The 144,179-nt window shown below is 43.6% G+C and overlaps 1 long non-coding RNA gene across 1 annotated transcript; it reads left to right on the top strand.

The window, feature by feature from the left end:
- The first annotated feature begins 53,298 nt into the window (after positions 1-53,298).
- Positions 53,299-138,756, top strand: LOC141107277 (uncharacterized). The gene is made up of 3 exons (XR_012235854.1): positions 53,299-54,306; positions 128,584-128,677; positions 138,206-138,756. It is a non-coding gene; the product is annotated as an uncharacterized lncRNA (long non-coding RNA).
- The last annotated feature ends 5,423 nt before the right edge of the window (positions 138,757-144,179 follow it).

The following is a 144,179-nucleotide window of genomic DNA, read 5'->3' as shown; positions in this document are numbered from 1 at the left end:
TATGTCCAAACTCACTAAAGAATTGTGCAAGTTGTTCAAAATCTCCCATCTTTGTACTTCTGTCTACCACTCCCAAACTGATGGCCTTGTAGAGAGATTTAACAAGACGCTCAAAAGCATGTTAAAAAGGTGGTGGACAAAGATGGGAGAAATTGGGATTTTCTTGCTGCCGTACCTCATGTTTGCTATACGAGAGGTACCTCAGGCCTCTATATGTTATTCCCCGTTTGAACTACTGTCTGGTAGACATCCCAGGGGATTGCTAGATGTCGCAAAAGAAACATGGGAGGGAGAGACCACGCCATTTAGAAGCGTCATTGAGCATATCTCACTGATGCAAGATAGGATTGCTGCTGTCATGCCGCTTGTATGGGAACATATGGAGCAAGCCCAGGAGACCCAGAGAAGGGTTACTAATCGGGGTGCCAAGACCAGAATCTTCAACCATGGTGATAGAGTGCTGGTACTAGTCCCCACAGTTGAGTGTAAATTCCTTGCAAAGTGCCAACGTCCCTTTGAAATTATGGAAAGAGTACAAACTACAAAGTTTACTAGCCAGGGAAAAGGAAACCAGAGCAAATATATCAGGTTAATCTCTTTAAACCTTAGAAGGACAGAGAGACTTTACTGGCAGTGCCAACCTCCCAAAAGGACATGGCCCTCCTGACAACCGAGGTACCTATAACTGAAGCCTTGTCAGTGGCCCAACAGAAGGACATTAAAGAGTTTGTGAGTAGGAATAGAGACTTTTTCTCTCACCTACCCCGACAGACATAGGCGTGCGCACAGGGTGTGCCAGGTGTGCCCAGGCACACCCTAATCACCCTGTGCAGCATAGATTCCCCCTACTGCCCTAGCCCCCCCCTTCCCCCTGCACCACTGCTGGCTTCCCTCCTCTCCCATTGGCTGTTGCTGCGGGGATGTTTTAGGATGAATGGGGGAAGGGGCCAGTAAATATGTAATTTATTGACCCCTTCCCTTTCTAAATAAACACAGTGAGTGATCGGTAGTGTGTGTTTGAGCTTTGAGGTGCACACCCTATTGCAAAAGGCTGCGCACACCTATGCCGACAGACCAGTGTTATACAGCATGACATAATTACAGAACCAGGACACTGACAGAAGTCACAAGACTGCTATATACTGCTGATGATAAAAGGTATTTAGCAGTTTATATTTACTAAAATAATTAATTTCCATGTTCTGTGTACTGTGGAAGACCAGATATAGTGCATGCAGGGTCCTGGGTTTAGTAACACTTTAAGGAAATGAAACACATTAGATTACTAGAGTGAAGGTGATATGATTGTGAGTGAAGGAGATCTTTATGCCAACTGAGGATAGGATACAGAATGAGCGAGAACGGCAGGGCAGCTGCAAACTGTTTTACCTTAGTACATGGGTGTTGGTGAACTTATCAATGTCATTATTGAGTTTTATTTGTGGTTTTAATTTAAAAATATTTTATTTATTTTATATTTAACTTAATGTAAGAATGCTGTATGTTTTATCTTGAGCGATATTACCTGGGGAGTCAGGAGATCTACATCGAAGTGTAAGGTGACTGAGGTCCCCTGAAGAAGAAACATGATTATAGACCTTCTAAAGTTAAAGATCCTACTTTTAAGGTGAGAGCAGAAGAAAAAACCCCACCAAATTGTATACACTTTGAGCACCTAGCACGTTAAAAAAAAAATGTTTACAAGTTTATATTGAATGTGGATAATTGTATACAATATATTCTTTATACAATCGGGTGATATCAGAATAGATAACGCCACCGTTTATTAGTAATTCAATTTTAGAAATCTCTGTTTACACATTAATAACAAGATCCGCGTCCTGTGTACAAGCAGAGCAAACAAGGTGGTGGAGGCCTAACTAGAGTTCTCACATACAATGAGTTCCTGTTGAGGACAGTTTCTGTTAGAATGTGGCGGCCACATGTTAACGTCACCGTGGAAGAGTTGGAGATTGCTGTTTCCCACGCCTCTACCTGAGCCTGTTGCTACAATGGAAGGCTTTTCTTCTATTTGACAGCAGAGTGATAAAATGGCACTATTTAGCCATACAGCTACCCACACACACCAGATACTTGTTTTAGGAAAAGTGTGTTATTCAAAGTCATACATTTTAAGTAATTTTAGTAAAAGGATCCTCAAAACAGGTTGACCAGGTTAAAAAATTGCTCTGTGGAGCTGGAGATTTTTGTTTGTTCATTATAAAAGGGGCATTTTTTCATATCTGTCTAATGTCTCTGTCTAATGGCAAATAGACGATAGGTTGCAATGCATTTTTTAATTACATGACTATGGTAGATGGAACCAGTTTACCTCACTGTATGGCCATCTTCACCTCGAACCATACCTGCTAATTCCAACAAAGACCACACCACAAATAATATGCTAGTGAAAGTTCCAGCGTATTTGGATGTTGGGGTGCCACATCCAAAATTCTATGCAAAAACTATAAGGTGACGAAAATCAAGACTTTCTTGGTTCCCCCACGCCCCCCCAAGGATGACTCTTTGTCATTGACAATATTGTAGAATTGTATAAAAATATTTGTATTATAACAAAATCTAATTAAAAGCATGTACATATATGATTCCTCCTCAAAAGGCCCCCATTTATGCAATATGAGCATAAAACAACTTAGAATTACTTGGCAATATTTCAATGGATTAACAGTATCAAATATAAAAACATATAAAAGCATGGGAGACTAATCCACTTTGGAAGTTTTTCTACATGTTTTTCACGGCACAGGGCCACTTCCTCAGGAGATGTAGCGGTCAAAATATCTGAGAATAAAAATGAACACAAAATACAATAACAAGACATTTATGACAGTACAGAAAAAGTCATAATTGTTTTAGAAGCATAGATGTTGAGCATCAAGCATGTCATCTCAAGACCGGAGTACCAAATCTCACTGAAAAGTGGAAAATTGGTTAACTCGTTCCAGAATCCCACCAGAGCCACCAAATCTCACACCACGGAACTTATGGGAGCAAGTGAAGACCAAAAGAGAACATATAAAAACTAGAAATCAACAAGAAACAACACATATGACTGTGCTGTATCACATATACAGTATGTATGCTCTGTATGTCATGGAGATTGATCACACACACCGGTTGGACTTGATGGACTTTTTTCAACCTCACCTACTATGTAACTATGTGTTGTATTACCTTGCTGTACAATTCCTCTTAAGTTTACATTAAACACCTTTCCCAACACACCACAACACACAGCTCAGTGTAAAACCTTGGCATCTGCTGAGATGAATGAGCTCCTGTGCATGCACATGAATTGTGTCATCTCAGCACAGCCAATCATTATGTCTGAAGATCCTGTACCCAGAAGAGGACCAAGCAAAGATACCTCCTCAGAAGGCTCACATTTTATAGTGATATGGATTAGCAGTATCAAATAAATACATATAAAAACATGGGAGACAGTTCCACGTTGGAAGTTTCTCTACATGTGAGCTTATGTTTCTCTCCAGCAATAGAAGCTCACGGGTGTGACATCGCTGGAGGGGAGGTGAGTAGAGTTCCACTTAAAATTGAATTTAATGGCCATATCAGCCTTTTATTACAAACCTCAAAAAAACATATCTTAACAATAAAACATGAAAACAGGGTTGGGTTATAGGTCCTTGAGGGCACAATAAACCAAACAATTAAACATTTACCTTGGAATCCAATTCTGTACATTTAGTTGCATCAAACCGCTTTTGGGATGATTTTCCAAAACTGCCCACTATACCATCAATAATCCAGGTTACATAAAGTTGACCACACCAAAGAGAAGCTTTACTGTATCTGTTGCACACCTTACAGACTTGAATTAGTAGATTGCACTACCGTACAATCATAGGGGAATGAGCACCAGCACACCTTGATATAGTGCCAGCATTTCAAAATCCATTTTCAAGGCAGAGTGGATCCTGCAAGGTCCTGAAACATCAGGCTATGACGCTTGTTGCTTATTAATATATATTATTGAAGATCCTTATTTTCACACTGAAGAGAGGACACCATATCCAAGATGGATTGCAGACAATTTCTTTTTTATACCAACTAACCACCTTCAAAGACCCCACTCACCAAAATACATGTTCCCAATACCTTTTCCCATCAGAGGGGGTCGTATAGACATTATTGGTCAGTATCACTTTCTCTAAGGTGTCACACTTTTTATCCTGTTGTCAGCAAATAAATCAATCACCTGCTTCTACTTCTACAGGATCTCTATCTCTACTGGCAAAGAAGCAATGCTTTAGAAGCAATTGAGTAGTCTTTTTGCTACTATCAACAGGATCAGATAACACATACTGTATAAAAAAGGCATATTGGATTGGAACACATAGTTGCAGAATCCTTTGCTTTCTAGTCTCTCTAATAAAGACATTCTGAGATCCCCTGACATGAGCTCAGCCTGTAGGATTACAGAATGAATGTAACACAACGGTCTTGTAGATGAGAAGGGAGGGTTACAGGGACTATAGTCACTTCCCTCTAATGCCTTTTACATTCTTAAACAGAATATTAAACCGCATCTCAGCTAGACATGTTAATAATAGCACAGGACCCTCACGAACATCATTTAAATTGTCAAGAAGAGCCTGATTAATGCACCGTCCAGGGTGACGGGGTATACACGGGAAGATATGACAGAATGTCTCCCTAATGACTTCTTAAAATGCCTTAATTTGCAAAATTGACCGAAAGGTTTAGCGACAGGAGTTGGGGAAGTGACAAGCAATAAAAGACGAAGTGCTGAAATCATAGGTGATGTCGATTCTGGACATGGGAAAATGCAAAGCTAAAAGGATGTATTTGGATGAGGACAGCTGGTCCATCAAAAGCTATTAAATTGCAGTGGTATTAGCCAGAGCGGCGTCTCGATGATTCTTGCAAATCGTCATTACCGTCACTTAGAGGAGAGCTGTGCTAAGCCCTATTTATATCTGTACTGGCCACATAACATCATCTCAGTGCAATGTCAGAATACACAGCAATGCCATCTGCGGAAAAAAATTTCTGAGTCTGTCGGTGAAAATGTTTCTGTGGGAATTTTTAGACGATTTGGCATCAACCATCTTTATCAGCTTTAAGAAGCACAGGAGTGGTTTCCTGAGTTGCATCGAATTTACTAAAAGGTCTGGCAAAAATGTGTCAGTCCTGAAGGCAGACCTTATTAAGTCCATATGGAAGCCATACTCTTCACAGTACTCAATCTTGTAATGATGGATGGTCTAAGTTAATGCCATAGATGGTGCTGTGCCAGAACCAAATGCAAAGTCATTATTACTCCAAACACATGTATTTCACATGTTTGCTGTGAAGACAGAGTCACATAAGGCATAAGAAACTGATGTTTTGGGACTTGTAATGTCCCTTTCTGAAGGCAACATTGTGAAACTAGTGTTACAATGTTGCCTTCAGAAAAGGGCCCTGCAAGGTCCAGTAACAACTGTACCCCAACTCCCGAATATACTTTAAGTTAAAATAGTTTGGCAAGTGAACAATGGCGGGGGAATGCCTGCAACAGTGCTGCAAATATGGCAAAATGTTTTGCTATTAAACTTCTTGACCCTAAAAGATGTGTATTCAGTTGTAGGCCTTTACAAGTCATCTACATGTCAAAGAATTTAAAAACTGTGTTTGACCACAACTTTTTCTCTTGAATATGTCATAAATGTCAACAGCATGCCCCCCTCCTAACTATCATGATGGGAAAGTATAGTGTATTTTAGTGGGAACACATTTTGAGTTATTACTGCCTGGCTATGGACATAAATATTCTTTAAAACAAACCCTTACCCTAGTTGCCAATGTAAAAAATAGAATTCCAGGGACACCTTTTTTTTGCTAGGCATCCAGAAACAGGAAATCTTGTATTTTGTAAATGGGTTCGCCTAATACAAAGTGCTCTGTGTTCAAGGGAAAAGAGGTATGGCCCCTGGAAGTCACACATCTAAGGTGTCCTAGAGAGTCGAATGGAGTGGCAACCTCAGCCTGGACTCCAACCAGGTCATGACCCCAACACATTTCACTCCACCCCCCAGAGGTTAGTCATGGTGATCCCCATGACGAAGCTCTGGGGGGCGGAGTGAAACATTGGGGGCGTGGCCTGGTTGGAATCCAGGCTAAGGTTGCCACTCCATTCACCTTTCTAGGACACCTTAGTTGTGCGACTTCCAGGGGCCATCACTCTTTTCCCTTGAACCCTACAGGAGCCAGGACGGGCTCCATCCCCTGTCAGCACTCTAACAGCAGCTGTGGATGTACTGTCTACACACACCCCCTCCTTAATGAGCCTGAGTGGCACACATACACTTTCCAGGTCACAAAGTGCTCTGTGATTGGCAAAAGAGGAGGGAGGGTGGGGGGCAAAGTGGCTGCAGATAAGACCTAAAGAGCAGCATGGTAGCTCCGGAAATATAGTTCTATCTCTACTCCCAGCTCTCAGTAAAAATGTACATTTTTAATTCTGTTCTGAGTCCCTACTTGAACAACTACAGTGCTTTTATTATAATCTTTGAGGATGAATTTCTTAACTGTGACTTTGACTACAGAGGTTGGTGAGGGTTTATTTTAAAGTTTATTTACTGATTATGAAGAATATGTAAATATTTGTCAATAGCCTGGCCACAGCTTTAAAAAACTGTCAAATTTCAGAAAATCTCTTTCTGGTTAAGCCATCAGAGTATGTGTCTTCTTTAATACTTTATGTAGTTTTACTGTTATTCATATATATACTGTATGTATAAGCACATAAACTTACATAATGTTGTACTTATGTTAGAGATAGCCTCACTTGTACTACCGATTAAGTGGTTTTTGTATTAGAGAAATGCATTAAGAAAGATCTCTTGTCCATCGCCTCATTAGCCAAGTCATAAACACTACATATAATTACTTGATTCGGAAATAAATATAGGAGTGTAATTACAGCTTAGGGGTGCTTGATGGTGAGATCTATGTAGCGCCCTCTTAGTTAGGTTGCTATGTAAATTTAGTTTTTAGCTTCCCTGTAGCAGGGAAGCAGCAATTGCTTTGACTGTTCTGGGTTTTGCTGGTGCAGGTTCAATGACTCCCCCCTGCATTACACTGAGTTCTGGAATGTAGTAGGTGGGAGAAGTAGAGCCTGACCTGAATATTCCTACAGCCCCAGCCAATCCCTGGTCAGGAGAGTGACCAGCAGGGGGTTGAGAAGTGTATAAATAGAGCCTGGAACAGCATTCTCTTGTTCCTGGGGGAAGAAGGCCCAGCCTGAGGCCTGAGGCCCCCTGGGCTGTCAGCTACAGGGCAGAAGAAATCCTTTTTGGAGTCCGAGCTAGAACTTGGGGACCCTCATCCAGTTCAGGAAGTGCTGCAGAGGATCCAAGCCAGAGGCATCCAGTACAGAGGCTGGCTGGTATTACTCAGTCACCATCAGCTGCATCGGGTCGGCATCTCAGATCCACTTCATGGGTGTCAATCCAATTTGAGGCCGAAGCTGTAAAGTTTAAGAAATGTGCTTGTCCACCAGCAGTGATGCAAAGTCTGGCTGGGTATAACATGACATAAGTAGCCTGGAGGCGTTGCAGGCGCTTGCAAACATCTGTGAACTTTGCCCTACTCCTCTGCACCTCAGCTGAAAAGTCTGAATAGAATGAGACCCTGGCACCATTGTATTGAATATCCCTACATTCACAAGCTATGCGTAAAATTGTCTCTCTGGCATAATAGTTGAGTAGACGGGCCAACATGGGCCTAGGGGAAGTGTTTGGTGGCAATGGTCTGGTGGGTGTACGGTGAGCTCGAGAAGTGAGGTGTATAGACATCCTTATGAAAGCTGCCAAGGAACCAGCGTTCAATAAATTCTGTGGGGGTCACGACCCTCTGTTTTGAGACTGGTTGGTACTACAAGTAGCATTACAGGACCCAGGGAGATGGTCCTTGCCACCTTTGGGAGAACTTACTACAGTTTTCTTGACTTAAGTTATACCTCTGCCAAGGGGTGCCCTGCATTGCAGTTCTCTTTAATTCTGAATTCAAGAGGTGCACCCTAACAAAGCAGATTAGTTACAAGTGTCCTCTATTGCATTCCTGCTAGTTTTTGGAGTATCCAAAGGTTTACCCACACCCCACCCAAGGTAAACCAGCAAAAAGTCCTGCCTGGCCTTTATTCTGACTCGAGTGACTGTGAACTACTGTGTGCCTGGCTGCCATGTGCATATCAGGAAATTGAACTTGGGATCAAACAGCCAGCCCACTCTGGGGTCTGTGCTACATCTATACAACTGAGGCTGGATGGAATTAAATTTGAGCTACTTGATTTTATTTAAATGTATTTTAAAATGATATTAATACAATTGTATCGATTTTTTGTTAAATGTCGTCCTTGGTCCCTCAAAAGTCTGTAATGTTTTTTACTTACATTTTTGAATATTATATACTGGATGTGGCCCCCTCCATTACTGGCCTATCTTTAGTTTTTTTTGCATAAATTTGAGAAAATCCCACTAAATGTCTGTTTTCACATAGCAAACCTATTTTTTTAAATATATCTTACCTTATAGATATCTGTGAGGTTAAATGTCCCAATAGGAGCACATGTCCTGATGGCAACTGTCTAAATAGGCAATCTCCTTCTGTAAAGATTTTTTCTTACTTCTAGGGCAGGAAAGTGAGATAATAAAAATGAGAGGGATGGTGACCCTGCTCTTCTCTATTCCTAAGCAAGATGCAAAGACTGTGTAAGGAGGTAAATAGTGAAAATATATCTGTACAGATGTTATATAAATTTTTCGCATGACACCAAATAATAACATTGTTTAAATCCAGCTAAACTCTTATATGTACAGTATATCTCCAACAGGATTGCTTTAACATTTGGGCAAAAAGGAGCATCTACCTGGCCCATCTGTCTCCAATCAGACTCAAGCTGTTTTTAGCTCTGGATGAGCTACCTTTAGCCCAATGGCACTAAGTTTGGGAAGTAAGCAAAAGCATTTGTTTCATATATTGGTGATATTATGTTAAAGAATATTTTTAATGCTGTGTACACACGACCGGACTTTTCGGCATCAAAGGTCCGACGGAACAAATCCGTCGCACAATTCGATTGTGTGTGGGCTTCATCTGATCTTTTCTGTCTAAAAATCTGACGGACCTTAGAAATAGAACAAGTTTCAAATCTTTCTGACAGACTCTATTCCTATCAAAAAATCAGTTTGTCCGTATGCTAGTCCGACGGACCAAAAACGACGCAAGGGCAGCTATTGGCTACTGGCTATGAACTTCCTTATTCTAGTCCGGTCGTACATCATCACGTTTGCAATGATCGGACTTTGGTGTGATCGTGTGTAGGCAAGTCCGTTTCGTTGGAACTCCGTCGAAAAGTCCTTCGGGGTTAAGCCCGACGGGAAGTCCGCTCGTGTGTACGCGGCATAACAGCTCTCCCCATCACCGGATATAAGATCTCAGTAATGTGACCACATTTACATGCAAGCATTCATGCTATTCTGTTTCAAATGTTCTTTTATGCTTGACATACCTCCTTAAACCAAGACTGTCCAGATAGTATGGTCACCTGCTGACTTGGCACTATCCACAGGCAGCTTAACATTTCATTAAAGTGTTTCTAAAGCCCTGTTTTTTTTTCTTCTTTAAAATAATAAACACATCAAACTCACTTGCTCTGTGCAATGGCTTTGCACAAAGCAGCCCCTATCCTCCTCTTCTCGTGTCCCTTGCTGGTGCTGCTGGCCCCTCCCCCTTGCCAAGTATCCCCAGAGCAAGCTGCATGCTCTAGGGGGACTTGTGCATGCTCGCTCCTGAGCTGCCTTTGTGTGTCTATGGGTTTATTTCAGATCCAAGTATCTCTATGTGAGAGTATATCTGTGTAAGTGACAACTCGAACCAAAAACTAGTAAACAGAATAAACTCAATATAAATGTGCTATTGTAATCTGATGTGACAATCTCCACATTTCTATATCAAAAAAATATACATCCTCAAAAATTATCCTAATACAAAAGTGTCCAATCAACATGGATAGGATCCAACTATCCTCATGTAGAGGTAGGAAACAAAGATGATCTTGAATCAGTCTCTCAGGTTATAACCGTTCAATAAAATGTGAAGGCGATCTTAAACACGTGTGTTTGGATCTCATCTTGCTAAATACATATTCAAAATCATGGAGGTTCCTCTTGCATTCAAATATACGAGATGTGCATAAAATGCCCTTACCGGAACTGGTGGACTCACTGGCCGTTGGCGGTGAGTCATGCAGGCTTTTACCGTATAAACGGCATAGAGATGTCTCCTATCCTGGGAATGGCTCAGATGTATCGCACCACTCTGAAATCTCCTGGATGGGACCTCGTCCTCTTAGGGGGGGAAAGGAATTCCGTAGTCACCTGGAGTCCTCCATCGGATATCGCTCACTGGTCTGTGTATCAGACCAGTGACCACGGCCAGTGAGTCCACCAGTTCCAGTAAGGGCATTTTATGCACATCTCGTATATTTGAATGCAAGAGGAACCTCCATGATTTTGAATATGTATTTAGCAAGATGAGATCCATACACACGTGTTTAAGATCGCCTTCACATTTTATCATCTTTGTTTCCTACCTCTACATGAGGATAGTTGGATCCTATCCATGTTGATTGGACACTTTTATATTAGGATAATTTTTGAGGATGTATATTTTTTTGATATAGAAATGTGGAGATTGTCACATCAGATTACAATAGCACATTTATATTGAGTTTATTCTGTTCACTAGTTTTTGGTTCGAGTTGTCACTTACACAGATATACTCTCACATAGAGATACTTGTATGTTATGTTTATATATATAAGCACTTTCTACTGCACTTTTTACTCTTGATTTTCACATACAATTAGTCTAATTGGTAGTGCTGGCTGCTTGAATTTTTTGAGTTGGCGCAGCAGTTTCATTTTATTTTAATTCAGATCCACCTCTATCCCAAGCAGCTTCACACCGTCTTGAGGACAGTTTCAAATTGTGTACTTTAGGCCAAGTAGGCAAGTCCCTATTGGACCCATCAACAACCATCTAGGGAAGAGTACCATACCATCAGATATTCCTCCATTATAGCAATTCCAACTATTCCACTTGCAGTCTATTTTCTCCACTGCAGATGAGGTGGCGCTCTTCTGCAGTGGCATTGCAGTTGGAGAGAAAGTCAGGAGAAACAGGGTTCCTCTATGGTTTCCTGGGTCACTAGGGAAGCTATCCCATTGAATACTGCCACCCCATGTGACTCTGGTGGCCGTCTTGGGTCAGGCAGAGCCTTTTTAAGGCCCTGGCTCCCAGGTTTGGCATGCATTTGTGAGTTGGTAGAGTAGGAACGGGTACCGCGCCCAGTAGAGACAAAACCAGATCAGGGAAAGCTTAGGGTGCTCTGGACACCAGCCTGTTTGGGCAAGAGATAGCCCCGGGCTGCATTCTTGCCCCCTCTGCAGGCGCTGTCAGTTCTGATGCATCCTGCTCTCTACAAGCTGTTGAAACTGTGAGTGTTCCAAGTTGGGGTGCCTTCCCACCAGGTTATTTATGAACTGTCTCTGCAGTCTTTTAATACAAGTTCTTTCATTGCATTGGGATTGAGTGTGTTATTCCCGCCGCACCGCACTGTACCCCACCTACACACAGACTCCCAAATACTCTTCAACCTGTAAAGCTTTTGTAAGAACCATATTACCATCCTATCCTTAACATTAAATAAGGGTGAACAGCAGGTGGGGTAATTTCCCTCTATGGTTGATCCTCCTGTAATGACCTTCCAGCCAACAGCCAACACCACATTTTCTACACTTCTCTACCCATTTTAACATGAACTGCTAATTTGGTAAAACCTTACATTCCAACACTATAACCTTACATTTTAACCTTTTTCTTGCCAATTTCTCCCCCTAACCATATAACCCCATCCATCCATTTTTGTTGTCATAGTCACGTTTTTAGTGTTGAGGGAGTAAAAAGATGGGTTGGATGCCCCTGGGCCCACCAATATTGCAATGTTGTAAAACACCCCTGATCATCTATAGTGGAGTTGTTCCTGTGCAGGTGCAATTTGGTCTCCATTTACTCCAAGAAAAAGCCTTTCCACAGCCTGACAAATTGATCATTGGGCTTTCCAGGCCACAGCAGGCTTGAATGGGTAAGGCTCGTAAGATATTGAGCAGTGTCTGTGTAGAGAGGGGTTGTAGGAGGGTATAATTGGTAATCAAAATCTTGGAGGGGGCAGACTGCACTTATCCTTTACAAATATAATAAAACACAGCCAAGTAGTCTACCCAAATCCCAGATTTTTATCACCTTAGGTGTATGTGGCCTTTCCATAGATTGGGGCCTGGCCAACAAGACTCCATCCTGTTCTATACGTTGCTGCTTTCATGGTAATTCAGTCCTTGCAATGTGTTGTGCAGGTAATTGTGATTCCTTCTATTAGTCTGAGACAGAATAAAGTCCCATCTTCCTCCCTCCCACTGAGACTTTTAATTGCAGCCCGGACTGCCAGATGCCTGACATTAATTGCACAAGGGGCCAGCTGTTGAATGCAGTAGACAGGGGGGATGGCGTATGGGGGGAGTTTAATGTGACTAAAATATGACTTGGGGGGGGTCTCTGGATTCCCTGGTGGGAAATCCACAGCGCATAAGCTGATATCTGTAAGTTTGTTTATATGCATTATTTGCAATACATTGTATCTAGTTAGATGCAGACAAATTCTAGAAATGTATTATAAAACACAAAGCATTAGAGCAGTCTTAGGACATGTTTACACTTACATTGGCCCTCTGAAGAGGGAGTTTGACAGGCAGTAAAGAGGTGTTATGTCGCCTCCTCACTGCTTGTTTTAAACCCCTAAAAGCCTGCACCACCATGCCACAAGCGTGGTGTGGCCCCATTCACTTGAATGGGTTGTGTTCAGCAGGTGGTACTGCCTGCCAAACCTAAAAGCGGAGATCATTTTTGGTGCAGTATGTGTATTTTCCTGTATGACTGCCTTTGTAGCTTAGGGGGAGTAGTTGGGGGGGAGATAAAAACACGGCTAAACGACAAGTTTTTTACTACCCTAATACCGCGTACACACAATCAGACATTCCGACAACAAAACCGTGGATTTATTTCCGACGGATGTTAGCTCAAACTTATCTTGCATACACAGGGTCACATAAATGTTGTCGGAAGTTCCGAACGTCAAGAACGCGGTGACGTACAAGACGTACGCCGAGCCAAGAAAAATTAAGTTCAATAGCCAGCTCTAAAACATTTGTGGTCGGAAATTCTGACAGCAAATGTCCGATGGAGCATACACACCGTCGGATTTTCCGACAACAAGCTCACATCGAACGTTTGTTGTCGGAAATTCCGACCGCGTGTTCGCGGCATTAGGCTTCATTCACACCAGTGTGTTGCGGGAACAGGTGCAAAATTGCAAACAAATGTGCTGCCTCTTTGCAGATTTGCAGCAGTGCCGGTAATTCCTATTGGCACCTTTATGTATCTTGCAAACAAGTGCACATTATGTATGGTACCTCAGTACTATGCTACCACAGTACTATGCCTTTTGGTGCAGCAAAATTTGTTAAATGGTGCAGGCACCTTTTTTTGTGTTTCTTGTGCATAGGGCAGCCCATTGAAAATAATGTTCTGCCCTAAATAAGATGTGCGAGAATGTGCAAAAAAAGCGGGTGCTCTTGGCCGTACCTCCTGCTGTGAACTGTGCATTAAAAGTATATCCATAGCAAAAGTTATTTTCTTTTAATCATTGGATGGACCAGGGAAGGGATAGTTTCTACCTACCGTTCATTGCTCTCTGTGTTCCTGGTAGAAAGACATATTATCTTTTTTAGTCCTGGTGACCATTGTCACCAAGACAGAGAGCAAAGGGAAATCCCAAACAGTTGTCCCCAGAACAGTAGGTGAGGGAAAAGCTGCAAATGGGGACATGCCTATATTACTATATTTCTACACATCATGGGAACAAATATGGGACAATAACCCAGAACCAAGATTCAGCCTGGGATAGTAGTAGATTTGTCCATTCCTAGATACAGCGGGTAAGCCAACTAACATGTCACCATTTTTTCAGGTAAATGTATTTCTAAGGTGCTATTGACATGGAATTTTCACCACATGTCGGTCACAACCCATGCAATCCATACATACAAAGAAACCAAAACAAATAAGTTCAGAAATTAAGTTCTGTGTGATAAAATGGAATTCATTTTTGGACCATTCTTCCACACAGACTTCAAATCTTGAAGGTTCAGTGGGCCTATTCTATGAACTCTGAACGTTAGTTCTTTCCATAGATTTTCTATTGGATTCAAGTCAGGTGATTGGCTGGACCATTCTAGTAGCTTCCTTCATTTTCTTTCTTTGAAACCAATTGAGAGTTTCCTTGGCTTTGTGTTTGGGATCATTGTCTTGCTGAAATATCCACCCTTGTTTCATCTTCATCATCCTGGTAGATGGCAGCAGATTTTAATCAAGAATATCTTGGTACATTTTTCCATTCATCCTTCCTTCAATGATATGAAGTTTTCCAGTACTGTATGCTGAAAAACAGCCCCACACCATGATGTCCCCACCTCCAAACTTCACTGTTGGTATGGGGGTGTTTTTGGGGTGTTTTGACCTCCAAACATGGTATGTATTATGGCATCCAAAGAGTTCAATTTTGGTCTCATCTGACCAGACTATATTCTCCCAGTATTTCCCAGGCTTGTCTAAATGTTGTGCTGCAAACTTTAAACAAGCTTCAACATGCTTTTTCTTCAGCAATGGAGTATTACTTGGTGAGTGTGCATACAGGGCATGGTGGTTGAGTGCATTACTTATTGTTTTCTTTGAAACAATTGTACCTGCTAATTCCAAGTCTTTTTGAAGCTCTCCACAAGTGATCCTTGGCTGTTGGACAACTCTTCAGATAATTCTTTTCACTTCTCTGTCAGAAATCTTGCGAGGAGCACCTGTTTGTGGCTGGTTTATGGTGAAATTATGTTCTTTTCACTTCCGGATTATGGCCCCAGAGGTGCTCACTGGAACATTCAGATGTTTAGAAATCCTTCTGTAACCAATGCCATCAGTATGTTTTACAACAAAAAGGTTGTGAAGGTTTCGAAAGAGTTCTTTGCTTTTACCCATCATGAGATGTTCCTTGTGTGACACCTTGGTAATGGGACACCATTTTCTAGGCCATCAGTTGAGACTGAACCAGCTGCTATTAATTTGCACTGACAAGGGGCAGGATTGCTTTCTTATTACTGATAGATTTCAGCTGGTGTCTTGGCCTTCCATACCTTTTTGCACCTCCCTTTCTTCATGTGTTCAATGCATTTTCCCTGTGTCATTCCATTTTATTACACATAACTTCTTTTCTGTACTTATTTCTTTTGGTGACGTGTTCATTACTTATTTTACCTGCTGTATATCCGCTATGCACAGGAATTTTTTTAACCTCCCCCGACTAGAAAATTCATATAACTGTTATTTCACCCTTGCAGCAGACAACACCATTTCCTATGTAAAGGATTTACAGTAATTTTGCCAATCTGCTATTTATAGGTCGTTCACCAAATAGGAGGCAGTATCAAGCGAGGTTGCCAAGCAGCCAGTAGTGGACTACAGAAGTGTGAAATCTGTTGTTGCTGCTGGGGATCTATTGTTGCTGGGGGAGGGGGGATTTTGTTATGAGTAATCTATTGTTGCTGGCTGCTGGAGAGTCTATTGGTGCTGGCTGCAGGGAGATCTGGTATTTCTGATTTTGTTGCGGTTGCCCCATTGTTTCCAGGGGGATCTGTTGTTGTTGGCTTCATGGGATTTTTTTTACAGCTTTTCTTGTTATCGTTACCAAATTCCATACAAATTAGTACCACAATTGTTACTTGGTTCTGTTACTTGGTACTTGGTTCTGTATTCTCAAAAAGGGGCAGTACTGGGAGGTGGGTAGGGGGGCGGCACCAAGGTATGGTGCAGGAGTTGGGTAGGGGTGGATACAAGGGGTGACTCGGAAAGGGGGAGTTCCTGCACCTATTGTCTGAGAAAAAAATACCAGGTGAAATGGATTTCAGAGCTGAAATGTGAAATGGATTGCAAGCTGGATTTTGCAGATGGTGGGTGAAATTTTACAAAATTTGCACATCTCATACTTGTTTATGGGCTTGTGGTTCAGAAAGTACTGGAGCCTTTGAGTCATGATGGGAGCCAGGGAACTAGCATTATGAGAAGGAGGGTTCTATAATGGAAGCTGCTTATGTCTAAGAATTGCAGACTATGATTTGGCCCACAACATGTTACATTGGTAGTTTATTATTTAAAAATATCAAAATTCCAGCCCACAGTTGAGTTTAGCATTCGGATTCCAGGATTATATGAACACCTCTGTTTACAAAACCGGGACCTTACATGAGTAATTATTGGTTTTTCAGATCATACTGCATCTGATATTAGAGATTAAGATTAGGCACTAGTTAATGTGATTGATGGATTCAGCAAAGGTTAAAGGCCATATGGATGACTTCAGCTCCGCCACTCTATGCAGATAACACTCACATGAGAAATGAATCGCTGGGCCAAAAGGTCAAATCCAAAGAGTGGCTGAATTTTCATATAAACAGTCAAAGAGGTACAAAGTGACCTCTTAAAGAGAATAAATTGAGCTTATGCACATATTTTTATGTTATAATGTTCGGAAACTAAAACTATTTTAAGAATATTTTCATTTTTTTTAAGTAAGTAAAATATGAAATTTGCTATAAATGATTAATACTCTCCATTCACACCTGGTGGAGCTAGCCATACGCACCTGTTCCACCGGGTATTCTCTTCTGTGCCTGCTCCAGTGACTCAGTGCCCCACAGCCAGCATCCAGTCTTCTTTCACCACTATGACTCACTGGGCTTGATTTGAAGTCTAGGTTTACATCTATGTGGGCTGCGCTTGATGCGTTTTTCAGGCACGTTTTGCGTTTTTAAACCCTCGTTTTTGATGCATTTTTGCATGCAGTTTTAATGCATTTTGCTGTTTTTTTTTCTTTAAACAAACTGTAAACACACTGTATATAGCTGGTTGCTAAGGAGTGGGCTGGGAAGCTGGCCACAGTGTCCTTAACAACTGATGAGTCATCAGCTGTCAGCGGGATTCCCCGCTGACAGCTAAATGTAAAGAAAAGAATTGCTGGAAAAAAAATTGTGAAAATAACGGCATGGGGTCCCCCCAGGTCCATTGGGTCTGGTATGGATTTGAAGGGAGCCCCCACACCAAAATGTTTTTAAAAAAGGGCGTGGGTCCCCCCAAAATCCATACCAGACCCTTATCCGAGCACGCAGCCCGGCAGGTCAAGAAAGGGAGGGGATAAGCGAAAGCATGCCCTCAACATGAAGAGGGGTGCTTTGGGGCAGAGGGGGTTCTGCCCCCCCCTGCCCCAAAGCACCTTGTCCCCATGTTGATGAGGACAAAGACCTCTTCCCAACAACCCTGGGCTTTGATTGTGGGGGTCTGCGGGTGGTTGGCTTATCAGAATCTGGAAGCCCCTTTAAGAATGGAGCCCCCAGATCCCATCCCCCCATCTATGTGACTGATTATGAGGTACATTGTACCTCTACTCATGCAACAAAAATAAAGAAGTGTAGTGTTACAAAAAATAAGAGACAGTTTCTGTTTATTAAAAATGAAGAATGTCCCCCATTGTGGCTTCAAGGTGTCCTCTTTCTCCGGTCTTCTTCCTCCAGTCTTCTCACTCCGATGGTTTCTTCTCCCTCCACTGTCTTCTCACTCCGATGGTTTCTTCTCCCTCCGCAGGTTTCTTTCTGCAGGTGATGGCTTCTTCGTCCGCTGCCACTAACCCCCTAAAAATAAAAAAAAAAAGGTCTTCTTCCGACACTGGCTTTCTCCGTTGTGTCGGCTCCCGCTGTCTGCCATTTCTTATATAGTCATGGGGCGTGACGTCACACAGAGAACCTGCCCCTTGTGACATCAATGAGGTCATTTATTGAAACTGGTGCAGCTGTGTATAGTAACCAATCAGCTTCTAGTTTTTTTTTTATCAAAGTCTAATTGCAGAAGCTGAATGGTTACTATGCACAACTGCACCAGTTTTGGTCAACTCTCTCAATGCGTTTTAGCCAGCCACTCCTTACCAGCACCTGTGCACTTCTACCCTCTCCCAGCCCGAGTGCTTCAATCGACTCCTACCTACATACCTGATCTCAGTTCCCAGTAACTGCCTGCTCGGGAAAGTCAGAGGATCTCAATCTGAGTGTTGTCTGCAGCAAAATGTATCTCCACCTTCAGGAGCTTTGGTGAAGCAAGGTGGTTCCTTTGACTCAGTGCCTCAGCTCTTCTAATCTCTGACATTTGCTGAATGTGTGGGCATACTGGGCCTTTCCCAAAGGAACATTGTTAAAAGCTTAGAAAATGGGAGTCTCTTATTTCAAGGTAAATCAGATATAGCCCATAAAAGACAGAAACAGGCAATAAAAGCTGGCTCTGCAATAAAAGAAACATGTTAAATTACAGGCAGATAAAGTCATTATACCGTCTTTAAATAGCGTTTGTGTTCTTTCTTTTTTTTTTCACTGGAGTTTTTCTTTAATAATTTCTAAACTAGCATCCACAAGTTGGTGAGAAGAGTGAAAGGTCTTTCTAATAAATTCAGCACACAGCTGCTCTACGATGTACATGATCTTTGCCCTCCTGTAGAATCACCATAAACAGATTCCTGAATACCGTAATTCACTTAATGCAAATGTCCTATGTGATGAGCCAGCTGTTGTCAGACTAGAGCCCTGAGCCATCCTCAGAGTACACAGATCTTCAGGAAACAAATTATGAATGTCATTTTTTAAATATTTAATATAATCCAATAACAATTCATTTTGTGTAGGGTATAAAGAATTAACTGTTGCAAATTTTATTTTAGGAGCCCAGTGTGCATACTTCTGTCAGTCCATAGGATGTTCAGAATGGCGGGAAGGGAGTTGGAGGTCTGAAGGACCCCTATACCATCTCACATCTTCAGGAGGAAATGGATTTTTACAGAGTGGAAATTTGCAATATTTGCTCATCACTAACGAGTCATTTGGGAGACATTTAAAAGGACAATTAATACACAAGAGCTTACAATCATTTTGGTTGAAGCTTCAAGGGTTAACTGTCACAGAAAGGTTTTCAAGGGGCCTAATATACATGCTTAGGCCAGTCAGTACATGTCTGCACTTCTGTTCCAAAGAGCAACTGTATGTCAGCAAAATCAATGAGAGAAGGGCAAAGCTCACAGGATTTCGGTTGCGTTTGCAGTATATTCATTTTTGGCTGCTGAATTTCCACACAAATGTGTTTGGTATGAGTGAATTTTTGTTGCCTGTATGCATTTGGCACCAATGATTACAACAGATACTGTATGTAGTGTAACCTCATTACATGAAAACATAACAATAACTCTACATATATCACTGGAACCCCTAGGTGTACAGCTGTAAGTACCCACCTAGGGGTGTAAGCCTTACCTAAATGACAAATGAAAACCCAACTCCACACGTAGTCCTGAACATTCAACCTAGACCTTATCCTCAGCCTAATCACTAACCATATAATCCCTCAGCTTCCTAACCTTTATCTAACCATAAATTTTCACCAGCATTACTTTTTTGCTGAATATTTCTCATGGCAAGACAAATCAGAAATCATACAATATGACAAATACATTCATATAAAAAAAGTCCAAATGTTTACACCAAGTACAAGTAATCTGGTTTGTCAGGCAACTTACTAAGAATGATCAACATGCCTCTGCCAACTGACAGCTTAACTTGGAGGGTTATAACCAATGTAATAAGTGATGTCACAATGGCCACTTCATCTCACTAGACAAAGAGATATGAAATGGTTGAAATAGAAGACAAACACCAATTTAATACGCTGCCTGGGCTAAAGTGGCTCTTTGTATGTATGTACCAGACAGTAGAATACAGTAATATAATAGTCATGGACATATGTTGTGGCATGTTGTGATGGTACCCCATTGATTTAGGTGCCTCTGTTGATGTCATATCTGGCAAAGCGCTTAGGAGGGAGCCACAAACACACGCTACCACTCATGCATAGCCGACCATTGGCCATCTTTGGTATTGGAGAAAGACCCTGTTTCCTTTCATTTCGTTCTTGTGATATGATGTTTATTCATTGCTGAATTGCAAGTGAAATCTCTCTTTTAATAAATCGCAGATGATTTTACAGTCTAATGCCCCGTACACACGGTTGGACTTTGTTCGGACATTCCGACAACAAAATCCTAGTATTTTTTTCCGACGGATGTTGGCTCAAACTTGTCTTGCATACACACGGTCACACAAAGTTGTCGGAAAATCCAATCGTTCTAAACGCGGTGACGTAAAACACGTACGTCGGGGACTATAAACGGGGCAGTGGCCAATCGCTTTCATCTCTTTATTTATTCTGAGCATGCGTGGCACTTTGTCCGTCGGATTTGTGTACACACGATCGTAATTTTCGGATTTTGTTGTCGGAAAATTTTATATCCTGCTCTCAAACTTTGTGTGTTGGAAAATCCGATGGAAAATGTGTGATGGAGCCCACACATGGTCGGAATTTCCGACAACGAGGTCCTATCACACATTTTCAGTCGGAAAATCCGACCGTGTGTACAGGGCATTACACTATGTGGAGATTTTTTATCTTACATACTATACAATCCATTTTGAGTCTGTTGGATTAAGCTGGCAACTGGTGGAGTCCCTGTGTATTCGCAAAGTGATGTGTGCCAGTACTGCTATTCCATCTCCTGCCATAGAGTTTAGTCTTTACCAATTATCTGAGCGCATATTGAGCACCCTGGCTAGGGGGTCGCTGGCATTCTGATAAGCCTTTGGTGAGAGTGTTTTTTGGGATCACCTCGGCTATCCCTGGAGTCTTTTCCATCTTCATCACAGAGTTTGAGACTTGATTTATGTATTTTCTTTCTGGTGGTTTATAATAGTTTTTTGGTGCAGCCAAAATTCTTGGGCTGCCCCATATTTAAGTCAACTGGTAACCTTTACGGCCGGTGTCAATAAACTTCGACATGCTTTAGACACTGGGTTGAGGAGCGTCTGATATCCTTCAGAATTTATTGCAGGTGCAGATGACCTGCTTCTTTTGTATTCCCATAGAATTGTATAGGGAGAGAAGCAGTTCTGAAACAAACAAAAGTCACTGGTCATTATTATCTCTCTGACCCCAAGCTCTGGCTTATGCTACAATACAAAAAAAAAAATGCAATCCTTATCTATTCAGGTTAATAAATTCCTTCTTGGAGATCAGTCAGGTAATGGGTTGTCTGTCTAAGTCACTCAACTCCCACTTTTAGACTTAAGAATAAAAAAAAACTTATGTTGGAAAGTTATGAAGGTTATTCACAGTCCAAGTGAAAAATGCATCACACCGAAAAACCCCACACGGCCATATTTCACGTTTCTCTTTTTTCTTCTAATAACTCCTTAAAGCTCCTCACACTCCAGCTGGCATGGTGCAGAAGAGGCTCTTTGATTCTGTGACAAAAAAACCCTTTTAAAGTTGCATTTTGCCGGAGTGTTTATGCCAGGACTGTAAACAGTATTAGCGTGCGTTTATTTTACAGTGAATTAAGTGTCAATAGGAATTTGACCCCGTGTGAGCTGATATTAGCAGGATTTGTCCACTGGACAGAATCCAGAATAGGCCCTGGCATATTTCATCTCCCGAAGACCACACTGAGCCGAAGAAAGCCGGGCCTTAAGACAATGCAAAGCTCCACTCTGTAAATAGCCAGTGCCTGCCAACCAATCAGACCCTGGCCTTCGCTAGCCTGACACGCCAATCGGATGTTTGTGTTCGTTATTGAGATTAGCACTTCACTCATCAATGTAAAAGTTAAATATTTTCCCCTGCTGACATATGATTATTAGTATTACACAGACACTCAACTTATGGAGAGGGGATGTGATATTTTTCGTATGTTTTAACTAAACAAAAGATAAATTATTTGTCTGTGTCCAAATTAATTTTGTTACTGTGAGGAGAAGTAATACACTTAATATATGTTTCTAGATCAATCAATGTGTGTCTGATATAGAGTGAGACCAAGTTCACGTTTAAACTTCCTAAAATGTGATGAAATTGCACCATTGTGTTTAAAGCTTAAACCAAAAAACATTTTTTTTTTCTCTATAGCTTTAGTTACATTACTTACCTGTAATGAAGCATGTGCAGGCTGTTGGACTCTGTAGAAGTCTTCACTGCGGGGCTGCCCTGTCTTCTTCCTGCTGTTGAAATTCCGGCGCTGTGGGGTAACAGCTTGAAGTCTTCGAGCTCAGCTAGTCTAAAGATGATCGGATGGGGACAACTCCTCCTCTTATCCTATCCTCCACTGAGAAAAGTTCTTTCACTGATTACACTGTCTGTAACACACAGGGGCGCTGATAGGGCAGTACAGCCAGACCTCCTATACTGGGCCCAGGTACCATCAGTTCAAAAGAGGGGCCTGGGTACCTGTTGAGCAGGAGGCCCGGCTTTACTGTCTTACTGCAGACTCCGATCCTCTTCTGCCTCCCACTGCAGCGCTGCCAGCTTCTCCTCTTCTTTCCCCCTCCGGCTGCACTGCAGGGGGATTGGTTCTAGCACATGCGCCCCTTCCATCTCCTCTCTGGGCCCCCCTGTGTGCCCCTTTCCCCTGCAGTACTGCCAGCTTCCCTCCTCTCCCACCAGCAGCTGCTGTGGGCACACAGGGGGATGTTTCAAGATGGCGAGTGGGGGAAGGGGCCAGTAAATATGTCATTTACTGGCCCCTTCCTTTTCCAAATGAACACAGTGAGCGATCGCTATCAATCACTCCTGTGCCCATACATCACTTTACTATGCTTCCGTTTGTGAATGAGCGGCAAGCTTTGGAGCACTTCCTATTCATTCATCTGTGCAGCTGAGGCTACAGAGAAAGGGGACTGATCAATCTATGTCCTCAGTCACTTCGGTCATGGAAAGGGGGCCCTGTCAGTTAGGTTGTATGGGGTCCCCGTGATTTCTAATAGCAGCCCTGGTAACACAATCTGAAAATGGAGGAGAGTCTTATCAGTCACATGATTCCCCATTCACAGAAAAAAGTTCAGCAGCAGTGTAGCTCACCCCCTTAAGGGCTGCAGATGAACCGGGATCCCCCACTCTGCACAGCCAGGCACACTGAATTTTCATAAGCACTTCAGAAACAGAGAACAGTCCATGACCTTGTTTTTTTTTGTTATTTATTGAGGGTTAATAACTTGGATGGGGATGGGAGGTTTTTATGATGCCACTTGACTTTAGCAAAACTCCAGTATCATCTTCAGGGACACTCTTCCTATATACAGTCTATATACAGCTCCAACTTCTTCCTCCAGAACACATATGCTTGCAGGCCCCAGCTGAATCACTTTTTGGATATCTGACAAACTCTCAGTCAGATGTTTGAGCAATAGCAGGAACCCGAGGCCCCTTGTAGTGTAGTAAAGATACAGTGAAACAGCGTGCAATCTTCCTCCTGTGGCTAATGATCCCAGCACCACCTTTTCAGGCACTGCCAATCCACCTGGCTGCAGCTGCCCTTTCACTAGCCCTCCAGGCTAACTGCTGCACCACAGTCCTTCAGACTGACACTCACCAGCCCACCCAGCTGACTCTCAGGAGATCTCCCAGTAGTGCTGACCTGCTCCCACTGTCCTCTCTCCTTGCTCCTGTGCCTCCAGGAAGGGCTTCCTCTGTGTGTTATGGCAGGATCCTTTCAGCACCCGAGCCCCATCCCAAGGCCACCCCTCCCCCAGACTAGAAGGCACCCTTGAGGGCCACCAACAGCCTCCTCAGCACTCCCATCTCCATCTTCCACCCGACTGCCCCTGCTGGCATGACACATGCCTATTTATGAGGTGGCCTGCCCCCTGCAAGACCTTTACTTGGGATTGGCCAAGGCTCTCATAAATATTCAAAGCTCCTCCTCCTAACCTCCACCCACTATGTCTAGAACATTCTCCAATGTCCCAGAAAACAAGGGGAGGCACCAGAGTGGCTGCTAGGATGAGTCATCCAGCCCTGAGACACTGAACCCTGACCCAGATTCACAGCTCAGGCTTAGCCATGAGCTGAACTACATTTTCCTACACTAACAAACCTAGCACACTAGAGGGTGCTACAGCGGGAAGAGGACAAGGCAGCCTTGCAGTGAAGATTTCTGCAGAATCCAGGAGCCTTCAAATTGTGGAACATCCTTCATTACAGGTATTCAATGTAACTAAAGCAGAGAAAAAATGTTTTTTAGTAAAACTTCAGAGCTCCATCATTTTGTGGGCGAGTGGATTGCTGACGCATTTTGGCTCATAAGCCTTATGTTAGGTGCTAGTGCGCTAAGCAGACCTGACATTTTCTGGGAGTGTGTGTATAAGGAGATAATACAGGGTGCTTTTCTGGCACTGTATTTGCTTCGAATGTTAAGTTTCCAACATTCACTGCAATATCCAGAGAGTCCATTAGCGGCTCACTTTTTGACTGAGTCTTTCTCATTTTAAATGTCTATGGGTCTGTGTGAGCTAGAATAGTGAAGGGATCTACCTGAATATACTGTAGCTTGAATAAGTTGCCTAGGTCAGTCGTGTCATTTTACATAATAGCTTGTAAATTTTGTTTGAAAGATCAGGTTTTAAAATTTGCCTAAGTTAAAGCATAGCTAAACCCAAAAAAGATGTGATGGCTGCATCATTTGTTCAGGATTTTCTTCCTTTGTGTTCTTCTTCTCTTCTCCAGATGTTGACACGACGCTCTCTCCGGCTGGACTGCTCTCCGAGGGCTGCGTTGTGACTTATATAGGCGGAGACCCCGCCCCCTTTTGATGTCACAGTCCCTGGGCATGCTGGGACTGTGACGTTTTAGGGGGCGTGGTCAACATCACCCAGTGACCACGCCCCCTAAAACGTCACAGTCCCAGCATGCCCAGGGACTGTGACATCAAAAGGGGGCGGGGTCTCCGCCTATATAAGTCACAACGCAGCCCTCGGAGAGCAGTCCAGCCGGAGAGAGCGTCGTGTCAACATCTGGAGAAGAGAAGAAGACAAGAAGTCCGGACCTCTGCTGGCAAGAGAGCTACCTGAAGACAGCAGAGGAGCCGGCCGAAGAACTGGAGAGAAGAGAGCAGAGAAGAACCAACCGGACGCCGGGAGAAGATGAAGCGGAGGGACCCCCGAAGCCGGAAGAAGACCCCCGAAGCCGGAGGAAGATCCCCCCCCGGAGCTGTTTAATAAAATATTTTAAAAACCTGTGTAGTGTGTTTTATTACTTACACTTTTTCCCTAGGTGAATGGGTAGGGGTACCATGTACCCCATACTCATTCACATAGGGTGGGGGGCCGGGATCTGGGGGCCCCCTTATTAAAGGGGGCTCCCAGATTCCGATAAGCCCCCGACAACCAACGGCCAGGGTTGTCGGGAAGAGGCCCTTGTCCTCATCAACATGGGGACAAGGTGCTTTGGGGGGGGGGGCCCGCAGGGCGGCCCCCCTCCCCCAAAGCACCCACCCCCCATGTTGAGGGCATGTGGCCTGGTACGGTTCAGGAGGGGGGGGGGGCGCTCGCTCGTCCCCACCCCCTTTCCTGACCGGCCAGGCTGCGTGCTCGGATCGGGGTCTGGTATGGATTTTAGGGGGGACCCCACGCCGTTTTTTCGGCGTAGGGGGTTCCCTTTATAATCCATACCAGACCTAAGGGCCTGGTATGCCCCGCGCTCGCCGCAATAGGAAAATTTGTTTTTCCTATTGCAGCGAGCGCGAGATGCAATACCCTGCCCTCGTGTCGCATCCGGTCCGTCGGACCAGCATACACACGAGCGGGCTTTCCGTCGGACCAGCACACACACGAGCGGACTTTCCGCCCGAAACTGAGTCCGGCGGAAAGATTTAAAACTTTCTTCAAATCTAGGTCCGGCAGGCTTTTGGGAAAAAGTCCGCCGGAAAAGTCCGCCGGCACCCACACACGGGCGGATTGTCCGGCACACTCTGGTCCGCCGGACCAAGTATGCCGGAAAGTCCGACCGTGTGTACGCGGCATAACACATTTCCTGTGCTAGGGTGACAACACTCTATATCTTAGCAGGAGCAGTGTTGTCATCCTTGGCTGCTCTCCTGATTTGCATGAAGATAGCTGAGAAAGATAATAACATTCTTTGATATTTCAGTTCACTATACAGAAAGATACATGGACACTGTAATTCTAGAAGGATAAACAGGAATTTTTCTGTACTTGCCTTAAAAAAAGAAAACCTATACAACCACACCCAAGGACTTATAAAGTACAATACATTTAAAGTACGTTTTAAGATATCCAAAAAAAAAAAACCTGCAAGATAAAGGCATAATGAGCTAGTATGCATAGCATACTAGCACATTATGAATGACTTACCTGAGATCGAAGCCCCCACAGCGGTCCTTCTTCACTGCTCCGGTGGCCGACATCTCCCCGGGGACTTACTTCCGGGTGCTGTGATTGGCCGGAGCCGATATGACGTCACTCCCGCGCATGCGTGCGGGAGCCGCCGGGAACGGCACAGTACACCTGAAGCAACGGCACATACGTGCCATTGCTTCACTTGGCTTAAGTGCGCATGTGCCGATGACGTCGGCACATGCAAATACAGGGATATCTCCTAAACCATGCAGGTTTAGGAGATATCAAGTGCAGCTACAGGTAAGCCTAAATATAGGCTTGCCTGTAGTTTGAAGTGGTTCTAAAGGCTTCTATGCATGAAGGTAAAAAACCTTCTCTGTGCAGACCCCCCCCCCATACTTACCTGAGCCTGATCTTTCTCCAGCACTGTTCACGGGAGCCTCGGCTCTGCTGTGTCCCTCCCTCCCCATTTGCTGAGACGGCAGCAGGAGCCATTGGCCAATGAGGAGAGAAAGGGGGTGGGGCTGAGCCATGGCCATGTGTGTGTGAATGGAACACGCAGAGCAGTGGCTCGGGGGTCCCCATAGCAAGCTGCTTGCTCTGGGGGCAGGAGGGAGAGGCCAGGAGCGCCAGCAGGGGACATGAGAAGAGGAGGACTGGGGCTGCTCTGTGCAAAACCATTACACAGAGCAGATAAGTATAACAGGTCTGTCATTCAAAAAAAAAAAAAATATTGCCTTTATTATCACTTTAAGTTTTGTTTTTGGGCTTAGATGTACTTTAAGCCTCTGTAGCTGATATCTAGCAGTGTTTCTCAACCTTTTTTGAGTCGAGGCACCCTTTAAAATTATAGACAATCTCAAGGTACCCTTTAAAATTATAGACAGTCTCGAGGCACCCCATTCTAAAATGTAAAAAACTATTCTAATAGCTTTACACAATACAACATCCACACGTAGGACACCCAAAGTTAGAGGTGATTTATTCTTCCAAAGCAAATACACTTTTGCACACTGGTACTGACTAGTATTCCGATGTTTCTCTTCACCCTCAATTTCTCTCCATCAGTCAGCTAATGTCACCCCAGTGCTAAGGGAGAGGGGCACAGGAGGGTCAAACAAGGATGCTGTGGAGGCAACAGACATCCTCCTTACAACTGATGACGTCATTGGTTGTTATGATGACAATGTCTAGAAAGTTGTAATTGTGTACAATGAAAACCTTTGGTGTGGCGTGTATATCATTCTTGATCAATTTTTAGGCATTTTGCAAAGGCACCCCTGAAGAAACCTCAAGGGACCCTGGTTGAAAAAGGCTGATCTAGGGTTTGACACTTGGCTGTTAGGCCTCTTGCACATTGTACTGATGTTTGAGCATCAGCATTTCTGTAGGTAATTTCAGGTATTAGAGTTTACACATATTTAAGCTTATTCGCATAAGTGAGTACAACACAGCACAAAGTGAGAAGCTGCAGAGGGGGGCTGATCTGTGTCAGACATTTGTGAACACAGCTAAGAACTGCACAGACACCAGGATTTACACGACTGTGAGTCAGTGTCTCAGTCCAGGAAGACTATGTAATGTCACTTGACCAAAGGTGGCTTTGTCTTTCTCAAGAGAACAGTAGATAAACTAATTTTCAGGTGGAGTACTATGATCTAAGTAGATCTAAAGGTATTTCTTACGTGAATAACATTTAGTTTGCAAAGGCCCTGTAAATCACGTTTTTTTTAGAAAAAGTGACTGTAAATTAAGCTTTCATTCTTGTGACCATGGTTACAGGGGACCTGATAGGATAATAATATGGAAGCTGCCATCTCTGACTTGTTTTTGACATGCAGGCTCCAGGGTTGCCATCCTTATCATTCCATAACTATCCAACTCAGGGGTCACCAGCCCGTCCATCGCAGGAAGAAGACGGGTAGATCAAATCCCCACCTTGCTGACCCCCAGCCTAAATTGAGCAGCGCAGGGAAGGAACATACCTAGTGTGCTGCACTGATCTTCACCGGCCCTCCTCTTATGTCCACCCCAGGTGCTTGTATGTGACATCACATAGGATGGACAATAGTGGAGGGCCGGTGGGGATAAGGTTTTGCCCTCCTGACCCTCTGTATATGAAAACCTCTGCTCTACTGACCCATCCACTGATTCACTGACACCCTCCTCTTCCCTACTGACTGATCCTGTCCACTGACCTACTGATCCTGTCCACTGCTCAATTGACACCATCAACTGCCTTACTGACTGACACTGTCCACTGCCCTAAAAACCCCATCCAGTGCCCTACTGACCCCTGTCATCTGACCTACTGAACCTGTCCAGTACTCTGCTAACTGCCCTGCTGACTTCTGTCCTCTGCATTGCTGACCCCTATAATCTGCCCTGCAAACTGCTTAATTCTGTACTCTGCCCTACATATTTCTGACCTCTGTAAACTGCAATGCATCCTTCTGATCTCTGTACACTTCCCTACATCCTTCTGATCTCTGTACACTTTCCTACATTCTACTGACCCCAGTACACTGCCCTTCATACTACTGACCCCTGTATACTGCTGTGCATGCCATTGCCCCCTGCACACTGCTCTACATACTACTGACCTCTGCACACTGCTCTACATACTACTGACCTCTGTATACTGCTCTACATACTACTGACCCCTGTACACTGCTCTACATACTACTGACCTCTGTATACTGCTCTACATACTACTGACCCCTGTACACTGCTCTACATACTACTGACCTCTGTACACTGCTCTACATACTACTGACCTCTGTATACTGCTCTACATACTACTGACCCCTGTACACTGCTCTACATACTACTGACCTCTGTACACTGCCCTACATACTACTGACCTCTGTACACTGCTCTACATACTACTGACCTCTGTACACTGCTCTACATACTACTGACCTCTGTACACTGCTCTACATACTACTGACCTCTGTACACTGCTCTACATACTACTGACCTCTGTACACTGCTCTACATACTACTGACCTCTGTACACTGCTCTACATACTACTGACCCCTGTACACTGCTCTACATACTACTGACCTCTGTACACTGCTCTTCATACTACTGACCTCTGTACACTGCTCTTCATACTACTGACCTCTGTACACTGCTCTACATACTACTGACCTCTGTATACTGCTCTACATACTACTGACCTCTGTACACTGCTCTACATACTACTGACCTCTGTACACTGCTCTTCATACTACTGACCTCTGTACACTGCTCTACATACTACTGACCTCTGTACACTGCTCTACATACTACTGACCCCTGTACACTGCTCTACATACTACTGACCTCTGTATACTGCTCTACATACTACTGACCTCTGTACACTGCTCTACATACTACTGACCTCTGTACACTGCTCTACATACTACTGACCCCTGTACACTGCTCTACATACTACTGACCTCTGTACACTGCTCTTCATACTACTGACCTCTGTACACTGCTCTTCATACTACTGACCTCTGTACACTGCTCTTCATACTACTGACCTCTGTACACTGCCCTACATATTACAGAATCCTATACACTGCTCTACATACTACTGACCTCTGTACACTGCTCTACATACTACTGACCTCTGTACACTGCTCTACATACTACTGACCTCTGTACACTGCTCTTCATACTACTGACCTCTGTACACTGCTCTTCATACTACTGACCTCTGTACACTGCCCTACATATTACAGAATCCTATACACTGCTCTACATACTACTGACCTCTGTACACTGCCCTACATACTACTGACCTCTGTACACTGCCCTACATACTACGGAATCCTGTAAACTGCCCTTCATACTACCCTGTTTCCCCGAAAATAAGACCTAGTGTGATTGTCAGTGATGGCTGCAATATAAGCCCTACCCCCCAAATAAGCCCTACCCTGTTTCCCCGAAAATAAGCCCTACCCTGAAAATAAGACCTACAAGGACTTTAACTAGGGCTTATTTGGGGGGTAGGGCTTATATTGCAGCCCTCACCGACAATCACGCTAGGTCTTATTTTCGGGGAAACAGGGTACTGACCCCAGTATACTGCCCTTCATACTACTGACCCCTATACACTGCCCTTCATACTACTAACACCTATACACTGCCCTACATACTACTGACCTCTGTACACTGCTCTACATACTACTGACCCCTGTACACTGCCCTACATCCTACTGACCCCTGTACACTGCTCTACATACTACTGACCCCTGTACACTGCTCTACATACTACTGACCCCTGTACACTGCTCTACATACTACTGACCCCTGTACACTGCTCTACATACTACTGACCCCTGTACACTGCTCTACATACTACTGACCTCTGTACACTGCTCTACATACTACTGACCCCTGTACACTGCCCTACATACTACTGACCCCTGTACACTGCTCTACATACTACTGACCCCTGTACACTGCTCTACATACTACTGACCTCTGTACACTGCTCTACATACTACTGACCCCTGTACACTGCTCTACATACTACTGACCCCTGTACACTGCTCTACATACTACTGACCTCTGTACACTGCTCTACATACTACTGACCCCTGTACACTGCTCTACATACTACTGACCTCTGTACACTGCTCTACATACTACTGACCCCTGTACACTGCTCTACATACTACTGACCCCTGTACACTGCTCTACATACTACTGACCCCTGTACACTGCTCTACATACTACTGACCTCTGTACACTGCTCTACATACTACTGACCCCTGTACACTGCCCTACATACTACTGACCCCTGTACACTGCTCTACATACTACTGACCCCTGTACACTGCTCTACATACTACTGACCTCTGTACACTGCTCTACATACTACTGACCCCTGTACACTGCTCTACATACTACTGACCCCTGTACACTGCTCTACATACTACTGACCTCTGTACACTGCTCTACATACTACTGACCCCTGTACACTGCTCTACATACTACTGACCTCTGTACACTGCTCTACATACTACTGACCCCTGTACACTGCTCTACATACTACTGACCCCTGTACACTGCTCTACATACTACTGACCTCTGTACACTGCTCTACATACTACTGACCCCTGTACACTGCTCTACATCCTACTGACCCCTGTACACTGCTCTACATACTACTGACCTCTGTACACTGCTCTACATACTACTGACCCCTGTACACTGCTCTACATACTACTGACCCCTGTACACTGCTCTACATACTACTGACCTCTGTACACTGCTCTACATACTACTGACCCCTGTACACTGCCCTACATCCTACTGACCCCTGTACACTGCTCTACATACTACTGACCCCTGTACACTGCTCTACATACTACTGACCTCTGTACACTGCTCTACATACTACTGACCTCTGTATACTGCTCTACATACTACTGACCCCTGTACACTGCCCTACATCCTACTGACCCCTGTACACTGCTCTACATACTACTGACCTCTGTACACTGCTCTACATACTACTGACCCCTGTACACTGCCCTACATACTACTGACCTCTGTACACTGCTCTACATACTACTGACCCCTGTACACTGCTCTACATCCTACTGACCTCTGTACACTGCTCTACATACTACTGACCCCTGTACACTGCTCTACATACTACTGACCTCTGTACACTGCTCTACATACTACTGACCCCTGTACACTGCTCTACATCCTACTGACCCCTGTACACTGCTCTACATACTACTGACCTCTGTACACTGCTCTACATACTACTGACCTCTGTACACTGCTCTACATACTACTGACCCCTGTACACTGCCCTACATACTACTGACCTCTGTACACTGCTCTACATACTACTGACCTCTGTATACTGCTCTACATACTACTGACCCCTGTACACTGCCCTACATCCTACTGACCCCTGTACACTGCTCTACATACTACTGACCCCTGTACACTGCTCTACATACTACTGACCCCTGTACACTGCTCTACATACTACTGACCCCTGTACACTGCCCTACATACTACTGACCTCTGTACACCAACCTACATACTACTGACCCCTGTACACTGCCCTACATACTACAGAATCCTATACACTGCTCTACATACTACTGACCTCTGTACACTGCTCTACATACTACTGACCTCTGTACACTGCCCTACATACTACGAAATCCTGTAAACTGCCCTTCATACTACTGACCCCAGTATACTGCCCTTCATACTACTGACCCCTATACACTGCTCTACATACTACTGACCTCTGTAGTACACCAACCTACATACTACTGACCTCTGTACACTGCCCTACATACTACGGAATCCTGTAAACTGCCCTTCATACTACTGACCCCTGTACACTGCCCTACATACTACTGACACCTATACACTGCTCTACATACTACTGACCTCTGTACACTGCTCTACATACTACTGACCTCTGTACACTGCTCTACATACTACTGACCTCTGTACACTGCTCTACATACTACTGACCTCTGTACACTGCTCTACATACTACTGACCTCTGTACACCAACCTACATACTACTGACCTCTGTACACTGCCCTACATACTACGGAATCCTGTAAACTGCCCTTCATACTACTGACCCCTGTACACTGCCCTACATACTACTGACCTCTGTACACTATACTACACCACATATGTGTACAAAAAGAGGGGGGAGTTTGGGACTTTAAATGAGGCGAGTACATAGTGGCTAAAAGATGAGTCAATGATAAAAAACATGATTTATTCTTTTAGACAGTAGAAAACATGACACAATAACATGGTACATGCATAAATGAATGAACTATTTAATCACATGTTACAGCCCATGTATACATGAGAACAATGATAGCAACTTAGCAAAAACATATTGTGGTGTGGGATGATTGTCCTTCATATAAAGAAATCGCTTGAAAAACAAAATGGTATGGTAGACTCAGAATGAATAAAATAAATCGAGCAGTCTAAAGGAAACCTGGTGCATACAATTATCTTGACGCGTTTTGTAAATTGGCTCCACTCTTCAGGGGCGGGTGCACCAATATATGTAAACTCAGTCTGGCACACGTGAGACCAGAAACTAAGGGCTGCTTAAGATGTCTGTGTAATATGTGCCACCGGCGCAAAACAATATTCCCAATATTTTAAATAACAATAATCAACATATAAGGTTTGCTGCGGCTACTGTTTTCACTATTTGTAGTGTAAAAAGTTGAAAATATATATTTGTGTAGGTAGCTGCGCCAACCCTTAATACAAAAATAGTGCTCACTTCAACCTGCTTAATAAATGATCAATATGTCTATCAATGCTCAATGAATATGTGCTTATAAATAGCTACTGCAACCTTAATATAAAATATATAGTGCTCACATCAATGTGCTTAATAATAACCAATGGATTAATCAATACTCGATTTCCAACACCAATTAATTGTGTATCAAAGTGATTTAAATGTAGAAGGTCCCAGTGATAGGTTTTAGTAGTGTCCAAAACACTCGTGATTTACCACCACCTTCCGAAGTTTACACTCACCACACTCATCACCACACACTCATTAATTAGCCTTTTTTATCACCGCTTTCTGGTGAGTGTAAACTTTGGAAGGAGGTGGTAAATCACAAGTGTTTTGGACTGTTCACACTACTAAAACCTATATCTGGCACCTGAGATCAATTTATAGAGAACTATCACTGGGACTTTCTGCATTTAAATCACTTTGATACAGAATTAATTGATGTTGGAAATCGAGTATTGATTAATTTATTGGTTATTGATTGGTGATCATCAGTGCCCTGATTATCAATGTAGCCCCAGCAGTGCCCATCAGTGACACCAATTAATCCCCATCAGTGATGGCAGTCAGTGCTGCCTTTCAGTGCCACTTATCCATGCTGCCTATCGATGCCCATAAGTGCCACCTATCAGTGCCCATCAGTGTGACATATTAGTGCCTCCTCATCAATGCCACCTAATCAGTGCCCTTTAGTGCTACTTCATCAGTGCGGCCTATCAGTGAAGGAGAGAAATTACTTATTTACAAATATTACTGACAGAAACTAAGAAAAACTTTTTTTTTTTAATTTTCGGTCTTTTTTTAGCAAAAAATTTAAAACCCAACAGTGATTAAATACCACCAAAAGAAAGCTCTATTTGTGTTAAAAAAATTTATAACAATTTTATTTGGGTACAGCATTGCATGACCGCGCAATTGTCATTCAAAGTGTGACAGCACTGAAAGCTGAAAATTGGCCTGGGCAGGAAGGGGGTGAAAATGCCCTGTATTGAAGCGGTTAATGAAGTTTTTCACACTTACATTTGTTTTGTTCGATTGTTTTCCTCATGCCAACCTAACTTTTCATGGGGGCCTTGCTAGAGAATTAAAAAATGACTGGTCAATCATAGATTCGATCATTTTAAATAGTCTTTCAGTTGAATGTGATCTATTGATACCAGAAAGAAAATGTTTCGTTCAATTCTGATTTTCCTACTTGGACCAATCATTTGTTTTTCGCACAACATTTGTATTTCTTATCACATTTATAGTGTTATGTGTGTGGTTTCCATAAGGATGTGTTTATGGAAGTTTGCCTCTTCAGCCTTGCACACACTTCCTTATTTTGGCCACTAGATGGAGTGCGGCTCCAGCCGGAGAAGATCGCGAGCCGTTTGTTCCACCAAGCCCACCAATGAAGCGAATTGCACTTCCTAGCAGACTTACCAAGAGCAGGCGGCATCAATGGGTCCCATTTACATTATAATTCCTAATTAAGTCCCCCTGAATCCAATTACAGCTTGCCACTTTCCCTGAGTCAGGCCTACACTGACATTACACTGTTTATATACAGTGTGTAGATGAAAGGGGCCGCCATGTGAATTTATAAAGAGCACTGTGGCATGGGATTAACCCCTTACATGCTGCTGGCCACATCCTGGAAGGGAAGAGTGGAACCAACAAAGGTGTTGCTGTTAAATAAAAGTATTTTTTGTCACTTTTTTTTTTTTTTTGCGGTCGCTGCTGACCACATCCCCATGGCTCCCACCTGTTCCTCTTTTCTTTATCAAGCTCTAGGTTCCTCATTCCTCCATAATCATCTATTATTAAAGATGACCATCAATATGAGACTGATACTGGGGGGGCTAAATAGTTTCTTCACTCACCAGATGACCTCTAACCCTATTAAGGCTCACCATACACATTACAATTTGACTGCACAATCAACTTTAAATTTACCAAAAATATGCAATTTGAGGAGTTAAACTAACCCTGATCAATCTGTATCCAATCAGGCAGGCCCTTGTACTACATAGTTGTTTGTAGATCTAAAGCCTCGTACACACGATCGGACTTTAAACAAACTTTTCCGTGGATTTCTGTCTAAAGGGCGTTGGCCGTGAACTTGTATTGCATACACACGCAGGACTTTTAAGGCAACAAATACGAATGTAGTGACGTTTCAACGTACTGATGACACTTCAAAAGAGGACATTCAATTCTCCGACGCCACCCTTTGGTCAACTTCTGTATTGTTGTCTGATCTTTTGCATTGGTTCTGAGCATGCGTGTTTGTACTTTGTACTAAAGCCCGATGGTTTTGTGTACACACGATCGGACTTGCCGACGTAGGACTTTTGTTGCCGCCAAGTTTGTCTGTTCGCACGGCCAACATTTGTGAAAACTGAAAAAGTTTGTCCGATGGAGCGTACACACGGTCGGATGTTGCCTTAAAACAGCTAATTTGCATGTTTGTTGTCAAAAAGTCCGATCGTGTGTATGAGCCTTTAGGCTTCATGTACGCTGCTGCTGGTAAACGAATGTTTAGGAGCAGTTGGGCATACCTCCCAACATTTTGAGATGGGAATGAGGGACACCTACCAGCAAACGTATGTAGGCATAGGACACGCCCCCTGTCACACCCCCTAAATGAGAATTAACCAAAAAAAAAAGGTTCATTAAATTCAGGGCTTTTTTCTACCGCTACTATTTCTTTATATTGGCTTTTAAAATTCAAATACAGCAATTTAGAAATTGGATGAAAGGTTTAGCGCTGGGAAACACTTTTTGAAAGATAAAAAGTGCATTTTATATACAACTATATAGATCAGACCAAAATGAGGGACAAATGAGGGGTAAAGAGCGGCAGAGGGACATTGCTCCAAATCAGGGACAGTTGGGAGCTATGCAGTTGGGCTTTTTTTTCAGCTGCCCCTGAACTCTCCTCTATGTTATCTTATCAGTACATGTCAGGGCTTTTTTTCTCATAGAATAGGTGCAGGAACCCCCCTCCCAAGGCACCCTCTTGTTTCCACTGCCTACCCACCTCCCAGTACTGCCCCTTTTAGAGAATACAAAACTAAGTATCATTTTGTGGTGCTAAGTAGTTTGTATGTAATTTGTTAATAATAACAAGAAAAGCAGTAAAATAGATCCCCGGTAGCTAACAACAATAGATCCCTCGGCAACAACGGACCCCCCGCAACAATAGATTCATCCCAGCAACAATAGACTCCCAACAGCCAGCAACAATAGATCCCCAGCAACAATGGACCCCCCATAGCACAAATAGATACACCCCAGGAACAATAGACTCCCAACAGCCCGCATCAATAGACCCTCCAGCAGCCAGCAAGAATAGACCCTGTGTTCAACAGTAGATCCATCCCAAAAATGACTGACCCCCCCAGCAACAATACCCCCTCCAGCAACTATAGATCCCCCAGCACTCCTTGCCATTTAATACATGCAGTGCTGGAGGTGCCGGAACTGCGTTCCCCCCAAGTTCCCGCTGAAAAAAAGCCCTGGTACATGTACTCAGGGTCGTTTATAGTCCTTTCTAGGCAGTTGAGTTTAGAAGCATTTTTTGGAAAGCAAAAAAATGCGTTCAGGACGGATGTTCAGAGGCATTTGAAACGCCAAACGCCTAACACAGCTTGTAAACGTGGTAACGTGGTAACTCACGTTTAACCACAGTAGGTTTACAGGCATTTTTATTTTTTGACTATTGGAAAAAAAACACTTCTAAACGCAAACACGACTATACACAGCAAAACGGACGTTTTTAAACATCGGTTAGTATCTGTCAAGTTAAATCATCCAGGAGAGGTTGTAAAATGTCCCGTGTACATTAAGCCTAAAGGAGATTGTACTGTCATGTCATAATGCATAGCTCCCAACTGTCCCTGATTTCGAGGGACTGTCCCTCATTTGGAGAAATGTCCCTCTGTCCCTTTTTCCTCCTCACTTGCCGCTCATTTTGGTCTGATCTATATAGTTGCATATAAAATGCACTTTTTGTCTTTCAAAAAGTGTTTCCCAAGGCTAAACCTTTCATCCAATTTCAAAATTGCTGCATTTGTAAATTTCAAAAGCTGGTATAAAGGAATAGTTTTGGTAAAAAAAGCACTTGTGGGTTTAACTAATCATAATTTTTTTATAATTCTCCCTTAAGGGGGTGTGGCAGGGGGTGTGTCCTATGTCTATATACTTTTGCTAATAGGTGTTCCTCGTTCTTATCTCAAAAGATTGTGAGGTCATGTCATGCGTCATGTGTGTGGTGACCACCAGGAGAATACAATGTCCCCTGTCAGCACTCTCTGTGTTGATGGGGGAATTGCGCAAATTGCTTTCAGTTGCAGTAAAGGAATTCGCACCATTATGGCCTGACTTACTTTTTGGACCTCTCTGATGCCTTTGATAAAGTTGCCCACCTGCTCCACTCTGTTGGCCTCCGTGATTCTGCTCTTTCCTGGTTCTCCTCTTACCTCTCTCACTACACTTTCAGTGTCACATACAACACTTTCTGTAGGGGTGTAAGGTTCTTTACTGGGGCCTCTTCTATTATCTATCTACACTTCCTCCATGAGTCAGCTTTTAATACCATTTTTGTATGCTGAGGTCACCTAAATCTGTCTCTCTACCCCCTGTTCACCCTGTCAGTCTCCTTGCACATCACTAATTTACTAACGGAGATATCAGTATGGATGTCACACCACTTCCTCAAACTCAATCTTTGCAAGCTCATAAAATTTCCTCCCCGTGTCCTCTCCCCTGTCTTCTTCATCGAGATCAATGGCTTAAAGCGGAGTTCCACCCAAAAGTGGACGTTCCGCTTTAAGCACTCCTTAGTCCTTACCCCCTTACATGCCACATTTAGTATTCTTAGTAGTCTTTTTTTTTGGGGGGGGGGGGGCAGCAGGTACCTATCTCTACTTCTCCCACTTCCGCTCGGGCCACCTAGGCAACTCAAAGCGGAAGTTCTCCTCTCCCCCTCCCTGCAATCTTCTGGGACAAGTCACAGGGCCCAGAAGATTGCCCCGCCATTGAGTAGGTGCTGTGAAGCTGCAAGATGTCACAGCCGGATGCCCACACTTGTAATGCCGGGGACAGGCGAAGGAGAGAGCCGAGGGTTCAGGCAGCCGTATCGCTGGACCGTGGGACAGGTAAGTGTGTGTTTATTAAAAACCAAATCGTTCTCCTCGCACCTCCCACTCTCTAGCTCCCTTGTCTCCTTCTACCGTGATTGCGTTCAAGACTTTTCCTGAGCATCTACCGTCCTCTGCAACTCCCTACCCCAATGAAAAGTCATCTCTGCAGAGAGGCCTATTCCACCTCCGGCTAATAAATTGAACATTTACTTTGTCCATCAGCTCATCCCTCACAGTTATTACCTTTTGCACCACTTGATTCTTACAAGCAGGGCCCTCTGATACCTATAGTATTGAATTGCATTATTATTATTATTATTATTTCAGGTACTTATATAGCGCCGTCAATTTACGCAGCGCTTTACATATTCACTGTACATTCACATCAGTCCCTACCCTCAAGGAGCTTACAATCTAAGGTCCCTAACTCACATTCATACATACTAGGGACAATTTAGACAGGATCCAATTAACCTTCCAGCATGTCTTTGGAGTGTGGGAGGAAACCGGAGTACCCGGAGGAAACCCACGCAGGCACAGGGAGAATATGCAAACTCCAGACAGGTAGTGTCATGGTTGGGATGCATTATAACTTTAATTTTCCCCCTTTAGTAAAGTGCTGCCCAAACTGTTAGCAATATACACCCACTTTATTAGGTACATCTTGCTAGTTGGACCCCTTTTTGCCTTCAGAACTGCTTTAATTCTTTGTGGCATAGATTCAACAAGGTGTTGGAAACAGTCCTCAGAGATTTTGGTCCATATTGACATTATAGCATCACGCAGTTGCTACAGATTTGTCGACTGCATATCCATGATGCAAATCTCCCATTCCACCACATCCCAAAGGTGCTCTACTGGATTGAGATCTGGTGACTGTGGAGACCATTGGAGTACAGTGACCTCATTGTCATGTTCAAGAAACCAGTGGTGAGATGGTTTGAGCTTTGTGACATGGTGTATTATCCTGCTGGAAGGAGCCATCAGAAGATGGGTACAATGTAATCATAAAGGGATGGACATGGTCAGCAACAATACTCAGGTAGGCCGTGGTGTTTAAACAATTGGTACTAAGGGGCCCAAAGTGTACCTAGAAAAAATCCCCAACACCATTATACCACCACCAGCCTAAACCGTTGATACAAGGCAGGATGGATCCATGCTTTCATGTTGTTTACACCAAATTCTGACCCTACCATCTGAATGTCACAGCTGTAATCGGGACTCATCAGACCAGGCAACGTTTTTCCAATCTTTAATTGTCCAATTTTGATGAGCCTGTGCGAATTGTAGCCTCAGTTACCTGTTCTTAGCTGACAGGAGTGGCACCCGGTGTGGTCTTCTTCTGCTGTAGCCCATCTGCTTCAAGGTTCAATGTGTTGTGTGTTCAGAGATGGTTTTCTGCATACCTTGGTTGTAACGAGTGGTTATTTGAGTTACTGTTGCCTTTCTATCATCTCAAACCAGTCTGCCCATTCTCCTCTGACATCAACAAGGCATTTTCGTCCACACAACTGCCACTCACTGGATATTTTCTCTTTTTCGGACCATTCCCTGTAAACCTGTAAACCAGACCCATACAGATTGTTATGACATTACAAAAAAAAAAAAAAGACCTGTCGCATTTGGCAGGCGATCGTGACCCATGTGAAAGAGGCCTTACTGCTGACTGGGAGCTTTCTGAAAAATAGAGAATAGCAATTACTGGCCATACAGAAAGAGATTTTTTTTTGTTCCGCCTGAAAAAAATCTGACAGATTCCTCCCAATGCACTCCAACACTGCAGATGAATGAATCTCCTGCTGCACCTATGGTATTCTGACAGCCAGTGCTGCCAGCTGTCAAATTACCCAAACTGTGCATGCATCGATTCGATGCAGGTGCTGTTTGGCCAACAATTTTCCACCTGGCAGTTTTTAATATTTTATTTGAAGGATGTCAGACGACAGGGTGTCGACAGGGAAAGCCATGGAGCCATCAGGACCCGGACAAAACTTGCTCTCTGTATGGAGCGTTTTACTATCAAGGCTTCTTTTTTGTCCTACCGACAGAAAAGTGAGATCACCAACCTGGCTATGCTGTCTTACAGGAGTTTCTGGATCACATAATGCATAAGTATATAATACAACATTAATTTGTGCTACCACCCTTATGGCGCACCCTCCATGTTTCAGAATATAGGTGCCCCTGGTTGGGAGCTCAGATAGTTTAAAGTTAGGGACCACACTTTGCTGAGTTGCCTTATGTGTGACTTCACATGCATTTGGAAATACACTATATTGTCAAAACTATTGGAACGCCTGCCTTTACATGCACATGAACCTTAATGGCATCCCAGTCTCAGTCCGTAGGGTTCAATATTGAGTTGGCCCACCCTTTGCAGCTATAACAGCTTCAACTCTTCTGGGAAGGCTGTCCACAAGGTTTAGGAGTGTGTCTATGGGAATGTTTGACCATTCTTCCAGAAGCGCATTTGTGAGGTCAGGCACTAATTATGGACCTTGCTTTGTGCACTGGTGTGCAGTCATGTTGGGACAGGAAGGCGCCACCCCCAAACTGTTCCCACAAAGTTGGGAGTATGAAATTGTCCAAAATGTCTTGGTATTCTGACGCCTTAAGAGTTCCCTTCACTGGAACTAAAGGACAAGTCCAACCCCTGAAAAACAACCCCACACCATTATCAGCCATCCACCAAATGATTTGGACCAGTGCACAAAGCAATCTCCAAAAAAGAAAAAATAGATGCACGAGTTTGAGGTGGAGGAACTTGACTGGCCTGCACAGAGTCCTGACCTCAACCCAATAGAACACCTTTAGGATGAATTAAAGCAGAGATTGCGAGCCAGGCCTTCTCGTCCAACATCAGTGCCTGACATCACAAATGTGCTTCTGGATAAATGGTCCAACATGCCGATAGACACACTCCTAAACCTTGTGGACAGCCTTCCCAGAAGAGTTGAAGCTGTTATAGCTGCAAAATGTGGGCCAACTCTGTATTGAACCCTACGGGCTAGGATGCCATTAAAGTTCATGTGCGTGTAAATACTTTTGACAATATAATGTATATGATGTGTAGTATTAGAGGAAGGGTTTCAATTTAACTGAATATATCCTTAAGCCTAGGTTTACACTGAATGCGGGTTTAAAATCGTACGAGTTCAGCTGAAACCAGCATTTCAGTCCGACATTGGGGGCGATTTGATAGACATCAGTGCGGGTTCATGCACAGATGTCTATTGAAATCACCCCCAAAGTCACCAAAAGTAGTGAAGAAATGACTTTTGGGAATCGGTGCGACGCTGCAAAGACGTTTCCGGCAATAGGCTCTGATTTGGCATGCGATTTGACATGTCAAATCAGCCCGGTGTGAACGTGGGCTAAACTCCACATATTACAATAACCTCCTAATCTGCAAAAGTAGTCCTGGCTCTAACTCTAAAGGGCCTATTAACACTATCATGTTGGGATTGTGCAGCCCAAGGCACTTTCCACTGCAACACTTGTTAACAATTGACAAATTGCAGGTAATACACCGCAGGGGACCAGTCTGGCGTGAATGGGCCCTTAAACTTAAAGAGGAATGTCAGTTTTTTTTTAAACAACTCTTAAAAATTCTGTAGCTGCTGCCTTCCCTGGCACTGCCATCTTTAATATGGGAGGCGGCTGTGGTTTCCCAAGGAACCACAGTCAGCTCCCCACTGTGCATGCTTGAGCAGCGCTTTGTGAGTGGTCCTGCAGCCTCCTGGAACATGTGACATGGCAAGGTATGTCACCCTCTCCTAGGTAATTTATGTGTAAGTGGGAGCGGGTACCAATAAAAACTGCCATCCAGCCCCCCTCCAAAAAAAAAAAAAACTTGCAACTCAGGTACAGTCTGGGGGACAGAGCAAACCAGCAGGACTTGACTTTTTCGAGTGACGTTCCACTTTAAACTCATCACTCAAACCTAAACTGGAAGCTAACCGTTGTTAGATGTACCATTCTGACCATTACTTCTATTGATATGACACCAATATGCCTTCAATCAGTGGAGAAAAATGGAACCGCGGCCAGGAATCCGGCACTAAAAATCCTCCACTAAATACAAGCGTTCCTTTTCAGCTCTGCTGGCAGGGGTTGCCGCAAAGCGCTGTGCTATACGTCAATTCAGTAACTGAATAATAATGTTGCTGGTAATAATGACAATCTGCGGTTTTTCCTCCACGCCGTCTGCCATTTGGGCTGGCACTGCGAGGGTTACTTTCATTTAGGTCTGTGATACCCCGGCCTCCCCCCTTCCCCGCTCCACCTGAATGTAGCAGAAGCACAAGTTTGCAGATTCAGGCTCCTATTTCATTCCCAGCATGGGGCAGTCTCAGAAAAAAGGCCAAATTGCACTAAATTTGCTGGTAATTGAAAATGCCATCCAGTCCTCTTACCCCTCCTACCCTTTTCCTCCGGCCCTGGGAATGAGTTCTTTTTGTGCAGCCTGAATCCCCCGCCTGGCAGGGACTATTTGGCTTTAATTGAGTTGAACAATTGAGAGGCAATTACGAACCTTTGCAAGACGGAAGGGCAGGAGGGGGAGCTCGCCGGAGCAGTGGGCTTTTCTGGGCTCGCCGCTCTGCAAAGTGTCTGCTTTTCAAAAGCCCTCGTTCCCCCCCTCAGCTCCCCTTTTCCCGGCACAGCGGGATAGGTGCAAAACAGGGAGATAGATTTCATTGATTCTTCTCTGACGGTTATTTTGCTTCGGTGTTATGATTGCAAACTGGCAGCCTCTTAGTGTGGGAGGAGAGCAGTAGTGAGAAGGGGGAAACCTTTTATTTTCGGATTTGCATTCGACCATTTGAGGTGGGAGGCAAAACTTGGGTAGGAAAACATTGACCCGGCACATCAATGCACTCCATTTTACCTGTGATGACGGTAAAGGTTTCCGTTTTCTTTGGCTGAACTTACATGATCGATGTGGCCAGTTTGAACGTTTTAACAATCGGGCCTTGTTATTAGGGGAAATGATAGCACATTTTCACTTAGCAACATTTTCTTCCTCTAGTCTTTATTGTTGCCCTTGGCATTGCCAAAATCTTGATCTATAACTTTCACTTTGCTTGATGTAGCACATTTCCATTAAGCCGTCCATATGCTATTAGATATAACAGATACCTTCTTCCACGCTATACAGAGCAGACAGACGAATCTCCCACTGCGGCTGGTGCAGGCTGTCAGAATCTGATGGATGCAGCTGCTTCGATGAATGTCGGGCGGGAGATTGGCAACAGGGCCACCCACTGAGCAAATTTTGGCTAATTCATCAAGAACCAGCCACAATTTCCATAGTGTATGGGTAGATTTACTGTACTGCATATACAGATGCAGTGGTTAACCATTGTAAGAACGATGGATGAAAATGTTCCACACTTAAAGCAGTATTAAACCCACAAACAAAAATATTGCAGCTTACCAATGTTTAACCCCTTGGCGCTGGCCGCATTCAAATATGCGGCCTCTCGGCCGTATATTTGCAGGAATTGCTGCCCAAACAGCTGTGCCAAGAGTGCATGCTGCCGTTTACCGGCGCCTAACTGAAAGCTTCCAATTGCTGCTTGCGATCAGGGGTTTTTGGATCACGTGGCCGCCATGACAGCCAATCACAGTGGTCATGTGCTCTTAAGCCCTGCCCCAGGCGTGATAAACCTCCTAAAGGGCCAGGAGGTACTGGCGTGAAAATCTGGTGGCTGCATTCTTTTTTCTTTTCTTTTTTTTTTCATCTGGTGATCCAACCAAAGTGTCTTAAAGTGTGTAGGTGGGGTGAAGTGTGTGCGACAGCAGTAACTCACACAGGCAGGTGCAATAGAAAATGTGTATTCGAGTAAAGCAGCAACAGTTCACAACAACCCGGAGGGACGCCTGCCCAACGTGCACTCACGAATTCCAATAATTTGAAGATGACCGAGTTGACAGCGTCTGTTAAGAGAGCGAAATACCGCCTGGCTGTCCAGTGCCCAAGTGGGTAGATTTCCAAAGGAATTGCAACCCAACACTTTCCCTCCTCGTCAGGAACCTTTCCCTACCGCTAGTACTGTCCCTAACAGGCGGGTGGTACCTATCCCTACCCTACCAAATCGCAATCGAAAGCATGCCAAGCCTGGGAGCTAGGGCCTTAAGTAGGCTCTGCCTGACCCAAGATGGCCACTGGAGTCATATGGGGCATCAGCATCCAATTACCCAGGAAACAATAGAGGAACTGTGTTCCCCTTGACTTCCTCTCCAGCTGCAGAAGAGCACCACCTGCAGCGGAGAAAGCAGACTGCACTTGTCTACGACACCTCTGGACAGCAACATTGTAAGGCTGGGGCGAGGGTAGTGCTGGACTAGCATATTTAGATGGAGCTGACTAACAAAATAAAGCTGAACACTTTTTTAGGTTTGAGTTACAGCAACCGTTTATTTTCCTTTAAGGATAGATAAAGGTTTTACATAACTAAATAAAAGCTAACCATTGTAAGCACCCCTTTCAATGTTAAATGGTTTGTCTTAACACTCTAGCTGACATTTTTACTGGACATCTTGGTCTGTTAAAGAAGTTGGAAAAAAACAGACTTACTGTACTGGCTGGATCACCCAGCAAAAATAAAGGAAAAAATACTACAAAGAAAACAAATGCAGTCACCACATCTAAGGATTGACAGTTTACATTTTTGCTTTTGGGTTTAAACCCTGTGAGTTTCGCCCTTCTCTCATTCATTTTACTGACATGCTCTTTGGAATAGAAGTGCAGACATCCTACTGGCTGAAGCAAGTACGTTAGCCTCCTGGAAATCTTTCAGCGATCTAAAGCAGTATATGGCCACCTTAATCACAACCATTGTGCAGCATTACTAAGTGGAAAGCACAGCCTGCTCATGTAATGGACAAATATAACTACTCCTATGAACAGGTACACCAACTATACAAGGAAACCTCACAAGACACTGCTAGATATTGATAAGACACTTTGATGTGCATATTTAAAGTAAAACTCTAGCAAAAATATGTTTGGATAGATTGCAGAAAGGTTATAATCTTTATGGCTTTAGTGCGCTAACTAGGGATGGGCCGAACACCTGGTTCGGTTCGCACCAGAGCATGCGAACAGGCAAAAAGTTCTAGCGAACATGCATGGGTGTCCGCAGAACTTTTTTCGGGGGGGCATCATTTTAAGGTCACCCATGCCCCGCCCCTTTTTGACAATTTCATGAAGGGGGGGGGCTTTATCACATAAAGCGTGATAACCCTCCCCCTTCCACTGCCACATTTGGCACGTTTTGGGGGAAGAATGTACCTGGTTTTGCAGTGGCGATCTGAGCCACATACAAAACCATGCAAAATATGCTGCGACCACAGCAAGTGAAGGTATAAATAAACATACAATTAGGCAATCGATCAGTTACAAAAAAAACTACACCTGCATGGTGCAGCATTGGCTTAAGCCAGTGGAGATCTTGAATTCTATATGGGCACAATAGCATCTTTATGGGCACAACAGCAGCTTTATGCTATGTTGCTGTGCTTAACCAGTTGCCTACCGGGCACTTTCACCTCTGTCCTGCCCAGGCCAATTTTCGGCTTTCAGCGCTGTCGCACTTTGAATGACAACTGCGCGGTCATACAACACTGTACCCAAACTACATTTTTATCATTTTTTTCACACAAATAGAGCTTTCTTTTCCTGGTATTTAATCATCACTGGGGTTTTTATTTTTTGCTAAACAAACAAAAATAACTGTCAATTAAAGAATAAAGTTTTGCTTATCTTCTATTATTACATTTGCCAATAAGTAGTTTTTCTCCTCCACTGATGGTCACTGATAGGAGCCACTGATGGTCACTGATAGGCGGCACTGATGGTCACTGATAGGGGGGCACTAATAGGTGGCACCGATTGGCAGCACTGATAGAGCTGGTTAAACAGCATGTTGCTTTTAGTGGGTGGTGCTGTGAAAAAGAATAATGTAGTTCAATGTGGCCACCGTATGGCAATTATTGGGTTAAATCAGGTGGTGAGGAGGCATGGATCTTTTCAGTGGAGCAACAGTCACTTCCACACATGTGAAGGAGCCCTAAGAGTAGCCAAGCAAAAGCATGCAGGGAAGTAAAGTGTTAAATCTTTTCACATGATAACAAAAGGTTCAGCTCTGATGTCCAGCCGGGATGACAGTGTAGGGAGATACACAGTCAGGGCCACAGTCAGTGGCGGCGGCGGGGGGCTCACCATGGCTGAAGCCCCGAGTGGATCCCAAAAAGCCCTGAATCTCGAGTGGGCACTGTTCTACTTATAGCCCCGAGCACTGCCGAGCGGGGACCGATCTTATCCTGAGCGCTGCCGAGTGTGGCCGAGTCATATAGCAGGTCCCGCCTTCTGGAGCCTGCAGCGCTGATGGACGTCCCGCTGGTGCAATGGTGGGACCGCGGGACGTGGGACGTCCATCATAGGCGCTTCAGGCTCCAGAAGGCGGGAATTACAATTCAGCCGCCGCGTGAGATCTCCGCTCGGCGCTCGGCTCTCCTCCTCTCCTCCGGCTGCCTGCTGTGAAGATGGGCGCGCACCGCACACCACGACTGAGCTTCTGCTGCAGGACACCTGAAGTCTTCTGGTCAGGTAGGTCAGTGTGTGTCACTACCGTCAGTGTATGTAGGTCAGTGTATGTCAGGTAGGTAGGTCAGTGTATGTATGTCAGGTAGGTCAGTGTAGGTTAGAGTAGGTCAGTGTATGTATGTATGGCAGGTAGGTCAGTGCATGGCAGTGTATGTATGTCAGGTCAGTGTGTGTCAGGTAGGTAGGTCAGTGTGTGTCAGGTAGGTAGGTCAGTGTGGCAGGCAGGTGAGTTTAGTGGTCAGCATTGATGGGCACCGGTAAGCCAGGCAGCAACCAGCAAGTAAGCTTACCCCCTGTCACACAACCCTATCGTCCAGCCCAAAAAACCCTGCGCCTCCGCCGCAAACAACCCCCCCCCCCCCGTGCCGGCTTTGGACTTCGGGCTGAAGCCCCTGGACTTTTTGCCACCTAGCAACGCCCCTGTCCACAGTCCTGCAATTGGAGACACATTCCACAAGCAGTTCGCTGATAACAGGAGATAAGAGCAGCCTGTGACAGCCGGGAAGGAGATCCAGGTGTCAGCCCAACAATAACTCTGGTGAAGTGAACATTCTCTTATCATGTTTGACTTTACTTTCCATGACTTTCCTCCCTAGTGTGTGGACACCTTGCTGATTCCAGGGTGGGGGGGCACTTGACCCCCCTTGCCCCCTCCTGCGGACGCCCATGCGAACATGCAAACTCTATTAAAGTATATGGTACATGAACATGAAAAATCAAAAGTGCTCATTTTAACCTCTTGCCGCCGAGCGTACGCAGATGTGCGTACTCGGCTTTCAGGGGTTATACCGGGATGATGCCCGCAGCTGCAGGCATCGTCCTGGTACTGTTTTTTAGAGCCGGCGATCGGCTTTCCAGCGATAACAACCGATGCGGCTGAAAGCCGCTCGGCTGTTATACCGGAGGAGCGGGAGGGGATGCCCCCCTTCCCGCTGCCTCCCGCCGCTCTTACCGGCCCGATCAACAACCCACCGCCTCCGGCGGCTAGTGACAGTCTGGAACGTTACAGCCACCTAATTGTAAACACGGAAGCGACGTCATGACGTCACTTCCCGTTTACTCGGCTGCCAATGGCGCCGGTTTAAAAAAAATATAAAGTATTCAGAATCGCCAAAAACGGCGATCTGAATACTTTGAAGTGCAAAGGAGGGATCGGGGGTCTTTTAGACCCCCGATCCCTCCATAAAGAGTACCTGTCACCACCTATTACTGTCACAAGGGATGTTTACATTCCTTGTGACAGCAATAAAAGTGATCAAAAATGTTTTGTTTTTTTTTAAAAACTATTTATTAATATTAAAATAAATAAAATAAATAAGAAAATTTTTTTTTTAAAGTGCCCCCGTCGCCGCGAGCTTGCGCAGCAAAGAAAATGCATACGGAAGTCGCGCCCGCATATGTATACGGTGTTTAAATCACACATGTGAAGTATAGCCACGATCGTCAGAGCGAGAGCAATAATTCTAGCACTAGACCTCCTCTGTAACTCTAAACTGGTAACCGTAAAAAAATTTTAAAGCGTTGCCTATGGAGATTTTTAGGTACCGTAGTTTGTTGCCATTCCACGAGTGCGTGCAATTATAAAGCATGACATGTTTGGTATCTATTTACTCGGTGTAACATCATCTTTCATATTATACAAAAAAATTGGGCTAACTTTACTGTTTTTTCTTTTTTAAATTTATGAAAGTGTCCCTTTTCCCAAAAAGTTGCATTTAAAACACCGCTACACAAATACCGTGTGACATAAAATATTGCAACAATCGCCATTTTATTCTCTAGATTCTCTGCTAAAAAATATATATATAATGTTTGGGGGCTCTAAGTAATTTTCTAGCAAAAAATACGGATTTTAACTTGTAAACACCAAATGTCAAAAATAGGCTTAGTCATGAAAGGGTTAAAGGCTTATATGCAAGTTAATGCCATAAAAAAGTGTATGGGGATCCGGGTACTGCCCTAGGGCACATGTATCAATGCAAAAAAATGTTTTTAAAAAGACAGTTTTTTCTGGATGAAATGAAATATTCCTTTAAATATCGTGCCTGGGGGGTCCCCTTAGTCTGCCTGTAAAGTGGCGCATCTGTGTGATGTGTAGAACAGTGCCGCAGCAAAATGACATTTCTAAAGGAAAAAATGTAATTTAAACTTGTATTGCCAGTATATAATATAGTATGTAATGTATTGCCAGCTCCCAGCAATATAGATAAAAAATCAAGGGAAAAAACAGCGTGCAGTCCCCCACAGGTCATATCAGGCCCTTCGGCATTATGGATCTTAAGGGGAAATCCACACCAAAATGTAAAAAAAAATTGGCATGGGTGTCCCCCCCCCCAAAATCCATACCAGACCCTTATCCGAGCATGCAGCCTGGAGGTCAGGATAGGTGGGGGACGAGCGAGCGCCCCTCCCTCCTGACCCATACCAGGCCACATGCCCTCAACATGGGGAGGGTGCTTTGGGGTCCCCGCCACAGTACCTTGTCCACATGTGATGGGAACAAGAGCCTCTTCTCGACAACCCTGGCCATTGGTTGTCGAGGTCTGAGGGCGAGGGGCTTACCGGAATCTGGAATGGCCCCTTTAACAAGGGGACCCCAGATCCCACCCACCCCCAATGTGAATGTATCGGGTACATTGTACCCCTACCCATTCACCAACAAAAAGTGTAAAAAATGAAAAACCACAATAGACAGTTTTTGACAATTCCTTTATTAAATAAAAAAAAAAAAAAGTGTCCCGCGATGTACATCCGTTGTCAATCAACGTTGTTTTATGCTTGGCATGGTACTGTTTAAAACAAACGTTTTGGTATATTTCTAAGATTAGTAGGGCTAGTGGTACCATCTTTTCAATATTTAACAATTCAGATACACATGTCCATTTCTCTTTTTAAAGGCTAAGTCCACCTTTTGGAAAAATAATAAATGCACATTTTTTTTGCAGAAAAAAATGTGTATTCATCATTTTTTCTTTCAGGAGTTTGCAAAGTATTGCACCTGGTGGATCATGGGTGCAATGTGAGGCTACTGAAGACACTTAAGGCCGTACACACAATCAGAAAATCGTACAAAAAATACTGCTTTCTAAGCGATCGTACAATAATCTGATTGTTAGTACAGAGCTTTCGAAAGCCAATCATGACAGTGCATCCGATATTATCTGATCCGACAAGCACGAAAATTTTTCTCGTACGATACCAGATCGTACAATTTTCGTTTAATCAGTACAGTTGTCGTCAGAAATTACAATATAAATACATTACAACATATCACATCACTTCTGAATTTTTATTCTGTGGTACGAGAATTTTCGTAACTTTAGTAAACTTTTCATTTTTAATATGAGATTAGCACTGAAAAATAAAATGGAGGATAATTCATCCGATAATTACATTGTGTGTACCAGAGATTACTCCAGCTTTCTTGCCCATACCTGTGTATGGACTTTCTGCTAGAAAGCTCAAGGAAGTGTCCACTGAATTAAGAGGCCACTTATCAACACCCTTGTAGTTCATTGAAAGCTACAAGCCATCTGCCAATGTGGCAGACGGGACTTGCAGTTTAACCACTTCCAGACCAGCCAACACAGTTTTACTGTGGCAGGTTGGCTTGGCTGGGCAAATCGACGTTACCTTATATCGCTTTTCCTTTCGGCCACTAGGGGTGCGCGTGCCAGCAGCGTGTGCCCGGAGCCGATGCGAGTGCCTGGCGGGCGCGATGACCGCCGGGCACCCGCGATCGCTCGTGACAGAGCGAGAACCAGGATCTGTGTGTGTAAACACACAAATTCCGTTTCTTTCAGGGCAGTAGAGACAGATGGTGTGTTCATACTAAGTATGAACGCCGATCTCTCTTTCCTCCTAGACAGTCCCATCCCCCCTACAGTTAGAACACAGTTTACCCCTTGATCGCCCCCTAGTGTTAACCCTTTTCCTGCCAGTGACATTTATACAGTAATCAGTGCATTTTTTTAGCACTGATCGCTGTATAATTGTCAATGGTCCTAAAAATGTGTCAAAAGTGTCCAATTTGTCCGCCGCAATATCACAGTCCCGATAAAAATCGCAGATCGCCGCCATTACTAGTAAAAAAAAATAATAATAATAAAAATGCCATAAATCTATCCCCTATTTTGTAGACGCTATAACTTTTTTTTTTTTTTTACCAAAAATATGTAGAAGAATACATATTGGCCTAAACTGAGGAAAACATTTTTTTTTCTTTTAAAATGTGAGATATTTATTATAGCAAAAAGTAGAAGATATTGTGTTTTTTTCAAAATTGTCGCTCTTCTTTTGTTTATAGCGCAAAAAATAAAATTTTTTAAACATGACAGTGCGAGAGATGAACCCCCACCCACTTGTAGGCAGGTGCAGTCTATTTTCTCCACTATAGGTGATGCTTTACAGCAGCAGCATTGCAGTTGGAGGAGAAGTCAAGTGGAACATGGCTCCTCTATGGTTTCCTGGGTCACTGGGGAAGCTATCCAATTGGATGCTAGTACCCCATGTGACTCTGGCAACCATCTTGGGTCAGGAAGAGCCTGTTTAAGGCCCTGGCTCCTAGGCTTGTCATGCATTTTGTGTGTGGGTAGTGTAGAGTCAGATCACCCGTCTGACAGGGACAGTGATTGGCAGCAGAGAATAGAATAGGGACACACATCCTTCCTAGAGATCTCCCCATTTGGGCACAGACCAGCATGGTCACATTTTGCACCTGAAGACAGACGCTGTGGGCACCCTCGAGACCTGCTCTCCTATACATCAGTGTTGCATTCTGTGAGTGTTCCCGATCGAGTGCCTTCCCACCAGGCTTGTTGTGAATTGCCAAATTTTAACTTTAATACAAGTTCTGTTCCTGCAACTAGGCTCAGAGTGTTTAGTGCTGCCGCATCACCCCATATACTGTCCCAGGATCGGGGGTGCAGAGAGAGGTGCTGGAGCATGTTACACGTTACACCCTAAATATAGGTGTAATGTGTAACATGCTCCAAAATGTGAATGTTGCTGCTTTCTAGCAGTTTCCACCTCAGGTGACCTTTCAGTTCTTTAATTGACTTCTTGAGTGCAATCAAATCAAAAAGCTGTTTCACAAAGAGAAGCATGTATAGATAATAGTGCATGTCTTTTGCTGCTGACTTGTCTCACTGAGGTTCTGCTCCCACTTCAGCTGGCTGAAACACTGCTACTGTGAATGTTTTATGCTTTTTACTTGTTGCTATTCTTAATAAGCCTAATTATCGCATGATTTGCTTCTCTTTCTGCCTGATTTTATTGTGCATGGATGATGTGCCCCAGAACCTGTGACCATAACGCTTACATTCACTCCTATTTTTAGTAAGTGGTCACTTCTATCTAACGAGTTTGTTTCTGTTGGGGGAACTCTGATGGTAAAACATGTTAGTAGACTCCTGATTCACTGGGTCATGCTGGCCCAGAGAACTTCTGACATCTTGCCTATTCATCTACCCCCAGCCTGAGGTCTATTTCATGAAATAAACAATTGTCCACACGATCAGCCTCCCTTTTAAATGTTTTACTATGAACATTATAAAAGTGTAAGTTCTCTTCAGCAAAGTTGTACCAGTGTTGCCAACCGTCCGCAGATTTACGGGCACCCCGTAAAAACAGGGCATTTTTCCAGTGCCGTAAATGTCCGTGGAAGACAAACGGTGCCAGTAAAAACGCTGCGACAGGCTCCGATGAGAACTGCGCGTGCGCAGCGCCAACTCCGGAGTCCGGAAATCCCCGAGACAATCCGATCATGAGCCCGCCCGGCTCGCGCCAGCTGATGATGTCATACCGCAAGTCACCTAAAATGCCAGGAGCCGAGCGGGAAGACAGAGTGGACATAGATAGTGTGCAATTGAGGCGGAGGCAACAGCACCACGAGAGATGGACAGCGCAGGGCGCTGCGAACCTGGCCGGGCCAACCCCCTGAATGGACATGTAAGGCCCCCTGACCAGTACCACTGACCAGCATTGAGCACCCTGCCCTGGCTGCAGCCCCCTGGTTAGTGAGTGGCATGCAGCAGCTGTGCATGCATAGTTACAAGCCAACTTGTTTTGAACTGAGTCCCACCACTGGACCCTGTCCCCTGGCCTGGCTGCAACATCCATCCATTTATTGCGACTGGCTGCCACAGACAGGCACAGGCAGCAGTTTCCAGACAAAAATAGCAGTGGTGAGATTGTACAAAATCATTGTATGCAATCTCTGTCTGCTGTCTCTCTGATATCTCCTGTATCCTGTCTGCATGACCATCTCCTGTCCGCATGACCATCTCCTGTATCCTGTCCACATGACCATCTTCTGTATCCTGTCCGCATGACCATCTCCTGTATCCTGTCCACATGACCATCTTCTGTATCCTGTCCGCATGACCATCTTCTGTATCCTGTCCGCATGACCATCTTCTGTATCCTGTCCACATGACCATCTTCTGTATCCTGTCCGCATGACCATCTTCTGTATCCTGTCCACATGACCATCTTCTGTATCCTGTCCGCATGACCATCTCCTGTATCATGTCTGCAGTCTCTGACCATCTCCTGTACCATGTCTGCAATCTCTGACCATCTCATGTTTTATCATGTCTGCAATCTCTGAGGGGGAGCCTGGAGAGGAGTCAAGAGTGGAAGCGCCACCAGATTGGGGATCACGAGAGAAGTCAGATGTGTGTGGACTGTGTAGCGGAGACTATCGGATAAAACCAGAGCTGCCAAGCTGGAGTTGCCTGACTGAGCCCTGTATGGTGCACCTGAGAGGAGGTCAGTCTGAGGAGGGGTCACTGATGTAAGGGGGGGAGTGAACCCAATAATGTAAGGGGGCACTGAAATAAAGGTTAACCCTTATATCAGTAACCCCACCTTACCCTAGTGTATTCACTCTGCGGAAGGTAATCTCTGGTCACCAGAGTCCCCCCCATTAGAGTTCCAAATGTTCCCCTTTACATCAGAGTCTGCAGGATTTCCACTTATAGTGCAAGGGAGAACTCTGCGAACCTTGATGTAAAGGACATTGCTGCGGACCCTGATGTAAGTGGGAACTCTGATGTAAACGGAAGCGCAGAGCCCCCCCTCCCCCTCCTTACATCAGTGTTCCCCCTTAGATCAGTGTTCCCCCTTAGATCATGATCTGTGGCATCATCCTTTACATCAAGGTTCGCAGGATTCTCCCTTGCACTGTAATGGCGAACTCTGTGCTGGCTGTGTTATATTAACCTGACCTTCATGTAAATAGAGAAATTTGTTTTTTGACTTTTGTTTAACTTTGCTAATAGCACTAGCTACATGTTTATAGTTTAAATATTAAAAGTTGCACAGTTTAGCACCAAAAACAGACATTTTAGGTACTTTTTTGAAGTGCTAGTAAAAAATTGGTGTTGTTTGTAATTTTTACGCATCTTGCCAGTAAATTTCACTTGGGGTAGTTGGTAACACTGAGTTGTACATGTCCTCCTTCTACCCATAAATCAACTGCATTACTGTTCATTACAACTTCAAGTTTAACAAGGGGGTGCCAGCCAGCTCTTACACCTTGTAGTTGTAGGCTTCAGAAAGCTACATAATGGTTCATGCAGCTCACAACTTCCCATCCACCTTCTAACACCAATTCACCTGACCCCAACAATTACAAAGGAAAAGACTCAGGCTATATACTCAGGGGTGGGGCTTCCCTAAATGGGATACTAACCCCTGCTTACACTACCCCCCAGCTTAACAATGGCACATACCCATGCCATGAGTACCATAACTAAAGAAGATTGGTGGCAACACTATATAAAAATGGCACTGAGCAAACTCCTTTTTTGGCACTATCCATAGACCCATATTCACCATTGTTCCCCAACTCAGGGGAATCGATATGTGGGGCTTAACCCCATCCTCAGAGGCATGTTTGCAGCCTGTTCACACAGTCCAACAGTATGTTGCGCTCTCTGGCCACTGTACACTCTCCACTTCAACTCCACCTCCCAGCAAGGACCCAAACAGCAAGACCAACACATCCTCAAGCAGTAACATACCCCATCCTGCCAACCACATCAAGTGTTAGCAGCTTCCTGATTCACCGCCAACAATGGTCATGCTGGCCCATGGCACCTCCAATTGTCCTCCTGCAACAGGAACCAGATGGGGTACCAGACACAGTGGTTTTGGTAGAACTCCACCATTTTGACTACTTGTGTACTCCCGGCCTCTGGCCCACTTCATGAAATAAGCAATTGTCCACAAGATCAGCCTTTTTAAATGTTTTACTACAAATGTAAACAGAGTGCAAGGTTCTCTTTGTACCCGTAAATCAACTGCATCACTAGCGATTACAAATTCAAGTTTAATAAGGGGATGCCAGCTAGCTCTTCTATCTTTGCTCTGTTGTAGGTTTCTCTGAATTGGGTTCTCCTCTCTCCCTTTCTGCAATGCCCGCCCAAAGGGTTTATATTTCAGTTCTAGTCAGCAACCCACATGATGGCTCACTGCAGGCTACCACCCATCAACCTAATATCAACTAACCCGCCCCCAACAATTATATGGGAAAAGGTAGCCCAGCCTACTTTACATACCCAGGGGCGGGGCTTCCTTGTAGAGAATACTAACCCCTGCTTACACACGTTTGTACCAATATTTTATTTATTTATTCATTTATTACACTATTTTTGGACAGTATGGCTTTTGAATTGCACTGAGCACTGTTTTATAAGTTCTACACATCTCAATTTTATGATATTTTCACAGCTGCTAGCATGATAAGTTGAAACCTTTTTTTATTATCTCACAGTGCAGATTTGTAGTTTTAATTATTACATTAGGAAAGTCTATGCTCCCTAAAGAGCTGACATTCTAATATACTTCCTACGCTTGGCCTAACAGCAATTTTGTGAGTAGAAACCTTTCTTTTCACAGGATAAACAAACAAACTCAATGCAGAAGGTTCTGTGCCTTGATCATGCTGGCATCAGATGGATTGAGGTTCAATCTTCTAAAGTCTATAGTTATTTCTAAAATAATGATACAAGACTAGAAATTACTTCATGATATGACACACTTTTTGACAATCTAATGGTGTTGGATATAAATAATCAGAAGCAACATGCCTGGTAGAGCAATAATCCTAGACAATAAGGAAATGGAGAGATATTTTAGGAAGATGATGTTCATGGAGCAGCAGTGGTGGAGTTGCATAGTAGGGGTGTAGTACCCTCTAACTAGGTGCTAGTGTACATAGTTGTTAGTGTAGGAAAATGTAGTCGGGCTGAGAGAAAGGCCTGGGTTTAATCTGGGTCAGGGCTGAGTGACACAGGGAGGCTGAATGACTCAGCAAGCAGCACCTCTTGTAACTCCCCCTACTCTCTGGAACCTTGGAGAAGCTTCCAGAAGTAGAGAGTGGAGTCTAGGAGGAGCTGCTTGGAGTATTGATGAGGGACCCAGCAAATCCCCAGCAAAGTGGGCCGGCAGAGGCAGTCGGGTGGAAGATGGAGATGGAGTGCTGAGGAGGCTGTCGGTGGCCCTTGAGGGTGCCCCCTAGTCTGGGGGGGGTGACTTGGAGCCTGGGGCTTGGGTGCTGGAGGGACCCTCTACAACACACAGAGGAATCCTTTCCTGGATGCATGGCAGCAAGTGTGAAGACAGCGGGAGAGTGTCAGCATGTCCAGGAGATCTCCTGAGGAGTCAGCCAGGTGGGCTGGTGAGTGAGCAGTTGGGGAGTACTGTGGTGTCAGTCTGGGAGGACTGTGGAGAAGTAGCCAGGAGGGCTAGTGAAAGGGGCAGCTACAGCCAGGCAGGCTAGCAGTGCCTGAAGAGGTGGTGTTGAGATCAGTAACCACAGGGTTGTAAGCTGGACACTGGCCTTTGCTACACAACCAAAGGGGCCCGGGGTCCCTGCCTGTAAAAGGCGTTTTCTTTGATCTGGCTAAGTGCTTCCCCAGATTCACTAAAAGTGTGTCCCAGCTGAGTCTATTTTTTTTTCTTTTTTTTTGCAAGCGAGTGCTGGAGGAAGAAGAGGAGTGTATATAGAGACTGTATATAGCTGTGCAGCACCCTGGAGTTTAGGCATTGATGCTCCTCACAAATTTACTTGCCAGGAGTAGTTATCTTGGTTGATTGCTAGAGATTCATCGATTTCTCCCTAAGTTTGGCCTTGTTGCATTTTTCTCTTCTACCACTAGGTGGCCAGGGACTTGGTGGCACTAGATATGAGAAGGGCAACCCAAGGTCAGGTGATGGATATATGGGGTATGTCAGCCAATGGGCAGGGGTTTTCTTGAATCCCTTGGCCTGCTGGGAGAACCTATGTATTTGGGTGGAGTCAGGTGATTGGGGTTCTGTGCCACCTGGATGGCTGTCTGGGTGGACGTGTGTCTTATTGCCTAGGCTGCTAGGCTGGAGATTGGGCCTTTCCTGGGCACACCTGGCTGCTATGCTGTCTGAGGGCCTATCCAGAAGCAAGAGAGCAGCGCAGGGTTGAAATTGCGGCTTATAGTCCAACCAAAAGTGACACTTCTGTCGGCCAGAGAACCTGTCAGTGGTCGGAGGTAGAGGGGAAGCTGTCGACAGGAAGGGACTCTCTGCCTTATTACCAGGGACCACAGTGAGTAAGTGCCGGAGCAGAATTCTCACCAACTGGGGGCGGTGAAGAATCGGGAAACTTCAGTGGGAATCAAGCCAGGGACCCAGCCAGCGAGGTGATGCTTGCAGAGCAGCCTTGTGTGTCAAGCTGGGGGACCGAGCAGGCAAGAGTGGGCAAAGCTTGAGTGGTATCTAGAGTGCCAAGCTAGTGACCCAGCAGAGAAGCGGTGGTGATGCTTCAGGAAGATACCACCGTGAAGATTGAAGGAGCTCAGGGGATTCAGTGATAGTGAATCAGTGGGTCTAGTGAGAGACCGGGAGCTCAGTGCATTGGAGAACTACAAGAAGCAATTGTAGTGAAAGTGAAGGAATTGTTAAGTCTTGTGTTTGTTTGGAACTGTAAAAGACTGTTGCCATAGGAGACAGCATTCCTGCACATGCAGATGTGGCGTCTTGCTGAATGCCTTTCCCTGCATGGCTGTCCTCCTATTGAAGTCTCAGAGTCTGCCAATTCATCTTACAACTATCTAAGGGTGTCCTGGCCCTAACCCTCTTTCCCAAAAAATACAGAAAGGATTGTTAAAAGAAATACTGTAAAACCTCTTTTATATCCAAGAAGTGTCTGGCGCCCAATAACTTTAACCATCTTACCCCTATTATGCCTCACAACCCACCACATACAGAAAGATCCATCCCTGGCCCTAGAGGTTCTCATCAGACCAAAGGAGGCCTGGGACCTTGCTACAGCTGTATATAGGAAGAGAAATAGGGACGCAAGTAAGAGATGTGAAGAGGAAGAATGCTAAGCATTGTAGAGTGGAAGGATCCTAAGGTGTAGGAGAATGGTAAAATTTAAATAGCAACAGGATGGTATAACTTGTGGAATTGGAGAAGGGTAGGAGTTGTTGAATAGTTAGATGCTAAGATTTGCAGAGCTGGGGAAATGGTAAGAGTTGCAGGGCGGGGAAATTGATTGTATACTATAGAAGTATAGTGGTTTAGTGGTATTTGGAGGGTGCTAATAGTGAACGGTGATATTGTAGATTGGGAGTTGTAGAGTGGAATATTGACAGTGATAGAGTGGGAGGATCATAGTTGTGAAGCTATGTGATGATGAATGTTGTAGAACAATTTGAGAATTATAGAGTTGTGCAATGCGATAATGGCAGTTGTGAGGAGTTATGCCATGTACACAAGGTCGGACTTTGTTCGGACATTCCGACAACAAAATTCTAGGATTTTTTCCGACGGATGTTGGCTCAAACTTGTCTTGCATACACACGGTCACACAAAGTTGTTGGAAAATCCGATCGTTTTGAACGCGGTGACGTAAAACACGTATGTCAGGACTATAAACGGGGCAGTGGCCAATAGCTTTCATCTCTTTATTTATTCTGAGCATGCGTGGCACTTTGTCCGTCGGATTTGTGTACACATGATTGGAATTTCCGACAACGGATTTTGTTGTCGGAAAATTTTATATCCTGCTCTCAAACTTTGTGTGTCGGAAAATCCGATGGAAAATGTGTGATGGAGCCTACACACGGTCGGAATTTCCGACAACAAGGTCCTATAACACATTTTCCGTCGGAAAATCTGACCGTGTGTACGGGGCATTAGAGTTGTATACAGGATAAAAGTCATCCAGTGGGATTGTGGGAATTGTAGGTCAGGATGATTAGTTCCATAGAGAGGGAAGGTTAGAGATGTAGGACAGGATGAAGAGAGATATACATTGTGATTTGTAGGGTGGGATAATGAGAGTCAAAGAAACTGCAAGTATGGTGCAAGTTGTGGTCAAGATTTATGGGAGCTATAAAGAATATTGAGAGTTGTAGAATAGGAAAAAGACAATCACTTATTGGGATGGGGAGAGGCAGGGTGTTGAAAGCCACAGATCAGAATGTTTCAGGAGTTGTAGGGCAGAACAGTTAGAACCACAGAGCTAATGATGAGAGTTGTAGGGCAGGAGGATAAGGACCATAGAGAGGTATGCTGGTTAGTGGGATGATGAGAGTTCTAGAGCCGGATGCAGAAAACCATAGAGCAAGACGGTAAAAATTGTGTAGCAGAATAATGAGAGCCAAAGAGTGTGATGGTGAGAGTTGATGGACTTGGATGATTGGAGCCATAGAGCAGCATAGTGGGAGAGGGATAATGAGCTTTATAGGCCAAGAACAGGCCAGGTTTTATTTTACAGGATGATGAGAGTGGAGAGTGTGAGAATAGTAAGAGATGTAGAGCAATATACTGACAGCTTCTCAACTGGCAGACAGGCAGGGGGATGAAATGTTTAGTTTTATAGAGGGAACATGATGACAGTTATGCAGTAGGAGGGGGAGATTTATAGCTTTGAAAGATTATGAGACCTCTGGACAGGACTTTAGGAGCTGTACCACTTGCACTTTAACTGAACTGGGACCTAACACGATATTTCTGTGCATTCTATTGTGTCCATCTTTCTGTCATCTGATCCTTCTGTCCACCGCGATGCTCTCATTAAAAGTAGGCAGTGTTGACAGGCACAATTGCAGGTGGATAGATGTCCCCCCAAACACATATCCCATCCCTCCAATAACTCTCCCAGTGACTAGTCTCTCATTTACTGCCTTTCCTTCCCAATAATAACTCTCTCATTAGCTGCCGGCAGCCGTTAATTATGCAAATGAGGCTGTTTTGCACGGGGGCGACGTTTCATTTTAACTCTGATTACAGCACCTGGGGTCTCGAGGAGTGGGCGGCTCGGTGTCTATTAACATGGAAATAATTTGCTAATTTATATTAAAAGCTCAACGATCGCCAATCCCAAGGCATTTGCCATGTTCTGACATTAAAAATAACTTAAAGCTGAGTAACATGAAAGAGGGGACGAGCTCATTGATCTGACGAGCGTTAATTGATGTCTTTCTCCTAATGACAACCACCCAGCCAAATCGCACAGGCACTACTCACCTGGAAGTTATCTTGATGGTCCACTGACCTCAGTAAAAATGTATTTGCATTATTTTTGCCTGATCAGTCTCAAAAAGTGTGCTCTTATCTATTATTAAGCTGACTGAATTTAAGGCCTCTTCCCAAATAGAAGATAATGTGCAGTGCGAAAGTGAACAAAAAGTTGAAAGGGCAACAAAATGAAAAAGTTTTATTTATTTAAAGTTTGACCGCACTCGTAACTTTTCATTTTTTTAGTTGCTAACTCATTAGCAGTTGGAACAGTCATAAGCAGATCAATTTGTATTTGCTCCGCCGACAGCCCAGTTAATCCTGACCTGTATTCTACTTTGACGTTTGTTTGTAATTTACTGGTAATAAACAGATCCTTAGGACCCCTTAGCAACCTACATCCATATTCCACACTTTGCAAAGGAAAACAGGTCCTTTGCTTACCCATGCTTTAGATAAACATGTTGCACTAGGGTTAGCATATGAAATTAATAATGCAGCACATGGCCTTATGGGTACAGAAATGACACTTTGTGCTCTTAATTGTCAGAAACCATGAAATCAGACTGAGACAGAAGTACAGTTAAATCACACTTGTTTAATAAAAAAGGAAAAAGAACAAACTTAGTCAAAACATAGCCAAAGTTCAGTAACCGGAACGGATAGTCAGCCAAGCCAGAAGTCAGGGATCAATGTAGTGGAACAGCAAGCAGGATCCGGAGCCAGAAGGGATGTCAGCAAAGCAAATCTTGAACAGGATCGCAGGAGTTTCTGTGATGTGACCAAGGTGAAGGCAGAGCTCCTCTGGACTGGATGGCTTAAGTAGGCAAGACTGACGAGCAGGATATCAACAGCTGAGTAACTGTGGAGAGAGAAAGGAGCTGGCAATTAGCCGACAGCTGAGCAGCCAGTTCAGAGAAGGAAGGGCTGAGCCCAACCCTGACATTAATTGAGACAAGTACACACCATAGAGGGATATGCTTTGTTCATATTTCATGTTTGAAGTTTACAACCACTTTAAATTCCTTGCTTGCTCATCTTCTGCTTGAGATACTTCTGGGTGCTGAGGTTTTTGGCCTTTTGATTGGCTGGCAGGGGGTGACATCATTTCATGCATGCGCAGGAAAGTCAGTCGTTCTGACACAGTCAGAGTATTTTGGGAATGCACGCTGATCTGCACATGCATGGCTCAGTGTACATTCAATAGAAGACTGCGAGCAGGCAAGTAAGTGTGTCTTAGTGCAGAAGAGAGAATATTTCTCTTCTGCAACACACAGTGCATCCGGAAAGTATTCACAACGCTTCACTTTTCCACATTTTATGTTACAGCCTTATTCAAAAATTGATTCAATTTATTATTTCCCTCAACAGCCTACAAACAATACCCCATAATGACATGTGAAAAAAGTTTGTTTGAAGTCTTTGCAAATTTATTAAAAATAAAAAAAAGGAAAAAATCACATGTACATAAGTGTTCACAGCCTTTGTTCAATACTTTGTTAAAGCACCTTTGGCACCAATTACAGCATTAAAAGGGTTGTAAACCCTTGTGTTTTTTCACCTTAATGCATCCTATGCATTAAGCTGAAAAAACACCTGGCATTGACCGGCCCCCCAGCCCCCCCCCCTGTCTTACTTACCTGAGCCCTGCAATTTCACACGCCGAAGACGCGCTCTTCCTCTGCCCGGGGTTCTCGGCTCTTGATTGGATAGATTGATAGCAGCACAGCCATTGGCTTCTGTTGCTGGCAATCAAATTCAATGACGCGGGCACCGGGGGGGCAGGGCCGAGTCCGGCATTCGTGTCTATGCACGCAAATGCTGGACTCTGGCGCGTGCCCGCAAGTAACCCCCCCGGGGAAGCGCTTCTCCTAGGGGGTTTACAGATGCGAGAAGGAGTCGTGAGAGCCACCAAGGGACCCCAGAAGAAGATGATTGGGGCCACTCTGTGCAAAACAAGCTGCACAGTGGAGGTAAGTATGATATGTTTGTTATTTTAACCACTTGACGACCGCCTCACGCCGATGTACGTCGGCAAGGTGGCACGGACAGGCAAAATCACGTACATGTACGTGATTTGCCTTCCGCGGGTGGGGGGTCCGATCGGTCCCCCCCCCGGTGCCCGAGGCGGTCGCCATTTGTTCCCGGGCGATGAGAGGTGAGGGGGCGGCCATCCATTGTTGGCCACCCCCTCCCGATCGCTCCCGGCGAATGAAAATGCTTCCTTTCCCTCTGTAATGTAAACAGAGGGAAAGGAAGTGATGTCATCTCTCCTCGAGTCGGTCTTTTTGATCCGACGCAGAGGAGAGAAGACATCCAAGTAAGTGCACCAACACTACACTTACAGTAGAACACGCAGGCACACATTTCACCCCCCTGTCACCCCCCGATCACCCCCCGATCACCCCCCTGTACCCCCTGTCACTCTGTCACCAATAGCAGTTTTTTTTTTTTTTGCATTGGTGTCAGTTTGTGTCAGTTAGAAGTGTTAGGGCAGTTAGGTTAGCCCCCTTTAGGTCTAGGGTACCCCCCCTTAGGTCCAGGGTACCCCCCTAACCCCCCCTAATAAAAGTTAACCCCTTGATTACCCCCCGTCACCAGTGTCGCTAAGCGATCGTTTTTCTGATCGCTGTATTAGTGACACAGGTGACGCTAGTTAGGGAGGTAAGTATATAGGTTCGCTGTCAGTGTTTTATAGCGACAGGGACCCCCATATACTACCTGCTAAAGGTTTTAACCCCCTGATTGCCCCCTAGTTAACCCTTTCACCAGCGATCACCGTATAACTGTTACGGGTGACGCTGGTTAGCTAGTTTGTTTTTTGTAGTTTATTACAGTTTATTACAGTTTATTATAGTTTTAGGGCACCCGCCGTTTATTACCCTATAAAGGTTTAACCCCCTAATTGCCCGGCGGTGATAGAAGTTAAGTTTTTAGGATCAGATAAGGTCTGCGTCGCCCCAGGCAGCGTCAGGTTAGCGCCAGTACCGCTAAAACCCACGCACGCAGCATACACCTCCCTTAGTGCTATAGTATCTGAACGGATCGATATCTGATCCGATCAGATCTATACTCCCCAGCAGTTTAGGGTTCCCTGAAACGCAGTGTTAGCGGGATCAGCCCAGATACCTGCTAGCACCTGCGTTTTGCTCCTCGGCCCAGCCCTGCCCAGCCCACCCAAGTGCAGTATCGATCGATAACTGACACTTACAAAACACTAAGCACACATAACTGCAGCGTTCGCAGAGTCAGGCCTGATCCCTGCGATCGCTAACAGTTTTTTGGTAGCGTTTTTATACAGTCGCCAACAGTCAGGAGCTTTTTTGCCTGTGAGTCTCACTAGTGTACCCCTAAATTTAGAGGCCAAAATGGCAAATCGAAGGTACACTAGTGAAGAGGCCTACACGTTTCTGAGTATGACAGATAGTGAAGAGGAAGTCACTCATCTGTCAAGTTCAGGCTCAGAATACGAACCTGTAGAGGACAGCGGCTCCATGACAGATAGCTCTGACGACAGAGTTGTGGTCCCTGCTAGAGTCAGGCGTACCAGACCCCATTCTTCTTCTTCTGTCCTTGAAGTGCAAGAACCGCAGGGCTCTCGTATGGAGCAGAGAAGTACTAGCGCCGCTATTCCTTCTGGTGAACTGGCAAGCACCAGCGGCCTAGTACACCCTGGTCGTACATCCAGCACTGCAGTATCACGTGGTGACGTGGCGAGTCCCATAAGTGCAGTTCAAGCTGGCGAGGTGGCAAGCACTAGTAGTGTCCCGCTGCCACCAAGAAGACAAAGACAGGCCCGTCGTGCCCATAGTGCCCTTCCTGCTGCATTGGCCAATCCGAATTGGGAACCTTCCACTTCTGCAGCACCCGTACTTCCCCCTTTCACTGGCCAACCCGGAATTCAGGTGGAAACAGTTGACTTTACGCCACTGGATTTTTATTCACTGTTTTTCACCGAAGATCTCTATAGATCTATTGTGGACCAAAGCAATTTATACGCTGGTCAACACATCGCCGCTAATCCCCAGTCCTCCCTTGCCAGAGATTGGAGACCAATTACGGTCTCCGAATTTAAGACCTTTCTGGGCCTTTCCCTCCTCATGGGGTTGAATAAAAAGAGTAAGTTGCGGTCATATTGGTCCACTGACCCAATTTACCATTCACCCTTGTTCTCTGCTTCCATGGCCAGGGCACGATACGAGCAGATTTTGCGGTTCATGCACTTCAACGACAATGAACTCTGTCGTCCTCGTGGAGACCCTGCATACGATCGGCTCTACAAAATTCGGCCCCTCGTAAACCACTTCAACCAACGTTTTGCAGACTTGTTTACCCCCCATCAAGTTGTCTGCGTTGATGAGTCCCTGATTAAGTTTTCTGGCCGCTTGTCATTCAAACAGTACCTTCCCAGCAAGCGTGCCAGATACGGGGTCAAGATGTATAAGCTCTGTGACAGGGCCACAGGCTATACATGTAGATTTATGGTTTACGAGGGCAAAGATAGTCACGTAGAGCCGATCAACTGCCCTGACTACATAGGAAGCGCTGGCAAGATAGTGTGGGACTTGGTGTCACCCTTATTCGGAAAGGGGTACCACTTGTACGTGGACAATTATTATACGAGCGTGCCACTTTTTAGTCACTTGTTTGATCAGCAGATTGGAGCATGTGGCACCGTGCGACCTAATCGCCGGGGCTTTCCCCAGCGGCTTGTAGATTCCCGTCTTAGGCTGGGGGAGAGAGCCTGCTTGAAGTATAATAATTTGCTCGCTATGAAGTGGAGGGATAAGAAGAATGTTTTCGTTCTCACCTCCCTTCATGCAGACACGACGACCCAAATTTCTACGGCGACTGGTGTTGTGGAGAAACCCCTCTGTGTCCACGAATACAACCTTAATATGGGAGGGGTGGACCTCAACGACCAGTTGTTGGCGCCGTACTTAGTTGCCCGTAAGGCCAGACGCTGGTACAAAAAAGTGTCTGTATACTTATTTCAATTGGCTTTGCTGAATGCTCATGTGCTATACAGAGCTTCAGGACAGACTGGATCCTTCCTTAAATTCCAGGAAGAGATCGTCAGAGCCCTTCTGTTTCCAGACGGTGCTCTACCTCACCTTCCCCAACCAAATGCAGTAAGCCGGCTGCATGAGCGGCATTTTCTTTATGCCATCCCGAGTACCCCTACCCAACGAGCCCCCCAAAAAAGATGTCGTGTCTGTAGCAAGCGCGGATTTAGGCGTGACACCCGGTCTTATTGTCCCTCCTGTCCTGGCAATCCTGGTCTTTGCATGGGTGAATGCTTTGAACGCTACCATACATTAGTTGAGTATTAGCATAGGGTTCAGCACTGCACAGACTAGGCACACTAACACAGGGTCTCCCAAGATGCCATTGCATTTTGAGAGACCCAAACCTGGAACAAGTTACAAAAGTTAAAAGTTACTAAAAAAAAGTGTAAAAAAAAAATTAAAAAAAAATTTAAAAAAATAAAAACAAAAAAAAATATAAAATAAAAAAACCAAAAATAGTTGTTGTTTTATTGTTCTCTCTCTCTCTATTCTCTCTCTATTGTTCTTCTCTTTTTTACTCTATTCTATTCTGCAATGTTTTATTGTTATTATGTTTTACCATGTTTCCTTTTCAGATTTTTCATACTTTACCGTTTACTTTGTTTTGTTGGTAACCATTTTATTGTTTTCAGGTACACCATTCAGTTGCAGCGCGGATTTATTTATCTTGACAGCAACAGCGTTTGCTCCCACGATATCTAAAGCCGTGACTCCAGCGCTGTCGGAGGTGATTTCACCACCACAGTTACATACTTCAGCATATATGCCGAAGCGTGGGGGCAGCAGTGGGTGGAGGAGCAATTTGCTCCTGCCTTTTGCGGGAGGATGCCCCCATGCTTCGGCATATATATATATTTTAGGCACAGGTTGCGTTAAATGTTTTATTTTTTACTATGGTTTTTTTTTGTATTTGCTTTGCAGGTATGGTAAGTCTTACTGTTATACTGTAATGTTACTTTGTTTTATTGTTAACCATCATTTGCTTAGCAGGTACGCCATTCAGTTGCAGCGCGGATTTATTTATCTTGACAGCAACAGCGTTTGCTCCCACGATATATAAAGCCGTGACTCCAGCGCTGTCGGAGGTGATTTCACCACCACAGTTACATACTTCAGCATATATGCCGAAGCGTGGGGGCAGCAGTGGGTGGAGGAGCAATTTGCTCCTGCCTTTTGCGGGAGGATGCCCCCATGCTTCGGCATATATATATTTTAGGCACAGGTTGCGTTAAATGTTTTATTTTTTACTATGTTTTTTTTTTGTATTTGCTTTGCAGGTATGGTAAGTCTTACTGTTATACTGTAATGTTACTTTGTTTTATTGTTAACCATCATTTGCTTAGCAGGTACGCCATTCAGTTGCAGCGCGGATTTATTTATCTTGACAGCAACAGCGTTTGCTCCCACGATATATAAAGCCGTGACTCCAGCGCTGTCGGAGGTGATTTCACCACCACAGTTACATACTTCAGCATATATGCCGAAGCGTGGGGGCAGCAGTGGGTGGAGGAGCAATTTGCTCCTGCCTTTTGCGGGAGGATGCCCCCATGCTTCGGCATATATAAATGGTGCATGTATGCCCATCATTAGAAGTGGGTGGATGAAGGGAGGTATTCTAATGGTGGGCATACCCACCGATCAATATCTTTTTTTCGTTCAGCCCACAGGCTGCATGAAAAAAAAGTTTACAATATATGCCTAACAAGGACCAGCAACGTACTGGTATGTTGCTGGACTTTGAGTGGTTATACCAGAATGATGCCTGCAGGTTTAGGTATCATCTTGGTATCATTCTTTTCAGCCAGCGGTCGGCTTTCATGTAAAAGCAATCCTAGTGGCTAATTAGCCTCTAGACTGCTTTTGCAAGCAGTGGGAGGGAATGCCCCCCCCTCCCCCACCGTCTTCCATGTTTTTCTCTGGCTTTCCTGTCCCAACAGGGAACCTGAAAATGCAGCCGGTCATTCAGCCAGCTGACCATAGAGCTGATCAGAGACCAGAATGGCTCCAAACATCTCTATGGCCTAAGAAACCGGAAGCTACGAGCATTTTATGACTTAGATTTCGCCGAATGTAAACAGCGCCATTGGGAAATTGGGAAAGCATTTTATCACACCGATCTTGGTGTGATCAGATGCTTTGAGGGCAGAGGAGAGATCTAGGGTCTAATAGAGCCCAATTTTTTAAAAAAAGAGTACCTGTCACTACCTATTGCTATCATAGGGGATATTTACATTCCCTGAGATAACAATAAAATTAATTTTAAAAAAATAAAAATGAAAGGAACAGTTTAAAAATAAGATAAAAAAGCAAAAAAATAATAAAGAAAAAAAAAAAAAAAAAAAAAAGCACCCCTGTCCCCCCCTGCTCTCGCGCAAAGGCGAACGCAAGCGTCGGTCTGGCGTCAAATGTAAACAGCAATTGCACCATGCATGTGAGGTATCACCGCGAAGGACAGAACAAGGGCAGTAATTTTAGCAGTAGACCTCCTCTGTAAATCTAAAGTGGTAACCTGTAAAGGCTTTTAAAGGCTTTTAAAAATGTATTTATTTTGTCGCCGCTGCGCGTTTGTGCGCAATTTTAAAGCATGTCATGTTTGGTATCCATGTACTCGGCCTAAGATCATCTTTTTTATTTCATCAAACATTTGGGCAATATAGTGTGTTTTAGTGCATTAAAATTTAAAAAAGTGTGTTTTTTCCCCAAAAAATGCGTTTGAAAAATCGCTGCGCAAATACTGTGTGAAAGAAAAATATGAAACACCCACCATTTTAATCTGTAGGGCATTTGCTTTAAAAAAAATATATAATGTTTGGGGGTTCAAAGTAATTTTCTTGCAAAAAAAAATTATTGTTTCATGTAATCAAAAAGTGTCAGAAAGGGCTTTGTCTTCAAGTGGTTAGAAGAGTGGGTGATGTGTGACATAAGCTTCTAAATGTTGTGCATAAATTGCCAGGACAGTTCAAACCCCCCCCAAATGACCCCATTTTGGAAAGTAGACACCCCAAGCTATTTGCTGAGAGGCATGTCGAGTCCATGGAATATTTTATATTGTGACACAAGCTGCGGGAAAGAGACAAATATTTTTTTTTTTTTTTTTTTTTTTGCACAAAGATGTCACTAAATGATATATTGCTCAAACATGCCATGGGAATATGTGAAATTACACCCCAAAATACATTCTGTTGCTTCTCCTGAGTATGGGGATACCACATGTGTGGGACTTTTTGGGAGCCTAGCCGCGCACGGGACCCCGAAAAACAAGCCCCGCCTTCAGGCTTTCTAAGGGCGTAAATTTTTGATTTCACTCTTCACTGCCTAGCACAGTTTCGGAGGCCATGGAATGCCCAGATAGCACAACCCCCCCCCAAATGACCCCATTTTGGAAAATAGACACCCCAAGCTATTTGCTGAGAGGTATAGTGAGTATTTTGCAGACCTCACTTTTTGTCACAAACTTTCGAAAATTGAAAAAAGAAAAAAAAAATACATTTTTTTTGTCTTTCTTCATTTTCAAAAACAAATGAGAGCTGCAAAATACTCACCATGCCTCTCAGCAAATAGCTTGGGGTGTCTACTTTCCAAAATGGGGTCATTTGGGGGGGTTTTGTGCCATCTTGGCATTTTATGGCCTTCAAAACTGTTATAGGAAGTGAGGAGTGAAATCAAAAATTTATGCCCTTAGAAATCCTGAAGGCGGTGCTTGGTTTTCGGGGCCACGTACGCGGCTAGGCTCCCAAAAAGTCCCACACATGTGGTATCCCCATACTCAGGAGAAGCAGCAGAATGTATTTTGGGGTGTAATTCCACATATGCCCATGGCATGTTTGAGCAATATATCATTTAGTGACAACTTTGTGCAAAAAAAAAAAAAAAAAAAAAAAAAGTGTTACTTTCCCGCAACTTGTGTCAAAATATAAAATATTCCATGGACTCAACATGCCTCTCAGCAAATAGTTTGGGGTGTCTACTTTCCAAAATGGGGTCATTTGGGGGGGGTTTGTGCCATCTTGGCATTTTATGGCCTTCAAAACTGTGATAGGTAGTGAGGAGTCAAATCACAACATTACGCCCTTAGAAATCCTGAAGGCGGTGCTTGGTTTTCGGGGCCCCGTATGCGGCTAGGCTCCCAAAAAGTCCCACACATGTGGTATCCCCATACTCAGGAGAAGCAGCTAAATGTATTTTGGGGTGCAATTCCACATATGCCCATGGCCTGTGTGAGAAATATATCATTTAGTGACAACTTTGTGCAAAAAAAAAAAAAATTGTCACTTTCCCGCAACTTGTGTCAAAAAATAAAATATTCCATGGACTCAACATGCCTCTCAGCAATTACCTTGGGGTGTCTACTTTCCAAAATGGGGTCATTTGGGGGGGTTTTGTGCCATCTTGGCATTTTATGGCCTTCAAAACTGTGATAGGAAGTGAGGAGTGAAATCAAAAATTTATGCCCTTAGAAATCCTGAAGGCGGTGCTTGGTTTTCGGGGCCCCGTAGGCGGATAGGCTCCCAAAAAGTCCTAAACATGTGGTATCCCCATACTCAGGAGAAGCAGCAGAATGTATTTTGGGGTGTAATTCCACATATGCCCATGGCATGTTTGAGCAATATATCATTTAGTGACAACTTTGTGCAAAAAAAAAAAAAAAAAAAAAAAAAGTGTTACTTTCCCGCAACTTGTGTCAAAATATAAAATATTCCATGGACTCAACATGCCTCTCAGCAAATAGTTTGGGGTGTCTACTTTCCAAAATGGGGTCATTTGGGGGGGTTTTGTGCCATCTTGGCATTTTATGGCCTTCAAAACTGTGATAGGTAGTGAGGAGTCAAATCACAACATTACGCCCTTAGAAATCCTGAAGGCGGTGCTTGGTTTTCGGGGCCCCGTATGCGGCTAGGCTCCCAAAAAGTCCCACACATGTGGTATCCCCATACTCAGGAGAAGCAGCTAAATGTATTTTGGGGTGCAATTCCACATATGCCCATGTCCTGTGTGAGAAATATATCATTTAGTGACAACTTTGTGCAAAAAAAAAAAAAATTGTCACTTTCCCGCAACTTGTGTCAAAAAAGAAAGTATTCCATGGACTCAACATGCCTCTCAGCAAATAGCTTGGGGTGTCTACTTTCCAAAATGGGGTCATTTGGGGGGGTTTTGTGCCATCTGGGCATTTTATGGCCTTCAAAACTGTGATAGGTAGTGAGGAATGAAATCAAAAATTTATGCCCTTAGAAATCCTGAAGGCGGTGATTGGTTTTCGGGGCCCCGTACGCGGCTAGGCTCCCAAAAAGTCCCACACATGTGGTATCCCCATACTCAGGAGAAGCAGCTGAATGTATTTTGGGGTGCAATTCCACATAGGCCCATGGCCTGTGTGAGCAATATATCATTTAGTGACAACTTTTTGTAAATATTTTTTTTTTTTTTTTTTTTTTGTCATTATTCAATCACTTGGGACAAAAAAAATAAATATTCAATGGGTTCAACATGCCTCTCAGCAATTTCCTTGGGGTGTCTACTTTCCAAAATGGGGTCATTTGGGGGGGTTTTGTACTGCCCTGCCATTTTAGCACCTCATGAAATGACATAGGCAGTCATAAACTAAAAGCTGTGTAAATTCCAGAAAATGTACCCTAGTTTGTAGACGCTATAACTTTTGCACAAACCAATGAATATACGCTTATTAACTTTTTTTTTACCAAAGACATGTGGCCGAATAAATTTTGGCCTAAATGTATGACTAAAATTGAGTTTATTGGATTTTTTTTATAACAAAAAGTAGAAAATATCATTTTTTTTCAAAATTTTCGGTCTTTTTCCGTTTATAGCGCAAAAAATAAAAACGGCAGAGGTGATCAAATGCCATCAAAAGAAAGCTCTATTTGTGGGAAGAAAAGGACGCAAATTTCGTTTGGGTACAGCATTGCATGACCGCGCAATTAAAAGTTAAAGTGATGCAGTGCCAAATTGGAAAAAGACCTCTGGTCCTTAGGCAGCATAATGGTCCGGGGCTCAAGTGGTTAAAAAAATTAAAAAACGAGCACTTACAATCACTTTAAGTCTTTTTGATGCTACAAACTGGGCACACCTATTTTTGGTCAGTTTATCCCATTCTTCTTTGCAGGACCTCTCAAGCTCCATCAGGTTGGATGGGGAGCATCGGTACACAGCCAATTTCAGATCTCTCCAGAGATGTTTAATCAAGTTCAGGTCTGGGTTCTGGCTGGGCCACTCAGGGACATTCACAGAGCTGTCCCCTAGCCACTCCTTTGTTATCCTGGCTGTGTGCTTAGGGTTGGTGTCCTGTTGGAAGATGAACCTTCACCCTAGTCTGAGGTTCAGAACGCTCTGGAGCAGGTTTTCATCAAGAATGTCTCTTTACATTGCCGCATTCATCTTTCCCTCGATCTTGACTATTCTCCCCGTTCCTGCCTCTGAAAAACATCCCCAAAGCAAGATGCTGCCACCACCATGCTTCACTGTAGGGATGGTATTGGCCAGGTGAGGAGTGGTGCCTGTTTCCTCCAGACATGATGTAATGCTTGCAATTCAGGCCAAAGAGTTCAATCTTTGTTTTATCAGACCAGAGAATTTTGTTTCTCATGGCCTGAGAATCCTTCAGATGACTTTTGGCAAACTCCAGGCAGGCTGTCATGTGCCTTTTACTGAGGAGTGGCTTCCATCTGTCCACTCTACCATTGGTGGAGTGCTGCAAAGATGATTGTTCTTCTGGAAGGTTATCCTCTCCCCACAGAGAAATGCTGGAGCTCTGTCAGAGTGACCATCAGGTTCTTGGTCACCTCCCTGACTAAGGCCCTTTTCCCCTGATCACTCAGTTTAGCCAGACGGCCCACTGTAGGAAGAGTCCTGGTGGTCCTAAATTTTTTCCATTTACGGATGATGGAGGCCACTGTGCTCATTGGGACCTTCAATGTTGCAGAAATCTTTCTGTACCCTTCCCCAGATTTGTGCCTCAATACAATCCTGTCTTGAAGGTCTACAGACAATTCTTTGGACTTGGCTTGGTTTGTGCTCTCACATGCACTGTTAACCAGTTGCCGACCGCCGCACGACGATGTACGTCGACAGAGCGGCACGGGCAGGCAAAAGGGCTTACATGTACGTCCTTGCCTGCCCGCGGGTGGGGGGTCCGATCGGACCCCCCCGGTGCCTGCGGCGGTCGGCAAATCTCCCCCGGCGATCGGTGGTGAGGGGGAGGCCATCCATTCGTGGCCCCCCCCTCGCGATCGCTCCCAGCCAATGGGATCATTTCCCTGCCTCTGTATTGTACACAGAGGCAGAGGAAATGATGTCATCTCTCCTCGGCTCGGTATTTTCCGTTCCGGGCCAAGGAGAGAAGACTGTAATGTGAGTGCACCAACACACACACACACACAGTAGAACATGCCAGGCACACAAAACACCCCGATCCCCCCCCCCCGATCGCCCCCCAATCACCCCCCCCCTGTCACAAACTGACACCAAACAGGTTTTTTTTTTTTTGTTTTTTTTTTTCTGATTACTGTATTGGTGTCAGTTTGTGACAGTTACAGTGTTAGGGCAGTGAGTGTTAGGCCCCCTTTAGGTCTAGGATACCCCCCTAACCCCCCCTAATAAAGTTTTAACCCCTTGATCACCCCCCGTCACCAGTGTCGCTAAGCGATCATTTTTCTGATCGCTGTATTAGTGTCGCTGGTGACGCTAGTTAGGGACGTAAATATTTAGGTTCGCCGTCAGCGTTTTATAGCGACAGGGACCCCCATATACTATCTAATAAATGTTTTAACCCCTTGATTGCCCCCTAGTTAACCCTTTCACCACTGATCACCGTATAACCGTTAAGGGTGACGCTGGTTAGTTCGTTTATTTTTTATAGTGTCAGGGCACCCGCCGTTTATTACCGAATAAAGGTTTAGCCCCATGATCGCCCGGGGGTGATATGCGTCGCCCCAGGCAGCGTCAGATTAGCGCCAGTACCGCTAACACCCACGCACGCAGCATACGCCTCCCTTAGTGGTATAGTATCTGATCGGATCAATATCTGATCCGTTCAGATCTATACTAGCGTCCCCAGCAGTTTAGGGTTCCCAAAAACGCAGTGTTAGCGGGATCAGCCCAGATACCTGCTAGCACCTGCGTTTTGCCCCTCCGCCCGGCCCAGCCCAGCCCACCCAAGTGCAGTATCGATTGATCACTGTCACTTACAAAACACTAAACGCATAACTGCAGCGTTCGCAGAGTCAGGCCTGATCCCTGCGATCGCTAACAGTTTTTTTGGTAGCGTTTCGGTGAACTGGCAAGCACCAGCCCCAGGCAGCGTCAGCTAGTGCCAGTAGCGCTAACACCCACGCATGCACCGTACACCTCCCTTAGTGTTATAGTATCTGAACTGATCAATATCTGATCTGATCCGATCAGATCTATACTGGCGTCCCCAGCAGTTTAGGGTTCCCAAAAACGCAGTGTTAGTGGGATCAGCCCAGATACCTGCTAGCACCTGCGTTTTGCCCCTCCGCCCGGCCCAGCCCAGCCCACCCAAGTGCAGTATCAATCGATCACTGTCACTTACAAAACACTAAACGCATAACTGCAGCGTTCGCAGAGTCAGGCCTGATCCCTGCGATCGTTAACAGTTTTTTTGGTAGCGTTTTGGTGAACTGGCAAGCGCCAGCGGCCTAGTACACCCCGGTCGTAGTCAAACCAGCACTGCAGTAACACTTGGTGACGTGGCGAGTCCCATAAGTGCAGTTCAAGCTGGTGAGGTGGCAAGCACAAGTAGTGTCCCACTGCCACCAAAAAGACAAACACAGGCCCGTCGTGCCCATAATGCCCTTCCTGCTGCATTCGCCAATCCTAATTGGGAACCCACCACTTCTGCAGCACCCGTACTTCCCCCATTCACATCTCCAACCAAATGCAGTCGGCTGCATGAGAGGCATTTATATGTCCTCCCGAGTACCCCTACCCAACGAACCCCCCCAAAAAAGATGTTGTGTCTGCAGCAAGCGCGGATATAGGTGTGACACCCGCTATTATTGTCCCTCCTGTCAATCCTGGTCTTTGCATTGGTGAATGTTTTGAACGCTACCATTCACTAGTTGAGTATTAGCATAGGGTACAGCATTCCACAGACTAGGCACACTTTCACAGGGTCTCCCAAGATGCCATCGCATTTTGAGAGACCCGAACCTGGAACCGGTTACAGTTATAAAAGTTACAGTTACAAAAAAAGTGTAAAAAAAAAAAAAACACAAACAAAAATATAAAATAAAAAATAATAGTTGTCGTTTTATTGTTTTCTCTCTATTCTCTCTCTCTCTATTCTCTCTATTGTTCTGCTCTTTTTTACTGTATTCTATTCTGCAATGTTTTATTGCTATTATGTTTTATCAGGTTTGCTTTTCAGGTATGCAATTTTTTATACTTTACCATTTACTGTGCTTTATTGTTAACCATTTTTTTGTCTTCAGGTACACCATTCACGACTTTGAGTGGTTATACCAGAATGATGCTTGCAGGTTTAGGTATCATCTTGATATCATTCTTTTCAGCCAGCGGTCGGCTTTCATGTAAAAGCAATCCTAGCGGCTAATTAGCCTCTAGACTGCTTTTACAAGTAGTGGGAGAGAATGCCCCCTATCCCCCACCGTCTTCCGTGTTTTTCTCTGGCTCTCCTGTCTCAACAGGGAACCTGAGAATGCAGCCGGTGATTCAGCCAGCTGACCATAGAGCTGATCAGAGACCAGAGTGGCTCCAAACATCTCTATGGCCTAAGAAACCGGAAGCTACGAGCATTTTATGACTTAGATTTCGCCGGATGTAAATAGCGCCATTGGGAAATTGGGGAAGCATTTTATCACACCGATCTTGGTGTGGTCAGATGCTTTGAGGGCAGAGGAGAAATCTAGGGTCTAATAGACCCCAATTTTTTCAAAAAAGAGTACCTGTCACTACCTATTGCTATCATAGGGGATATTTACATTCCCTGAGATAACAATAAAAATGATTAAAAAAAAAAAAAATGAAAGGAACAGTTTTAAAATAAGATAAAAAAGCTAAAAAATAATAAAGAAAAAAAAAAAAAAAAAGCACCCCTGTCCCCCCTGCTCTCGCGCTAAGGCGAACGCAAGCGTCGGTCTGGCGTCAAATGTAAACAGCAATTGCACCATGCATGTGAGGTATCACCGCGATGGTCAGATCGAGGGCAGTAATTTTAGCAGTAGACCTCCTCTGTAAATCTAAAGTGGTAACCTGTAAAGGCTTTTAAAGGCTTTTAAAAATGTATTTATTTTGTTGCCACTGCACGTTTGTGCGCAATTGTAAAGCATGTCATGTTTGGTATCCATGTACTCGGCCTAAGATCATCTTTTTTATTTCATCAAACATTTGGGCAATATAGTGTGTTTTAGTGCATTAAAATGTAAAAAAGTGTGTTTTTTCCCCAAAAAATGCGTTTGAAAAATCGCTGCGCAAATACTGTGTGAAAAAAAAAATGAAACACCCACCATTTTAATCTGTAGGGCATTTGCTTTAAAAAAATATATAATGTGTGGGGGTTCAAAGTAATTTTCTTGCAAAAAAAAATTATTTTTTCATGTAATCAAAAAGTGTCAGAAAGGGCTTTGTCTTCAAGTGGTTAGAAGAGTGGGTGATGTGTGACATAAGCTTCTAAATGTTGTGCATAAAATGCCAGGACAGTTCAAACCCCCCCCCAAATGACCCCATTTTGGAAAGTAGACACCCCAAGCTATTTGCTGAGAGTCATGTTGAGTCCATGGAATATTTTATATTGTGACACAAGTTGCGGGAAAGAGACAAATTTTTTTTTTTTTTGCACAAAGTTGTCACTAAATGATATATTGCTCAAACATGCCATGGGAATATGTGAAATTACACCCCAAAATACATTCTGTTTCTTCTCCTGAGTACAGGGATACCACATGTGTGGGACTTTTTAGGAGCCTAGCCGCGTACGGGACCCCGAAAACCAATCACCGCCTTCAGGATTTTTAAGGGTAGACAGTAGACAGCCCAAGCTATTTACTGAGAGGTATAGTGAGTATTTTGCAGACCTCACTTTTTGTCACAAAGTTTTGAAAATTAAAAAAAGAAAAAAAAAATTATTTTTTTGTCTTTTTTCATTTTCAAAAACAAATGAGAGCTGCAAAATACTCACCATGCCTCTCAGCAAATAGCTTGGGGCTTCTACTTTCCAAAATGGGGTCATTTGGGGGGGGTTTGTGCCACCTGGGCATTCCATGACCTCCGAAACTGTGATAGGCAGTGAAGAGTGAAATCAAAAATGTACACCCTTAGAAATCCTGAAGGCGGTGATTGGATTTCGGGGCCCCGTACGCGGCTAGGCTCCTAAAAAGTCCCACACATGTGGTATCCCCGTACTCAAGAGAAGCAGCAGAATGTATTTTGGGGTGCAATTCCACATATGCCCATGGCCTGTGTGAGCAATATATCATTTAGTGACAACTTTTTGTAATTTTTTTTTTTTTGTCATTATTCAATCACTTGGGACAAAAAAAAAGAATATTCAATGGGCTCAACACGCCTCTCAGCAATTTCCTTGGGGTGTCTACTTTCCAAAATGGGGTCATTTGTGGGGGTTTTGTACTGTCCTGACATTTTAGCACCTCAAGAAACGACATAGGCAGTCATAAATTAAAGGCTGTGTAAATTCCAGAAAATGTACCCTAGTTTGTAGGCGCTATAACTTTTGCACAAACCAATAAATATACACTTATTGACATTTTTTTTACCAAAGACATGTGGCCAAATACATTTTGGCCTAAATGTATGACTAAAATTGAGTTTATTGGATTTTTTTTAGAACAAAAAGTAGAAAATATCATTTTTTTTCAAAATTTTCGGTCTTTTTCCGTGTATAGCGCAAAAAATAAAAACGGCAGAGGTGATCAAATACCATCAAAAGAAAGCTCTATTTGTGGGAAGAAAAGGACGCAAATTTCGTTTGGGTACAGCATTGCATGACTGCGCAATTAGCAGTTAAAGCGACACAGTGCCAAATTGGAAAAAGTGCTCTGGTCAGGAAGGGGGTAAATCCTTCCGTGGCTGAAGTGGTTAACTGTTTGACCTTATATAAGACAGGTGTGTGTCTTTCCAAATCATGTCCAATTAACTGAATTTACCACAGGTGGACTCCAATCAAGTTGTAGAAACATCTCAAGGATTATAAGTGGAAATAGGTGAGCTCAGTTTTGAGTGTCATGGCAAAGGCTGTGAATACTTATTTACATGTGATTTTTTTTGTTTTTTATCTTTAAGAAATTTGCAAAGATTTCAAACAAACTTCTTTCACATTCTCATTAAGGGGTATTGTTTGTAGAATTTTGAGAAAAATAATGAATTTAATCCATGTTGGAAAAAGGCTGTAACATAACAAAATGTGAAAAAAGTGAAGCGCTGTGAATACTTTCTGGATGCACTGTACATACATGTTTGCTGCTTTGCCTGACAAATAATTTGCAACTCTGATTAACCATGGTCGAGGCCCTGCCCTAAACTAGATTGCCCCTAGTCCAAATTTAGTGGAAAGATCTGTAGTAAGCCTGAGCGTAAATTGTTAGCATTTTTGTTTGTTGTTTTTTTTCTAAGTTCAGACAATAGTTTACTTAGCAGATAAAGTAAAAACCAACAATATTACTAAGTTATGAATATTTATTTATTTATGGCAAATCACTAGAATGTTTATTGCCAGTGATGCACGCTGGGGAAAGATATAAATATTTGGGGAAACTTTGGAGACGGACTTGGTCTCCTGAGCTGTGGCCTGGAGAAGAGATTGTGCTGGAAGTCTATTGCCGCGTACACACGGTCGGAATTTCCATCAGAAAAAGTCCGATGGGAGCTTTTTATCGTATATTCTGACCGTGTGTATGCCCCATCGGACTTTTTCCATCGAAAATTCAGACGGAGTTAGAGAACATGTTCTATATTTTTCAGACGGAACAAATTACTATCGGAAAAACCGCTCGTCTGTATGCTGTTCCAACGAGATTAGCAGAAGGAGCCCAAAGGGTGGCGCACTGGCTATTGAACTTCCTTTTTCTAGTGCCGTCATACGTGTTGTACGTCACCGTGTTCTTGACGGTCGGAATTTGGTGTGACCGTGTGTATGCAAGACAGCTTGAGCGGAATTCCGTAGGAAAAACCTTCAGCGTTTATTCCGAAGGCAAAACCGGTCGTGTGTACAGGGCATGAGCCTCCCAGGTCTGCTGAAAAAGGGGCCTGAGCCTGGACCTAAACAATTTATACTGCCTTTCTGAAGGGTACTTTCAGAAGGAGTACCAGTGGAGCAGAAAGATGACTATATACAGTATATGGGGCATCTTGGGAAGAGACTTCTGTGCAAAAGAGCGTGCTTGAGAGCTGGGTACAAGTTGCTGCCAGTGGACATTGCAAAAAGTTCTCATTGTAGAACAGTCTATCTCAACGTTTTCAACACAGACGAACCCTTAAAATAACTTTCCAGTCTCAAGGAACCACTGCTAAAAATGACTATATAACTCATGATACATTAGCGTGATGGTCGATGGGAAGAATGCTCCTTTTGCTTGGGAAGAATGCTCTTTACACTTGTGGTCATTGGGAAGAATTACCCTTCTACAGAGAGCTAAAAAGATTTAAGGTGTCAGTGGGAACTTATCTGAGAGGCAGAAATTGATCATTACTCAAGGAACCCCTAGCAACCTTTGAAGGAACCCTAGGGTTCAATGAAACCCTGGTTGGGAAACCCTGGTATAGAGGGTACTGCTGTTACCGGGTTACTGGTAATGGTCCATGATTAGAGATTGCTGGTCTCAGGTTAAAGGCTCACAATCTGCATTCACTGTTTATGAAAGTTCTTTTTTTGTCACTGTTTTGGGTATCCTGTGCCCTAACCCTCTCTCCTGGATTTATTTTTTTTTTTGAGCTTTGATAAACCCCTTCTAAAATGACTAACACCCTATGTCCTTTAACCTCACAACAAGTCAAGGATTCTGCCCTGCTGTGCAGCATGACAGTGGTACATGGATCACAAGACTGGCTAAACAGTTTGTACCGCAACTATGTATTTAGCTGTTTTTTTTTTTAGTTTAGCTGTAAAAACTAATGACATTTACTGCATTAGGAATTTCTCTAAACAGCTCAAAATTTCTTTGAATCCCCAAGACTATTTTACGTCAGTCCCCATTGTTCCCACCTGCTCTGTGCTTCTGCCAATCACTCCTTCTTTTTTCCTGCACCACTGTAAGCTCTCCTGCCAACCTCGAGCCTGCCGAGAAAGCAGATAACACCCCAACCCACGAAAGGCTGACTTGCCAAGCAGAATGAGCACACATTGTCTGAGAGAGATAACAAAAATGACAATTGTGTACAAAATTAGGAAAAATAATAAGAAAAAAATATGCATTGTGGGGACTTTACGCTGGGACTGACTAAACTAAACAAAAAAAAAAAAAAAAGAGTATTTTTTATGAAAAATTCCAACAGCAGTGTACGTTTAAATCCTTCACATTTTATAGTTTCATTCAAAAATGAATTTGGTGTTTCAAAATAAATGATCAGTGACAGCTTCATACTTTAAAGGGGAAGCCCACCCCGAACTGACACTTATTTAGTACAAGGACCTCCAAACTGTGGCCCATGGGCCAGATGTGGCCCTTTGCTTACTTTTATCCAGCCCTTGGGGCACTATTTCTCCCACCGACACCAACAATGTGGTACTATTCCTCCCACTGACACCAGAGATGGTGCACTATTCTTCCCACTGAAAACCAGTGATATCATTTCTTTACTCCCACTGACCACTGTCCGGCCCCTAAAGTTTGAAGGGCAGTAAACTGGCTCTTTGTTTTGAAATTTTGGAGATCCCTGGTTTAGTAGATGCTTCAAAATTAGACCACCTGAGAGTTTTTCCTGTCTATTGGGGACTTGTTAGCTAAGATCATGCCGTGGCCATTTTGAGGTCTCCAATTTTGCCTGAAGTATTTTACTCAAAATATATAGAAAGTAACGACACAAATATTTAAAAATGGACCAGGATGGACAGATGAAGGCCAGATCCAGTCCCCAAGTAAGCTTGTCAAAACACAGTAAATACGACTTTTAGAGTATCAAGCCCCCCAAAAAATACCAAACAACTGTATAAAAATAAATATTAAACAACTTTATTGTTCACATTCAAATATATAAAAAGCATGAAAGATTAAAAAAGTGTTTTGTGAAAAACATGTATTAATCTATATTACAATGAGCGAAGGACAGATGCTGTAAGATTGCTTCTCAACGTGTTTCATGAAACAAAGTTCACTTCATCAGCAGTGAAGGAATTTTCCAGTAGATGTTGGTTATTAACCGGAAAATTGCTTTATCTTCTGATGAAGTGAACTTTGTTTAATGAAACATGTTGAGAAGCAATCTTACAGCATTTATCCTAAACTCATATATCTTGGCAGTCATATTCAGTGTATTGTAATGTACATCAATGCATGTTTTTATTAAAAAACACTTTTTTCACTATTAGTGCTTTTTATATATTTGAATGTGAAAAATAAAGTTGTTTAATATTTATTTTTTTATATAATTGTTTGGTCTTTTTCTTTGGCTTGATCCTCTAAAACAGTGGTCCCCAACCTTTTTGGCACCGGGACCAGCGCTGTTGAAGAAAATTGTGCCAAGGCCGGGGGGGGGGGCGTATGCGGCTTTTCGCTGGCAATTTATCGGGGCAATGGCTGGTGTTGGCGCTTCAATCATCCCGGCACCATCATTGATATGGTGTCAGGATGATTGAAGTGCATTATTTCTATTATTACATTGTAATATATAATGAAATAGTTCAACTCACCATAATGCAGAATGTGCCAGAGTGTCACTTGCCACGTCACCTGCCACCAGATGCGGATTGTCACTTTCCATGTTGCCTGCCTTCAGATGCATTTTGTCCCTTGCCACGTCACCTGCCACCAGATGCGGATTGTCACTTGCCACGTCACCTGCCTTCATATGCAGCTTGCCATGTTGCCTGCCACCAGATGCTTTTTTGTCCCTTGCCACATAGCCTGCCACCACAGGAAGATTGTCACTGCAGTGGTGGCAGCACAGGTGTGCGCATTAGTTCAGAGGCAAGCCTGGAGTAGTGGGTAGTGAGGGAGAACAGCGGTAATGGGGGGGGGGGGTGCGGGTAGTGAGAGATGATCTGCCTCACCTCCAGCAGTGTATTGGTGTTCTGCCGCGCTGTGTCGGCGGAGGAGCAGTGAGAGATGATCTCAGCTCTCTGCTCCCCCACCTCACCACCAGCATTATAGCAGCCCCGCTGTGAGCGCGGAAGAGCGGGGATGCAGGCGGGCGGTGAGAGATGATCTCATCTCTCTGCTCGCTTGCCTCAGTATAGCGGCCCCGCTGTGAGCACTGAACAGAGGTGATGCGGGCGGGCGGTGAGAGATGATGTAATCTCTCTGCTCGCTCTGCCGCCGCTGCTCGTCACACAGTGCAGCCTTCGTGGCCCGGCTGCAAACAGGCCGCGGCCCGGGGGTTGATGACCCCTGCTCTAAAAGTCCCATGGACATATTTCCTCTGTGATATGGAAAGTAACAAGGGGAACTGCAACATACAAAAGTAGGCGGGATCACTTTCATCCTCAGGTTTATAACAGTGCTCTGGGAGAGGGTGGAGAAGTAATGTGAAGCATTAAAGAACTTTCATTTACCATTTAAATGCCCAACAACACAGCTAAAAGGAGATAGATTTGCGTATGACAGCTCTGGTTTGTAGCAGCAGAGGTTACTCTAGAGAGGGGTGCCCAACCTTTTGAGGAGTGAGGGCCACTTTCGTGACTTGGTAAACGGTCGCGGGCCACAATGAGCAGAGTGGGCAGATGACAGGACCGTGTCCACTCTGCATATGCAAAGCAGACATGGACACAGCCCGCTCTGAACTATGGGCCCTCCGATCTGTTCCACCCAGATAGAAGGGGATGAATCCCCTTCTGTTTTTTTAAGTGGATCGGATTGGAAATCGGCAGGTGTAAACAGACACAAGTCGGTTTACATCTGCCGCTCTATAGAGGTGAATGGAGGGTCCAGTTTTATTAATGATCGATCAGCACTGTTGGGCTATGTTATACACGGCACTGGCTCACACAATGATGCGACACTATATTATCCATTAGCCAGACTGCATGTGCATAAAAACAGATAGACACATAATGGCATTGATCTGTCACTGTAATGAAGGAACGATCAGTGCTGCTTTTTTTTTTATTGATAATAGTAAAAGATCATTCAGAGTTGCAGCTCTGTGTAATGTATCTGCAACCGCTTGTACACACACAGCACGGGGCAGATATACACAGAGCCAAAGCTCTGAATTATTTTTTACTATGAAAGAACAAGCTGCCTTGGTTGTTCATTCATAATAGTGACTAATCACTCAGCTTAGACTCAGGCTCCGTTCTGGTTGTACCTCCCCCACAGGAACACCCATAATTTGGGTTTCAAAAGGGGATGGAGCTACCAGCCAGCATTAAAAGGTGTGTTTAGGGGACAATGGGGCCACCGATCAAAATGGGAACACTTGGTTCCCTGGGTAAAAAAAAACAATAGTTCTTATTTAAGGCTCTGCTGGATACATATGTGCTGAGAGGACAAAAAGAAGAGGGATGATCTTACCTGTCTATCCAGCCACAAAATGGATATTAAGAGTGTTGCTCAACTGCTGCAGAGTAAAGTCAGGTCACCAACATGGCTGTACTGTCTGGCAGGCATAGGTGTGCACAGCCTATTGCATTAGGGTGTGCACCCCAAATCTCAAACACACATGCGTATGTGTTTGTATACAGTGCATCTAGGAAGTAATTGCAGCGCTTCACTTTTTCCACATTTTGTTATGTTACAGCCTTATTCCAAAATGGATTAAATTCATTATTTTCCTCAAAATTCTATAAACAATACCCCATAATGACAACGTAAAAGAGGTTTGTTTGACATCTTTGCAAATTTATTTAAAAAAAAAAAAATCCCATGTACAGAAGTATTCACAGCCTTGGCTCAATACTTTGGCAGCAATTACAGCATAAAGTATTTTTGAGTATGATGCTACAAGCTTGGAGCGAAGGTGCACAGCCATTTTCTCTTTCCAGAGATGTTCAAGTTTGGGTTCAAGTCTGGCTTGGCCACTCAAGGACATTCATAGTTTTGTCCTGTAGCCACTCCTTTGTTATCTTGGCTGTGTGCTGAGGGTCGTTGTCCTATTGGACATGAACCCCCAGTCTGAGGTCCAGAGCAGTCTGGAACAGGTTTTCATCAAGGATGTCTCTGTACATTGCTGCATTCTTCTTTCCCTCGATCCTGACTAGTCTCACAGTTCCTGCCACTGAAAAACATCTCCATAGCATGATGCTGCCACCACCATGCTTCACTTTAGAAATGGTATTGGCCAGGTGATGAGCGGTACCTGGTTTCCTCCAGACATGACGCTTGCTATTCAGGCAAACGAGTTCAATCTTTGTTTCATCAGACCAGAGAATTTTGTTTCTCATGGTCTGAGTCCTTCAGGTGCCTTTTGGCAAACTCATGTGCTTCCATTTGGCCACTCTACCATACAGGCCTGATTGGTGGGGTGCTGCAGATATGGTTGTTCTTCTGGAAGTTTCTCCTCTCTCTACAGAGAGATGCTGGAGCTCTGTCAGAGTGATCATCGGTTCTCGGTCAAATCCCTGACTAAGGCCCTTCTCCCATGATTGCTCAGTTTGGCCAGGCGGCCCGCTCTAGGAAGAGTCCTGGTGGTTCCAAACTTCTTCCATTTACGGATGATGGAGGCCACTGTGCTCATTGTGACCTTCAATGCTGCAGAAATTTTTCTGTAGCCTTCCCCAGATCTATGCCTCAATACAATCCTATCTTGGAGGTCTACAGACAATTCCTTGGACTTAATGCGTGCATGCCTATGCTGGCAAGGCTGTGTAAATCCAGGACTAGCCTAACAGAATTTCAAATGTTTTCGGCACATAGGGTAGTATGTGTATACAGTATGCATTTTAACTGTGTAACTAGCTATTTGTCTAGAATTCAGCTTTAGGATTTTGTGAAGTGCATTAAAAAGCAGAGATGCAATTACTGAGTAATCCTAATTCTGTTTATTTCAGTGCCGAAAAGTATTTTTTTATTTCTTACTTTTTTTTTTCACAACATGATCATTAGTATCTAACAATGCCGTTGTGGTCAGCCATAGATCTTGACTTTCCACAGTAACACAGCCTCATGTGTTATTTATTTATATTTCAATTAATTTCTATATTTGGTTGTGTTTATTGTATACAAGTTTTCCTTTTTCTTAGCTCAGGTTTAATTGCTGGCGCGGGAGCGTCACCTCGACATCCGCTGTCAAACCATGGCTTTCATTAAATCCTAGCCTTAGGCAGGTCACAATATATTTTTTGTCATTATCTCTGATTACAGAACATCTGCAGTGTGACTCTGCCACGGTGACATGCTGCAGATATGGTTCCATTTTCTGTGTTCTCTGCGCGTTGTCACAAGTTGCAAGTTCAAGTTGTTCATATTTTGTATCCATTGGATACTTGCTGCTAATTATGTTCTCATTTTGTATTTAATTACCTTCATTTCCCCTTTCTCTTGTTCCTTTGTATTACTGTGTTCTTATGTCACTGCCGAACCTTCCAGATTTTAATGGTTGCTGTTCAGTTCACCATACACGTTACAATCTGACTGTAAAATTAACCTTCGCTCTATAACAACTATGTGTAATGAGGATCTGCCTAAACTATCCAACCAATTTGTATCCAATCAGGCAGACCGCTGCACTTGGTAGATCTAAAGGAGATTGTACAATCAGGTTGTAATATGTGTTGTGACCTTTAGGCCCTATTCACACCTAGCGATTAGAAAAAAATGTGTTTTTGAGGTGCTATTAACTGCAAGTGGAATGCATGTTTTTTTTTACGCGTTCTAAAACGCACGCAGAAACATGTTTCTGTGCATGTTCCCAGTACACACAGATGTGAATGGAGCCTTAAAGCAGTTGTAAACCGCTGCACTATTTTTTTTTCTTACCTGCAAGGCAAAGGCATAGGCATAATGTGCTAGTATGCATCGCATACTAGCACATTATGTGAAACTTACCTGAAAATGAAGCTTTCCAGGCATAGAGGATGCCCACTGGATACCACCAGGGATGCCCACTAGAGCCCACCAAGGATGCTAATCAGTGCCTATTAGGGATGGCACTCTGTGCTCAGCAGTGATGCCTGTCAGTGCCTCCTGATCAGTGCTGCTTATCAGTGCCGCCTATAAGTGCCTCATCATCAGTGCCAATCAGTACTGCCTCATCAGTGAAGAAAAAACTTACTTATTTACAGTTTTGTAACAGAAACAAAGAATAACTTTTCTTTTTCAAACTTTTCGGTCTGTTTTTATTTGTAGCAGAAAACTAAAAACCCCAGAGGTGATCAAATACCACCAAAAGAAAGCTCTATTTGTGGGAGGAAAATGCTAAATATTTTGTTTGGGTACAGTGTTGCATGACTATCCAAATGGCATTGAAATTGCGACAGCACTGAAAGCTGAAAATTTGGCTGGGCAGGAAGGGGGTGGAAGTGCCCGGTATTGAAGTGGTTAAGCCCCGTACACACAGGCCAAATGTTGGGCGGCATCGGCCGGTTCAATAGAACCGTTTGGCCGGCTCCTGTCGAAGGGGCATGACCGAAAAAGGCCTGCTGGTTGGCTACCGATAAACAATCTCAACCAATGGCTGAGAGCAGTGACCAGAGTGTTCTGGTGCAGGGGATGTGTCCCTTAATCTATGCAAAATGAAAAAAAAAATCCTATAGTTCTACTTTAACCAGTTCCTGCCCGGCCTATAGACAAGTGACGGCCGGACGGGACATTTACCGTTCTGGGTGGACGTCATATGATGTCCTCCCAGAACGTACCACAGGCTGTGCTGCAGCATGATCTGTCATCCGCTGTGTCCATCGGACACACAGCAGATGACTGATCAGTGTACTGGCTGCTGCCAGTACCATTTAATCACTGTGGCCAATCACAGCAGATCACATGACAATTGTACAAAATGGATGGCTTTCATTCATGCCATCCTTTGTATACTATTGTGTTGATCTCTGTGATTGGTCGCAGTGATCACATAGTACAGACAGGGCCAATTACAGCTCATCATGTACTGTCCTGGCATTTTTGGGCCTCGAGAAATGAGATAGGCCTTCAGTACATCAGGAATGATTGATTTTCTTTCATATATAGCATAGTTTGTGGACTCTATAACTAGAGATGCAGTGAAATTTCGGTGGCCCAAACATATCGTTTGAAAATGGTGCCGATAATGGCGCCAAAAACGCATGCGATTTTGCCATGATTTTACAGTGCTTATGTGTTTTTCATTGGTCGTGTGACTCAAAAACTGCATCACAAACGTAACAAGAGTGCACTATTGATGCGTTCTTGCTGCGTTTTCAATTAATTTTAACGGGGAGGTGTGTTTTTTGGTGCAGTTTTTTAACTGATCAAAAATGCAGCAAGCAGGGTTTTTAACACCATAACAGAAGCGCAAGGGACCAGTGTGAGGACATACATACAGTAGAATTTAAAGGATGCATTTTTCTTGAGCTTTTCTTGCGCTAAAGGTTCCCATAATGGCCAACAATAAATGTATATTCATTTAAATTCATGATATTAATTAAAAAGTCGCATAAAATACAATTATAAAAAGAAATATATATATTTTTTTAAACTGTCATTTTCGATTTCGGCCAAGTCAAGGCATTGCTGATCGCTTTTTTTAAGAGGGTGGTGGAGCAGCTAGGGATTCAGGAGGTGAGCCAAGCATTTAGCTTGCAGTTGTGGTGTGGTCGCAGTCACTTGCACGGGTCATGTTTGGCATCAGTACTGCCTGACAAATGTGACATGCTGTAGAAATTGGGCAATGTACCACCCCCTCTGGCCACCATTGCACAGTTTAGGTAGGAGGTTAAGGGCTGGTAAATAGTGGATCAATTATCAATTTTTAACAACCACTAGGCTTTCCATGTGAACAATGCCTTATAAATTCTTGCACTCATTTTTGTTTTTAGGTGCTACAGTGCATCCAGAAAGCATTCACAGCTCTTTCAGTTTTTCCACATTTTGTTATGTTACAGTCTTTTTCCAACATGGATTAACTTCATTATTTTCCTCAAAATTCTTCAAACAATACCCCATGTGAAAGAAGTTTGTTTGAAATCTTTGCAAATTTATTAAAAATGAAAAACGAAAACAAACCCATGTGCATAAGTATTCGCAGGCTTTCCTCAGTACTTTGTTGAAGCACCTTTGGCACCAATTACAGACTCAAGTTGTTTTGAGTATGATGCTACAAGCTTGGCACACCTATTTATGGGCAGTTTCTCCCATTCTTCTTTGCAGGACCTCTCAAGCTCCATCAAGTTGGATGGGGAACGAAGGTGCACAGCCATCTTCGGATCTTTTCAGAGGTGATAAATCAGGTTCAAGTCTGGCTGGGCCACTCAAGGACATTCACAGTGTTGTCCCATAGCCATTCCTTTGTTATCTTGCCTGTGTGCTGAGGGTCGTTGCCCTGTTGGAAGATGAACCCCCAGTCTGATGTCCAGAGTGCTCTGGAGCAGGTTTTCATCATGGATGTCTCTGTACATTGCTGCATTCATCTTTCCCTCGATCCCGACTAGTCCCCCAGTTCCTGCCTCTGAAAAACATCCCCAGAGCATGATGCTGCCACCACCATGCTTCACTGTAGGCATGGTATTAGCCAGGTGATGAGCAGTGCCTGGTTTCCTCCAGACATGACACTTGCCATTCAGGCCAAAGTGTTCAATCTTTGTTTCATCAGACCAGAGAATTTTGGACTTCAGGTGCCTTTTGACAAACTCCAGGCGGGCTGTCATGTGCTTCCATTTGGCCACTCTACCATACAGGCCTGATTGGTGGGGTGCTGCAGATATGGTTGTTCTTCTGGAAGTTTCTCCTCTCTCTACAGAGAAATGCTGGAGCTTTGTCAGAGTGACCATCGGGTTCTTGGTCACCTCCCTGACTAAGGTCCTTCTCCCGCGATCGCTCAGTTTGGCCGGACGGCCGGCTCTAGGAAGAGTCCTGGTGGTTCCAAACTTCTTCCATTTATGGATGATTGAGGCCACTGTGCTCATTATGACCTTCAATGCTACAGAAATTTTTCTGTACCCTTCCCCAGATCTGTGCCTCAATATAATCCTGTCTCGAAGGTGTACAGACAATTCCTTGGACTTCATGGCTTGGTTTGGGCTCTGACATGCACTGTTAACTGTGGGACCTTATATAAACACGTGTGTGCTGTTCCAAATCATGTCCAATCAACTGAATTTACCACAGGTGGACTCCAATCAAATTGTAGAAACATCTCAAGGATGATCAGTGGAAACAGGATGCACCTGAGCTCAATTTTGAGCGTCAAAGGCTGTGAATACTTACGTACATGGGATTTTTTTCGTTTTTTATTTTTAATAAATTTGCAAAGATTTAAAACAAACTTTTTTCACGTTGTCATTATGGGATATTTTTTGTAGAATTTTGAGGAAAATGATGAATTTAATCCCTTTTGGAATAAGACTGTAACATAAAATGTGGAAAAAGTGAAGCGCTGTGAATATTTTGCAGATGCACTGTAGATTTTTGGAAGCAATAAAAGCCTAATACATAAATATATAACCTATGGTAGTAATAGCACCCATAGAAATATGTATTTCCAGAAGAAAATAGTGTGTTAGGACACAGCAGTGTGAAATATTGTATATAATAACCCCCTATGCTACTTTTTCTGTAAGTACTCAGGTATAAAACATCAATGAAAAAAATCTAAGCTTAAAAAAATAAAACTGACTCTAAACGTTTAATTTCCCGATAAGATAATGACAGTCACATTCTGTATAAAAATGTATCTATTAGATAGTATATTTGTGACGCCTGTCACAGCATGCCACAGAGATGCCACAGGATACCAGGGGACCTAGATAAGCAGCCAGAGAGGAAAGATGTTCCTGGGAAGGATGGCCACTATGGTCAGCTGTGAAGCATCTGCCTGCCGCTTTTGGAGGGTCTGACGTTCGTTGCTTCACCTCTGAGCCTTCTGGCGAGGAGATAGAGGACTGTCATTATCTCTGATAACCCAACGTCTTTCATATCAAGATGAACAGACAATGAACAGCGAGGATAGTTTACTGAACATTCTGGGTTTCACGGGGCCCTGGGCCATCATAGTGGTTAAACAGGTCTTAGGATTTCTGTAATAAATGGACAGGATTGAAGATCTAAAATTCAGCTGTGAGAAATCAGACTTTTTTTCTAAAATGAACTGATTTTAAAGTGGACTATGAGCCTGGGTTCACACTTTAGTGATGGGGGAACCAGCGCGATTCCAGCGCCGATCCCCACATCACATCTCTCCCACAGGCAGTTCACACTGCCCCCTGTGAACCTCTGCGGGTGTCAATACAATGTTAATGACACCCCCAGATCAGTTCACAGATCGCAGTGCGAACTGTGGATTCGAACAGGAATCGGATTGCATGAGAACACCCATGCGATCCTATTCCAGTGCTGGAAAAGAAAAAACCCGCAGATGGTAAAAATACGGGGTGTATAGAAAGGTTAGAACTTGCGGCTGATTTTAATGTGTAAGTTAATGCAAAACTTTTTTTTAGTTTAGGATAGAATGGAGAGGGATTAGAACATCTGCCAGGTTTTTTTTTTAAGGTTCAAAGATAAATGTAGTAAGTCAGCATTAAAACAATAATAATACATGGAAGGCTGCTAGCAATAGGTAAGCATACAAAAAACCTTAATATAACAGTAATAAAGGTGCAGAGCCTTAATCTCAGTGGCTCTTTACCACACGATCAGCTGTCAGCCAATGACAGTTGATCATAGGATGTAAACACAATTGGCCTTTCTTTCCTTGCACTGACAGCATGAGGAGAGAAGAAGAAAGCTGATAACCAGCTTCTGTTAAAGGGATGTCGGCACTGATAATTATGGCACTGTTTATCAGTTTATCAGTGTCCTGATTATAAGTGCAGTCCCAACAGTGCCCACCAGTGCTGCCAATCAGTGCCCATCAACAGTGGAGGCTGGTGCTCAAAATTTGGCGCTCGCAGGTGTACCTATGTCTCTAATCAGGTGCTTCAAAAACACTCCCCGCCGCTGTAATTCAGGCACCCGAAAAGGGGCCAGATGCCTGAATGGGGGGTGGCCGCAGAGGCCATGGATAGATTCATGCAATGCATGAATCTATCCATAGTGCACAGCATGGGCCGCCACTGCCCATCAGTGTCAGCTATCAGTGCTGCCCATCAGTGCCGCCTACCAGTGCCCATCAGTACCACCTATCAGTGTCTATCAGTGCCGCCTCATCAGTGCCACCTCATCAGTCCCCATTAGTGCCACCTCATCAGTGCCCATCAGTGCAGCCTCATCAGTGCCTATCAGTACCACCTATCAGTGCCCATCAGTGCCGTCTCATCAGTGTTCTTCGGTGCAGCCCCATCAGTGCAGGAGAAAAATTGCCTGTTTGCAAAATTCTGTAACAAACTATGAAAAAAAATTTTTTAATTGTTTGTTTAGCAAAAAATAAAAAACCAAGTGGTGATTAAATACCATCAAAAGAAAACTCTATTTGTGTAAAAAAATGATAAAAATGTAATATGGGTACAGTGTTGCATTACCGCCCAATTTTTATTCAAAGTGTGACAGCACTGAAAGCTGAAAATTGGCCTGAGCAGGAAGGGGGTAGAAATGTCTGTGTATTGTATCCAAAAAAATGAACATCACGTGCAACCGTGGGTAAGACCGCACTCACCAGCTCACTAGCTGCCAATGCAACAAGTCACGCTTTGGGATATAAGGTCCCCTGGCTGTAGCAGTAGCAGCCCACCACTGGGGGAGATTTGGAAAAGCCCACTAGTTAAAAAAAAAAAGCACGAGCAAGGAGCCAAATACCATGTTGGGCCAAATATAGTGTAGTCATTTATTACTGTAGTAATTTATTTTATATTACTATACAGCAGTGCATTTAGAAAGTGGAAGTGGCGGCGTGATGTCGGCATATAGCATCGCCCGATGCATTTTGTGTCAATGCACATCTTCAGGGGACGCTAGTTTTTTATTTTTGTTCCAGTTTGGGAGATCCCCCCCCATTTATCTTGTTTATCGTTATCAACAAAAGTGAATGTGAAAGAAAATCCAAAAATTTGGGTTGTCCCCTGAACAGTAATAGAGGGAAAATCTTTCAGTGGGGACACTAGTTTTGGTGATCCTGGTGACAACAAGGGATTTCCTCTCTTTGGAGGTATTTCTTCTCACTTCCTGTTTTAGCTATGGGACAGGAAGTATAAGGAATCTCCACACATATGACAAAAACCTTTACAGGGGTTATAACCCTTCTGTATGCTATCCTTTAGTTCTACTTTTAATGCTACATCCCTATTTGAGGGAGCTTCTTTTTCTAATGCTAACCATACAGGCATATATTTTGGGGCAGCACAGTGGCTAAGTGTTTAGTACTTCCTCCTAGCAGCACTAGGGGCGCTGGTTCAAATCCCAACCATGACACTATCTGCCTGGAGTTTGCATGTTATCCCTGTGCCTGCGTGGGTTTCCTCCCACACTCCATGTGGGTAGGTTAATTGGCTCCTGTCTAAATTGGCCCTAATATATGAATGTGAGTTAGGGACCTTAGACCTTAAATTCTTTATTTTATTTTCATTAGCCGAGTGCCAGCAATTGCAACTGAGAGTCAATTTAAATGTGATGTGACTTTTTTTTAGAAATGTAATTTAGAAATGTAATTTTTGCTGCTGCATGTTCTATACATGCTACAGATGTGCCACTTTACTGGCAGACTAAGGGGAACCCCCAGGGACTATATTTAAAGGAATTTTTGTTTTTTATTGTTGCACTTTAGGCATCATTTTAAATCACTGCTCCTGAAAAAAATTATTGTTTAAAAAAAGTTGTGCATTGATACATGTCCCCCAGGGCAGTACCTGGACCCCCATACCCCTTTTATGGCCAATTACTTGCATACTCAAAATGGGCACTTTTTCTCCTGTTTGGCTCCTATAGACTTCAATGGGGTTCTTTATTTGGCTCAGAATTCTCAAGATGTTCGAGATTTGTGAAGTACAAAGTACGCCGCTGTCACTACTAAGTGACTTAGTTAAAGCAGGTGCACATTGTATACCACCTGTCTAAACTAGTGACTACTGTTTGCTTTTGTTTTTCCAAAGATTGGCAAAAAAAATTGTATAAAAAATCATTCATTCTAAATGGCAATTTGGAAATTAGGCCCCCCTACTGACAGCAGGGGGCAGGACTCCTAAAACCCAGGAAAAGAGTCTAGACACAGTTAACCCCTTCCCACCCTGGGCAGCCTGTAATTGCCTGCATAACTACACAGTGCATTACAAAGTACAGTAAAACAGAACATTATAATGGTTCACATTATAATGATAAGCAACAGAATCTTCACAATATACACAGCAACAACAGCAATACAAAAATAAAGTAAACTTTCATTTTACTCCTGTAAGCACCTACTTACAAGCGCAGATGGAGGAATCTTCCCTACGGTTTATAGTATGTGCACCCTGCACAGTTTTTTCATGCCCTGCAGTGTGCTGTATGTGGTTCAGTTAAAATTGTTTGCAATGCCCCAGAACACATGCGTTGCAGCACATTGTGATGTAAACGGGCCCTTCACCACATTATCCAAATTAAATAAATGATCATCTGATGTTATCTTTAAAGAAAATTTATAATGAAAAAACAAGCCAGAGTGCCTATATTAATCTCTCTTTATGAAAACAATCCCCTAGCTGTAAGGCTTCTCTAATATGTTGGGACTTTAGGCGCCATTCACATCTGAACGTAGTGCAGCGACAGCAGCTGCACCGCATATTTTTTAGTTGTTTGTGACGTGTTTTTGGAGCGTCATCATTCATTAGAATGGGACTCCCTCGGCTCCAAAAATGCTCTAAAGAAGCTCATGTACCAAATCTTGGCACAGAACCAGGAGCGTTTGGCGTGTGCGATTTTAGCAGCGATTTCAGCGTGTTTTGTCGCTCGACAATCTTGGCAAAATCACACTGCAATTGAGGTGCCATTAAGAAATAATGGCATCGCAAACGCGTCCTGTGTCTTGCCACGATTTTGGAATTGTCGGCAGAATCGGGTGATTCTGCCCGCAATTCCAGTATGCTCGGGTGTGAACAAACCCGTAGTGTTAGCATAACAAGGACCCCTATGAGACAGCTCTCTTCCTGCTCACAACAATGTCACAATATTTCTAAAGCTGGCCAGTGGCCACACACCTCACAATATAACTGTATGTAACAGTAAAGCTTCTAGTGTAGGCGGGTGACACTCCCTCCATTTTCCCCTTCTCGTTGAGTGCCAAGTGTGGGTAACATTGAAGACATACCCCGGAGTGGGTTATTCTTGGCTACACTGGGCACCTTGAACAGGGACACTTGCCTTGCACATGGGGTACCTTTATTTGTGATGTGCACCATGTACACTTGAGCAATAAACTGTCCTCCACTCTTTCGCCCCAATGTCAATGTACACTGCACTGTCTCTGTTGCATTTAGGAGATACATGCTGAGCCTTTGCCCTCGCCACCCATTAAGCGTATCTCCGCTACCTCACTACCAGTAACAAAATTGAGTCCCACGAGCACCTAGCACGGACATTATACATGCTCTGCATTAACTCTTTATCTTCTGTACTTGTGCATAGGCCAAGAATCTCTGTGGCGCTGATCTGCTCCCTTTGCTATTTGAGAAGGACCCCTCAGTGAGAGAGTGCCAACAACAATCTCTCGCTGTAAGAGGCTGTCCCACCTGTCACATGCACACACTTCACGACCGGCTGCTTGGTAGACCTCCGTTACCCTTGGTAACCACTTGCTTTACTCTGCACCAAGTTACTCCTGTAGTGCTGTCCCCATACCCCAATGTGCTATACTGACCCAAGACTATGTGTGCCAGGTACTTGCATTACACCTCTTTAATAACTTCAGACCAGACAAAGACAAGGTTTTCAAGAGCTTTACTGAAAAACGTGGTCATTCCAGATAACAACAGCAACAGTCTTTCTCCTATCTTCCCTAATCCCTAACTCAGGCTTGTGGCTGCCCCAGCATACCTGCACAGGATGAGAGTCCATAGTGGCAGATCTTCAGAACTGGTGTCTTCAGGGAGGACTGCAGGTCCCAGCAATCCTTCTAAATGGTGGGTGCAATGGCAGGCAGGCTTGCTGTCAGAGGTGGAACTGCTCCCCCTTCTCTCTTTTCAGCTTGAAATTCTATGCTGTGGCTTGTCTATGTCTTCTTTCCCATGCAGCAGACTGACTGCCTGGGCAGAGCCCTCTCCCCCCTTTTATTATCAGCACAAGGAGAGAAGCAAAGCTCAACAGAAAGTGTGGGAAACCAGGTTAACCATTTCCCTCCTGGCTGGGGCAGCAGCTATCTCACTAACCAGCATTTCAACTTGCTTACAAGCTGAAAATTGAGCCATGGGTAGCCCTGCCGACACCATCTGGCTCAACAAACTTGAAGAGAATAAAGTTGGTAGAACAGTGATTGCAGCCAATAAGATTCAGTGACTGTATGGGTATTCTGACAACTGCAGGTGCTAGTTATCAGAATACAATAGCTGGCAGTGGAAGATTTGTCAATCTATCGTAAACAGTATGGATTGGGGAATCGTATATGAACAAAATTGTTATATGTATGGCCAGCATAAAAAGTAACTCCACTTATGTGAAGAAAAAATATATATAAAAAAAAATAAAATGACATATATATATATATATATATTGCATATCATAAACGATTGATACACAAGTCATTTGTAGATTAATGTTTAAAGCACTCTTCTAGTTAGGCCGCTAGGTAAACTTAGTTTTTGGCTCCAATGTTGTGAGTGGATTGGTAGAGTTTGTCTGATCAGAATTCCTGAGCTGAGAATTTTATTTCTTCCCCCTGCCTCTGAAAGAAACTTCCAGAGCATAGGGAGGGAGATTCAAATGATCAATTGAATATTTATCTTGAATTCTGATTGATTGCTATGGGCTGATACACGTTGCAATATCACTGCCCTTTGCATTGCTGTGCCAAGTTTGTTTTCTCTAACATATGTTTGCTATGCAAAACTTCTCTTTATCTTGATTTTTCAGACAAATTAGTTATCTTAGGAGCTTTAACTTCCCTGCTATCTCCCCAGCACAAAAAAGTGATGTGTCGCAACACTACCCCTAACAGTAGCAGCAAAGAAATTTGGGCACATTGCTCTGATTCACCCCCACCCAAAAGCCTCTGCTTGTCTCTTGGAGGTTGATATCTCCCTGTCCTGGCATCCTGTGTCACTCACAGCTCATGCTGGCATCTGACATTCAGGGTGGTTATGAAATATCAGATATAACCCATGCGGGCTGCAGAAAGTGTCCAAGTTTTAATTAGACTCTATTGCGGTTTTAGGTTCTGCTATAGAATGTGTGCCATCTTCCTTGAAAATGATCTCCTACAAATCACGGTAGGCTCCTTGCTTGAACTTAAAGGTGCACTCAGAGTTGAAATGTGAAATCTAATTAAACCCTCATTTTTTTAAGTATTGGGTAGCACAAGGAAGAATCAAAATTTCTATTTGCTGTTTATTTCTCTCTGTGACCACATTGGGAAGAATTTTCTTTTTTTACTTCCTGTCCTTGCAATAGGGACACAGATGACAATAAAACCAGTGTGAGAGGAGCTGTAACCCTTCTCTAGAGGTCAGTAAGTGAATGAGCCAATAAGCAGACATACACTATATTGTCAAAAGTATTGGGACACCCGCCTTTACACGCACATGAACTTTAATGGCATCCCAGTCTTGGGCTCGATTCACACCTATGCATGTTGCTTTTGAGCGTTTTTGGAGGTTTTTTTTTCATGCTTGCCACGTTTTTGAGCAGCGTTTTTGCCACGTTTTTGCCGCGATTTGCGTTTTGCGTTTTTTTTTTTTTTTTTTTACAGTTTTTTTTTACAGTCTAAAAAAAATTTTAAAAAAATTAAAAAAAAAAACAAACAAAAAAAAAAACGGCAAAAACGCACCAAAAACGCATCAAAAACGCTGCAAAAACGCTGCAAAAACGCTGCAAAAACGGTGCACTTGCGTTTTTGATGCTTGTCCATTGAATTCTATTACATGCAAAACGCTGCATTTTGCATGAAAAAAAGTCCCTGACCCTTTCCAAAAATGCAGAGAAACAAAAAGGCATTGATGTGAACATGTTCCATAGGAACCCATGTTAAAAAATTCCCGTGCATTTCTGCAAAATGCAAAATGCATCAAAAAACGCGCTAGTGTGAATGGAGCCTTAGTCCATAGGGTTCAATATTGAGTTGGCCCACCCTTTGTAGCTATAACAGCTTCATGGACCTTGCTTTGTGCACTGGTCCAAATTGTGAGGGGAGTAATTTTGGATGGAACCCAGCTTACCTTGGAGAGCCCTAGAATCTCTTTGTCCAGCTCCCCCTCCTATGTGTGAGTTACCCTGTGTCTAATAGGGGCACGTGGTGGCCGAGAACCCCAGTCGGGTCTGCACTAATCAGACTCACCGTACAACCACACCGGACTCAGCATTTCATTTTACCCCTGTTATGCTGGGTTCCACAAGTCCCCCCACCCAAAGTTACTCCCGTCACACAAATCATTTTGGACAATTTCATGCCCCCAACTTTGTGGGAACAGTTTGGGGATGGCCACTTCCTGTTCCACCATGACTGCGCACCAGTGCACAAAGCAAGGTCCGTAAAGACATGGATGAGCGAGTCTGGGGTTGAGGAACTTGACTGGCCTGCACAGAGTCCTGACCTCAACCCGATAGAACACCTTTGGGATGAATTTGAGCGGAGACAGCGAGCCAGGCCTTCTCGTTGATAAGGTCAGGGATTTAATTTTCTCACTTAATATGATGACTACATGTAAATCTGTTTTGAATGTAACTTTTTGGCTGTTAAACTCTGCTTTTGTTTTCTTGTAACTATATTGCCATGGTATTGAAGCTTGTGTTCGTAACCCAGGTGACTCCTGTTGTTGTTTACCCTTGCCCTGTGTGGGGGGGTTGTGCTAATGCTATTGTTTGTATAAAAGGCCTTGGAAAGATTAAAGAGCTGCAGTCCATTATGCTCAAGAACTGATACACGGATTTCTGACTCTGTGTCTTAATTCCTATATGAAGCAATAATTTGGCAAAGCAATATAAACTATAAGCAACTTATTTAACAGTTGCATTTAACATTTTGGCGCCCGGACGAGGAACTCACCGATGATACTACAAGAGGTGGATGAGCTATGCTGACGGAACCAAAAGACAGGCACTCCGGGAACCACAGATCAAAAAACCTGCGCAGGTAAGAAAAAGCTTTATTTTTCTTATATTCTGTGCTCCCCTGATTTGTGCCTATCCGTTCTGTCAGTTACGGTTCTCCTGGTTTTAAAACACCAGCCTCTGTAGTGGTGAGTCTAGAATTACTGCATATTTTCGTTTATATTGCTGGAATTATTTGTTTGTTTTTGTTATCTGTGTTTGTCTTGTCTGTCTTGTTGAGAAAGTGAATGAGCCTTGTCAAGGATGGTATGAGTTAGAAGGGGATTGCCGAACTAAGCAACGGAATGCGCCTTACCTCACACGATTGGGAACCTGAGGGCTTGTGAGCTTGGGGGTCTGACGCTTATGCTTAACCTCACATCTAACTCATAAACCATAGACGGGTTGAGAGTATAAGCCCTGTCTGCTCCATAAAGCAGGGATAAGAGTGTATGAGAGGGATTCCCAGATACGAGGGGGGAATAAGGTCTCAACAAAGTCCCGAGATCTAGTCGGATACCTGGCCACTTAAAGGAATGCTTGTATATGTTGTAGCCGCATTTTTGTATATGTTGTAGCCGCATTCTGGTTTGTTATTGGGCTAGCATATAAAGTAATTATTTATTTTTGGGCTAGCATATAAAGTAATTTGGTTTCAGAAATCTCATTCCGGAGAGGTTTCTAGAATTCTAGCACCCTAGGAGGAAGGCAACGAGGAACTAGTGTAACTTAGCTGGTTTGCTATAGGGCTAGCATATAAAGTAATTATTCATTCTTGTATATGTTGTAGCCGCATTATATTGTACACTAAGTGTCCCACACGCTACCTAGGCAGGACTGTTAGAATGGGCCAGAGGAACACAAAACCCCGTCAGGGAATTGTGGCGCACTATACGGTGCCACAGATAATTAAGAACATTTATGGGAAAACCGAAGCACAGGACTTAAAGGATGTCCTTCGTAAATTTAAGGTGAAAGGAGCAGCGGGCTTAGACCCGGATGTATGGAGTGAAATAAAAAGGGACAGACAAGGAGAGGTGTTAGAGAAGCAATGGATGAGTCAGGTTCAGTGCTTAATTAAGGTTTCAAATAGAGAAAAAGAAGAGGGGTGGAAACATAATCCAGATTGTGATGGTTGGGATATGAAAGACAGAAGAACAAAAAATGTTGAAATTCTAAATAATCTTAGTTCAACCATCCCACCCCCATATACTGACATAGAACGTAAACCACACAAGATATGTCCTGTACTTAAGGGTAGAGAATGGGTTTTTTCAGGTTTGTGGAGTATAAGAATTTCATTCAGAAACTGTAGCTCCCGTACGCACTGATACATGCATTATAGTAAAGCCAGCTTTTTTTTTTGTAGATTTGTGACACAGTTAATGAATACACATGAAGCGACCTGGCAGGATGGGGAGGATCTATGCAGACACAAAATGACTCTTACCCTGTTTAACCAGTTTATGACAGAAATAGGTCCACACAGACCTGCAGGACAAGTTGATGGGGATGGCAATTTAGAGTCAGACATATAGACTCAAGGGCCCCTTTTATTGCTAGATTAGAAGCTTTTTGTCAGGCAAAACAACAGGAGGGGGGGTCAATATCACCCATGAAACAAATGCCAGGACAGACTGTATCAGAATTTTACTTGTCTATGGAAAGTATGATGGCAGATGAGAGAATGGATTTAGAGCTGCCAGTCACGATCCGAGCCTTCAATAGACAGTTTATGGAAGGATTAATTCCACAGATAAGTGAAAGACTGAAAGCTTGCACACCACCCTTAATTTGTTGCGATATTTGGCAGAAAAAGGTTGCAAGGTTAATAAGAAAAAGTTGCCAGTGTGTCAGGAAAAAGTTATCTTTTTGGGACATTGTATATCACAGGGTACGGGACATCTCACTGAGGAGAGGGTTCAAGTGATAAAGGGAATGTTACCCCCACGGAATTTCAAACAATTGCGTATGTTTTTAGGTATTGTGTCATATTGTAGACAGTGGATACCACATGCTAGCGCTTTGATGCAGCCATTATACGATTGTTTGAAAATTGTACCGTATATGCTTACAGAAATAGCTTATGAGTCGTTTATCACTTTGAAAAAGTTGTTGATTTCTGCCCCGGCTATTGGTATACCAGATTACACCAAGATATTTAACCTGTACATTGCTGAGATCACTGGACATGCCACAGGTGTTCTGACACAGGCACATGTAAAACAAAGACCAGTCGCTTACTTTTCAGCAGCATTAGATCCAGTATCTAGAGGTTCACCGTCTTGTGTACGGGCGGTAGCTGCAGTGTCAATTATCATAGATAAGTCATCAGAGATTGTTCTAGACAATCCAGTCGTAGTGCATACCACACATGACATACATGCAATCTTGTCTCAGGTACAGCCCAAACACATTTCAATGGCTAGGCAATTAAGGTTACAGTGTACTTTACTCTTACCTCCAAATGTCACTTTTCAGCGCTGTACAACCTTAAATTTGGCCACCTTTTTGCCTCTTCAGTCACCAGATTTGGCAAGGGGGAATGATAGTGCTAATAGTACTAGTGAGAAAGGAAATGAGGTACCTGACACTCTTTTGTTTAAACAAGTAGATGAACACGATTGTTTTCAGCTCATGGAACAGGAGACAATGGGATTCCCACACGTTACAGATACACCAATTTTAAATGCTGAGCACACTTTGTACATAGATGGCAGTAGGTTTGCTGATGACAAGGGTAAATATCACACAGGGTATGCCGTAGTGACTGATACACAGGTGATTGAAGCACAGGCCTTACCAGCCCACATGTCAGCACAGGAAGCAGAATTAAAAGCTTTAGAACAAGCCCTAGAATACTTAAAAGGACGAGAAGGGAATATTTACACTGACTCTGCCTACGCTTATGGTGTAGCGCACGATTATGGCCACATATGGAGGGCTAGAGGTTATCTGACAGCAGCAGGTACACCTGTAAAACATGGAGAAGGGATTAAGAGAGTCCTGAACAATCTTCAAAAGGTTAAACGAGTAGCCATTATGAAGATAGCGGCACACACGAGCGCAAAAACAATTGAGGCAAAAGAAAATGCATTTGCAGATTTGACTGCAAAACAGGCAGCTCTAGGGGAAGGAAGCCCTGAGACCTTAGCAGCGGTAGAGGTGAGTATCCCAGAACCAACATGGCAGCAGCTGAGTAAATTACAGGAGCAAGCAGGGGAGAGCGAGAAAGATAAGTGGGTCAGAATGGGAGCAGCACCAGACCTTGACAATGTATGGAGGGAAGGAGGCAAAATATGCCTGCCTGCCTCTCTGTACCCAGCAATGGCAGTGGCAGTTCACCTACCCACACATGTCAGTTCCAATTCCATGTATAGGATTGTGAACCAAGGATGGCTCGCCCCCGGATTCAGTAGCACTGCAAGAAATTACTGTGCAGCCTGCCAAATCTGTCTCCTGAATAACCCAGGACAGAGAGTAAAAACCCCACGAAAACACCAGGTCCGGGCCCAATACCCCTTCCAGAGACTGCAGATTGATTACATACAAATGCCTAAGAGCGGCCCTTTTGAATTTGTCCTCGTGTGTATCGATTTATTCTCAGGTTGGCCCGAAAGTTATCCAGTAAAATCGGCTACAGCTAAAGCCACAGCTAAGAAACTGATCACTGAGTTAATACCTAGGTTTGGTCTTCCTGAAACCATAGAATCAGATAGGGGGACACACTTTACAGGAGAAATCATGCAGAATGTGATGACCATGTTAGGGGTTCAACAAAGTTTTCACACCCCTTACCACCCACAGAGTTCAGGATCAGTGGAGAGAGTAAATGGGACAATAAAGTTAAAAATACAAAAAGCCATGCAAGAGTTAAACAAGCCTTGGCCAGAATGCCTGCCTTTGGCTTTGTTCTCTATAAGGTACACTCCAACAGGAAAGACAGGATTATCCCCATATGAGATACTTTTTGGGAATGCACCTAGATTGGGTTTATACTTTCCACAGAGTATGCAATTGCAATGTGATAGTTTGACTGCATATGTGATACAATTACAACAACGTCTAACTAAGATCCACAAAAGTGTGTATTCTTCTCTTCCAGACCCTAATTCAATAACAGGTACACATACGCTGCTACCAGGGGATTATGTATATGTAAAGAAACACACCAGAAAGACATTGGAACCCAGGTTTGAAGGTCCTTACCAAGTACTCTTGACCACAGCCACCTCAGTAAAGCTGGAAGGAAAACCTACCTGGATACACGCATCACATTGCAAGAAACAACCCGAGAAAACAACATGATTAAATATCTACTTACATATTTTTTGTTGAAGATTGTTGGTTTACAAATATATGCATGGACTCCTGGTATTAATGTACTAGAGGTAGAAGAAACAATGACTTTTGAATGGAGTATAGATGATCCTAAAGTAGCAAATGATTCAGGATATGAGATGAATAAGTAAGGTTTGAAGCATACCGGGTAGCAGATGTAATGGAGATGTGTAAAATAGTGGTTATGCCACTAGTAATTAAAGACAAGTTTTGGTATCCAGAAATATATGGGAAATATGTAGATAAAGGAAACAGAACCCATGATTTAACTCTATGTGAAGGAACTAATAAGGGAATGGTATGTGGCAGAAGTTCCCCAGTATATGAACCTTGCTTGTTAAAATACCAAACTAGCATATGCAAAATGCAAAGAACACCGATAAATGTGAACAATAGATTCATAGAAATAGGACCCCAGCATATTTGTATCATTACTAATGACAACCGCACCATGTTAGCGTTAAATAGATCGGCGCCGTTTGCGGGATGTATAAAAAAGATTAAAATATTACAATGGGGTAACCACACCTATCTTTTTGAACCAGACGCCGATAAGGTATTCTCTTCAGTTTATGAGGTACATAATCTCACTGACACTACACCCTTTATAATTTCTTTAGACCCACTAAAACAGGTTTTGGAACAATCAGAGTTGTTAAGACAACACATAGAAACACTAGAACATACCCTACAGAATAACCTTGTATCCACAATTATTGACAAAGGTAGACTAGTACATCTTTCCTCACAGATACAACAGGATACTGCACCACATTGGTGGGATATATTTAGTGGAATGTCTTCTACAGCAACCAATACCTTTCACTGGTTGTTAAGTCCAATGGTAATTATTATTCTAATATTAATATCACTTACAATCACGAATATATGTGTATACAGGAAAATAAATAGGAAAATTAGGAGAATAGACAGGGTATACTGATAAATGTGTATTGACATCACCCTACTCCTATAAAACTCCTCTTCTTGAATTTTAAGATGTTGGTAATACCTAGGGAGATGGGTTCTACCCCTCTGACAACTCGCGGTCAGGGAAAGGACTCTGGGGAAAACTGACTAGAACTTATTCATGAGGACCCAGGGGGAAGGAGAGGATGATGTCAAAGGGGGAAATTGATAAGGTCAGGGATTTAATTTTCTCACTTAATATGATGACTACATGTAAATCTGTTTTGAATGTAACTTTTTGGCTGTTAAACTCTGCTTTTGTTTTCTTGTAACTATATTGCCATGGTATTGAAGCTTGTGTTCGTAACCCAGGTGACTCCTGTTGTTGTTTACCCTTGCCCTGTGTGGGGGGGTTGTGCTAATGCTATTGTTTGTATAAAAGGCCTTGGAAAGATTAAAGAGCTGCAGTCCATTATGCTCAAGAACTGATACACGGATTTCTGACTCTGTGTCTTAATTCCTATATGAAGCAATAATTTGGCAAAGCAATATAAACTATAAGCAACTTATTTAACAGTTGCATTTAACATCGTCCAACATCAGTGCCTGACATCACAAATGTGCTTCTGGAAGAATGGTCAGACATTCCCATAGACACATTCCTAAACCTTGTGGACAGCCTTCCTAGAAGCGTTAAAGCTGTTATAGCTGCAAAGAGTCAATACTTTGTAGAACCACCTTTCACTGCAATTACAGCTGCAAGTTTTTTTGTGGATGACTCTACCAGCTTTACACATCTAGAGAGTGACATTTTTGCCCATTCTTCTTTGCAAAATAGCTCAAGCTCTGTCAGATTGGATGGAGAGCGTCTGTGAACAGCAATTTTCAAGTCTTGCTACAGATTCTCAATTGGATTTAGGTCTGGACTTTGACTGGGCCATTCTAACACATAAATATGCTTTGATCTAAACCATTCCATTGTAGCTCTGGCTGTATGTTTAGGGTCGTTGTCCTGCTGGAAGTTGAACCTCCACCCCAGTCTCAAGTCTTTTGCAGACTCTAACAGGATTTCTTCTAAGATTGCCCTGTATTTGGCTCCATCTTCCCATCCACTCTGACCAGCTTCCCTGTCCCCGCTGAAGAAAAGCATCCCCACAACATGATGCTGCCACCACCATGTTTCACGGTGGGGATGGTCTGTTCAGGGTGATGTGCAGTGTTAGTTTTCCACCACACATAGCGCTTTGCTTTTAGGCCAAAAAGTTCAATTTTGGTCTCATCTGACCAGAGCACCTTCATCCACATATTTGCTGTGTCCCCCACATGGCTTCTCACAAACTGCAATTGGGACTTCTTATGGCTTTCTTTCAACAATGGCTTTCTTCTTGCCACTCTTCCATAAAGGCCATATTTGTGGAGTGCACGACTAATAGTTGTCCTGTGGAAAAATTCTCCCACCTGAGCTGTGGATCTCTGCAGCTCCTCCAGAATTACCATGGACCTCTTGGCTACTTCTCTGATTAATGCTCTCCTTGCCTGGCCTGTCAGTTTAGGTGGACGGTAGGGATGAGCTCCGGCGTGTTCGCATGGCGCACGTGCCGAGCCCGCCAGGAAGTCGGCACGGCGCAGCGCTAATCACAAGCAGTGAGACATTTCCCGATCTCTGCAGCCGCACATCGGGAAATGTCTCACTGCTTGTGATTAGCGCTGCCCCGTGCCGACTTCCTGGCGGGCTCGGCACGTGCGCCATGCGAACACGCCGGAGCTCATCCCTAGTGGACGGCCATGTCTTGATAGTTTTGCAGTTGTTCCATGCTCTTTCTATTTTCAGGTGATGGATTGAACAATGCTCCGTGAGATGTTCGAAGCTTGGGATATTTTTTATAACCTAACACTTCTTTAACTGCTTATATATATACGTCGGCAGAAGGGCACTACAGGCATATTACGTACCTGTACATTGCCCTTTAAGAAGCGGTTTGCGGGCACGCGCCGTGAGTGTGATCGCGGGTCCCGCAGACTTGAAGTCCATGGGGATACCCGTGATCGTCTCATGGATAGGAAGAATGGGGAAATGCTAATGTAAACAAGCATTTCCCCGTTCTGCCAAGTGACACTGTCACTGATCACAGCTCCCTGTAATCGGGAGCTATGATCAGTGTCATGTCACACATAGCCCCTCCCCCCCACAGTTAGGATCACTCCCTAGGACATACTTAACCCCTACAGCGCCCCTAATGGTTAACCCCTTCACTGCCAGTCACATTTACACAGTAATCAATGCATTTTTAATCGCACTGATCGATGTATAAATGTGAATGGTCCCAAAATAGCGCCAAAAGTGTCCGATCTGTCCGCCATAATGTCGCAGTCACGATAAAAATCGCTGATCGCCACCACTACTAGTAAAAAAAAAAAAATATTAATAAAAATGCCATAAAACTATCCCCTATATTGTAGACGCTATAACTTTTGTGCAAACCAATCAAAAAATGCTTATTGCGATTTTTTTTTTTTTTACCAAAAATATGTAGAAGAATATGCATCGGCCTAAACTGAGGGAAAAAAATGTTTTTTTATATATTTTTTGGGGATATTTATTATAGCAAAAAGTAAAAAATAATGTGTTTTTTTCAAAATTTACGCTATTTTTTTGTTTATAACGCAAAAAATAAAAACCGCAGAGGTGATCAAATACCACCAAAAGAAAGCTCTATTGGTGAGGAAAAAAGGACGTCAATTTTGTTTGGGAGCCACGTTGCACGTCGCAAAAAGTGCTCTGGTCTTTGGCCAGCCAAATGGTCCGGGGCTTAAGTGGTTAAACTTCTCCACAACTTTATCCCTGACCTGTCTGGTGTGTTCTTTGGCCTTCATGATGCTGTTTGTTCACTAAGGTTTTCTAAAAAACCTCTGAGACTTCACAGAACAGCTGTATTTATGCTGAGATTCAGTTACACACAGGGGAACTCTATTTACTAATTAGGTGACTTCTGAAGGCAATTGGTTCCACTAGATTTTAGTTAGGGGTATCAGAGTAAAGGGGATTGAATACAAATGTACGCCACACTTTTCACATATTTATTTGTAAAAAATTTTGAAAAACATTTATCATTTTCCTTTCACTTCACAATTATGTGCCGCTTTGTGTTGGTCTATCACATAAAAACCCAATAAAATACATTTACGTTTTTGGTTGAACCATGATAAAATGTGGAAAATTTCAAAGGGTATGAATACTTTTTCAAGGCACTGTGTATATATGGCTACTTTCACACTGGGGCGTTGGGGGCGTCTGTGGGAAAGCCCCGCTAACGGACAAAAAAGGGTTAAATGCGCCCGCAAAGCGACACTGCAGTGGCGCTTTGCCGGCCCTTCGGCGGCACTGCCCATTGATTTCAATGGGCAGAGGCGCTGTAGAAGCGGTGTAAACACTGCTCCTACAGCGCCTCAAAGATGCGGCTTGCAGGACTTTTTTTGGGTGTCCTGCCAGCACACCGCTCCAGTGTGAAGGCACTCGGGCTTTTTACACTGGAATGAGAGGAGAGGCTCTTTACAAGCGATATGCAGGCACTATTTTTAGGCACTATTTTTAGCGCTATAGCGCCTGTAAAGTGCCTCAGTGTGAAAGCAGCCTTAATATATATATATATATATATATAATTTATTTTCTTTTTTTCTATTTCTATTTTTTTTGGAGAAGAAGAATAATCCCAGGTTAATGGCTAAGTTCACCTTTTGCACCATGTTTTAGGGTGTGACATGGTGAAAATGCCTCTCCCCACCCTCAGACCCCATTCACACAGGGGCAACACGACTTGCCGGTCGCCTCAGCGAGGCGACCTGCAAACGAATGGCCGGGCGACTTGCAAAACGACTTCTGCATAGAAGTCTATGCAAGTCGCCCCAAGTCGCCCCCGAAGTCGTACAGGAACCTTTTTCTAAGTCGGAGCGACTTGCGTCGCTCCCCTTAGAACGGCTCCATAGTACAGAACGGGAGGCGACTTGTCAGGCGACTAGGTCGCCTGACAAGTCGTCCCTGTGTGAATGGGGTCTCACACTGCCCCTTGTGACAGTGTACAGGTTATGTTGCCACCTCATCCCTTAAGGCTCGATTCACACCTATGCATGTTGCTTTTGAGCGTTTTTGGAGGTTTTTTTTTCATGCTTGCCACGTTTTTGAGCAGCGTTTTTGCGGCGTTTTTGCCGCGATTTGCGTTTTTGCGTTTTTTTTTTTTTTTTTTTACAGTTTTTTTTTACAGTCTAAAAAAAAAATTAAAAAAAAAAAAAAAAACGGCAAAAACGCATCAAAAACGCATCAAAAACGCTGCAAAAACGGTGCACTTGCGTTTTTGATGCTTGTCCATTGAAATCCATTACATGCAAAACGCTGCTTTTTGCATGAAAAAAAGTCCCCGACCCTTTCCAAAAATGCAGAGAAACAAAAAGGCATTGATGTGAACATGTTCCATAGGAACCCATGTTAAAAAATTCCCGTGCATTTCTGCAAAATGCAAAATGCATCAAAAAACGCGCTAGTGTGAATGGAGCCTAAAACCCGAACACATATTAATTACACAGATTTTGTAGCTGATTAAGGTGGTAATTAAGCTCACTTGGTGCCTTATCTTCATTAAATTAGCATTCAGAACCTGTGTAATTAATATGTGTTCAGGTTTAAGGCTCGGTTCACACATCGGCGGCACGACTTGCAGGTCGCCTCAGCGAGGCGACCTGCAAACGACTGCCGGGGCGACTTGCGAGACGACTTCTGCATAGAAGTCTATGCAAGTCGCCCCCAAAGTAATACAGGAACCTTTTTCTAAGTCGGAGCGACTTGCGTCGCTCCGATTAGAACGGTTCCATAGCACAGAACGGGAGGCGACTTGTCAGGCGACTAGGTCGCCTGACAAGTCGCCCCAGTGTGAACCGAGCCTAAAGGGATGAGGTGGCAACCCTACTACAGGGGTGCTTCTCCTTCGCAGCCACTGTTACATTTTGCGTGGCTCAGCCCTCACAGCTGCGTCATTCATTTACAGAGATTTGTGAATGAATAAACTACAAGTCCTGTCTGCCGGGTGCAAGACTTTGCAGCTTCCTGTGAAAAAAATAATGAATGCATATTTTTCTCCTTCAAAAATATGTGCATTCATTATTTTTTTTTTTAAATGAACTTAGGCTTTAAGATCCATTGGATGGCAAGTGGATCAAATGCTGAAGATGCCCAGCTATTTGGGGAATTTTACCATGAAGCTGAAGACATATAGAACTTGGGTGAAAGTTGTCAGGGTTGTCCTCAGAATTGGTGTCCAGCAGGTAGGGGCGGGCCTGTGATTACTTATTTTCTGGAACACTGGGTCTGTGATAGACACTTTCCCTGCCCCTTGTCACTGGGAGCTACAAGGTGCACTTTTATCTCTTCTTCTCTTGACGTTCATATAATTACTCATGAAATCCTGCTCAAGCGTAGAGAAGCGGATACATCCCAAAAAGGTTGTTACACACTTGTGGTTATTTAAACAGTGTTAAAAAGCATTGAAAGTCACTCGTTTTTTAAAAAAAAATGTATTGGTGCATTCTCAGTGCGTCTCCTAAGTGACTTCGTGAAAGTTGGAGGACCTGGCTTGGCTCCTGGCATGGTATCAAATTTCCCATAATGCATTTCTCAGACACATCACAGAAAACTTGTGAAGGCACTGCATTCCCCTAGGGTTCTTTCAGATACAATGACAAGCTTGGACTACATGTGGCTGGCAAGATGCTCCATTACATAGTTGACCAAAAACAGAATTAGAATGTTGATCACAGGTGTGGTATTCCCTAAAATATTAAAGGGTGCCCTTGTGGCAGTACGCTCATCATGTATATTACAATCTCCTTTAGACCCCTTTCACACCAAGGCGTTTTTGCAGCGTTTTAGCGCTAAAAATAACGCTCATAAATTGCTCATAATACGCTCCCCATGCATCTCAATGGACCCTTTCACACTGAGGCGTTGCGCTGGCGGGGCATTGAGAAAAGTCCTGCAAGCAGCATCTTTGGAGCAGCTTTTGGGCGTTGAAAAAAGCGCTTCAAAAACGCCCCTCTCCATTGAAATGAATTGAAAACGCTGTAAAAACGCCTATAATCCGCCCTGAGCTGTAGAAAAGTCACATGATCTCACAAAAAGGTAAACATGCAAGCAGAAATGAGAGCATCTACAACAACAGGACTGATATTGTGGGAAGGTCAGAGTGATTAAACAGACCATCAAAGGGATTTGGGACTAGTGGGAGCGGGATTAGGGTTCTGGTTTTGGGACTAGTGGAAGTGGGATTAGGGTTAGGGTTAGGGTTAGGGTAAGGGATTTGGGACTAGTGGGAGCAGGATTAGGGTTGGGATTAGGGTTAGGGATTTGGGACTAGTGGGAGCGGAATTAGGGTTAGGGATGTGGGAGTGGGATTAGGATATAGATACTTACGTTGCTATGCTCATCCGAGTATAATTTTTGAACTTTTCTGGGTGCACTCTCAAGTCCTCGTATAGCAATGCAAATTGTCCAATTGAGGTGTGCGCTTGGAGGATGGGATGAACCCAATAGCGACGGTGCTGCCTCTGTTGGTGGATATGCTCCCAATAGAGTAGCACAAATAACAAAAACAGCTCCATGAACTCCATCTTCTTTATTTACCCTCTTTCACCTCAACGAGATACCAGATACAAGTACACAGGAAGTGATGTAGGGAGGTGGAGTTGTTATTTGACGCCGATGCTTTAATAACACTTTAAAAACGCTGTTAAACCGCCTGCAGCGGTGCGTTAATTTTACCGCTAACGCCCCAAAAACGCTGTAAAAACACGGCAATAACGCTATGGCGTTTTTAGGGCGTTTTTGAAGCGCCTTGGTGTGAAAGGGGTCTTAGATCTACCAATAGCTATGTAGTTTCTGGATACAAATTTAATTGGTTGTTTATGTAAGCCCTCACATGACACAGTGTTGAGAAACCTAAAGTAATTTGTCTAGATCATGGATATGCAATTAGCGGACCTCCGTCTGTTGCAGAACTACAAGTCCCATGAGGCATAGCAGGACTCTGACAGGCACAAGCATGACACCTAGAGGCAGAAGCATGATGGGGCTTGTAGTTTTGCAAAAGCTGGAGGTCCACTAATTGCATATCCCTGGTCTAGATACTGTATTAGTCACTCCGTTTGCAATATACACTAATTGTCTAAAGTATTGGGACTCCTGCCTTTACCCACACACATGATCTTTAGTGGCATCCCAGTCTTAGTCAATAGGGTTCAATATTGAGTTGGCCCACCCTTTGCAGCTATAGTAGCTTCAACTCTTCTGGGAAGGCTGTCCACAAGGTTTAGGAGTGTGTCTATGGGAATGTTTGACCATTCTTCCAGACGCGCATTTGTGAGGTCAAGCACTGATATAGGATGGGAAGGCCCAAAGGGTGTTCTATTGGGTTTAGATCAGGACTCTATGCAGGCCAGTCAGTCTCTCCACCCCAAACTTGTTCATCCATGTTTTTATGGACCTTGCTTTGTGCACTGGTCTAAATCATTTGGTAGAGGGGGGATTATGGTGTGGGGGGTTGCTTTTCAGGAGGTGGGCTTGTCCCCTTAGTTCCAGTGAAGGGAACTCTCAAGGCATCAGCATATCAAGACATTTTGGACAATTTCATGCTCTCAACTTTGTGGGAACAGTTTGGGGATAGCCCCTTCCTGTTCCAACATGACTGTGCACCAGTGCACAAAGCAAGAGCCATAAAGACATAGATGAGCGAGTTTGGGGTGGAGGAACTTGACTGGCCTGCACAGAGTCCTGACCTCAACCCAATGGAACACCTTTGAGATGAATTAGAGTGGAGACTGCGAGTCAGGCCTTCTAGTCCACATCAGTGCTTGACCTCACAAATGCGCTTCTGGAAGAATGGTTAAACATTTCCATGGACACACTCCTAAACCTTGTGGACAGCCTTCCCAGAAGAGTTAAAGCTGTTATAGCTGCAAAGGGTGGGTCAACTCAATATTGAACCCTACGGACTAGGACGGCATTAAAGTCCATGTGCATATGAACGCAGGCATCCCAATACTTTTGATAATATAGTGTATATGGCTGGTGGAGAGGGACCCTGTTCTAAGCAGGAGTATCTCTGGCTAAAATTTAGTCATGCAGCTAGACTGTAGTCAGCCTAAGCTCTGAACTCCTAAAGTTCTGATTTCACTGGGTTTCTACCAAGCTTAGACTGTTGTTTGCTGCTTCCAGACTAATGCTTATTTATGCCTCCCTGGCCAACTACTCGGAGGTTTAATGCCAGTGTTGGTTGGTGGGGAAGATACAAATATTGAACTGTTGTTTGTTGTGTTGTGACTGTCTTAAAAGTCTCTGCATCCTGGGCCTACTGCTTGGGGAAGGTGAATCTATAAGTGGGCCTGTGTCCCAAGGGCCAAACCCTTTGAAAACTGCCTTGCTGCAGCGTACATCCAGGAGGAGTGGAGCATCTTTAGGGGGAACTTGACAACGTTGTTCCTCCGTTGATACAGAACTGTAAGTGAGCATTGAAGAGCCTGGATTTTTAGGACTGGGGCCCTGTTCACAAGCCCAGACTCTTGTTTTGTTGACAGGGGCCATAGCCCCAACATTAAGGGTAATACCTTTGTTAGGTTTGTATTAGGGTTGCACCGATACCGGTATTGGTGCCAATCAGTGGCATCGTTAAGGGGTGGCTATTGAGGCTGGAGCCCCGAGTCCAGGGCCGGACCTATAGTGAGAGTGTCCCGGGCTGTCTGACACAGCTATTCCCGCACAGCCGCGGCACTCTCACTGAGTACTCTGCACTCGGTAGTTCACTGACAGCCAGAGAAGGGAGATCAGTGTGAGAGTGAGTCTCTTCCCTTGCTCCGCCCATATCATAGAGTTGGGAGGAACTTTCTCACACAGAGCTCCTGAGCAGGTGAGTGCAGACCGAGGGGGAGGGGGGAAACTCTGTATACTGAGCCACTCCCTTCTCTGTATACCCAGCCACTCCCCTCTCTGTATACCCAGCCTCTCCCCTCTCTGTATACCCAGCCTCTCCCCTCTCTGTATACCCATCCTCTCCCCTCTCTGTATATCCAGCATCTCCCCTCTCTGAATACCCACCATCTCCCCTCTCTGTATACCCAGCCTCTCCCCTCTCTGTATACCCAGCCTCTCCCCTCTCTGTATACCCAGCCTCTCCCCTCTCTGTATACCCAGCCTCTCCCCTCTCTGTATACCCAGCCTCTCCCCTCTCTGTATACCCAGCCTCTCCCCTCTCTGAATACCCAGCCTCTCCCCTCTCTGTATACCCAGCCTCTCCCCTCTCTGTATACCCAGCCTCTCCCCTCTCTGAATACCCAGCCTCTCCCCTCTCTGTATACCCAGCCTCTCCCCTCTCTGTATACCCAGCCTCTCCCCTCTCTGAATACCCAGCCTCTCCCCTCTCTGTATACCCAGCCTCTCCCCTCTCTGTATACCCAGCCTCTCCCCTCTCTGTATACCCAGCCTCTCCCCTCTCTGTATACCCAGCCTCTCCCCTCTCTGTATACCCAGCCTCTTCCCTCTCTGTATACCCAGCCTCTCCCCTCTCTGAATACCCAGCATCTCCCCTCTCTGTATACCCAGCCACTCCCCTTTCTATATACCCAGCCTCTCCCCTCTCTGTATACCCAGCCTCTACCCTCTCTGTATATCTATATCTATATATATATATATATATATATATATATATATATACAGTGGGGACGGAAAGTATTCAGACCCCTTTATATTTTTCACTCTGTTATATTGCAGCCATTTGCTAAAATCATTTAAGTTCATTTTTTTCCTCATTAATGTACACACAGCACCCCATATTGACAGAAAAACACAGAATTGTTGACATTTTTGCAGATTTATTAAAAAAGAAAAACTGAAATCACATGGTCCTAAGTATTCAGACCCTTTGCTCAGTATTTAGTAGAAGCACCCTTTTGACTTAATACAGCCATGAGTCTTTTTGGGAAAGATGCAACAAGTTTTTCACACCTGGATTTGGGGATCCTCTGCCATTCCTCCTTGCAGATCCTCTCCAGTTCTATCAGGTTGGATGGTAAACTTTGGTGGACAGCCATTTTTAGGTCTCTCCAGAGATGCTCAATTGGGTTTAAGTCAGGGCTCTGGCTGGGCCATTCAAGAACAATCACGGAGTTGTTGTGAAGCCACTCCTTCGTTATTTTAGCTGTGTGCTTAGGGTCATTGTCTTGTTGGAAGGTAAACCTTCGGTCCAGTCTGAGGTCCTGAGCACTCTGGAGAAGGTTTTTGTCCAGGATATCCCTGTACTTGGCCGCATTCATCTTTCCCTCGATTGCAACCAGTCGTCCTGTCTCTGCAGCTGAAAAATACCCCCACAGCATGATGCTGCCACCACCATGCTTCACTGTTGGGACTGTATTGAACAGGTGATGAGCAGTGCCTGGTTTTCTCCACACATACCGCTTAGAATTAAGGCCTAAAAGTTCTATCTTGGTCTCATCAGACCAGAGAATCTTATTTCTCACCATCTTGGAGTCCTTCAGGTGTTTTTTTAGCAAACTCTATGCAGGCTTTCATGTGTTTTGCACTGAGGAGAGGTTTCCGTCAGGCCACTCTGCCATAAAGCCCCGACTAGTGGAGGGCTGCAGTGATGGTTGACTTTCTACAACTTTCTCCCATCTCCAGACTGCATCTCTGGAGCTCAGCCACAGTGATCTTTGGGTTATTCTTTACCTCTCTCACCAAGGCTCTTCTCCCCTGATAGCTCAGTTTGGCTGGACGGCCAGCTCTAGGAACGGTTCTGGTCATCCCAAACGTCTTCCATTTAAGGATTATGGAGGCCACTGTGCTCTTAGGAACCTTAAGTGCAGCAGAAATTTTTTTTGTAACCTTGGCCAGATCTGTGCCTTGCCACAATTCTGTCTCTGAGCTCTTCAGGCAGTTCCTTTGACCTCATGATTCTCATTTGCTCTGACATGCACTGTGAGCTCTTATATAGACAGGTGTGTGGCTTTCCTAATCAAGTCCAATCAGTATAATCCAACACAGCTGGACTCAAAGGAAGGTATAGAACCATCTCAGTGATGATCAGAAGAAATGGACAGCACCTGAGTTAAATATATGAGTGTCACAGTAAAGGGTCTGAATACTTAGGACCATGTGATATTTCAGTTTTTCTTTTTTTAATAAATCTGCAAAAATGTCAACAATTCTGTGTTTTTCTGTCAATATGGGGTGCTGTGTGTACATTAATGAGGAGAAAAATGAACTTAAATGATTTTAGCAAATGGATGCAATATAACAAAGAGTGAAAAATTTAAGGGGATCTGAATACTTTCCGTCCCCACCACTGTGTGTGTATATATATATATATATATAGAGTAAGAGAGAGAGAGAGAGAAAGAGAGATCTATATATATATATAGAGAGAGAGAGATCTATATATATATATATATATATATATATATATATATATATAATCTCATAGTTTGTGGACTCTATAATCTTCATACAGACTAAATAATTAGCACTGAGTTGGGTTATTTTACCAAACAAATGTAGCAGAATGCATTTTGGTCTAAATCTATGAAGAAAGAGTATTTATTTGTAAAAAAAATTAACAGAAACAAAGAAAAACACATTTTTTTTCAAAACTTTCGTTTTTTTAATTTTATTTATTTAATAAAAAAATATTCACCCAGAGGTGATTAAATACCACAAAAAGTAAGCTCTATCTGTCTCAAAAATGATTTAAAAAAAAAATGTCATTTGGGTACAGTGTTGCATTACTGAGTAATTGTCATTCAAAATGTGGCAACGCTTAAATCTGAAAATTGCCCCGAGCAGAAAGGGGGTGAAAGTTTCCGAATTTGAGGTGGTTAAAGGCACAGCCTTTCTGCATTCTCACAAAAAACACCCACAATGCTCCTGGTAGAGACCATGTGACTGTGCCTAGGCAGCTGATATGTAGCTCTACAGCAAGAAGAGGAAACCTTTATCCTGAAAATAGTAATACAATTTGTTCATGTGAAGCCATGTGACCTCTTGATTTATGTGAAGTGTGTTAATGAGAGGTCCACTTTGAGACATGCACATCAAGAAATGCAGCAATTTGTGTACCCGAATCTCGACGGGCTCTCTAACTCCCCGCTCATGGAAACTGCTTATCAGAAATAAGGGGTGGAAGCCATGTAAAGTGATTTTCTAACATAATTAGAGCCCTGGAACAAGGCCAGGCACCCGAATGTTCAGAAACACCATTTTCACTCATCTGCCACTCTTTAAAACATCCTCATTAAAATGTCACAGTTCAAAAGAGAGCGAGAGAGAAGGAGCCATTAGCATGTACTTTTTTTTTTTTCTTGTCTTAATTAGTAAAATTTCTCTAGGTCATTATTTGTATGTACGTTTGTGCGTTGCTTTCTCGCGCTCTGCTTGCTTGTATAAGCCAAACTCAACAAGAGAGGATAGATTGTGACAATAATAGGATTAATGGAGGTAAGAGGCGACCTGCATTTCCGGTCCTTTCAAAATAAAATAATTTAGTAGGGAATGAAATGAACGCTTAAAGCTAAAGTCAAGACTGATATTTAAATCCACAATTTTATCTACTTTTGTAAACATTAAATGTTATTTCAATGTATTCTTATGTCCATTTACAGTGCCTTGAAAAAGTATTTATACCCCTTGAAATTTTCCACATTTTGTCATGTTGCAACCAAAAACATAAATGTATTTTATTGGGATTTTATGTAATAGACCAACACAAAGTGGCACATAATTGTGAAGTGGAAGTAAAATTATAAGTGTTTTTTAAATTTTTTTACAAATAAATATGTGAAAAGTGTGGCGTACATTTGGATTCAGCCCCCCTGAGTCAATACTTTGTAGAACCACCTTTTGCTGCAATTACAGCTACAAGTCTTTTTGGGGATGTCTCTACCAGCTTTGCACATCTAGAGAGTGACATTTTTGCCCATTCTTCTTTGCAAAATAGCTCAAGCTCTGCCAGATTGGATGGAGAGTGTCTGTGAACAGCAATTTTCAAGTCTTGCCACAGATTCTAAATTGGATTTAGGTCTGGACTTTGACTTGGGCATTCTAATGCTGGCCATACACTATACGAAAAATCGGCCGAAAAATCGTTCGTATGGACACTTCGTTCGTTTTTCGGCAAGTTAGTGGGTACAAATCGATAATCGTTTGTGACGTTTTTGTGGAAAAAAAACGAACAGCATGTTTGGAAAATTTCTGCCGAATGTACGATAAATTGCAAGGTTAATGTGTTTCCCGTCCGAACTGCCTGCACTAGGTATATGTAAAAAAACGAACACAAAATTATTTATTCATGTCCACTGAACAGATTATCGGACATTATATGATGGCACGATCGTTTGCGGTCACGGTCGAACGTTCGTTTTTCGAAAATGGGTTCGGCCGATTTTCTGTATAGTGTATGGCCAGCATAACACATGAATATACTTTGATCTAAACCATGCCACTGTAGCTCTGGCTCTATGTTTTTAGGGTCGTTGTCCTGCTGGAAGGTGAACCTCCACCCCAGTCTCAAGTCTTTTGCAGACTCTAACAGGTCTGTATTTGGCTCCATTCATCTTCCCATCAACTCTGACCAGATTCCCTGTCCCTGCTGAAGAAAAGTTACCCTAAAACATGATGCTGCCGCCACTATGTTTCACGGTGGGGATGGTGTGTTCAGGGTGATGTGCAATGTTAGTTTTCCACCACACATAGTGTTTTGCTTTTAGGCCAAAAAGTTTAATTTTGTTACCATGAGCCTCTTGGCTGCTTCTCTGAATAATCCTCTTCTTGCTCGGCCTGTCAGTTTAGGTGGACGGCCATGTCTTCGTAGGTTTGCATTTGTGCCATACTCTTTCCATTTTCACATGATGGATTGAAGAGTGCTCTGTGAGATGTTCAAAGCTTGGGATATTTTTTTACAACCTAACCCTGCTTTAAACTTCTTCACAACTTTATCCCTGACCTGTCTGGTGTGTTCCTTGACCTTTATGATGCTGTTTGTTCACTAAGGTTCTCTGAGGCCCCATTCACACTAGCGCGTTTTTTGATGCATTTTGCATTTTGCAGAAATGCACGGGAATTTTTTAACATGGGTTCCTATGGAACATGTTTACATCAATGCTTTTTTGTATCTCTGCGTTTTTGGAAAGGGTCGGGGACTTTTTTTCATGCAAAAAGCAGCGTTTTGCATGTAATGGTTTTCAATGGACAAGCATCAAAAACGCAAGTGCAGCGTTTTTGCAGCGTTTTTGCAGCGTTTTTGCAGCGTTTTTGGTGCGTTTTTGGTGCGTTTTTGCCATTTTTTTTTTTTTTTTTTTTTGTAATTTTTTTGTAAGACTAAAAAAAAATGAAAAAAAAAAAAAAAAAACGCAAAACGCAAATCGCGGCAAAAACGCGGCAAAAACGCGGCTCAAAAACGTGGCAAGCATGAAAAAAAAACCTCCAAAAACGCTCAAAAGCAACATGCATAGGTGTGAATGGAGCTAGGCTCCATTCACACCTATGCATGTTGCTTTTGAGCGTTTTTGGAGGTTTTTTTTTCATGCTTGCCACGTTTTTGAGCCGCGTTTTTGCCGCGTTTTTGCCGCGTTTTTGCCGCGATTTGCGTTTTGCGTTTTTTTTTTTTTTTCTTTTTTTTCTTTTTTTTTTACAGTCTTACAAAAAAATTACAAAAAAAAAAAAAAAAACGGCAAAAACGCACCAAAAAACGCATCAAAAACGCTGCAAAAACGCTGCACTTGCGTTTTTGATGCTTGTCCATTGAAAACCATTACATGCAAAACGCTGCTTTTTGCATGAAAAAAAGTCCCCGACCCTTTCCAAAAACGCAGAGATACAAAAAAGCATTGATGTGAACATGTTCCATAGGAACCCATGTTAAAAAATTCCCGTGCATTTCTGCAAAATGCAAAATGCATCAAAAAACGCGCTAGTGTGAATGGGGCCTAAGGCTCGATTCACACCTATGCATGTTGCTTTTGAGCGTTTTTGGAGGTTTTTTTTTCATGCTTGGCACGTTTTTGAGCAGCGTTTTTGTAGCGTTTTTGCCGCGTTTTTGCCGCGTTTTTGCCGCGATTTGCGTTTTGCGTTTTTTTTTTTTTTTTTCATTTTTTTTTACAGTCTTAAAAAAAAAATTACAAAAAAAAAAAAAAAAACGGCAAAAACGCACCAAAAACGCTGCAAAAACGGTGCACTTGCGTTTTTGATGCTTGTCCATTGAAATCCATTACATGCAAAACGCTGCTTTTTGCATGAAAAAAAGTCCCCGACCCTTTCCAAAAACGCAGAAATACAAAAAAGCATTGATGTGAACATGTTCCATAGGAACCCATGTTAAAAAATTCCCATGCATTTCTGCAAAATGCAAAATGCATCAAATAACGCGCTAGTGTGAATGGAGCCTAACAAACCTCTTAGGCTGGATTCACACCTATGCATTTTTAGTTCTTTTTGCATTTAGCAGATTTGCACTACAGAACGTGTGCCATAGGAAGCCATGTTAAATGGACTGCAGTGCAAATCTGCAAAATGCAAAAAGAACTAAAAATGCATAGGTGTGAATCTAGCCTTGGGGCTTCACAGAACAGCTGTATTTATACTGAGAATAAATTACTCACAGGTGGACTCTATTTATTAATTAGGTGACTTCTGAAGGCAATTGGTCCCACTAGATTTTGGTTGGGAGTATCAGAGTAAAGGGGACTGAATACAAATGCACGCCACACTTTTCACATATTTATTTTTAAATAATGCTGAAAAACATTTATCATTTTCTTTCCACTTCACAATTATGTGTATAGCGCTGGTAGATTTATGATCTACTAGCTGATAGGTAAATTTAGTGAATTGCTCGTTATAGGAAGTTAGATTTGCCTCTGTTCCAGCTTGGCTGACATTGTGTGTAATTCCACATTGTGCCGGTGGGTGTTGTCACCATCGACTGGTGTTGAAAAAGCAACGTGTTAAAGCGGATGAGTGCTCCTCTGTCCCGGGGACAACTCCGAGTTGCATTCTGGGAGAGGGTCTTTATGGGACAGACGCCATGTTTAGGGGTTTGTTTTCAGCCACCCGCTGGCCCTCCTGGCCAACAGGTATGTGTTAGAGTACCACCTCGTGGTCCTCGTTCCGGAGGCCCGTGTCGCTGCGGCGCGTGGGTGGGCCCAGAAACATGTCTGGGGCCTACCACAGCAGCCGAGGAATGGTCCTGAGCTGTCTATCCAGAGTGAAGAAGTTGGACAACTGAGAAGATCCCAGGGGAGGACCCGTCATGGAAGGATCATGCAGAGTGCTGGTCTGGAGAGGGGCCTGGTGACTCGGTTGGAGGACGTATCCTGAAGTAGTCTTACTGCATGGTACTGCCGGGTTGGCTTAAAGGTTCAAGTACTGTGTCTGGCATTCATCGCAAACCAATACATCCTGTGGCAGAGGATCGTACGGGTTTAATTCAAACAAGTCTCTGGCAGAGACTTTTGTTGGTGCTACGTACTGGCTGCTAGGCAAGTGAGAGCGGCCTATCCAGGCGAGCAAAGATTGTGTCCCAAAAAAGGGGATTGCATTCAATTACAGTATTCAACTTTAAAGGATGTTCTAAAGAAACCTAAAGAAAGGTATTTGAGCTTCCCTGCAGCTTTCCTCTTGCCTCTTTCCGGCTACTTCCTTCGTTACTTGGTTCAATAAAGCATTGAAAACATACTCAAGTGTTGGTGCTTCTATCGTCCAGAGGTAAACTCAACGGAACCCTAGACCCGGTGCCGGCGAAACAGAGGTATCGAGAGTGAAGGTAACAGCCCGCTTAAACCAGCAGCTCCACCGAGAGTTAGTGCTACATGTGCAACTTTGTGTTGGTCTATCACATAAAATCCCAGTAAAATACATTTACGTTTTTGGTTGTAACAAAATGTCAAGGGGTATGAATACTTTTTCAAGGCACTGTAGCATTATTACCTGAATTTGTCTAAATATGAGACTCCTGTTATGTCTTGCACTGCAGGACTAACAGAGCCCTATTGATTTGCACAGTGCTGCCAGTGCACACGTTTATTGGAGGATATAGCAGAGGGATGACCTCGTCAGTGTGCAGCTTCTCCTTCATGGTCCAGTGACAGGCCAGGAACAGATTGGTGAGCTGTATTCCTCAAATTTGAGCTTATATGCAAGCAGTGTAAGTGCTTGAATTTGACCTGGCATCATCCTTTCAATCCAGCCCTGCTGTACAGGGACTGCAAGAGGGGGGAAAGCAGAACAAGCAGCCAATTAGATAATGTACTGACAACAAGCATTCTAATAGGAGAAAAGAGCAGAGTAACAGAGAAATTAGCTAATCACTGCAGTAAAAAGTACCACAGGAGAAATCTCTGGATTGAAGATGAATATTGCAGCAAAAGCTGATTTCGTTATTATATCTTTTAATGGGCTATTTATTGGTTTTGTGTTATTTTAGCTTGAGTTCTGCTTTAACTGCAGTAGAGTAAAGTAAGGTCACCAAGCTGGCTGGGCTGTGCTGTCTGGCAGGACTGTGTACTAGACATGTGCAGTTTGTTTCGGTCCGAATACAGGTTCGGGTGAATTTTTGGTTATGTATCCGAATCTTCGAATGAAATAGTAACGAATTTAGTTGAAATCTGTTAAAATTTGTTTAGTTTAATCGTTTCCTTACAAATTCCAACTTTTCAGAACAATTAGAATTCGGATCAGTAGAAAAACAATTGACTGATTTGAATTCTGCGTGAACAATAGCTGGTTGTTAAGCAGAGGCCTGGGAAGCCAGCTGCCTGCGTCCTTGACAACCATGCGTCATCATCTGTCAGCTGGCTTCCCCACTGACAAATGAAAGTAAAGAAAAGAATACAGGCAATTGCCGAGCAGACCCCTACCCGAGAATGCAGCCCGGCAGGTCAGGAAAGGGGGGATGAGCGAGCCCCCCCCCCCCGAACCATACCAGGCCACATGCCCTCAACGTGGGGTGCTCTGAACCCCCACTCACCTGAAAGAACCTTGTCTCCATGTTGATGGGGACAAGGGCCTCACCCCCACAACCGTGTCCGGTTGCTCTGCGCTTTGACATTTCTTATATAGGTAAGGGGTGGGGCCACCTGTATATGTGACATCACGGACTGGTGCATGCTGGGTCTGTGACATCAGAAGGAATGGGGTCACCGGGTGACGTACCCAGGTGGCCCCGCCCCTTACCTATATAAGAAATGTCAAATCACGGAGCAGCCATTCGGCAGGAGGCCTCCCAGGAAGCTGGAGCGTTTTTTTTTTTTTTGGGGGGGGGGTCAGTGGGTGGCATGATTGACGATGGATTTACACCGGGGGGACACTATTTTTAATAAAAGAATTGTAAAAAACTTGTCTCCTGTTTTTATTACTATTTGTACACTTTTTTGGTGACTGGGTAGGGGTATTATGTACCCGATACTCAGTCACATGGGGGGGCGAGATCTGAGGGCCCCTTTGTTAAAGGGGGGTTCCCGATTCCGATAAGCCCCCCAGCCTGCAGACCCCCAAAACCACTAGCCACATTTGTGGGGATGAGGCCCTTGTCCCCATCAACATGGGGGACAAGGTGTTTTGGGGCGGGGGGGGCTCTGCTCTATCCTCAACAAGCCCCCCATGTTGAGGGTATGTGGCCTGGTATGGTTCAGGAGGGCGCGGACGCTCGCTTGTCCCCCCCTTTCCTGACCTGCCAGGCTGCATAAGGGTCTGGTATGGAGTTTGGGGGGGAACCACGTCATTTTTCTTTTTAATTCTGGCTGATTTTTTTGACATTTTTGTATTGCCAGGCAATGCAGGCATTCTTCTCTTTACATTTATCTGTCAGTGGGGAAGCCAGCTGATGACTCATGGTTGTTAAGGACGCGGGCGGCCGGCTTCCTGGCCCAGTGCTTAACAACCAGCTATTCTTCACACACAATTCAAATCAGTTGATTGTTTTTTGACCAATCCAAATTCTAATCGTTCTGAAAAGTTAGAATTCGTTAGAAAATGAATAAAGAAAACTAATTTTAACGAAAACAAAATTAATTTTAATGAAACCTAAACTAAATTAAACGAATTCTGAAACCAAACTAAACTAATTCCATAACAAAATGAAATTAGTAACATAACGAATCTATCCGAAACCAAACAAACCTAATTTTTCTGTTCTGCACATGTCTACTGTGTACATCTCTGGGCCAACTGGTCAATATCAAAATCCTTTGGTAGATAAAACAGCTGCCATTTACATATTTTAAACATAAGAGTTTAGCTGTGTATCTGGAGTTCGGCTTAAAGTGACAGTGTTGTATTTTTTACAAAAAAGTTATAGCCAGTGAGATCGGTTCGTAGGCAGGTGCAGTCTGTGGTCTCCACTGCAGGTGGCGCTCAACTGCAGCGGCAATGCAGAGGGAGAGGAAGTCATGAGGAACATGGTTCCACTATGGTTTCCCAAGTCACTGGGGCAGTGATCTGATTGGCTGCTGGTCGCCCATGTGACTCTGGCAGCAAATCTTGGGTGTGGCAGAGTCTATTTAGGGCCCTGGTCACTGGGTTTGGTGTGCATTCGCATGTGGGTAGTGTAGGGAACAGGTCACCCATCTGTTAGGGACAGCGGCAGGAAAAGGTTCCACAATCTCCTTGGACATCTTCCCATTTGGGCAGGGACCAGGCCGCATTGTGTCCCTCCAGACAGATGCTGTCAGTTTGGCTTTTACCTGCTCTGCTACACACTGTTGGCACGCTGCACCCACCCACAAGTTTATAACCAGTAAAAGGAAAGGTGTACATTAGCAGGGCAATTCACAGAACAATACACTACTTTTAGGAAAGTCCATGGCACACTAAGACTGCTAGGCCAAAACACAAACTGTAGAATCCAATACAACATTGGTGAACCTCTTTATGTCAGGATGAAGAGCCTTGGTCTGTCTGCAGTTGACTTTTTAGCCACAGACATCTTAATTTTGTCGTGCCAGTATTTACAATTTTACATATCAGCTTCAATCCTTTGTTGTCCTCTGAGTTTTAACTTCTAAACCAAGAATACTCACAGTCTTCAAAGCACTTCTGAACTTTTTTGAATAGTAAGGTCTGGGAATCTGCAGGTCCAAACAAGAAATGCAATGTATTAAAAGTCCATAGGGAATGCTCCAAGCTACAAAAAAAAGTATCTAGGCTACTAAAAATAAACATTTTTGCAAAGCATCCTTCTAAATTCTTCTAGAAGGCCACTGACTTGCTCTATAGTTTTAGTGGATATTGAATGTGATTTCAGCTGGGCAATGCCCTCAGACCCCCAAGGTTAACAGTAGCCATCACTCGGCAAGGGTTCCTTGGCAAAAACTTGACAAATGACTTTCAGCTGTACAAAGAGTTGGATACAGTGTGAAATTAAGAGGCAAGGGGCCAAAGGGCAGGCATTTAAAACCAGATACAAATTAAAGAAAAACAATGGAAAAACATATCCTTTTCGATGGAAGCAACATAGTCCTCCTGACTGATGATGGATCTCTCTGCACTGGGACCTCTTTGGAACATTTGTTTGGAAAAGTAGAACCCCCATAATGATTTAATTTCTAAAGTCCTGTCGGGGGCCATATAACGCTTGTGGAAATTTCCGAGACATCAATACTGATTTCTTTAGTTTTTCATATTTCTAGGGAATCAAAGGGCTGATGGTAGGGAGGATTAGGATTATGCATCTCAAATTATTAAAACAAATGACTGACCATAATATCATAGGTATAACAAAGTCATTTTTCTTAAGGCTTTAGAAAATTTGTCAGACAAGTTCAATACAGAAAGAATTTTTCTCATGAAAAAGAACAAATTGTTATTGTGTTACACAAAGGAAGAATAATGAAAATCTGGAAGTAAATCTAGCCATGCTCCCACAGATTTTTTTTTTATTTCAGCATGTGGACTGAACAAAAGGAGTCTAACAGATTTCCATCCACGCTAAATAGCACTTATTATTATTATTATACAAGATTTATATAGTGCCAACAGTTTGCACAACACTTTACAACATAAGGGAGACAGTACAGTTGCAATACAATTCAATACAAAAGGGATATGAGGGCCCTGCTGATGAGCTTACAATCTAATAGATGGACGACTCTCGTTGCAGCCACTGAATTCTGACAGCTGGCCATTTTTCTTCAGCCAAAGGGGGATTTTACAGTTAAATACTGCACCGCAAGAAGTGAGAATCTCTCCAAAGTGAGGAGAAATCCCTTCTTCAACATTTGTGTCACTCAAAATTCTGGATTTGTTCTAATTTTTAGCCCCAGTGACAATGGCCACTAGGACAGATATAGGATAAATCTTCCCAGTTGGGAAAATAAAGATTGAAAGAGGTTCAAATCCCTTAAACTCTATCTAAAACAAAAGAAAATGGCTTTAGATATACTTAAATGTATGGTTTAAAAAATTGTGATGACACATGATGATACAGTCCACATTAGCCTATTGATGACATTACAGATCAGATCAAATGAAGATTTTTTTCCATACCAGTAAGGCCCCTTTCACACATAATGTCCGTTTGCTTAGCCGGCGGATGACAAGTCCGTCTCTGCTCACTGTGCAGAGACGGACCTGTCAGACCTCCACTGTCCGCTATGGGGGATCGGATGAAAACGGATCCGCCTGTCCGTTTTCATCCGATCCGCCAGCCGGATGGAAAATCGGATGTCAGCGGACATGTCACCGCTGTCATCCATCGCTCCATAGAACTGTATGAAGCGTCCGTTGAGGTCTGCCTAAAAAACTGACAGACGGACCTAAATGGTCCGCATGTGTGAAAGGGGCCTGAGGGTTCATTCACACCAGCCCAGTTGAGCAGAATAGGCTAACACGGGGAGATTTACTAAAACTGTTGCACTCAGAATCTGGTGCAGCTGTGCATGGTAGCCAATCAGCTTCTAACTTCAGCTTGTTCAATTAAGCTTTGACAATTAAAGCTGGAAGCAGATTGGTTTTTATGCAGAGCTGCACCAGACTTTGCACCTTTCAGTTTTAGTAAATAACCCTCAGCCCTCGTTCACATTGACTGCAGCTTTGAAATTGTGCGACTTCATCTGAAATTGCATGGTTTTAAAGCCTCATGTCAGTGCGTCTTCCGGTGCGACTCGGATGACATCTGTGCGGCTTCATGCACAGATGTCTATGCAAGTCACACCCGGAATTGCCATAAGTAGTGCAGGAACAGCTGACTTTTAATATTAGGATACTTACCTGTCCACAAATCCAGAGGTGTCTTCACCTGAAATCTTTTTTCAGCTTTCGGTTTTTCAGTCGGCCATCTCGGCTAAGTGAAACTGGCAGTGAAGCCTTGCGACTTCACAGCTGGTTCCCTACTGTGCATGCGCAAAGCGTGCTGTGCTTTGTGAATGGCCTGGAAGCACAGCAGAGGAAGGAAGAGGGGGGCCGAACATCCAGCTACGTTTGCTGCGGTGAGATCAGCCGGAAGTGGGAGCGGGTACCTGTCAAAACAAGGTACCCCCCCCCGAAAGGTGGCAAATGTTTCAGCGGATGGAGGAGGCAAAGAAGCGGAGCTTCCCCTTTTGTGTGGAGCTCTGCTTTAGGTAAATCCTTTCTTTTCATCATATTCGTTATGTTGGAATTACCGGAATTCGGATTTTCTGAATTTGTTTTGTATATTTTGAAGCGATTCATATTATCGGAAGTTATTTTGAAAGATTAGCTATATTCGTTTTAATTCCTTAGAATTAAGAGAAATGAAATGAGCTGATTGGACTATATCAACTGGAATTGCGTGCTTCTGAAATTAGTGAATGGAATTTCAGATTCATTCATTATGCTATGATTTGGGGATTCTGATGGATCCACTTTCATCCAACCCAAACACTAGGAAACAGTAGGAATCCTTTTTCACTTTTATACCTTATTATATTTATTGCAATATATTTCCATTTCATATGTAATGCATAATAAATATAATTTATTATGGAATAATTAAAATTTTCTACTATTGTGATTCAGAGGTTTGGATACATACAAATCTTTGAATAACAAAAAATGTCGAAATTTCGATTTATAATGATATGAACCGCATAAGTCTATGTGGAACTTAAAGTGGAGTTCCACCCAAAAGTGGAATTTCCACTCATTTGACTCCTCCCTCCCTCCGGTGCCACAATTGTCACCTTTCGAGGGGGAGGGGAGACAGGATACCTGTCTTTGACAGGTATCCTGTTCCCACTTCCAGGAGTCCGCGCCGCGGCCCATGACGTCACCGCGGGGCTCCCTCCTCCTCCCTTCACCCTCCTCCTCCCCCTGTCGCCGGGCCAGTACTAGAGAGGAACGGGGCCTTGTGCATGCGCAGTAGGGTTCCCGGCGTGAAGCCGTAAGGCTACACTGCTGGGTTCCCTTACCCGCACTGGTGGCGTCAGCACCCGACAGCTGATGGAAACATGAGCTGCAAACTCCAGGACAGGTAAATGTCTGATTATTAAAAGCCAGCAGCTGCAGTATGTGTAGCTGCTGGCTTTAATTTTTTTTTTTTTTTTTTTTGGGCGGACCTCAGCTTTAATGTCCAACAGCTGGTGTGAACAAGCTCTAAAAGGTATTTCAGGTATCCGCTTAATTTATTACGGGCTACCGCCCATAGACATGAATTGACACAAGCAGGTACACTATATTACCAAAAGTATTGGGACACCTGCCTTTACACACACATGAACTTTAATGGCATCCCAGTCTTAGTCCATAGAGTTCAATATTGAGCTGGCCCGCCCTTTGCAGCGTGTGTCTATGGGAATTTTTGACCATTCTTCCAGAAGCGCATTTGTGAGGTCAGGTTCTGATGTTGGAGGAGAAGGCCTGGCTTGCAGTCTCCACTCTAATTCATCCCAAAGGTGTTCTATCGGGTTGAGGTCAGGAATCTGTGTGCAGGCCAGTTAAGTTCCTCCACCCCTAACTTGCTCATCCATGTCTTTATGGATCTTGTTTTGTGCAGTGGTCCAAATCATTTGGTGAAGGGGGAAATATGGTGTGGGGTTGTTTTTCAGGGGTTGAACTTGGCTCCTTAGTTCCAGTGAAGGGAAGTTCTAAGACGTCAGCATACCAAGACATTTTGGACAATTTTATGCTCCCAACTTTGTCGGAACAGTTTGGGGATGGCCCCTTCCTGTTCCAACATGACTGCACACCAGTGCACAAAGCAAGGTCCATAAAGACATGGATGAGTGACTTTGGGATGGAGGAACTTGACTGACCTGCACAGAGTCACCTTTGGGATGAATTAAAGTGGAGACTGTGAGCCAGGCCTTCTCCTTCAACATCAGTGTCTGACCTCACAAATGCGCTTCTGGAAAAATGATCAAACATTCCCATAGACACACTCCTAAACCTTGTGGACAGCCTTCCCAGAAGAGTTGAAGCTGTTATAGTTGCAAAGGGTGGGCCAACTCAATACTGAACCCTACGGACCAAGACTGGGATGCCATTAAAGTTCATGTGTGTGTGTGTGTAAAGGCAGGCGTCCCAATACTTTTGGTAACATAGTGTATTTGCGTAAAGTGGTGCACAGATACAGACAGAATGCATAGAACGCACCATTGCCTTATGGCTGTGCACATGCGCTACTTTACGTAAACAACAGCGTAAAGGACATCATAGCCACCAGAAATATGATAAATGCACGCATTTGCACATAGCCTAAAGTCGTGAGGTTGAAATGTATTTTTGGGTGTTGTTCTCTCTCTTACAGCAAAGGGCCACAGTGCTAATCGCTCAGTTCTAAGGGAGGGCAATCGACCGCAGGGAGAAAAAATGAGAAGAGATGACAGGGGGGCGAGAAACAGGTAACGTACGTTTTTTAAAATGTTATTTTTCAGTTTTGGTGCTCAGGTATAAACAGAGACTGATAACAGTCAAGCCACTTTATTGTGAATAGTACAATCCACAATAAGCACACCCAGCATGGGCAAAGTACAGGTTCACTTTAAAAGTTTAAAAGCCACTGACAGGTTCTCTTTAAGCATGACCGCAACTGTACCTCCAAGAGACAAATCTGTTACCGCAGGTATTATATAGGTTCTTTGATAAATTCCCCAGGTAACACTTTCCCCCTTAATCTATCACAGACCGACCCACTGGTAGCGTGAGAAAAGAGGCAGCGATTGTTTAGTGATGTCATCGGGGACCCAAAGATTTATGGCATTGGGGGCCCCTAATATACACTTTGTTGCCAGTAAAATACACAAGCCCCCTGGCCTGGTCTGTTAAAAGGTTAAACATATGGAGTTGTGGCCTTGTTAAAATGGCTTTAATTACCCAGTTAAAACTAACTAGACCCCACCAGAGCGTAGTGTGCCGCTCAGAAGTGGCTGGAATAGGCAACGCCGTGCTAAGACAAAGCCTCAACTGCATTCTTTAGTAGGATTGTGAAACATTAAACCCTGTACATATGGTTAACAAGCATCACCCCCCTTCCCTGGCAAATTCCCATCGTGCAGACATTCTATCACCTAAATAGGGACCTGCTAACCTGCAGCATTCCAGCTGCTACCCAGCCTACGTTCCCATTGTGCCAGCACCTGGCACTGGGGAAGTTGTTAGCTGCCAGAGAAAGCTCCTTTGTAGGGGAAAGGCTCCACCCAGAATGGATATTGTAAAAGGCACAAACAGCAATAAAATCATTGTACAGGAGCTTTAAAGCTGGCCATACACTGTGCAAATTTCGGTAGGTTCCTTATAAACCGGGCAAAATTCACTCAATGTCTGACCCTGGTGATCGTCTCCCACCCAACATCCCTCAAATGACAACAAACTGAAGGACCCAAGCAGAAAATTGTCAAACACTGCCTGCATCCAATCAGATGTAGGCTGGGCTGCTGATAGGGAGGTAGAGCTGGCCCTCCTGTACTGTGTCCTGACCCCATTAGTCCAGTAGGGAGACCCATGAGCAGAGAGGGAAATTTGTATTTTCCAGGGGCTCAGGAGTAGTATTACCATGGTTTACAGCAGTTATAGTAAAGGCCCCCAGGCCCCACTAGTTCAGCAGGAGGGCTCACATCAGAGAGAGGGCTTTATCTGTTCTTTTTTTTTCTCTTTTGCTTTCAGGAGCAGAACTAATTTTAAGTGACTCGTCATTCCTGACCCCTACACTCTGTATATCACATACACCTGAACCTGCACTCTGATCGATACATACTCTTGAGACCTGTACTCTGTATGATACATAAGCCTGACACCTGCACTCTGTACGATATATGCCCTGACACCTGCACTCTGTACAATATATACTCCTGACATCTGCACTCTGTACGATACATACTCCTAAATCTGTACTCTGTATGATACATACTGCTGACATCTGCACTCTGTATGATACATACGCCTGACATCTGCACTCTGTACGATATATGCTCCTGACATCTGCACTCTGTACGATATATGCTCCTGACATCTGCACTCTGTACGATATATACTCCTGACATCTGCACTCTGTACAATATATACTCCTGACATCTGCACTCTGTACAATATATACTCCTGACATCTGCACTCTGTACGATATATACTCCTGACATCTGCACTCTGTACGATATATGCTCCTGACATCTGCACTCTGTACGATATATGCTCCTGACATCTGCACTCTGTACAATATATACTTCTGACATCTGCACTCTGTACGATATATGCTCCTGACATCTGCACTCTGTACGATATATGCTCCTGACATCTGCACTCTGTACGATATATGCTCCTGACATCTGCACTCTGTACGATATATACTCCTGACATCTGCACTCTGTACAATATATACTCCTGACATCTGCACTCTGTACAATATTTACTCCTGACACCTGCACTCTGTACAATGCATACTCCTAACACCTGCACTCGGTATGTTACATACTCCTGACACCTGCACTCTGTACAATGCATACTCCTAACACCTGCACTCGGTATGTTACATACTCCTGACACCTGCACTCTGTACAATGCATACTCCTAACACCTGCACTCGGTATGTTACATACTCCTGGCACCTGCACTCTGTACGATACATACCCCTGACTCCTGCACTCTGTATGCTACATCCTCCTAAAACCTGCACTGTGTACAATAGATACTCCTGACACTGGTACTCTGTATGATACATACTCCTGACTCCTGACACTGGTACTCTGTATGATACATACTCCTGACTCCTGACACTGGTACTCTGTATGGTACATACTCCTGACTCCTGACACTGGTACTCTGTATGATACATACTCCTGACTCCTGACACTGGTACTCTGTATGGTACATACTCCTGACTCCTGACACTGGTACTCTGTATGATACATACTCCTGACTCCTGCACTCTGTAAGATACTCCTGATACTCTCACAATTTTTAAGTACTGCTTCATTATTGTCCTCTGAACCATCAAGGAGGGGCCCCGTCAGGTAGACTGTAGAGGGCCCCATGATTTCTAAAGGCGGCCCTGGGTGCAGGCACTGCTTGGGTATTTTCACAGCTGGCAGGGTCGGCTGTCAAAATAGGATAGCCACACCAGGAAGATTCATCCATCTGCATTATGTAGTGTGGATGGAGGAACCTGTTCGATTTTTTTTTCCATTCAGACTGGATTTCCGCCCGGGAACCGCCGAGCAGCGAGGAGGAACACAGAACAGAGCACTGCATATGTAAACAAGGCAGAGCTCTGTTCTGTCAGCAGGGATGTGATGGATTTTCTTTCCCTGCAGGGAATACAATCTATCAGATCCCTTAGTAAAAACAGCAAACACAGTACACAAAAACACTGGTTAGGCACCCATTTAAAGCATTGATTGCCCTAGATGTTTAACCCCTTCCCAGCCAGTGGCATTAGTACAGTGACAGTGCATATTTGTAGCACTAATCACTGTATTAGTGTGAATGGTCCCCACAAAGTGTCAAAAGTGTCAGACTGGCCGCTGCGATATCGCAGCCCCGCTATAAGTCGCTGATCGCTGCCATTACTAGTAAAAAAATTTGAAAAATAAAATTCCAGTAAATATCCCATAGTTTGTAGATGCTATAACTTTTCCGCAAACCAATATACACTTATTGGGATTTTTTTATTTACCAAAAATATGTAGCAGAACACATATTGGCCTAAATATATGAAGAAATTCGATTTTTTTAAAATGTTTTTATTGGATATGTTTTATAGCAGAAAATAAATGTTTTTTTTTTTTTTTAATTGTCTGTCTTTTTGTGTTTATAACGCAAAAGAATTAAAAAAAAACAGTGGTGATCAAAGCTCTAGAAAGCTCTATGTGTGGGGAAAAAAGGACATTCATTTAATTTGGGTACATTGTCACATGACTATGCAACTGTCAGGTAAATTAACACAGTGCCGCATAACAAAAAATGGCCTGGTCATAAAGGGGGGTAAATCTTCCAGAGGTCAAGTGGTGAATAAATAAAAGCTGACCATTGTAAGCACCCTTGTCAGTGGTAAATGGTTTGTCTCAACATATGAACTTCTACATTTGCAGCAGAGCTTGTTCTGTTGAAAAACAACAGACTTACTGGCTGGATCCCCAGGTGAAAATAAAGGAAAGACAGCCTAGAAAAGAAAACGAATGCAGCCATCACATCAAAGAATTGGTAAGCTGTGTAATAAAAAAAGTTTGCTTTTGGGTTTAACACCACTTTGATTACTGTGGAGGAAGGCTGTGCTCCTTGTATGTATCTATTTTTTCTATTTGACCGGAATGTACCTTCATCTGTACCTACCCGTACTATAAATATCTGTCTGTAGGATAAACTTATTATCTTTTAGTACCTCAGAGGGATTTTAAAGACGAATTCCAGGTATGGATATTTTATACATAGGTATACATTAATTAAATGATGTATTATATACCATATACCAAGTAGACACGACTACTCGATCGGTCTCCATTTGCTCCTGGGTCCTGTGCTGAGCAGCTGACCTGCTGAATTGTGTATATATGAGGTCAGTTGCTGGGCACAGCAGCCATTACGAGAATATTTAGCATTTTCTATATGAATGTAAAGCCTTCTCTGATTGGATGAGATGGAGAGTGTAATGTCATCACCCTGCCTCTCCACCTGGTCCAATCAGAGGATCCTTTGAATTCATTCAGAAAATGCAAAGTATTCTCTGAATGGCTCCCGTTCCGAGCAACTGACTTCCCGTTTTCAATAAACAGAAGTGAAGCCGCTCAGCGCACCTGGAAGCAAGATATCCCTACCTGGAATTCATCTTTAGGTGCTGTTCACACCAGCGCACTTTTGCCGCACTAAAACACACTTTCCCACCGCAGCAAAAGCACATGAGAAATAGTCCCCTATAAATTCCATCTAAGGCTCCATTCACACATTGGCGTTCCGTTCCAGAGGCGGAATCACATGATTCTGCCCGCGATTCGGAAACGCTGCGAATCGCGGGATGCCCTTTGCAATCCCCGCTATTTCGAGGCTGAATTCACACCTGAGTGTATGGTTTTCAGGTGTTTTTTTAGGGCATTTTTCCTGGCAGTTTTTTTGTTTTTGCAGCGTTTTTGTACAGGTCAAAAGGATTGTAACCAAAAATCTACCAAATCAAGATAATATAACCCCACACCTCATTCCAATGATCAAGGAAAATAGGAAGGAAAGTGCCCCGGGGAATTGTATTGTACGGGTGTAGGTTGTTGAATGTACAGGTCAAAAGGTCACCAATGTAAAAAGCAGAGAAACGCCTGTAATTTGCCTAAAAAGAAGCTCATGTACTTTTTTGAGCTTCAGGCGTTTTTGCTTCAGGTGACAGAACACTCAGATGTGAACAGGGACCATTTAAATGAATGGGATTTTACTTGTTGGGCGTTTTGGAACTTTTGAGATGAGCGTTTTACGAGCTGAAAACGCTCAGGTGTGAATGGGCCCTGAATGGCATCAAATCGGCTGACGAATCGCGGTAAAATCGCTGTAAAAATGTGCAAGCAGCATCGTGGGACGCCTGACACCCAAAAGAAAGTACAAGAACTTCTTTTAGGCGTCAGGCGTCCTGCAATTTTGTTGGCGCGTTTTTACAGCGATTTTACCGCATTTTGTTCGTGCCTCCATTTGGTGCCATTCAAAATATCTGGGATCGCAAGGGCGTCCCACGATTTGCAGCATTTCCGAATCGCGGGCAGAATCATGGCGATTCCACCCACGAAATGGAACTCCAAGGTGTGAATGGAGCCTAATCTGCGTGCTGCGTTTTTATACAGTGCGCTACGTTTTTGAAAAGTCCTGCTTGCTCCATCTTAAGTTCCCTGTTTGAAAAAGGCACCAAAAATACACCTTCCATTATAGTCAATGGAAACGCACCAAAAACGCATTATGCATTTTGGGTCACATGTCAATTCGTCCCCAGGTGACCTGGGATGAAAATGCCTGCAAAATGCATGCAAAACGCATGCGTCTAGGGCTGATCACTCACATGTGATCACTGTATGACAGATTACGTGTGAGTGGCTGCGATTGGCTGCGGGAGCCGGCAACACCCATTGCTTTCAAAGGGGCTGCCTCCCATGGCTAATTGCAGGAATTCCCCTTGGGGTTCTCACATCTAATTGGAAAGCAAGTGCAAGCTTGTGGTGTTGTTGAACTAACGCATTAATAATTACTTTTTATATTTTACATTTCTGCTGCTTTTGTGGAGTACTCAGCAGTGGAAAGTCAGTTGCAGCCAAGTACAGTGATGCTCTACCATGTGTTTTAGTGTGTTGTGTCAAAAAAAAAAAAAGAAAAAAAGGCTGCATTACCGATCTTTTTTTTTTTTTTTTTGTCCATCCTTGTGCCTTGGCAGCCCATTCAAAGTTAGTGGTCTGCTGACCACAATGCATGTTAACATGTGAAATGCCATGCATTAACGCAATGTGTGAATAGGGTCGCCACCTTTTCTTCAAGCCAAACCCGAACACTTTAGCGGCTCACAGCAAAAAAAAAAAATTAAGGGGGAATGCTGTGGACTTTGGTGTAAAGGGGAACTCTAGTTCCCAGCATTTCCCCTTAAATCTGGTTTCCCAAATACCCCCTTAAATCAGAGTCCACAGGGCACCCCTTACATCTGAGTTCCCTTTACCTTAGTATAATCATTCGCTCAGAGGCAAGAGAGAGAAGGGAGGGTGGGGAGGAGACTTCATTTACAGACATTGGATGGTGAGCTCACTCACCCGGGGATGGAGGCTTAGGTATCGACACATTTTATCTACGATGTATCTGCTGGTTGCTGAACTTCAGATTTTCAGCCCACACATCCCTTTCCTGAGGACCAGAACACCGGGGATTGGAGTGTGTAGGTGGGCAGACAGAGGGGTAGGGGTGGGAGGAGCCCACTCTCCTCTCCTGTCCATATATGGGAATGGATCCTGTGCACACCCCTATGCACTCGGCGGTTTGGGTACTCGGTTACTTGGGGAGCCAGAGTCCATTATGAATATTGTGTCCGGGTTTCAGGGGGTCGGAAACCCAGACACATGATTCAAAACCCAAACTATCCAGGTGAATGCCGGACAGGTGGCAACCCTTAGTGGGAATGGGCCCCTCAAAGTATATCACTTGGATAGGTCTTGTTTGGTGCCCATGGAACGTGCCATGGGGTACAATGTTTGCCACGGCTGTGCAGCAAGGCATTGCAGCATAAATGAAGTATGAAGAACAATCTGTTAACGTGGCACCACATCCAATAGGAGAAATGTACAATACCTCTATAGAGATAGAGAAAGAAAGGACTTTAAAGGCTGCCGCTCATAACCGCAATGTAAAGGAAAAAAGCACTAGAGTATGTCATATAGTAAAAGAATATACAAAGTTTATTAAGCATACATTAAAACATTTTGTTAGGCCTTTTCTGGAACTTTTTGCTTACAAGTTTAAATTAGTATTTTTTTACTAGAAAATTACTTTGAACCCTCAAACATTATATATATATATATATTTTTAGCAGAGACCCTAGAGAATGGCAATTGTTGAAATATTTTATGTCACACCGTATTTGCGCAGCGTTCTTTCAAGTGCATTTTGTTTGGGAAAAAATATACTTTTTCTAAATAAATAAAAAAAAAAAAAAAAACAGTAAAGTTAGCCAAATTTTTTTGTATAATGTGAAAAGATGATGTTATGCAGAGTAGATACGTAACATGTCAAGCTTTAAAATTATGCACGCCAGTGGAATGGCGACAAACTACGGTACCTAAAAATCTCCATAGGCAAAGCTTTAAACATATTTACAGGTTACCAGTTGAGAGTTACAGAGGAGGTGTACGAGAATTATTGCTCTCTCTCTCTAACAATCGCGGCGATACCTCACATGTGTGTTTTGAACCCTGCTTACATATGTGGGCACGACTTACTGAGCGTGAGCTCAAAGGGATGGGGCACTTTACATTTTTTTTTTGGTAATAGAAATAGAAATAAGCATGACAGGTCCTCTTTAGTGAGAGATCTGGGGTCAAATAGACCTCAGATCTCTGAATTACTTTTAAAAGCAAAAAAACTTTCATTTTACATTTACCAAAAAAAAAAAAAAAATTAAAAAAAATGTCCCTTTAAGACCGTTAGGTGGAAGTGACGTCAGACGTCGCTCCGGTCCTCCAAGGGCATAGAGTCGAGTGGGGTCCATCTTGCCCTCACGTGACTTCCTGGCCATTGCGCCAGGGGACTGGATCTTTTCTGCCTTTACCGATCTCTCCAGTAAGCGGCGGTAGGGGGCACCTCTCCTGTGGTGATCCTGTGGTGGGAGGACGAATCGCCCACCGTTTAAAAAAATACCAGGGTTATGGCAGCTAGCTGCTGCCATAACAATGGTATTTAACATCAAAGTAATGACGTATAAATATTGTGGGCGGTGGGCAAGTGGTTAAACTTTAACATCCATATAGGATGTATGACAACATCCCATAAGGGGTATACTGAACTCCTATATCCTCCATAACTACAATATCTAGCCCAGACATTTACATGTGGTACGTGAATATTGAAGATCGAGAATTCAAAGAAATATACAGATATCAATGGGCTGAATGAAGGAGGATCCAAACAAAGATCTTGGTCTCTACGCATTTCGCTAGACTTAGCTTCCTCAGGAGATCATTCAAGTGAAATGGAAGGGGGTTCAGGGATGCTCACTCTTATGTTGAGGGGTACAGACCAACCCGGGGGATTATATATCGCAGCACCAGGACCAAACACCAGGTTGTGGGGAAACACCCCAAAGGGGCAAGAGGGCAGTATATCACTTTAAATTGAAAAGGTCACTCTAGGCCAGTGATGGTGAACCTTGGCACCCCAGATGTTTTGGAACTACATTTCCCATGATGCTCTTGCACTCTGCAGTGTAGTTGAGCATCATGGGAAATGTAGTTCCAAAACATCTGGGGTGCCAAGGTTCGCCATCACTGCTCTTGGCAGATAGTTTAATGCTCAGATCAGACAAGTGCTGGTCTTATATCGATAAGAGTGCAAGCTTAGTGGAAATCAAGTCTCTGTGCACCGGTTCTACAGGGACCATCTAAAAGAGTATTAGACCAAGTGCCGGTTTCCTCCTTAGCGTGATCATGCAAAACCCCAAGATGTGGCTGATATAGGCATGTCAGAATATCTACCACCCCATTTTGCCTCTGTTTTTGGTTTAGGTGGACTGTCAGGGGGTGGTAAAACCAAAACTCTAGTACTATATGTACACTGTGCAGTAAACACCTACCCAGCCCACTCAGGACTTCATCCTACAGACTTGGCTTCAGTAAGAGATGATGAAAACCGTTCCGTCAATAACTAATAGAGGGGCTTAATTTATAAGTGCCAAAGACTCCTCTTGATCTTGTTATCGCCCGGAGGGCACTCAATGTGCCCAAAACTTCAGTACGTTATGGCATCCCGCAGAGCCAGCCATGTGGCAGGAGATGCTATTAACAGCACAACACAACAGCAGTGCCGCGCAAGCCTCGGGTGTGAGGGAGGACAATTAACTGGAGACATTAATCACTTTGGCAAAGATTGAGGTGCAATTAGATAAAGGGGAACAGCAAGTCGTATGCTATCAGCGTTTGGGGAATGGGAAAAAAATACAGAGGTAATTAGACCTCTCAGAATCCGTCTGCAGGAAATCCCTGATACAACATTAAATGATGTCCCAGGACGCACACTACAACTTTGAAACACAACTTCACTGTTCCATTGTCAGCTGTCGTTATACCTGCCAAATATCAGGAGTGACAAAGAGGGACATCTTTTACGAACATAAATGTCAAGTGTATGCATGCTGAATAATGTGGAAGGAAATCACCTCCAAGTATTTATTACCCTTCACAGAGATTCTCCCTGACAACACCTTCATCTGCTTTTATCCACAGAAGGAAGGAGCCATCTTTGTTTAAGCATCTTCCCTGGTCAGTATCTACTTCCTGGACTGAGATCCTGGTGCCTGTGCAGTGCACAAATGTCTGACACAGATCAGCTCCCTGCTGCAGCTTCTCCTCTTGTGACTTGCTACAGTCTGAGTGATCACTGGGGGAGAAGAAACTGTGGAAATGGTTCCTCCAGACTGAGTCCAGAAATGGTTCCTCCAGACTGATTCCAGAAATGGTTCCTCCAGACTGATTCCAGAAATGGTTCCTCCAGACTGATTCCAGAAATGGTTCCTCCAGACTGATTCCAGAAATGGTTCCTCCAGACTGATTCCAGAAATGGTTCCTCCAGACTGATTCCAGAAATGGTTCCTCCAGACTGATTCCAGAAATGGTTCCTCCAGCAGACTGATGACACAATCTCAGCCTTGGAAAAGTGGCTGGACAGGATCTTAAAATGATTGTAAAGCTTCAACTTTTTTTTATAATAAAATAACAAACATGTCATGCTTACCTACTGTAAGCCCCAATCCTCCTCTTTTGGGTTCTCGCTCTGGCACTTCTGGCTCTAATTCCCCCCCCCCGCTGAGTGCCCCATAGAAAGCCGCTTTCTATGGGGGCACTCGTATGGGCTCACTCCCGAGCCACCCTGTCTGCGTCTATTGGCACAGACAGTGTGGCTCAGTCCTGTCTCCTGCTCCCTCGTCACAGGATTTGATTGATAGCAGCAGAAGCCGATGGCTCCTGCTACTATCAATCTGCCCAGTGAGGAGGGAGAGAGCGGAGAGTGCTGGATCGAGATCAAGCTCGGGTAAGTATAAGGAGGGGGAGGATCCTGCAGCACAGAAAGTTTTTTACCTTGTATATAATGCATTAAGGTAAATAAACTTTTAGTCTGGGTTCACACCGCAGCACGGAGCGGCTCACAGCGGGGGTCTGGTGCGTCCCCGTTCAACGCTTCAGGTCTGATTTCAGCCCGAATTGTTCTCTGAATTCAGACCTGAAATGGACCAAAAGACACACAGGACTCCTATGCAATTCGCACCAGAGATGTGTGAATCGGCTCCATAGAGAGCCGGTCACACTCTCCTGACATGCGAATTGGATGTGGAGAAACCCACATCCTATTCGCAATAGTGTGGACCCAGCCTAAGGCTTTGGAACCACTTTAAAGTACAACTGTATAGTTCCCACACCATGCAGAGCGCTGCCTACTATGTAAATTACTTACCTGTAGCTCAGATCCAGCAATCTTTACTGTGTGGCCCCGTCCTTTCTCCTAAAAATGGCCATTTCATGCAGCACATCTGCGCCGTGGCCCCAGGAAAGGAAAGCTGTGCTCTGAGTGGTTGTTCTTCAAAGTCAGCTTTTTCATGATCAATGAGGAGCTTTTCTAAAAAATGATAATGTTACTGTATAAAAGGACAGCTTCTGGTTGTTTAATGCAATAAAAGATGATTTATTTATTTTTTAGAAAGTATCATCCGATGAGACTGCAATTCTGGTCTGAGTTTGGTATCTGTAGCTATTTAGGTACCTGCAGACTCAAAAACTGTGAACCTGAGATCCAGAATCAGCACTCTCATTTTTTGTTTTGATATTGTAATTGTGTGTGGAATGTATTTATGCAGCCTTGTAAAGTTACACTAAGAAAAAAAAAAAATGATTTTTTTGTTACTCACCGTAAAATCCCTTTCTCTGAGTTAATTCGGGGACACAGCCTCTCTTCGTAATTCATGACAAAGCAGGGTTTTATAGCCACAACTATGGGAGTAGGACACTAGGCAGAAAAAAGACTCAGCAACTCCTATGGGCATTCCCCCTCAATGCTATAGGCCTTCAGTCAGTCACAAGCAGCATCAATGGAGAAATTCCATAGAGAGGAGGGGTCTGTGTCTTTCAATGAACTCAGAGAAAGGGGTTTTACGGTAAGTAACAAAAAATCCAGTTTTCTCTTACGTTCGTTGACGGGCACGGCCTCTGTTTTCGTTGATGGACACAGCCTCTTTTCATAATTCATGTCCCCAAGCAGTGCCACAATGGGGGGGTGGGCAAACCAGCCAATGAAGAAAATATCCAGGGCAACATGCCAACACTCCAAACCACCCCAAGGGGTGCCTGAGAGTGCTAAACAGCCACCTGCAAAATGTAGCAGCCAAAACGAGCCACAGAGGATGCCAACACATCAGCTTTATAGAGTTAGTAAACTTAAGCACAGGCGACTAGGTCGCCGCCTTGCAAACATGAGAAAACAGACACCTGATGTCGGAAAGCCCAGGAGGCACTAATCGCCCTAGTGGAGTGCGTCGTAACAGGGAAGGGAGGTTCCCCCAATGGCATATGCCTGCACAAACGTCTGCCAAATCCTGGAGGCCTATAGCAGAGAGAGGGTTTCCTGCCCAGAGAGGCCCACAGGAGGTGCCAAGTCTTATTTTTGCCTAGTGTGCTACTCCTGTAGGTGGGGCTATAAAACCCTGCTTGGTCATGAATTAGGCTGTGTCCGTCAATGAACGGAAGAGAAAGTAAAGGTCCACTTAAAGCCAAAGCCAATGATCAATTCAGGCAATAAAACCCACCAGTACTGTATGTGCAAATAGGACAGTTTCATGTATTTACTGCCCCATATAATGGTCAACATCAGTAATAAAGAGATTACAAAAAGTAAAATGACTTAAACAGAGCAGATTAGACTGTAAATCCAAATTGTTGACTTGTTTTTCAAAGGTAATGCTGGAGGTTGCCTTTGGTCTTAAGCTGGCCATAGACGGATAGACTTTCAACACCAATCTTAGGAAAAAATAAAATTAAAATTTTCAGAACATTCAGATGTCATTCAAAAAGGTTTTGTTTGCTTTTAACATTTGATTTTGGAATTAATGGACTTGACTGAATGAAAACCACATAAAATGTTAGAAATGTTCCCATCACCGTGGTAGAAAACAAACGTTGATTTGATTCCACTAATGATTAGAAAATGGAACAAGCTTTCTTAGAACCTTCTCTTCCTAAGAATTTTTGTTGAAAATTCTACCTAGCAATGGCCAGCTTTCTAAAAGCTTAGGCCTGGTTTACATAGTTTGTTGAAAAAAAGACACAGGTCCATCCAGTTCAACCCGTGTGTGTATGTGTATGTGATTTTTATTCCCTAACAATTATCATAGCCCTGTACTTCCTGAGGCAGACATCTAAATATTTTTTGAAGCTGTGGACACGCTCAACCAGTACCACTTTCTGGGGGCAGAGCGTTCCACATTTTTACTGCTCTAACTGTAACGAATCCTTTCCTCAATCGAAGGTTAAACCTCCTTTCTTCTAACTTCAAATCATTGCTTTGTGTACTCAGAGATTTTAGAGTAAACAGTTACTGAAGTCACTTTTGATGTGTTTTATTGTAATCATATCCCCTCTTAAGCACCTCTTCCCCAGAGTAAATAACTATAATCAATGTAATGAATCCTCATAGCTGTTGCCCTTTGCTGAACTCTAATTATTATTATTATTATTATACAGGATTTATATAGCGCAGCGCTTTACAATATGAGGGCAGACAGTACACTTACAATACATATCAATACAGGAGGGATCAGAGGGCCCTGCTCATTAGAGTAATAACTGTGGAGGATGAGCTGATGGAGAAAATGAAAATACAGTTGTTAGGTGTGGGTAGGGTAGGCTTCTCTGAAGAGAAGGGTTTTCAGGGATCGTGTAAAAGCTAATAGAGTAGGAGATAAGCCGACAGATTGGGGTAAGGCATTCCATAGGATTGGAGAGGCTTTGGAAAAGTCCTGGAGGCGAGCATGGGAGGAGGTGAAGAGCAGAAGGTCTTGAGAGGAACGAAGAGAATGAGTAGGTTGGTATTTAGAGACTAGGCTAGTGATGTAGCTGGGGGCTAAATTGTGGATGGATTTTTAAGTAGTTGTTAGTATTTTGAATTTAATTTGTTGGGTGAGTGGAAGCCAGAGGAGGGATTGACAGAGAGGGGTAGCAGACACAGAGCGATTGGTAAGGTGGATGAGTCTGGCAGCAGCATTTAGGATGGATTGAAGAGGTGATAGACTATGTAGAGTTAAGCCAAAGAGAAGGGAGTTACATTAGTCGAGGCGAGAGATAGAAGTTAGAAAGGGGTGTATTTTGGAGATGTTGCGGAGGTTGAAGCGGCAAGATTTGGACAGTGATTGGACGTGGGGCTTAAAGGAGAGTTCAGAGTCCAGGACTACACCTAGGACCTTGGCATGTGGGGATGGGTTTATAGTTGACATTTTGACAGAGAGATCAGGGGAAGGGGCATATGGGGGAGGAAAAATTATAAGTTCGGTTTTGGATAGATTAAGTTTGAGGAAGTGGTGTGATATCCAGACTGATATATCTGATAACAGGCAATTAACAGGCAAGGTAATTTCCCGAGGACTGGTGACCAAAAACTGATGGTATGGCAATAGATGCAGAGGAGCTACTAAAGCAGTATATTTGTGACTGGACTGCTCTGCTGCCAAGAAAAGCCATGGAGAACAAAAGACAGCATTGGTTCAAATGTTACAAAATATTGTATATACTACAAGTAATACTCCACCACCTAGACATGAAGAGTGAAGTTACGCATCACCCTCAGGACACATTAATGAAGTATCAGGTGAAGCTTCAAATTTTGCTAGGGCAAAAATGTTGTAGGGCAACTGTACCTCAAGCCAAAACTTAAAGTTTTTGATTTTGCATAGTAGGGAAGAGTTAGAACCTCTGTCATTATTTTATTGATTTATTTACATTTAATTATTATTTGCGGTCTTTGTACCTTAGGGGTGATTTGCCTTAAAGTGTTTATTACCCTAACATTTTATATTCCTGATATGCCTGTTGTACCATATACTTGAGTAAAAAAACATACTGTTCTCTTTGTATTTGTGTGAAATAACCTGTGATCCTGCCAGCCCCCCTGCTTTCCTATTTCAGACTGACCATGCTAGATGTAGAAGCTAATTCATTCCAGCGTGGTCTGTTTTCTGGCTGTGCTTGGAGAATAGCCTGCCTGTCATCCAGTGGTTAGACTTGTGCTGACACTCCCAACTGTACATCTATTCACTGGAAAGACCAGTGTACTGCTATTTCTCTGCCTCTTGCTAACACACCCCACTGCAGTTTCCACCCCATCTCCCTACTCTTCTTTTGCAGCTGAGAACAGAGGGTATGAATAAATAAAAATAAAAACATATTACTGTATAAATAAAAAAGGTGTTTATAAAGTTTTTTCTTTTAAATATATACACAAACATTTTGCCTTTCATTTCTATTTTTAAACTAAATGGGGTGTTTTACAAGTGAGGGTTCAAATATATTTTAGACCCCTTTCACACTGGGGCAGCCCGTGCATTAGTGGTAATACCAGTGTCAAAGGGGTCTAAACCACATGAGCTCTGAAAGGTTTATCCCCCCCCCCCTTCATGACCAGGCCATTTTTCGCAATACTGCACTGTGTTACTTTAATTGCGTGGTCGTGCAACACTGTACACAAATAAAGTCCTTTTTTCTTCACAAATAAAGCTTTCTTTTGGTGGTATTTGATCACTTCTGTGGTTTTAATTTTTTTGCGCTATAAACAGAAAAACACCGCCAATTTTGAAAAAAAAAAAACAATATTTTTTTACTTTCTGCTCTAAAACATATCCAATAAAAATGTAAGAAATAAAATGTATTCATCAATTTAGGCCAATATGTATTCTGCTACATATTTTTGGTTAAAAAAAAAAATCCCAATAAGCTTTTTTTTAAAATTTATTTATTTATTTTACTAGTAATGGTCGCAATCAGCGATTTAAAGCGACATTGCAGCGGACAAATCGGACACTAAGTGACACGATTGACACTTTTTTGGGGACCAGTGACATTAATACAGTGATCAGTGCTAAAAATATGTACTAATGACACTGGCAGGGAAGGGATTAACATCAGGGGTGATCAAAGGGTTAAATGTGTTCCTAGGGAGTGC

Source organism: Aquarana catesbeiana, linkage group LG09 (assembly GCF_042186555.1).
Source record: "Aquarana catesbeiana isolate 2022-GZ linkage group LG09, ASM4218655v1, whole genome shotgun sequence".
NCBI lineage: Eukaryota > Metazoa > Chordata > Amphibia > Anura > Ranidae > Aquarana > Aquarana catesbeiana.
This window is presented reverse-complemented; position numbering and strand designations above follow the sequence as displayed.